A 144179-nucleotide genomic window follows, 5' to 3' on the forward strand; every position below is an offset into this window, starting at 1 on the left:
ATTTTATCTCTCACTTAAAGGATTTGAAACAAAAGTGCCTGAAATCCCTAAACATCTTGAAAATTTTGTCACATAAAACTTGGGGCTCTGACAGACTATGCCTGCTATGCTTGTATGACGCTTTGGTACGATCCCGTCTTGATTATGGTGCCGTCGTGTACAACTCAGCGCGACCATCCTCCCTGAAGATGTTGGACCCAATACACCACCTTGGCTTGCGCCTTGCTACGGGTGCATTTCGGACATCGCCTGTTTTAAGCTTGTACACGGACTCTCACCAGATGCCCCTTTCCAAGCGACGGCAGTACCTGGGCTTGAGCTATACTTCCAGGATTTTGTCTAATCCTCACCATCCAACCTTTTTTGCTCTCCAGCAATCTCAATTTGCTCGCCTTTTTGAAAATAAACCAAGCATTGTGCGGCCATTGAGCTTTCGTGTTCACAGTGATCAGTCATCTCTCGGTCTCGACCTTGATGGCATTAACCTTCTCCAAAAAGCCGAGAGTATTCCCCCTTGGAAAATGCTTCCAGTATCACGCGACTGGTCATTCACACGGTATAGCAAGCATAATGTCTCCCCTGTGCTTATTCAACAAGAATTTCTTGGCTTACAGAATAAATATGATGACTATACTCAATTTTATACAGATGGCTCCAAGACTTTTTCTGCAGTGGGATCGGCTGTTTATTCTGAGGTTTTCATACAGGCCCAGCGGCTTAGCTGCATGGCTAGTATTTTTACTGCGGAGCTATACGGTGTTCTCCTTGCAATCGAGTATATCACCACCAGCAAAACAATGAAGGCAATTCTTTTTGTAGACTCCCAAAGTGTCATCGTTGCCCTTTGCTCTGTAAGAGATACAAAAAAACATGCTCGCTAAGCTAATACGCTATAAAATCAATTGCTGCTTAGAGCGTGGGTTCGTTATCAAATTCTGCTGGATCCCAAGCCATGTTGGGATCAAAGGCAATGAGAAAGCAGACCAGCTGGCTACCTCCGCAAGCAATCTCCTAGAAATCCGACGGGGGATACCCTTTCAAGATATCAAACCCCTCCTTAGGAAAGCTCTCCTCGATGCCTGGCAATCTGAGTGGAACCTAGAGAGTGCAAATAAGCTGCATGCTATTAAGCCAGTTTTGGGGTTGTGGGAGAATTCATCTCGTAAAAACCGTTTTCATGAGGTTCTCTTGTGCCGTCTTAGAATCGGCCACACCTTCCTGACTCACGGACATCTTCTTTGTGGAGAAGACGCTCCAAGCTGCGAGCATTGCGGTGAACCTTTGACAATTTTGCATATTTTGTGTTCTTGTCCAGGCTTTGAGCAGAACCGGCTTGCCTGGTTTCCAGAGCTTTTTACATATCAGATTCCTTTCCATCCAACACTTTTGTTAGGCGAGCATCCCATCATTCCATTCAATCGGGTCCTCAACTTTTTGCAAGCAAGTGGCCTTCTACACAAAATTTAAGTACTGCGTTTTCTGTTCGCCATAAATATATAAAACATCAGCTTCATGTATGCTCTCAATTACCATTACCGTGAGTCGCATTAGTCTTGTAGTCTGGCGCAGCATGGCCTTCGTCGCTTTTGCGCCATTAAACCGTTAATCATCATTAATCATCATCATTGGACTGGAGAATGGCAACAATCATACCCATACTCAAGTCCGGTAAGGATCCATCCTGTGCGGCTAATTATAGGCCTATCACTTTGACTAGCTGCTTTGGGAAGACTCTTGAACGAATAATTAATAGAAGATTGATGTATTTCCTTGAATTAAATAGACATCTAGATGTGAACCAATGCGGCTATCGTTTGTCTCGGTCCACTCTTGACCATTTAGTACGGCTGGAGACAGTCGTGCGTGAGGCCTTCGTTCATAGACAACATTGCCTATCTGTATTTTTTGACCTCGAAAAAGCCTACGATACAGCCTGGCGTTTTGGTACACTGAAGGACTTGTATGATATGGGTATCCGTGGTCGAATGCTTCGTACCATTGAGAGCTACCTCAGCAGGCGCACCTTTCGTGTTCAGATAGGAACAGCTTTATCTAAAGTATTTGTTCAGGAAAATGGTGTTCCTCAGGGAGGCGTTCTTAGTGGCACTTTGTTTATTGTCAAAATGAACTCCCTTGCATTGGCTATCCCCCCATCGGTGCAATATTCACTCTATGTAGACGACCTTCGGATCTCTGTGTCGTCTTGCAATCTGTCACTGTGTGAGCGACGAATTCAGCTAACTATCAATAAGCTATCAACCTGGGCCAATCAATATGGGTTTCAGTTTTCCTCAGATAAAACAGTTTGTGTGTGCTTTTCTCAGAAACGCGGACTACTTCCAGAACCTGTTCTTGCTTTAAACAATTCCACAGTTTCTGTAAAGCCTGAGCACAAGTTTCTGGGTCTTACATTTGACAGCAAACTAACCTTTGGTGCCTGTCGTGCCGGGCTGTGGCCGGCGGTCAGACTGCACGGCCCACCAGCGACGGCAAGCAAGCAACTGAGCGTACAGACAGTTGAAAGCCGGGAACCAAAAAGCATGTTTATGTCATGAGGCCATGGCTTTTTACAGAAGACGCGGGCACAATGTTCGCAACCCAATTACCAAAAGTGTCCGAACTTGACACTAGCGCCGCCCACAACATCTCCCCCCTTAAGAATGTTCGAGAATGCACCGGACACTTTGGCTGTGAAAAAAACATAGTCTTACAGATCCGAGTCTCTTGGGAGCGATCACTTGTCTCCCCGAACGGGTTGTGTAGGGTTGGCCCGTACCGTTAACACCTGGTGGTGATGCCAGACGAGGCACAACCCGATGAGGGGAGTCGCCAGGTCCACCCGAGGCTGAACCATCGCCGGAAGCTGGGGTAGCCAGGGGCGTTGAAGATTCGCTCCGGTCGTTGGGAGCCAATGTAGACGGTGGAGCTGAGGTTTGACTGTAGGGCACTAAGTTGCGCCGGTTGCGTTGCAGAACTGCAACCGTTGTCAGTCTCAACGACATAAGACCTTGGGCGTTGCGCCGGGCTTAAGACAGTGCCACGCAGCCCCTCAGGCTGAACCCAAACTCGAGTGCCCTGTTGAAGTCTTGGAAGAGTATGGGCTCGATGACGGCTGTTGAAGTCTGCTGTCTGCTTCCTGCGGTAGTCGGAGTCTCGGGTGACAACCAGGTCTCGTCCCGGGTTAAGAGGCTGTAACTGCTCCTCCCTCTTCGGGACCCGCGTTCGAAGCTGGCGGCCCATCAGCAGCTGTGCTGGGCTGTAGCCGGTGACACCTGGCGTGTCTCTATAACTGAGGAGCGCCAAGTATGGGTCCTTGGCCTTGCGAAAGAGGGTCTTAATGGTTCGAACCATTCGCTCCACTTCACCGTTTGACTGGGGGAAGTTTGGGCTACTGGTCACATGTGCAAAGCCGTAGGAGCTTGCGAATCCGGCGAACTCCCGCGACGAAAATGGGGGACCGTTGTCAGACCGGACAGTCTTTGGTATTCCGTGACGAGCAAACATACTCTTGAGGACGTCAATGACCTTTCTTGCCGTCGTGCTTCCCAGAGTCACCACTTCCGGGTACCGAGAATAGTAGTCAACAAGAAAAATGAAGGTTTGGCCGTTCAGGTGGAAGAGGTCGACGCCGAGGACTTCCCACGGAAGACTTGGGAGACTTGTGGCACAGAGGGGTTCCGCCAGGTTGACTCGGCACGAGGCACATTGCTCACAGTTCGCCACAAGGGAAGTGATGCTGGCATTGATCTGGGGCCACCAGACTGACTCGCGGGCTCTGGACTTGCAGCGGTTGATACCTTGATGGCCTTCGTGGATCAAAGCAAGTATCGTCGGGCGCAGTGCAGCTGGGATGACGATACGGGTTCCCTTCAGCAGAGGACCATTACAGACTGAAAGTTCTTCCAATACGGGTGCATACTTTGCAACGTGCAAAGGTAACTTTCCCTTGGATGGCCAACCGCCCTGACAGAATGAGATGAGCGTGCTGCATTCACCGTCGGATGCTTGAGCCATCTTGAGATCTTCTATGGGAACTGGAAGCACCTCAGAGGAGCCGTCCACTGTTTCAGCTGCGAAAAGCTCGATGGCATCCAGCTCTCCTGGCGCAACGAGGGCCTTGCAAGGGATTCGAGACAGTGTGTCGGCTGTGGCTAGTAGTTTTCCAGGAACGTGCAGCATTCGGAATTGATACCGCATGAGCTTCAGCCGCAACCGTTGAATCCGCGGTGGCAAGACGTCGAGCTCCATCTTTCCGAAAAGGGAGACCAATGGCAGATGATCAGTCTCGACATCGAAGGAGATGCCACGCACATACTCGTCGAACCTCAGTACAGCCCAGGTGACCGCCAAAGCCTCCTTCTCCGTCTGGCTGTAGCGCTGCTCAGTTGTTGTCAGGGATCTTGATGCAAAAGCGACAGGTCGTCTCTCTCCTGTTGGTTGAGTCTGCAGCAGCACCACGCCTAGGCCGAAAGAGCTTGCATCTGCTGAGACCGTAGTTGGGTAGGCTGGGTGGTATTTTGCCATACAACGGTCGGACGTCAGCAGCTTCTTGAGAGCATCGAAGGCGACTTCCTGTTCGTACGACCAGGTCCACTCTGTGTTCTTGCTAAGCAGAGCCCTGATCGGCGCTGTCACTTGGGCCACGTGTGGAAGGAAGCGGGCCAAGTGGTTCACCATGCCGAGAAGTCGGCGTACTCCAGCGACGTCCGTTGGTGGGTCCATGTTTTGCACGGCAGACAGCTTGCCGGGATCGGGCCTTATCCCTTCCGCTGAGACAACAACTCCCAGGAATGACACTTGGGACACTCCAAAACTGCACTTCTCCCTGTTGAGGGTGACGCCGGCCTTGGAGAGACGCAACAGCACCTGCTGCAGGCGTTGGTCGTGTTCTTTCTTCGTTCTGCCGAAGACTAGGACGTCGTCGACCATGTTGACTGTTCCGTCTAGGCCCTCCAAAATCCATGCCATCTGTCGCTGGAAAAACTCTGGGGCAGACGTGATGCCAAATGGGAGGCGGCAAAAGCAATAACGCCCAAACGGCGTAATAAATGTCGTAAGCTCCTGAGAGTCCTGGGAAAGCTTGACCTGATGGAAGCTTGAGGTAGCATCGAGCTTCGAGAAGACTGCTGCATCGCCCAGAAGTCCCAGGACTTGATCGACAGTGGGGAGCACATGACGTTCTCTCAGGACAACTTGATTCAGCTTTGTAAGGTCAACACAGAGGCGGTAGCCTCCCGACGACTTTGGAACCACAACCAGTCCAGCACACCAAGGTGTGGGGTTGGTGACCCGACGAATGACTCCGTCTTGTTCAAGTTTGGTCAGCTCCGTACGCACAACCTCGCGCAGGGGTATCGGTATGCGGCGTGGAACACTAAGGGAAAACGGAACCGCATCTGGGCGTAAACGGATCTTGTACTCCTCCTTGAGCGTGCCGAGGCCTTTGAAAAGTCCCTGCGGCACCTGTACTTTCATGTCGTCCAAAAACTTGACCACACCCAGAGCCTGGATGGCTGGGAACCCCAGCAGGGGCACGGAGAGGGACTTGATCACGTACAGACGCTGATGGCAGGTCTTGCCTCGCCACAGGAGAGTAGCCATGAAGGACCCAACGACTTTTAGCGACTGGTCTCCCGGTCCCGTCAGCAGGTCGTCGACCTTGTCCAGATGACGAGGTAAGTTTGGGAAGGCTTCCGAAACAGCAGATACCTCCGCGCCGGAGTCTACCTTGAATCTCGCCGTGTAGTTGTCGACAGTGACCTCGACGTACTTGGCCTTGGCCTTCTCAGTCTCGAGGATTGCATGGAGCTGTAAGGCCGCCACCTTGCTCTGCTTTCGTTTGCGAGCGCGACAGACGTCCGCGAAGTGGCCCTTCTTTTTGCAGTAGTTGCACAGAGACTGCCGAGCAGGACAGTCGGAGCGTGCGTGGGGGCCTCGACCGCAGTAGCTGCAGGAACCCGAGTCGATATCGCCACGTGAAGGCACGGCTGAAACGTCGTCTGACCGTTTCGTTGTCTTGCGTTGGTGCGTCGGACCCCGACGAGACTTCGCAGCGTCGACGTTGACGGTAAGCTGGCCTGACTCACTCCCACGAGCAGTCTTTTCTTTCTCGGCGTCTTCGGCCTGCCTCGCCTGTGTCCACGCGTCCTTGAGGCTGAGCTTCGCGTTCCGACAGAGTTGGTCGGATAGGCGTCCGTCGCAAAGACCGACAACGAACCGGTCGCGAACCAGGCGTTCTTCGACATCGGGGGACGGGTAGTTGCACCGTTTGACAAGCTTGCAGAGCTCGGCGTAGTAACTGTCGACGCTCTCTCCCGGCTGCTGAACCCGCTTGTGGAACCTCGAAGACTCGTACACCTTGTTGAGGGGGTGCACAAAGTGTTCCGAGAAGCGCTTGACCACCGTGTCATAGTCGTTCAGGGTGGTGGCGTTCAAGCCGAACGTGTCGAGAAGGACCCGAGCTTCGGGGCCCATACAGTAGAGAAGTGTCCGCACCTGAACGTCCGGTGGTGCTTGGCGAAGTCCGGAGGCGTAAGCGTAGTCCTCGAATTGCGTAAGCCACGCAGGCCAAGAACCGGTGTTGTCGAAGTTGAAAGCAGCGGGTTGACGTAGGGAGACGCCCGCCCACGTTGGAGCTTCTTGCGAGTTCGCCATGACGGAGGGACGTAGGCCTAATGCGCTGCCATGAGGACTGAAGGAACGTAGGCCTAGTGGACTGCTTCTGACACCATGTCGTGCCGGGCTGTGGCCGGCGGTCAGACTGCACGGCCCACCAGCGACGGCAAGCAAGCAACTGAGCGTACAGACAGTCGAAAGCCGGGAACCAAAAAGCATGTTTATGTCATGAGGCCATGGCTTTTTACAGAAGACGCGGGCACAATGTTCGCAACCCAATTACCGAAAGTGTCCGAACTTGACACTAGCGCCGCCCACAACAGTGCCCATATTAAGAATCTAAGATTGGAAGCTCACAAATCACTTAATATTCTTAAAGTCCTGTCCCACCGATGCTGGGGCTCTGACCGGACGTGCCTTTTGAGGATATATCGTTCGATAGTGCGATCACGACTGGACTATGGCAGTATTGTTTACGGTTCCGCTAGGCCTTCCATTCTAAAAATGCTCGACCCTATTCATCATCTTGGGTTGCGATTGGCGACGGGTGCCTTTCGCACGTCTCCTGTGCCAAGTCTGTATGCAGAGGCCAACGAGCTGTCTCTTGAGAAGAGAAGATTTTCACTGGGCTTTATGTATTCCCTGAGAGTCAGGTCTATCTCTGATGACCCTGCGCGAATGGCTTTGGAGGACATGCGCTCTGAAAGGGTGTTTCAAAACAAAGCCACAATTGTGCCTCCCTTCTCTTTGAGATTGAAAAGTGCCAGTGAAAACATGGGACTCGATTGGAGGCCCCCGGTAGTGCAGTCTACTGTTGCGGGAGCACCTTGGGAGCACCCTGTCATTAAGTGTGACCTTTCACTCACGCGATACAAGAAAGCTGATACTCCAAATAGTGTGTTTCTTCAGGAACTTTTAGCACTGCAAAGTCAGTACTCCGAATATGTAAGCTTCTACACAGATGGTACAAAGACGGTATCTGCTGCTGGGTGTTCCATGATTGGCCCAACAGTTCAACTTGTTAGGTGAATCAACTCCTCTGCTTCTATTTTTACAGCAGAGCTCTATGGTCTGCTTCCTACCATAGGCTTCATACATGATAAAAGCTCTCTCGCTCCATCGTATACACTGGCTCCCTCAGTGCATTGCATGCACTGTCTTCACTAACACCCCTCAAGCACTTCCTACTCCTTGAACTGCGAAATAAGGTTGTTGCTGCCTCAGGACAGGGATACGAAATTGTATTTTGCTGGATTCACAGCCACGTGGGCATTCCGGGCAATGAGGCAGCAGATCGCGCAGCAAGTACTTGTGTAAAGCGAACAGTTGACCTCCACAGCATTCCTTATACAGACTACAAAGGCCTTCTCAGGCGTCACGTTAAGTGCAAATGGCAGGCTGAATGGGACCAAGAAATCGGCAACAAGTTGCACATGATCAAACCTCTTTTGAGCGAATGGCAGAGTGCACGCCACCAGGAACGCTTTTTTGAGGTTGTCCTTTGCCGGCTCAGGATTGGTCACACTCATCTGACTCATGGCTACCTCCTTCGTGGGGAAGATGCCCCCTCTTGTGAGCAGTGTGACAATGCCTTAAGCATTCTTCGTATTCTAGTTGAATGTCCTGCTTATCATGAAGAACGGCTTTTGTATTTTTCGCAACTGTATCAAGAACAAGTCCCACTACACCCAGCTCTGCTCTTAAGTGATGATTCTCTTGTGACACATACTAATGTTTTCAAATTTTTAGATAGTATCGGCCTTCTACACCGATTGTAGCTTTCTTAACCTACAGATCATGCCCATCACCCTTTTACCTTTTTGTACCCCATTACCATCTTTTATCTAATCACTGGCTACTAAAGCCTCTTTTTTCTCTCCAAACCTTTTCCAGCAATAGTCTCGTTTTTGGCGCTCTATGGCCTTAGTAGCTTTTGCGCCATAAACACCAAACCAACCAACCAACCAACACGCCATTCTGCGAGCATCGTGGTGAATTGCTAACTGTATTGCACATTCTTTGTCACTGCGAATTCTTTGATCAAGAACGTCAATCAAGAACGTCAATCAAGTCAACCGAATTTCTTCCATTTCATCCAGCCTTCTTGCTGGGAGATGAACCTTTAGTTTCCTTTCGTCACATTTTAGATTTTCTTAAAAAATGGTCTACCTGAACCAGCTATAAATCTTCTACATAGAAATTCCTTTCTTTTACTATAGACTCTTTTAACCGTTTCTTTGGCGCAGCATGGCCTATGTTGCTTTTTGCCCCATTAAACACATAATCAATCAATCAATCCCTCAATACTCGAACTCATTTTGTACTTATTCAACCGTGTTTGGTCGGAGGGTCAGTTCCCGTCGTCTTGGAAGGCGGCCACTGTCGAACCAGGCAAAGATGCTTAATGTGCTTCCAGTTACAGACCGATAGCACTAACGTGTTGTTCCTCAAAAACACTGGAGAGTATTACCTAGAAAAAAAAACCTTCTAGACAAATATCAGTGCGGCTTCCGTTCGTTTTGATCCACGCTCGATCACCTGGTTCGACTTGAGACCACCGTGCGGGAGGCATTTGTAAGTAGGCAACACTCTTTTTCTGTTTTTTTTATTTAGAAAAGGCATATGATACGGCCTGGCGTTTTGGAATTTTGCAGGATTTGTTTAGTTTTGGTGTCCGAGGTAGAATGCTAGGTGCTATTCAAAGTTACTTGCAATGTCATACTTTTTATGTAAGATTGGGAACAACCCTTTCCAGGGAGTTTTTTTCAAGAAAATGGAGTTCCCCAGGGAGATGTCTTTAGCGTAACCCTTTTCATTGTAAAGATGAATTTGATTGCCTGTGCTATAGCTCCTTCCGTGCAATATTCTATATATGTAGATATTCAAATTTCTGTCTCGTGCTGTAATCGTTCAATATGTGAACGTCGGGTCCAACTGGCAATTAGCAAGTTACGAAAATGGGATGACACAAATAAATGGTTTTATATTTTCGCCATAAAAAACTGCCTGTGTGTGTTTTTCTCGCCGGCGTGGAGTTCTGCAAGAGCCTTTTTTAAAATTTTATGAAATACCAATAGCCACAAAAAGTGTACAGAACTTTCTGGGACTTGTATTTGATTCGAAATTGACTTTTGGTTCACATATTAGGAACTTAAAACTTAAATGTCTCAAATCGCTGAATATACTTAAGGTTCTATCACATGTATCATGGGGCTCGGATAGACTATGTCTGATATGCATATACAGTGAAACTTCACTTGAACAAACTTCAAGGGACCTCAGGAAAGTTTGTCAAAGTGAAAGTTCACTCAACTGAAATAAGTATGTTGCAGCTTGTTATCACAAACTAAAGGAAAAATCGAGTGTTCAAATGATATTTCAACCCATTTATTTGTCACTCTGCTCATTTGCAAGTGTATTTCCGCCACTTAGCACGTGCCCGAAAGCGATGCAACCATCCACTGCTTGCGTCAAAACCGGTGACGTCGAAAAGCGCTGCGAATTCCACGGTTTTCTCTTGAATCATGTTTCCTGAAACCGGAATGTTCCTGGCTCGTAAATCTTTTAGCCATGTGGCAACAGCGTCGTCGACTTTACTGAAGTACCCAGTGCACAGTCTTTTGCGCGCAGGGCCGAGCTGCTCACTTTCCGATGCGGCTGCGATTGCTTGGCATTGGCTCTTAATCGTAGACAATGACGATGCCGGGATCCCAAATGCTTTCGCAATGTCGACTTGACGCTGCCCGGAGTCCAGCCTTCGCAAAATATCCCGTTTTTCGTCTAGAGACAGGCGCTTTCACTTGGCGCTCATGATTAACCAGCACGCGATCGCCTTTTCTTGGTGGCTGAAGCTGCGGCTATGGCTATGGCTGTGAAGCCAGCTAAACACGGAAAGCCAGCTATGGCTTCGGCTGGCTTCTAGCTTATCTAGATCGCCAATCCAGTTCAAAGCTAAAATGGCGGCAAATTATACGTCGCGCGCTTCTCAACGTGAAAATATGCAACAAAAAGTGCGGGTTGTACTTCTTGGAGTGATCAATATGACCCGGAAGATATAGGATGGTGCCGCGGAATAGGTTCGTAGAACTGAAATGCGCATTGCGCTGAATTTCGTTAAACTGAAGGGCGTTTGCATTGGGTTCAATAGCGCTTCGGTGGGGGATTTAAAAAAGTTAGTAAAACTGAATAGTTTGTTTAAGTAACGTTCGTTCAAGTGGTATTTTACTATACCGGACGGTTGTTCGCTCCAGGCCTGATTATGGGAGCATTGTGTATGGCTCTGCCCGAGCATCAGTCCTAAAGATGTTGGACCCCATTCACCACCAGGGACTGCGATTGGCTACTGGAGCATTTCGCACCTCCCCGGTACTTAGTCTGTATGCAGAAGCTAATGAGCCATCCCTTGAAAGTAGGAGGTTTGCTCTCGGGTTTATGTATTCTATTCGAGTTCGTTCTGTCCCTCAGCACCCCACTCGTGATAATTTCGAAAACATCAGGTTCCGGAGAACGTTCGAAAATAGACCAGCCGTTGTTTTTCCTTTTGCAATTAGAAATATGAATTATGCTGGGTCTGTAGAACTAGATCCCAAGCCTCCAGTAGTTCAATGCTTGACCACTATAGCCCCGTGGGATTATCATATTATTTATTGTGATCTTACACTGACTAAACATTCCAAAAAGATACACCAAATGAAATCATGAGGCAGGAATTCTTTCAGCTCCAAAATCAATATGAACAGTACGTATGTCTGTATACAGATGGGACTAAAGCAAACTTGATATTTGGCTGCGCTATGATAGGGCCATCTGTGAAACAGGTCAACAGAATCCACAATGAAGCCACGATACGGACAGCTGAGCCGTATGGTCTGCTGTTAGCTGTTGGTTATGCAACGAAAAAAAGGCTTTGCCACTCAATTGTTTACACAGATTCCTTGAGCTCACTAAGAGCTATTACATCACTGAAGCGCATTAGAAATCCGCTTGTTCTAGAATTAGAAAATAAAGTTATCGCTGCCTCATACAAGCAGATTGAGATAATTTTCTGCTGGGTCCCAAGCCACGTCGGCATCCCAGGCAATGAAAAGGCCGATAGTGCTGCAACTTCTTCAAATGAGAGACAAATAGACCTACATGAAATACCATACAAAGACCACCACATCCCGTTGAAGAGTTGCATTCGAACTAAGTGGTAGCGTAAATGGAATAATGAAACATAACAAACTGCATGCTGTAAAACCTTTTTTAAGTAAGTGGGAGAGCGCCCGGCATCGGGAACGCTTTTATGAGGTGGTACTGTGCCGGCTACGGATTGGTCATACGCGTCTCACCTATGGGCATCTCTTGCGTGGAGAGGATGCTCCAGAGTGAACGCTGCAACATTCCTCTATCAATATAACACATCCTACTTGAGTGCCCCAAGTATGACCAAGATCCTTTTAAAACTTTTTCGCAAATATGTCAAGAACATACTCCACTGCACTTAGTTATTTTACTTGGCGATCAGCCGCTGATTCCGCATGCTTGTGTGTTTAATTTTCTTAAGGACATCGGCCTTATACACCGACTATGATTTTAATTAGCAATCCAAACTCAACTTCCTCCTGTATACACTTCTCCAATCTCATATACATAGTTTTATTACATCATCAGCTACTATAGCTCTTTCTTCCAAACCCTTATTTATACAATAGTTTCTCTCTTGGCGCATTTTGGCCTTAGTAGCCCATGCGCATGAAACCGCAATCAATCAATCAATTCTGGTGGACTACCACTCTTGTTACCCAGAAGTCGTAACCTGTCGAAGTACATCAAGCCACTCACTTTAAATTTTAACATCCTTATTGGTGTAAATGGCTTGTCCTATGGGGAGCACCCTTATTCGTTTAACAAAACACCCTAGGAAACGGGTGTAATTCTTAGCACCCTAAGAAGGGGTGTGATTTTGTGACTATAAAAAGGGGTGTGATTTTATCACTCCCTAAAAAAGGGGTGTGATTTTTCTAACACTCTTAATCATGTGTGTGATTTCTAACACCCTAAAAAGGGGGTGATTTTAAGACCCTAAAAAGGGGGTGTTACTTTCGAACACCCCTTTTTCTAACAAGGGTGTGATTTTCTAACGCCCATAAAAGGGGGTGTAATGGCTGCCAGACGCGTATAAGCAAACCATATCCCGTACAGTGCCTGACCACGCCCCCTTCGGCGCGACGTAAAAGCGGCCATTTCATTGGTTTTCAAAATGTCACGTGACATGACGTCACTTCCGCGCCGTTTGAATGGATTTGAGCGCGTTTTCGTCTCGTCAAGATGGCGTCCGCCGCTACGCTGGTGGGTGAGACGCGCGTTACGCTGCGCCGCTGTAAAGACTTCGTTTCACGCGCGTGCCTAGATGACTCGAATGCTTTCAACTTAGCGATGTGAACTCGTTTTTCGGTAAGATGAACGCCCAGGACTGCACGCCGAGATGATGCCACCGCATACGCGCTGCTGCCGAAATTGCCCCTACGAGTACAACCACTACGATCGTCGAAGTTCGCCGCTGCACCGTAGCACCAAATGCTAGCAACTAATGCTTTCACCTCGGCAATGTGAACTCGTTTTTCGGTAAGATGAACACCCAGGACTGCTGAACGCCCAGGACTGCATGCCGACATAATACTACAGCATACGCGCCGCTGTTGAAGTCACCCCTACGAGTACGACCCATAACGATCCTTTGAGTTCGCCGCTGCATTGTAGCACCAAATGCTAGCAACTCTTATGGAGGACGGCTCGACGCGGACGCAGTGCTTCTTGTACGTGGACATGTTCTCGTTCTGCAAATGCGCGCCTGACCGCGACCGCGGCTGTACTGTATGCCTGCGTACGCGCGTTTGCTAGACTCTTAATGCTCAGAGTGTGATTTCGAAAAGCGGTGGAGGTGTTCTAGCACCACCAGTACAAGTTTCAAAGTAGGTGGAGTTGTGCCTTCTCAATTCACAGTTTTCCAGGTTGCTCACGCGTAACAGGCACGCACCTAACGTTGCTTTTCTATGCAAGCTTTGCTCCAGGAGAGGAGGTTAACATTCTGTGTAGGCATTTATCACTCTTTCATCTCCCTCCTCCTTTCATCGCTCTTCTGTACACGCACTTCCTACCTGGTGAGAGTAAAATTACTGTGGAGGAAAATGAATACTGTCGTGCACTATGCTGACTGCTACTGTGACACATTCTTTGCCATGAAGTGAGGGAACAAGTGCAGTTACTTTGAATACAAGGAAGAATTTTATTTCACAACATGAAACTGTTTCAATAGAGTGGTATAGTGCTGGTTTCCAAAAAGTGTGCCATTGCCTTTACAGTAATAATGACATTTTGTCCCTTTGGCCAGATGATGACGACACCTTTGTATTACATGCAGGAACATCTTCATATTTAAACAAAACATACTTATTAATAAAATCATGTACAAAAGAAATTTACGAAATGTCCTTAAAATAACTAGAGTAAACAAGCATGTATACTGAAACATTGCGGTACATGAAAAGTCATGGAATTTGTACTACAAATCTGCTAGCAATTTTACCATCTACCACATTTACATGATTAAGGCAGCGGTCCCACGGCTGCCGTCTTTATTCTTGGTGTCTAACATTTTATTTTTTACAGTGCCTAGTAGCTAATGAGCTCTCATTTTGCAGTCATTTTTCTAATATTGGTGGGTAAATTACAACCAAGCTTTATTGACATATCTAATTACGTGATCAGAAAACTAGAAATTTAGAAATCGCTTACAGCTTCCAAGTTCTCCTTTAATAGCACACTTCGGATTAATATTTTTTTCATTCATATTTTCAGGGCTCTCGGCTTTTGCTGTATAGAGTTTTTTTTGCAATTTCAATTTTAAGAAAGGCTTAAAAAATCAAACTGTTTTGTTAAGTAATGTTTAAAATTTTTAGGCCTATATCGAAATTGCAAAAACGGGCTCTATACATCAAAAGCCTGTAGCCGTGACAATGCGAGTAGAAAAAATGGTAATCCAAACTTTATTATTAAAGGAGAAATCTTGGAAGCGGAAAGCGATTTCTAAATTTCTAATTTTCTGATCACGTAAGTTAGTTATGTTAATAAGGTATTGCTGGAATTTACCCACCGATGTTAGAAACATACCTGCAAAGCGACAGCTCTGTAGCTATTTCCTAAGTACCCCAAAAATAAAATGTTAAAAGCTAACATTAAAGACTCCAGGCGTGGGATCGCCGCCTTAAACAGGAAATGTGTTGTCTTTGCTCTCAACACCTCTGTGGGCGACATGAAAGGTAGCTGCCCCTAGGCAGACAGTGTAGGTCATCCTTGACCCCCAGGAATAGCCGTGATCAGCCCGCGAGTGGTGCATGAACAATGCCTGGCTTGTCTCTGTACTTCTCATGTGTATGGACTATGCATCATATGTAGGCTGTCAATGAAAAACCCTTTTGAAAGCTAAAATCTGTCCTTGCTCACTATACAGGTGAGAAGGGCTGTAGGTGCGGACCATCCACTGACAAATATTTCATGCTGAAATTAGCTCTTTGGGACCATAATCTGGAAAATATTGTATTACAGTCTAAGCTCATTACAGACCTGGTTACAACAGACATTTGGATATAACATACCAATTTGTGAAGTTCGGTTGGTTTTCCTCTATGTACCATTGACTCAACTTCATATCTGCATACAACATACTCCTTTTACAGCAGATTGAAATGTCGGTAAAAATCAAGGTCTGTTATAACGAGCTTAGACTGTAATACTAGTACATTGCGTGCAACACTTTGACTTGATAGAGTTCGTGGAGGGAAATTGTGAAATGTAGGTACAGCAATACCATCCTTGGAAGAGGTAATTTTGTAAAGAATGTGCCATGTACATATTTCACACAGATTAATTTCTCTTTGTCAGATGATACAAGACAGTTCCACACCATGGTGACAAACCCGAGCATGGAATAATTCAGACCGCAAAATAATGAAATGATACATGGGAAATTAAAAAGAACTTCCATGTTAGATGAGAAATCATGCCCAGCAATCTTAGAGCAGAAGGAACAATGTAAAATATGTAAAACACAAGGTCCCAATGTACAGGCGCTCATGAAAGGGGGTGGCATAAAATCACAGTCATTAGAGATTACCGGCATTGGTTCATTAAAATTGATAAAAAAAAACATTTGACAAACACTCGTGCGTAAGTGACACATCATCTTCCAAACCGGCAGTCAAAAGAGCTCCTTAAAATTTGTACAGCGCTTTTAGATTGGTGAAATAACACTTAAATCACTTGTACAAGCCCTGTACAAAGAGAGTTTATGCAAAGTGATCTTGATTCGACTTGATCATTTACAGAATTATAGTCTGCCGAATGTCGAGGCACTCCAGGGCATGCCGCAAAACAAAATATGGGTGAAGAGGGACGTGCATTATCAATGCGGATGCAAACCCAATCTTGCACCATGAGGAAGTTCTCATTGTCAGTTACATTTTCATCACTGGGTCACTCAGTCAAGTCCAGATGATCTTACCTCCTATTTGACGGAAGCTATTCATCGCCGCTGGACTCTGAATCGGTCGGAGGAACGATGTTTCGCTTATTTTTCATTCGTGTGACAACAGCAGACCATGTATGACGGTCCCCATTTTTAAAGTGCATGGCATTGCTCTCCATTCACTAACATTGCTCTACTTTTGATAGATTAACACCAAAACAAGCTAGAAATGTTATAAAATATGCTTGGGACATTGATAATCAAGAAAACTGACGTTTTATCCCTCAAAAATATTGCGGAATGTATTTTCCTCATGACAGAGTCTTATGACGGGTTATCTCGTCATCGGCAGTTGCGGCCAGAAGTCAGCATGATGAGATATCTCGTCATTGGCAGTTAAGGGGTTAAACACTCTTGAATCACATTATGAAATCCAGCTCAACCTGGGAGGTTACAGAGGCTTGCAAAAAAATAAGAAAAATGCCTACGTCTCGCTTTCAGTTACAGCACAAAGCAAGTTTTATGTTGCAGGGACAGCGAAACTACCGAAATGTGAGTCTTGTTCCAATACCATGATGGGATCCTGAAGAATTCATCCCATGTCCACACGGTGACCCTGAAGACAAACGAAGTGCTTACACAATTGCAGCTTGCCAGTCATGTCAGAGCTGAATCAACATTGGTACACCACTGTTTCTAAGGATGGGGCTCAACGAAACCTACCTGATCCCGACGAGGTGGCAGGCATCAAGACCTTTAGTGCAGTCTTGCACTTGGCACATTGTCACGTATGCTCATCTGCAGGGAGTGGGCCCTCTTTCTGGGCCTCTTGGCAGATGGTTGGCCTGATGGGCGTCCAGCCGGCACCCTCTTTGAACCCCTCGTCAGTCCTGGCCGACGGCTGGCAAGGCTTGTGGGCTGCACCCCTATCCGACGTCCCCGACGCTGTCGTACTCCTGCAGCTGCCTTCCACATAAGCATGAATCCATATGCGTCGTTCCCATTTGTTACACGATCGATCCGGTCCCCAAGGCCATCTAAAAGCTCAATGTATGCCGGGTTTTCCTCGTTCATGGCGTGCAGCCGTCGCGTGCGGGACTCCAGGCACCTGTAGACTTCCTTTCGAGCCTGCACAAAGCGCATTGAGGACAGTACATTATTATACTTTGTCTGGCGCATACATGTGGGAAGCCCGCAGCTTCTTAGCCATCATCCACGCTGTGGTGAAGATTATGACTTAGAGGCAGCACTCGGGGCACTCTTCATAGTTTTGTTTATTCATGCTTACGCTCAGTTATATTTATTCATGGCTGCTCGATATCACTTGAAGGGTTCACAACTGTGATTTGAGGCTCTTATTGCTGACATACTGGTAAGGTCAAATACAAATATCATATATTCCAGTCTATTGTCCACAGCCTATACATGTTTAAGAGTTGATATCTTACGTTGTGCGGACTGTCTACAGCTGTGGGCTATACAATAATTTTTGTTTCAACATCATTTCTTCTGACTTGACCGGTCTAGTCTGATTGTCGTGACCACAATATTTTACGTTATCCTTAAGTAAGCAACACGAGATCATACTGTCAGTATGTCACCCAGGGAGAGCTCGTGGGTGGTGCATCGCTCTCTTGGAAACGAGCAGGTCACAAACATACCTTGTGTTCAGGCCACAATTCTTTCTCTGGACTGTCCTAGGAAACAATTCCTTTTCAGTGCAAATTTGCTAATGCAGACTATACACTGAATGCAGACCACCTAACAAAAATATATTTTTTAGCTGAAAAGCGCCCTTGCAGACTATACACTGGGAGCAAACTGTAGTCAGAAAAATACCATGTCTTGCCAATTGTAGGCTAGTGAGATAAGACCAGCGATTACCTAGGGCAAGGCAGCACTCATGTGTGCACTATGTCTAATCCTCTGATCTTCTTGACGCAGGTGAGTAATTGTCACTCATTGCATTGTAAACGATCAAGCAATACTTTCCTTTTCCTTCTGCCTTGCCCCCGGATGTGCTTAACCTTATTTATTGAGTGCATTTTTGTCACTCGTGATTTATTGTTAAGTGGTGACATTGAATCGAATCCGGGACCTGATGGCTGCCAAGAGGGTAGTAACCCTACAATGGAAGAGATGGTGAAGGCGATTCCGGACACACAAAACGTGATTATGAGAGATCTAAGTCAAATAAAAAATAGCCAAAAGCAATTTGAAGACAAATTTAAAGGTCTAACAAAAAAAAGTAAATCAAATTGAAGCAACAGTTCAAGAAATGAAAGAACAAAAGGTTCAAATCATAAGCATTGAAAAACATGTTAAGGCAATCAATGATGACTTGAAGGAATGCCAAAAAAAAATCGTTGACTTAGAAGATCGGAGCCGCCGTAACAAAATCATGGTTTTTGGTCTTCCAGAGGCTCAAGGGGAAACAAATGACTCATTGCGGTTAAAAGTACTTGGTGATGTGTTTGAAGAAAAACTTGGAATTCACGTTAATACAGTCGAGCGTATACATCGCGTGGGGCGAAAAACAAACAAAAACCGCCCAGTTGTAGTTAAATTTCTTGACTACGCAGAAAAGGAAAGCGTGCTAAAAAAGCGAAGGTGTTTGAAAGGGACTAGAATAACGCTAGAACACGATTATTCTTGGCAGACTATTCAAAAGCGCCAACAATTGTGGGAAACCAGTAAACCCAATCGTTGTTTAAACGACGTGCAGAGCAACATAATATAGTCACAACGGGATGAAATGCCGTATCTTATAATCAGTCTTTCACACAGTGTGAGCTAGAGAGTGCCCTACATATCAAAGATTTCTGCTCCTGGACCCGATGGAATTCCCCGCAGGGGGCACCTGTGAAAACAGGTGTTTGGAGAGTGGCGTCTCCACGGACCCCGAGCCATGCGGGTTCGCCCGCCCACGTCTGGCTGTGCGTGGCTTTCCCGTGTCCGGGGAAAAGGGCATCCTGGTGGTTGAGCCGAGCCCGGGGTAGGTTTGGACCCTTCGGGGCCCCCCGGGTTAGGTAATACACCACTTCGGTCCCCGCTTCTCGTAGACGGGTGTCCTGGCTTGGCCCGACCAGGATGATTCAGTCAGTCGCCACTTCTACTATCCCCTCCCTTCTTTCACCCTTATCTTCTCATCCTTTTCACTCTCCTCATTTCTCTTCTTTCGTTTTTCAACTCCCCGCAGGGGGCACCTGTGGAAGCAGGTGTTTGGAGAGTGGCGTCTCCAAGGACCCCGAGCCATGCGGTTTCGCCCGCCCACGTATGGCTGTGCGTGGCTTTCCCGTGTCCGGGGAAAAGGGCATCCTGGTGGTTTAGCCGAGCTCGGGGTAGGTTTGGACCCTTCGGGGCCCCCCGGGTGAGGCAATACACCACTTCGGCCCCTGCTTCTCGTAGACGGGAGTCCTGGTAAGGCCCGGCCAGGATGATTCAGTCTAGTCGCCACTTCTAGTATCCCCTCTCTACTTTCACCCTTGTCTTCTCCTCCTTTTCACTCTTCTCATTTCTCTTCTTTCCTTTTCAACTCCTTTGGCGGCAAGGGCTAACCTTGGGTGGCGACAGACACCTTGTCCAGAACCACTCTTGGTTATAGAGACTGGGCAGCACTAATAGAGTAACGTCTTCAGCCAAGGCATTCTTGTTATGGAGCGTTACCTATTCCCTTGTTGGGCTCGGTGGTGGGCGGTGCACCACAGTTTCCAAAAACCCTCTCCCTTTATATGGGTTCCAAACTTAAACCTTTTGATCGGCCCCCCAAAAGGGGCCGCACCGAAGCTCAAGTCACTCCCGAAACATCCAAAGTACTTGAAAAATTTCCAAAATTCCTGGTCTTACACTCTGAAGAAGAAAAACCACTTGCCAAACTGTCCCCTTTCTTAGTCGCCAAGGTACTGGAAGGAATCGTTGGGAAAGATTACTCTGCAAAAAAGATGCCATCCGGTGATCTTCTTGTTGAGATCAGCACCAAAAAGCAAAGTGATGCCCTTCTTACTCTCAACGCTGTGTCTGAATACAGAGTAAACGTTACTCCATACTGCGGACTTAATACAGTTCAAAGAGTTATCTCGGAGGACGACCTAATGGACTCATCTGAGGAAGAACTCGTTGAAGGCCTTTCAGACCAAGGAGTTGTTGCCGCTCGTCGCATCACCCTTCGCCGTGAGGGTGTAGAGCGTAAAACAAGGCACATTATACTGATCTTTGACACCACCACTCTCCCAGAGGCCATAAAGGCAGGCTACCTCCGGTGCTGTGTTCGCCCCTATGTGCCGAATCCCCAGCGGTGCTTTAAGTGCCAGAGGTTCGGCCATGGGTCACAGAGCTGCCGGGGAAGTGACACTTGCGCGAAGTGCTCCAGTAAAGAGCATGTTGCTGACAGTTGTGAGAGCGAACTGACATGTGTCAACTGTGATGGCCGTCACCCAGCATACTCGCGCTCTTGTCCAAAATGGAAAGAAGAAAAAGAAATACTTTGAAGACCACAGAAAACATCTCCTACCATGAGGCTAAAAAACGTTTCTCCTTCCTATCTAAAGTAGGGTATGCCGAGGTCGTGCGCAGGGGACCCACACGACCCGTAATGGCATCGGCGGGAACACAGACCCCTCCTGGGGGGGTGTGTCTCCCGTCAGTGTCCCCTTTAAAACCAGCGGGTGCAATGCCAGCTGCACTGCACCCCAACCACACGGTGGACGCTGTTCCGTCAACGTCAACGCCCCACAGGGGGCACCTGTGAAAGCAGGTGTTTGGAGAGTGGCGGCTCCACGGACCCCGAGCCCCGCAGGGGGAGCCTGCACCTTAGGTGCTAGGTGCTTGGTGAGTTGCGTCACCACGGACCCCAGCTACGTGGGCCACCATACCCGCACGCAGGGGGCACCTACTTTGGTAGGTGCTTGGTGAGTGGCGTCACTACGAACCCCGAGCCATGTGAGTTCGCCCACCCACGTCTGGCTGTGCGTGGCGTACCCGTGTCCGGGGAAAAGGGGACCCTGGTGGTTGAGCTGAGCCCGGGGTATGTTTGGACCCTTTGGGGCCCCCCGGGCGAGGCAATACACCGCTTCGACCCCTGCTTCTCGTAGACGGGTGTCCTGGCTTGGCCCGACCAGGATGATTCAGTCAGTCGCCTCTTCTACCCTCTTCTTCTGTCTTTCACTTTTCCTTCCACCTCTTTCTCTTTTCTTCTGCACTCTCTTCCTTCCTTTTTCACCTTCTTAGGCGGCAAGGGCTAACCTTGAGTGGAAACAGGTCCTGTCCCTGCATCCACACTCGGTTATAGTGCCCGGGCAGCACTGGTAGAATAATTGTGTCAGCCAAGCCTTTCTTGTTATGGCACATTACCTACCCCCTCGTTGGGCTCCGTGGTGGGCGGTGCACCCGGGCACTGAAATTCCTTCCCATCTTTATGGGTTCCAAAACTAAACCAACTGATCAGGCCCTGAAAAGGACCCCCACCGAAGTCATTGACATTTCCACTAAGACCCCTGATTTTTTCAAATTTCCAAAGTTTCTTGTTCTGCACTCTGAGGACGAAAAGCCACTGGCTAAACTTTGTCCCTTTTTAGTTTCCAAAGTGCTTGAAGGTGTTATCGGTGCGAACTTTAGCGCCAAAAAGATGGCATCAGGCGACCTCCTTGTGCAGGTAAATACAAAAAAACAAAGTGACTCACTTTTAGCCCTGAATCAGAATTAATTGGGGGGCTAGTTGGTTGAACATCTAGACGGATAAAAAAAGGACAGAGCGCTTACTTACAACTGTCAAATTTTATAGAGCATCTAGAGAACGACAAGGTGGAAGTGAAAAAAGAAAAGGAAGAAAAGAAAGATGAAATTAAAGTCACTGCTGTAAAAATTTGACAGTTACAAGTAAGCGCTCTGTCCTGTCCCCTCCTTCTCAGTCTTTTGCGCTTTCAAAACCACCGTCTAGATATTTAGCCCTGAACTCCGTCTCAGACTACAAGGTCAGTGTGACCCCTCATCGAAAGTTAAACACCATCCAAGGGGTCATCTCTGAAGATGACTTGCTCGACTTGACAGATACAAAGCTATTTGAGGGTCTCTCTGGACAGGGAGTTGTTGCAGCACGACGCATTACCATCCGTCGCGACGGCGTAGAACGTAAAACAAGGCATGTTATTCTCACTTTCGACTCCACGACTCTACCCACTAATGTAAAGGCAGGCTACCTTCAGTGCCGTGTCCGGCCTTATGTGCCGAACCCTCAGCGCTGCTTTAAGTGCCAGAGGTTCGGCCATGGGTCACGGAGCTGTCGGGGTAGCGAGACCTGCGCCAAATGCTCCAGTAAGGAGCACGTCGCTGATGTGTGTGAGAACGAAGCTCAGTGCACTAACTGTAATGGAAGTGCACAAGCTGCTTCGCTGGTTCCAGACAGGCCGGCAACTGCCGTACCTGTCCGCACATCGTGGTCCTCTTCCGGGGAGAAGGGGCGAAACTCCCACCCGACCTCCTCGGAGAGGACCTCCTCCTCGAAAAAGCGGCACAACCCTCGTGCCGCTCCCCCAGTACCCAAGGTGCCGGAAGGGGCAGAGTTGAAAAACACTCTGCCCAGCACCTCCGCTGCCTCTTCGGCTGGTCGTGGCCGGCGCATGCCACCCCGGGCAACGAACCAGCCAAAACCTTTAGGTAAAGGCTCGCCTCCAGAAGTGGAGGCGATGGATGATACCTCTGAGTCACCCACTCTTGCATCCGACCAGAGCGACATGGAGTGGCAGACTCCGAAGTCCAAAGGGAAAAAGCCAGTGGTCCCTCCCAAATAACCATTAATTTCATACTCAATTTTTTCATTTCCTCTCTCATTTTAATTTTACATTTCACCTTTTTAAATAAATGAAGAATTTGCATTTTATGCAGTGGAACTGTCGTGGTCTTTTACCTAATATTGATGACGTTAATTATTTTATGGATGATCTTCGGCCTATTGCCCTTGTATTACAAAAAACTCATCTTCAAGCTCATCATAAACAGATTTTAAGACGTCATCAAGTTTTTCGTAAAGATTGTTTTAACTCCACTTCTGGGGGCGTGGCAGTAATTGTGCAGAGTGGGGTTGCCTGCTCTGAGGTCCCACTGTGCACCCCACTGGAAGCCGTAGCGGTACGTGTTCTTCTAGACCGTCTCATAACAGTTGTTTCTATATATTTGCCTCCAAATGTTCTCCTGCATCTCCATGACCTACAGGGACTTGTGGGACAACTCCCTCAACCCTTTTTAATTTTAGGTTATTTTAATGCCCATCATCCCATGTGGGGCAGTGCTCGTCTCGATTCTCGAGGCAGAGTAATTGAGCGGTTTTTATTATCATCTCAAATATGTCTTTTTAATAGGAGGGAGCCTACATTCTTTAATTCAGCTCACAATTCATTTACATCGATTGATTTATCTATTGCATCACCTTCATTACTGCCTTGTTTTTCTTGGCAGGTTCTTAATAACCCTTTTGGGAGTGACCACTTCCCTATTACTTTAGAGAGCGACATTTGTCTTCCTACTCTGTTAAAACGAATGCCTCGGTGGAAGTTGGACAAGGCCGATTGGTCTCTTTTTAAGTTAAGCTCCACGCTGGATACATCCCTATTTTCCTCCATGACTGCTGATGAAGCCACATTGTATGTGACAGAGCAGATAATAAACGCCGCTCAGCAGTCAATTCCCCAAATTACCGGTAATCTGCCTCGTAATTGCAAACCTTGGTGGAATAAGGAGTGTGCCATTACGCGCTCGAAGCAAAATAAGGCATGGAGCAAGTTCAGGCGGTATCCCACCTCAAGAAACCTGGTTGAGTTTAAAAAACAAAAAGCTAAAGCCCGGTGGACCCGTAAGCGATCAAAACGGAAAACCTTTATTAAATATGTGCCGTCTCTGAGCAGCTTTGTAACCGCTAAGGAGGTCTGGGATAGATTCAAGAGAATCAAAGGCGACTACAGGGGGTTCACGACTCCCGTTTTCAACCCTCCATGTGCATCACTGAAAGATAGTGCCAACGTTCTTGGGAAGTACTTCTATTCGGTGTCCAGCTCCTCTAGTTATTCAGATTTCTTCAAGTTGTTTAAATGACATGCAGAGCAACATAATATAGTTACAACGGGATCAAACGCTGCATCTTATAATCAGCCCCTCACACAGTACGAGTTAAAGAGTGCCCTTGGTATAAAAAGCTCTGCTCCTGGACCCGATGGACTGCATTACGAAATGCTGCGTAATCTCTCTCCAGAATCTCTCGAATCCCTTCTTAATTTCTTCAATTCATTGTGGAAAAGGGCTAGCTCTCCAGCGGCTTGGGAACGGGCACACATTATCCCTCTCCTGAAGCCGGGTAAGGATCCATCTCTGCCCTCTAGTTACCGTCCGATCGCTTTGACCAGCTGCCTTGGGAAAACATATGTAAGACTGATAAATAGGCGGCTGGTGTATGTTCTAGAAATGGAAAGCATTTTGGATAACAATCGGTGCGGGTTCCGCCGAGGACGATCCACCTTGGATCATTTGGTGTGCTTAGAAACGGCCATACGTGAAGCATTCGTGAATAGGCAGAATTGTGTATCGGTCTTTTTGACTTAGAAAAGGCCTATGATACAGCGTGGAGATATGGCATCCTCCAAGACCTTTATGGTATGGAATTCGAGGCCATATGCTGCAGTGCATAAAAGATTTTTTAACAGACAGGACGTTTCAGGGTAGATTAGGAACTGTTTTATCGTATCCATTCGTTCAAGAAAACGGGGTTCCCTAGGGAGGTATCCTGAGTGTTACACTTTTTGTAATCAAAATGAATTCTCTCGCTCAGGTTTTGCCACCGTCCATTACATACTCACTTTATGTTGACGATATCCAAATCTCAGCATCGTCGTGCAATCTCGAGCTGCGAGCGTCAGCTACAGCTTGCCATAAATAAGCTTGCTAAGTGGGCGGACGAAAATGGTTTTAAGTTTTCTCCTGAGAAAAGCGTCTGTGTCCCATTTTCTCTACGCCAAAGGTCTATCACTGGATCCATCCTTAAAACTGCAAAGAACCTGCATTCCTGTCAGGAAAGAGCACAAGTTCTTAGCTGTAATCTTTGACAAAAAGCTCAATTTTATTGCTCGCCTCAAGTCACTCAAAGAAAAACGTTTCAAAACTGCAAATATTTTGAAAGTCTTAGCCCATAAAACTTGGGGATCTGACAGAAAATGCCTTCTACGGCTGTACAATGCTCTTGTTCGATCCCATCTCGACTATGGGGCTCCAGTTTACGGTTCTGCACGACCGTCCGCGCTCAAGATGTTGGATCCAGTCCATCACCTTGGACTGCGACTCGCAACAGGTGCTTTCCAGACGTCCCCTGTCCTCAGCCTGTATGCTGAATCAAATGAGATGTCACTCGAGAAAAGACGCCAACTTCTAAGCTTAACATACTACTACAAGATACTTGCGAACCGTAATCATCCAACCTACAACTCCCTTCAAAAATCTAGATATTGCCGCCTCTTCGAGAATAAGCCAAGCATCGTAAGGCCCTTGAGTTTCCGAGTACAGCAGTTTTGTTCCTCACTTAATCTTTGTTTGGACAAAGTTATTCTTATGCAGAATGTAGACGGTGTTGCCCCCTGGGACATAGTGCCATTTGCTTGTGACTGGGCTCTCACAATGTTTTATAAACATAGCGTCTCTGCCCTTATCATCCAACAGGATTTTTCTGAGCTTGAGAAGAAGTATGAAGGCTACTCACATTTTTACACTGATGGTGCTAAGACGTCATCATTTGTTGGCAGCGCCGTACATTCTGATTGTTTTATTAAAGTGAAACGTCTAAATACTTTCTCCAGCATTTTTACAGCTGAAGTTTATGCAATATCTATGGCTATAGATTATATCTTCCGAGCTAAAATAAAGCAGGCTGTCCTATTCGTAAACTCTCAGAGTGCTGTTACCGCAATATGCTCTTTGAAAGTTACTAAAAATATGCTGGTGCAACAACTACAAAATAAGCTCAATAAAGCTGTACATGGAGGCTTAAATATAAAATTTTGTTGGGTGCCCAGTCATATGGGAATAAAAGGTAACGAGGAAGCAGACAGACTTGCTACGTCCTCAGGTAATCTCCCGTTCCACGCCTGTTTGCCACACCAAGACATTAAACCTCTAACAAATTCATCCCTTCATCATTTATGGCAGTCTGAATGGAACATGGAGTGCAACAATAAACTTCATATTACTAAGCCGGTTCTTGGGCTCTGGGAGAACTCTTCTCACGGGAACAGATTCCATGAAGTATTGTTGTGTCGACTTCGAATTGGTCATTCTTACATATCGCACAAATATCTTCTTAGTGGGGAGGACCCACCAGTGTGTGAGCATTGTGGGGATACACTTACCATCATGCATATCTTGTGGCTCTGTCCAGCTTTGGAGAATGAACGTCGTACCCACTTTCCTGAATTGTTTCATTTCCGAATTCCATTCCATCTTGCTCTTTTACTGGGAGAATATCCCCTCATCCCATTTGACCGTCTGTTGACTTATATTACTAACGCAGGTTTTATTAATCAGATCTAGTTCCTCATAGCTTATTATTATTTTGTAGCACAGTAACAATAACAGCTTGTTTTCTTTTTATCTTTGGCGCAGTATGGCCTCCGTTGCTGTTGCGCCATAAAACCCGCAAAAAACAACAACCTCTTTTTCTCTTCTTCTGCACTCTAAGCTTCCTTCCTTTTTTCACCTCCTTAGGCGGCAAGGGCCAACCTTGAGTGGAAACAGGACCTGTCCCTGCAACCACACTAGGGTATAGTGCCCGGGCAGCACTGGTAGAGTAATTGTGTCAGCCAAGCCTTTCTTGCTATGGCACATTACCTACCCCCTTGTTGGGCTTCGTGGTGGGCGGTGCACCCGGGCACTGAACTTCTTTTCCTATCTCTATGGGTTCCAAGCACAACAAAACTTCCGATCGGTTCCTGAAAAGGCTCCGCACTGAAGCTCTGTCCAATTTCCTTAGTATAAATGACTCAAGTGACCACTTTACAAAATTCTTCGTCTTGCACTCTGAAGAAAACTCCAAACCACTCTCTAAGCTTTCTCTATTCATTGTTGCGAAGGTGCTTCAAGGCATCTTGGGAGCTAAATTTGAAGCAAAAAAGCTCTTTTCAGGTGACCTCCTCGTACATGTGAATAAAAAATACCAAGTTACTGCCTTACTCAACCTTGAAACCATCCAAGGTATCAAGGTCACCGTGTCCGCCCACCGTACACTGAACACCGTACGCGGTGTGATCTCGGAGGATGACCTAATTGAATCAGGATTGCCGCGAGGCAAAAACGAACCAAAACCGAGCGTGGGGTAAACTTAGACGTTATCCTACTCAATTACAAGTAATGTAATTGAATTTAAGAAGATGAAAGCCCAAGCTAGATTTATCCACAGGCGATCCAAACGTCAGAGTTTTCAGAAGTATGCCTCCTCAATTAACAGTACCACAACACCCAAAGAAATGTGGGACAGAATCCATAAAGTGAATGGCACCTATCGTGCTTTCTCTGTTCCCCTTTTGACCAGAAATGGGTACTGCCCTGCAAATTTGGAGGAGCAGGCTGATATTCTGGGGGAGCACTTTCAATTTGTCTCCAGTTCTCAACATTACCCAGCTGTATTCCAATGACATAAGCTCCAAGCAGAAAGACAAATTGTAAAAACATCTGGAGGTGAGAGGGAACATTACAATTCCCTTTTCACGTTGCATGAACTCCAGCTCGTATTGAAACATACTAAACTTTCAGCTGCTGGTCCTGATGGCATCCATTATGAAATGCTGAAACATCTTCACCTTTCTACACTAGAATTAATTCTATACCTTTTGAACCGGATCTGGAGGGAAAGATGTTTTCCACTTCAGTGGAAGGTAGCCAACATAATTCCTTCATTAAAACCTGGAAAGGACCCCTCTAAGGTAACCAGTTACAGACCTATAGCCCTAACAAGTTGTCTGGGAAAAACCCTGGAACGAATGATCAACCGAAGGCTAACATATGTCCTTGAAGGAAAAAAAACTTACTTGCAAAGTATCAATGTGGTGGCCGTTCCTCTAGGTCTACTCTTGACCATCTTGTTAGACTTGAAACGACTGTACTTGAGGCCTTTGTAAATAGACAGTTTTGTTTGTCAGTGTTTTTTTTTATTTAGAAAAAGCATATGACACAACGTGGAGATATGGCATTATAAATGATCTATATAACTTCGGCATTCAGGGTCGAATGCTGGGTGCTATTCAGGACTATTTAGAAAGACGTACATTTCATGTCTAGTTGGGAACTACTTTTTCTAGAGAATTCATGCAAGAAAATGGCGTACCCCAAGGTGGAATCCTCAGTGCTGCTCTTTTTCTAATAAAAATAAATTCCATTTCGCAAGTAATTCCCCCTTCAGTCCAATATTCCTTGTATGTCGATGACCTTCAGGTTTCTGTGTCATCTTGCAATTTTTCTATTTGTGAATGCAGAGTTCAGTTAACAATTAAAAATATGGTAATGTGGGCAAATAATAACGGGTTTACGTTTTCCACCGAGAAAACATCTTGTGTCCTCTTTTCTCAAAAACGTGGACCTGCCCCAGAGCCCGCCTTGACCATGTGTGACGTTTCCATCCAGAACAAAGCGATGCAGAAATTTCTTTGCCTTACCTTTGATAGCAAATTGTCCTTCAGCTTCCATATAATCGATCTAAAGAGAAAATGTCATAAAGTACTGAACGTCCTGAAGGTCTTTTCTCACAAGTCATGGGGTTCTGATCGCGTATGTCTATTGAGAATCTACCGCTCACTTGTACGATCCCGACTTGATTATGGAAGTATAGTGTATGGATTGGCAAGGGCATCAACATTAAAGATGTTAGATCCTGTTCACCATAAGAGAATACGTCTCGCCACTGGTGCTTTCCGCACATCCCCGGTGTTGAGCCTTTATGCTGAAGCCAATGAAGTATCCCTTGAGAAAAGGCGATTTTCTTTAGGCTTCATGTACGCACTTAGAATTCGTTCGATACTGCAACATCCATGTCAGGGAGTCGTAGAACAATCACGCTTCGAAAGAACTTTCCTAAATAAACCCTCAATCATTCCTCCTTTTTCAATGAGAAATAAATCGGAAGCCGTCTCGGCAGGTCTTGACATCAACCTACCTGTTGCTTCGGTTTTAAGAACAATAGCTCCATGGCAATGTTTGCCTGTTGTGGACCTGTCTTTGACCCAATACAATAAGAAAGACACCCCCCATGAAGTATTAAGGCAGGAATTCTTTCAACTGCAAGAGAAGTATAACAACTACATGAGCTTTTACACTGATGGCACAAAAAGTAACTCCTCGGTCGGTTGCTCCGCAATCGGGCCTTCATATGAATGTGTGCGGAGAATTAATAGCAACGCGACAATTTTAACGGCAGAGCTTTATGGTTTACTTCTCGCTACAAATCACACAACAAAAAATAGACTTCCATGCTCGATAGTTTACACTGACTCCCTCAGTGCTCTAGAGCACTCGCATCGCTTGAGTACACAGATGCTACAAAGACGGAATCTGCTGTTTGGTGTTCCATGATTGGCCCGACAGTTCAACTTGTTAGGCGAATCAACTCCTCTACTTCTATTTTTACAGCAGAGCTCTACGGTCTGCTCCTAACTATAGGCTTCATACTCGATAAAAAGCTTTCTCGCTCCATCGTATACACCGACTCCCTCAGTGCATTGCATGCACTGTCTTCACTAACACCCCTCAAGCACTTCCTGCTCCTTGAACTGCGAAATAAGGTTGTTGCTGCCTCAGGACAGGGATACGAAATTGTATTTTGCTGGATTCCCAGCCACGTGGGCATTCCGGGCAATGAGGCAGCAGATCGCGCAGCAAGTACTTGTGTAAAGTGAACAGTTGACCTCCACAGCATTCCTTATGCAGACTACAAAGGCCTTCTCAGGCGTCACATTAAGTGCAAATGGCAGACTGAATGGGACCAAGAAATCGGCAACCAGTTGCACATGATCAAACCTCTTTTGAGCGAATGGCAGAGTGCACGCCACCAGGAGCGGTTTTTTGAGGTTGTCCTTTGCCGGCTCAGGATTGGTCACACTCATTTGACTCATGGCTACCTCCTCCGTGGGGAAGATGCCCCCACTTGTGAGCAGTGTGACAATGCCTTAAGCATTTACATATTTTAGTTGAATGTCCTGCTTATCATGAAGAACGTCTTTTGTATTTTTCGCAACTGTATCAAGAAGTCCCACTACACCCAGCTCTGCTCTTAAGTGATGATTCTCTTGTGACACACACTAATGTTTTCAAATTTTTAGATAGTATCGGCCTTCTGCACCGATTGTAGCTTTCTTAACCCAGAGATCATGCCCATCACTCTTTTACCTTTTGGTACCCCATTACCATCTTTTATCTAATCTCTGGCTACTAAAGCCTCTTTTTTCTCTCCAAACCTTTTCCAGCAATAGTCTCGTTTTTGGCGCTCTTTGGCCTTAGTAGCTTTTGCCCCATAAACACCAAATCAATCAACCAACCAATCGCATCGCTTGAGGCAACAAAAAATCCCCTTGTTTCTGATTTACAGTTCAAAGTGAGTACTGCATTGGAAAACAATATTCAAATAGTCTTCTGCTGGGTTCCTAGCCACGTAGGAATTGCCAGAAATGAAGAGGCTTAGCGTGCTGCAAACAAACGTAGTGAAAGAAATGTGGATATTGAAAACCTACCATACAGAGACTACCATGCAGCCCTAAGGAAACACATAAGATATAAATGGCAACAAGAATAGAGCACTGAAGTCAACAACAAACTCTATTCTGTAAAGCCTATTTTACAGGAATGGGCGAGTGCCCGGCACCGGGAACGCTTCTTCGAGGTAATCCTGTGCCGATTAAGAATTGGCCACACGCATCTCACGCATGGGTATTTGCTTTGTCAAGAGGATCCACCCATGTGTGAGCACTGTACAGAACCCCTAAGTGCAGTGCACATTCTCCTTGAATGCCCTGCATATGACACTGATCGCCGATTTCACTTTTCATTAACCATACTCAGGTTTTTAATTTCCTAAAAGACCTCGGCCTTTTACACCAACTGTAGTTTTGAAGCCATAATTTTTATATTATCACTTACATAATTATACACACCGTGTCATGCTCATTGTTTTATTTGTTCATCAGCTACTAAAGCTCTTTTCCTCCTTCTAAACCTTTTCCTGTAATGGTACGATGTATGGCGCTCTATGGCCTAAGGTGCCTTTGTGCCATTAAACCCCAATCAATCAATCAATCAAGCAATATACAATCGAAAATAAAAGGTTGCTTCAAGACACAATGTGACAAAACACCAAAAGCCTTGAAGTCTATGACCAACTCTTGAAATGCGACAAGTCATCTTAGCCACTCAAGTGCCGAGTACACGCTCCTGTCACATTTTGGCACTTTATCTCATGGTTATCTGGCATGCTTATGAACACAGAACTGGGAGCACATGCTCAAAGTACACATTCTTTATTCTAGTACACAGGGGCCAAAGAAAGGCTTCATCATACACCAGACTCTAAACTTCGATGGTGCCATTGATGTCAGCATAAATAACCAGGTCGCACTTTTTCACATTAAGTGCCATTCCAGGTTGCACCTGGGCATAATGGGTGTGGCATTTTTTGAGCGCATATGTGCCTGCTGCATTGCTCTCAGGGAAGTCACAGGCAGCCAGAAGGGCTTTCGCCGTCATTGTTTGTTCCTTTGTCGGACATTCGATCTCCAGCAAGTTCGCTGGTCTTACATCCTCAAACCCTACGCCATCAGGAGAGCACCCAACCAGGGGTTCTTTGGACAAACAGCGAGACCACAAGTAAAAACGTCTTCTTTGTCGTCACACACCTTTCCTGTGCTTTCGGCTCAGAGTGTTGACCATACGCTGTTGCAGCGTTCCCACGGATTGATGGCTGCATTCCTTTCCCACTCTTTCTTCCTTTCCCAGTCTGCTTGCTTGTAGGTGAACAGTGGGCAGTAGGTTGTTCCTGTAAAAAGATGCACCCAGCAGGTGGTCTGTGGTTTAATTTGTAAAGAACAGAGTAAATAACAAAACAAACTTACTTTCCTTCTTATGAAAACGTCCTCCCTAAATGAACTGATGAGCATTTTGGTCGGAGCCAAAAGACTAAGAAGCAGTGAATTCGCAGAACAAGGCATGGCAGAAGCAAGTCTTAAGTAGCAACAGACGCAGAATACCCGGAAATTGTATGTTTGTTGCTGTTGAAAGGTGTGCTTGTGTTGTCCTTTGTTTTGTGTGTTGATTCTTCATTCCCTTAATATACTTCCATTAGGCTTATCTGATAACTCCAAATAAATAAACTAAAAAAGGTGACTAACTGGTCTTTCCATACAATGCCTACATGAATGATCTCTTGTTACACAGTAGGCTTAGTTACTTATAATGTATGCCTTAAATGTCAGAAAGCACAAGCCAGTTTGGTCAACACCACCTAGCTACGAAAGCCTGTGCACAGGATATACCATGTCACATACTGAGATCTTTTGCGGGCCCAGATTGGACATGACGGCTAAGTTTGTGTTAGTCTGGGATTCATGCTTGGTTGGTGACGTCCCCTCATGTTCTGTCTGTGCAACACGATAGATCTCACTACGTGACTGAGAAAATACCGTGGGGGAATTTCGCTATCTGCGTGGCGTTGGTTTGGTACATCGGTTAGGAGAGGGTAAGATACTTAGTCGAATCCCTTCTTGCTGTCCAGTTCATGCACTTGTATTGGCTCCGTGGATGGTGGGGTACGACATGAATTAACAAAAATACAATCTAACTACAATTAATGACCTGTACATCAATGTTATGCTGGTTTCTCGCCAAACTAGAGGGTGTTAATGAAAGGTGCCACAAGTGAACTAACATTGAGGCGCACATTCGGGCAAGCAATATGCACAGCACTGCTTTTGATTTTGTGAGTCTGTGAGAAATTAAAACCAAGGATATACAGATGTTCGAAAGTGAGCTGGACCCACCATGGCAGAAAGTAACTGGGAGGACTACTTTTGAAATTAAATGTTTATATTAACATTTTATATAGTTTGTGTAAGGTTTGTGGGCACCCAGGTGGCTCCCCAGCTCAGTTGCCCAACTGCGGGGCACAAGTGGTGAACTTTCCCGCATGACGGTGGAATCAAGCCGGCCACGCACGCATCTTGTGCGCTGCCTTGGTAAGGCGGATCAGAGGCAGCGCACAGGCAGTCGCTGCCTGGACTCGGGTGCCGCTGGTAACAATGTTAATCATCTTGTTCATGTCCAATTAAATGTAGGTTCTTGTTGTTGAAACCGTTGGCTCTGTGTTATTCCTCCGGGTCGGGTACACAGCAAGGCAAACCGACCACAATGGCGCCCAACCGTGGTGTGCTACCCACTTGCAGGAATTTCACGGGACTTGGCTTCTTTTTTCGATAAACTTTTTCTCACTCCCCGTGTCTCCTACCGTCGTTCTGTGCTTCCGTCATGTCCGCGTTTGTTGTATTGGCGTGTTTCTGACTGTTTTTTGTGATCGCGGCAATCGTTTTGTGCTTGTGTTGGTTTCCTGGAAGCGTTTCCTTTTTTTGCGCTTGTGTCTTTTTTTTTTTTTTTTGTGCTTGCAGGCAAGCTCACACGGGAGCAGGAAGCCCTCTCTGCCGTTCCTGCGACGCGCCTGGCCAGCGGTGGGGCCTTCTCGAGCACCAACAGTCGTGTCAGAGCCGACCGGGAGTCCGAGCACACCACCCTGCTTCTTGCACCGTCGGAGCAGGCCTCCAGGTGCACCAGGGCGGCAACCGCAAGGCTGAGCGCGGAGAGTTCTGTCATCATACTGGATGCGTGGAAACCAAGATTGGGCTGCCAAGGCAGCGGGGGATGTCGTTCAGAATCACCGCCGCTGTCGATGAGCCGTCGGAGGGGCGCACAGAGCCGTCCGTGTATACCCTCGACCAGCCTGTGTAGTGCTGCTCAAGATGGTGCTCGGTGAGCTGCCTGGCAACCGTCGCGTTGATCAGTCCTTTGAATTTCATCCCGTCCACCTCGAGAGTGACCCTGAGTGGCTCCAGAACAAAGTGCAGTGGGGGAAGGGGGGGGGGGGGCAGTGGTGATGATGTGCTGGCATTCTCCGTCAGCTTGCTCAGCATTTGGCCCAGCTCCGACTCTGGACTCTTCTGCTCTTTTGCCAACAGTAAGCCCCGCAGGGGGCACCTGTGAAAGCAGGTGTTTGGTGAGTGGTGTCACCACGGACCCCGAGCCATGCGGCTTCGCCTGCCCACCTCTGGCTGTGCGTGTCTTTCCCGTGTCCGGAGAAAAGAGCATCCTGGTGGATGCCCTTTTCTCGAAGTGGAGAAACCGTTGAACCCGGTTTCTTCACTGGGAATTCCGAGATAGTTCTGCAAAGTATTTTTGCATGGCAGCTTCAAAAATCCTTCCTTTTGGATGTGCTCATACAATTTCGTCGAAAGGTGCCTCAGGACAATTGAATGGCGGAGGGTTTCTTTAAACCAACAGGGCCTCCTTCACCTGAAGTATGAAATCTGCTCAAGCAGGAAGACAGCAGAATGTTGCTCCTCTGCTGCTGGTTTGTTGATGTAGGACAGGTCGGCAACATGGCACTCCTCGTAGCTTCTGAAGCTCCTCTGTCTTTCCACCTGTTTCTTGAGGTTGCGTTTCTTTTGCTGTAATTTTCCTTCGAGGATCAACCAGCGAGGCGTTGTCCTGCAGTCAGCTTGTGTTTCTTGGTCTTTAGTAGTGGAGACAAACTTGCTGGAACTGGTGCACTGTGTTAGCTGGCACTTCTAGGCACTTTGGTGTAACAACTTCAAATTTCACAGAGTCAGTTGCAGGCCAATTCATTGGTTCAGTTCCTATTGCATGCCTAGCTAGAGCTTTTCGATAATGTAGGCAGCGGCTCCAATGGTACGGATGGCTGTTCTGATAATGTAGATGAAGGCTCTAATGGAGTACGCAGAGGTTCCGATGATATATGTTTAGGATCCCCTTGCTGCACGCATCGCTTCCCATCTGACAATTTCAGGATGTTCTGTGGAACAATGTCACTGCAGAGGGATCTTGTTTTTATACTTGAGCTACCCGTTTCCTTCCTACTCTTGGGCTGGAGATTCAACACGTCCCTTTACTCCTCTCCTTCTAAAGTCAGCAGGAAGAACAAGCTTCTGGCTCTATGTGCTTGTGTTCTTAAACCCATAAGCTCATGCTCTCACAGTTCACTTTAGTGCCCAATACACCATACTGCTAGTTCAGTATGGCAGAGTGAGAGCATGTGCATCCTCATTTACCCGGAGAATGTTGATCAACATACATCTATGGAAAAACTAAACTCACTTTCAACAGCCCTGACATTTGCAAGCGTGAGTGCCGGTTGTCCGACTGCTCCCCGCTTGACATACCGCATGCAGGGTGCCCCATGAGGCTCTTGCCTCGAAGGTTGGGGTTGCCAAACACCCCCTCGTCACTTGCTTGACAAACAAGGAGTCTCTCTTGCAGTCCTCTCTGTGTGCCAGCATTTGTGTTGAAAAAAAAACACGCCCTCACCAAGGTCAACAAGCAGAAGTAACACGATTTACACATTAATTGTAATACCCCCCCCCCCCCCCCAGAAAAAAGTCACAATGGAACATGCCACACATCATTAGTCGATAAGCTGTATTTCTTGCTGCTGCTGGCCTCAGAAAATGGCACAGTTCTGGTTCAGCAAAATGCAGTCATGTATTGACACTTATGAAGCAATCGTGAGGGTGCAGGCTAGCTGGTGTAAATTGAGCATAGTTGTAAACCCGAGACTGGGGATACGGACAAGGGACAAAACACAGAACGACACGGACGAAGTCTCAAATGCAGCTACAAACTTTATTTCACAGGACAAACATATATGTCACTCGCCACCCTTTGTCCCCCTCTTTTTCCCTTCCTTTTCCCAAAACTCTACCCCTTCCCTCTTTCTTTTCCCAGGCCCCCGTACATTCCAGTAAAAAAAAATTTAGATGGCGCCAAGTCAAATTTGCCGACAGATCCCGTGTCAACAGCCTACACCGCGACATCCTGAGGTCACTTCGGCTCTCCCAAACCAGTCGCAAAGACGCCGACAGATCCCCTGTCCACACGCACACACCGTGACAGCCCGAGGTCATCCCGGTTCTCTCAAACTAGTCAGCCGCAAAAATTTTTCGGCTTCCGAACTTAAAGAGCAACTACGCTTCATTTTTGGTTTTGAAAAAAAACAATGCAGTCCTCTTCAGTATCGTCTAGGAAGACCACACGTCAAATGTTACGACGCAGTTCTGTCTAAATGTCTCTTAAACGGTCCGGCAAACTTTGCAACTCGCCAAGCTGCCGAAATCGGCTGACTCGAGTGGGCGAATTCAGGCGCAACCAACAGCGCAGTCAAGGCTACGGCATGGGCGGAGCCAACATTGAGCTAAACGTCATCATCATGGCCCCCTTTTGCTTGTTTTTACTTCTCCGATCGAGCGTAGCGCATGACGTCAGCAACGTTGCCTCTCGGCGCTCAGCAGTGTCCTCGTGATTGGCGTACGCGCCTGCGCAGCGCGCTTCTTCGGAGCAGACCAACCGCCCGCCGTTACCGCCGTCTTCCGCGTCACAACCACCGTCGTCGGCTCATCGTTTTGTGATTATTGCCTCTCGGAGTTTCGTCCACACTATCGACACCACGTGCGCAGAGTCGCAGACTTATGCCGCAGTTGTGCAGACGTCGTCGAATGCCGTAGACACCAAAACGTGGCGAAGAGTGCGGTGCAGACGACACTCGCGCCTGCCGCACGCCCGCCCCCATACCGCCCGTCGTTGGGCCGAGGATCACGTGACATCTCGTACCACGTGATGGCCATGTACTTGGCGGCCCGAAGCCAATGTTGCCGGACGGAGCCGAAGTTTCGGTTTCGACTTCCGCTCGTGTTTAAAATTAGATTTAAAAATATATGTCCCATTTTTCGCTAAGCAAACGACGTAGTGTGTTTTACTAGGGCTTTTTAATTCGAAATCACTCATTATCCCGAAATCTTCGGAATTGAGCGGAGTTGCCCTTTAAGTGGACGGACGTGTGACTGATGCATTCGGCAGACGTCTTTATTCTAAAGGTCTCTCTCACTAATCTTTTCACGTCGTAGTTTTCCTTTTCTACAATCTTTACGTCTCCCCAGGCTGGAGAGCAGTCGGCACATTCATTCAAATGTCTAGCTATTTTCGAATTCGGATCATTGTTTTTTACATTTCTTTTATGTTCCGATAATCTGTCATTCACACATCTTTTGGTTTGACCGATATAAATGACACCACATTTCATTGGTATCTCGTACATTACACCGATCGCGCATACTGTAGACTTCTCACTGTGCGCCCTTTTACACTGGTTGGGTGTTTTCAAAGATGGGGTCAACCGGTCCAATCTGAAATTCCTCTCAAAAACTATGTCGGCGCCGAGCTTTTTTGCGCACGCCTTTAGGTTGTGTGAGATGTCATGGTGGCACGGGATAACCGCCCAACGACCCCGCCAGGGCTCTAGACTCCCTTTATTTCCCGAAACTAGCATAAAAGAAATGTAAAAAACAATGCTAAACATTTGAATGAATGTGCCGACTGCTCTCCAGTCTGGGGAGACGTAAAGATTGTAGAAAAGGAAATCAACGGCATGAAAAGATGAGTGAGAGAGACCATTAGAGTAAAGACGTCTGCCGAATGCATCAGTCACACGTCCGTCCACTTAAGGTCGGAAGCCGAAAAATTTTTGCGGCTGACTGGTTTGAGAGAACCGGGATGACCTCGGGGTGTCACGGTGTGTGTGTGTGGACAGGGGATCTGTCGGCGTCTTTGCGACTGGTTTGGGAGAGCCGGAGTGACCTCGGGATGTCGCGGTGTAGGCTGTTGACATGGGATCTGTCGGAAACTTTGAGTTGGCGCCATCTAAATTTTTTTTTTTACTGGAATGTACGGGGGCCTGGGAAAAGGAAGAGGGAAGGGGTAGAGTTTTGGGAAAAGGAAGGAAAAAAGAGGGGGACAAAGGGTGGCGAGTGACATATACGTTTGTCCTGTGAAATAAAGTTTGTAGCTGCGTTTGAGACTTCGTCCGTGTCGTTCTGTGTTTTGTCCCTTGTCCGTACCGCCAGTTTCGGGTTTACAACTATGCTCAATTTACACCAGCTAGCCTGCACCCTCACCATTGCTTCATTACTTGTTCCTGAGGCAGGCATCGTCCCATTTTTTTCGACCCAGTTGTGGCACTCGTCACCAGTGGCAGTGTATGTAAAAACGTTGCTAGCTTTGTGCAAGTTGGGCCATCGATTGGCTGAATTGGAAGCAGATGTGTGTTTCTTCGGGATCTGCCTAAGAAAGAAGTATGTAGACCCGACTATGTTTGGATGCCTGTCGTCGACCGGCATCCCGTGGAGATACAAGAAAAGGCTGCTCAAGGCTTACAGGATCTGCACAAGCGACTTAATTGGCAACATCCGAGTTGTGTGTGATCAGTTGTGGGGCAACGGCCTGGGACAGGACTTCAGAAAGGCGAAGGACTACAGAGACTGGACTGGACTCAGGCAGATTGACTTCGAGAGACTCTGGTACGTTAAAAGAAGGCTTGTACTTGAAGGCATAAGTGCACGCAAATCGAACACGGGATTTGCTCCCAAGAAAAGCAACATTGGCCAGGGCAGCGCAACGGAACATGGGATTGTCAATCCATGTGGGGCCGTGTTATCGGAACGCGCTGAAAGGCTGTTGATGAAGGGTCCTAAGTTTTGTGTCAATGTCAAGCCATCGCACCTTGATGTTTTTTCGAATATCCAGACGGTCTCCAGGGCGATTGATGTTGACGAAAGACCTACTTTTGTTGATCAGGCACTTGACCGGATGAAAAACCTAATGAAGGACGATTATCCAATTGAAAAGAGAAACTTTCGGGAGCGGGTGGTTGAGAGAGAGTTGAAAGAAAAATCCTTACAGTTGTTGCAAACGGATAAGTCGGGAAGTTTTGCTGTGTTCCCGTTTCACATGTTTAGAGAGAAGGCGCACCATGAGAGGCCTATTTAATGAATCTGACAAAAACTTGACACGATTGAGGGGAGGTATTTGCAAAGAACTCAAGGAGTATGAATTCGACCAATTAGTCACTAGAATCAGAGGCGCACAGCATTCAGAATTGGGCATCAAATTTTTTTCTGAAGGATCATAAGCCGGAAATGCCATTACGTGCTGTAATCAATGAAAATAAAACGTGGCAGAAAGTTGTATCGGGGTTCATCCAGAAGGGGTTTTCTTTTGTGCCGTTGGCGAACGCGTTATCACTAAGGAACACTGCGGAACTAATCGAAATTTTGGGGGAACATCACCATGAGCGTCGGTTTGTTTTTCAATGGACATAAAGAACTTATACTATTCCTTAGAGAAGAATCTCCTGATGGAACGGGTCAAAGACCACCTGGAGCTAAATCTTGTAAAATTTCAGTTTGAAGCAGGAATTTCGGTTGACAGGTTTTTACGTATTTTAGACTATTACTTGCAATCAACAGTGGTTGAGTACAGTGGACGAAAATATATTCAAAAAGAGGATGTATGTATCGGGTCAGCGGTGGCGGCGATTCTGTCGGAGATTTATTTAAACAGTCTAGATTCCAGTGTGTTGAGTTTTCTAGGAGGAACGCCAGAGAACTTAGGTTTTGTCTGACATTACGTCGACGATATTTTAGTGTTTACGACAGAAGAAAAGCTGGGAAGAGATTTGGAAAGAATAGTCAGGAAGTCCGCACCAGAATTGGAATTTACGCTAGAAAGAGAGAAGGATGGGGTCTTGCAGTTTCTGGATTTGCAGATTCACGTGGCAAATGGTTTATGCTGGGAGTATGGAAAACTCATGCCGAAACCTATCCTACCGCGCTCGAGTTGCCACTCTAGGACGGTTAAATGCGGCATTATTAGATCATTATTAGGCAATGCCTTAAACTGATCTTGCTCCCACTACGTAAGTACGGCAGTGGAGAAGCAGATGTGTCGACTAAAGAATGCAGGGTTTTCGGGTGATGGCATAATCGGACAGATTAAAAAGCCAGTTTCGGGACATAAAGGGAGTCTAGAGCCCCGGCGGGGTCGTTGGGCGGTTATCCCGTACCACCATGACATCTCACACAACCTAAAGGCGTGCGCAAAGAAGTTCGGCACCGACGTAGTTTTTGAGAGGGATTTCAGATTGTACCGGTTGACCCCATTTTTGAGAACACCCAACCAGTGTAAAAGGGCACACAGAGAGAAGTCTACAGTATGCGCGATCGGTGTAGTGTACGAGATACTAATGAAATGCACTCTAAAAAAAAGGGAGCGTGACTTAGTCCATTCGGGGAGTAAATGCGCTGACTCTACCATTAGTCCCCTTGGGGACTAACGGGGATGGGAGCAACTGTTGCACCCGTACGGATAGTCCTTCACAGTTGGTCCCCCTAGGACTAACTGTTGCGCTCTTGCATTTAGACCCCTGGGACTAACAGTATAGCGCCCTTCCATTTAGTCCCCTAGGACTAACACATGCACCCACCACTTAGACCCCTAGGACTAACTGTTGCACTCTTGCATTTAGACCCCTGGGACTAACCGTAGCGCCCTTCCATTTAGTCCTCTAGGACTAACACATGCACCCACCACTTAGACCCCTAAGACTAAATGTTAATCCCATACATTCAGTCCCAGAGGACTAAATATTAATCCCGAAGGAGTAACTGTTAGACCGTCACAATTAGACCCCTAGGACTAACAGTTGAACCCACCACTTAGGCCCCTAGGACTAAATGTTAATCCCATGAATTTAGTCCTAAGGGACTAAATATTAATCCTGAGGGACTAAATGTTAATCCATTACATTTGGTCCCTAGGGCAAATATTTGAGCCTTTGCCTTTTGTCCCCTAGGACAAGCTGTACGCTTAAAGATGCACTCCTGTTGCTTCCACGGTTTTTCAGTTTGCAGCTCAAGTCAAGCACACCTTTATTTGAGACCTGCTGTTAAATACATGTAACAAAATACAATGAAAGTAGTACAGTGAGCTTCAGTTGTATCACAGCATGCACCAGTTAATTCAGCCTGTTCAAGTTTGAAATCTAAACAAAAAACACTGCACATATGGGGTGAAAAAACATAAAACATGACTTATTTTGGGGCATTAAGAGACACTGATATAAGCAAATAAAAAAAACAAGCTAACATTAAGAGACACTGATATAAGCAAATAAAAAAACAAAAGCTAACGGTGAAGATGAAAATTATGAACACATCCAACAAGTAAAACAAGTAAACAAAAGACAAAGAAAGTAGTAGTGGGCTGGAGTTCTATCACAGGGTGCAAAGCAGGCACGGCACTATAGTCAGCGACAGGTTGAGAACCCAGGACAAGCTGCCCCCCAAAGCTCTCTACACCACAATGCTGGAAAGGAGGTGAGTCCCTCCTCGACCCGTCTCCAGCAATTGCTGTGCTGAGGTGATAAGAGTAGACAGCTTTGGGGAAAGGGGAAGGGGGTGGGGAAGGCGGGCTTGTCCTGGGTTCTCAACCTGTCAATGACCGTAGGTAAGCTTGAATTCTAAATAAAAACAATGCACATCTATGCGAAAAACATAAATGATGTAATCTGACATTGGTAAAAACAAATTAGGAAGATGGAATTCCACATGCATTGTGCATGACTCAAAGTCAAGAACTGCAGTTAAAAACATAAAAAAATTACAAGATTAGTACAGTGAGCCTGAATTCTATCACAGTGTGCCACAAAGCACAGCACTAGTTCAGACCCTTTGTAATTTAAATTCTAAACAAAAACATTGCACATGTGGTGTGAAAAACATAAGAAATGACATTCTGGAACATCGAGAGACAATGATATAAGTAAATAAAAAATAAAAATAGTGAAATGGAAATTCTGAAAACAAGATGAAGTAAAAACTACAGGGTGCTTCAGAAAGTGCAGGCCAATGTGTTCCCACCAGAACTACGCACCCACAGCAAAAGGCTGGTATCATAAGGCCAAACGTAGGAAAATGAATAGCCTAGGGAATATAAAGGTCGTTAATTATTACAAATAATTAACTTTTTAACCAACAAAAATAAGAACATGATTAAATGATATTAAAAACTCGTTAGGTATAATGCAATACCACTAAATTGCCTCACTTCACAAAGATATGCGTGCATAGCATTCTTTCAGTGTCCTGAAAAAAAGTATCATTAAAGCATAAATTGAAGGTACTTTCATAGGGCGCATTTTCTTCAGGATGCTGTAAAATGTGGCATGCACGTTGCATCTTTTTGAAGTACAAAGATTTAGTAATTTTCGGTGATGCCCAAGTTTCTTAGTTGATCTACGCTTGTAGCTTTGTTAATTAAAAAGCAAATTGATCAAAATGCTGAACACCCTTTTTATTCCGAACATTATTAATTTTCCTAGATAGAAAAATAAAATCAACCTCTTTGCTGAGTGGTGCAAAGTTTTTTTCATTAAAATTTCGCCAGAAATTCATAAAAAAGAAACCTTTACAAGGTGTACAGCTGCCGGTGGGATAGCCTAGCTACAAACAATACCTATGGCAACCCGCACCAGAGGGCTAGCTGGGATGCCACAATTAACCCCAACACATGCGACATTAACTGCAATGCCTTGGAGCCTCTCGGACTGAATTCCATATTGAACGCCCAATACATCGCAGTCATGGTGGTAATTGCACCCAGCAGCGAGTCTTCCTTGACATGAAGATCATCCACGGTCACAACGAATGATGATGCCTCATAGACGTTCTCCTCATAGCTCACTGCTGGGTATGGCTGAAGTGCGTCTGGGTCCAAAAGAAATGTAAAAAAAAATAAGCATTATTTCAACAAATACCATGGCCTACATTTCCAAATTCTGTATTTTCTTTTGTAATTATGTTATCGTATAGGTGAGACAAAGTGCCAAGCATTCCACCCAAAAAGTTGTGTTGTGCAGATGTTTAGACAGCATGAAGTTAGTCAGCCCTCAGAAGGGTCAGATAAGTTCTCTGCAGTAGATGGGTGATTTGGTTAGCACAGTAAGACTACTAACATAGGATTGAGAACATGCTCACATAGTAGATACACAAACAAATGCCAGTATGATGCTTATTCAGATTAGAATAGACAGAAATTGAACACAGTCTCCCCAGGTTCTGCAATATGACGTACCACTCCACGTGCCCTAAGCTGTTGCGCATTGAGCACAACAATGTAGTGCAAGGTACATTATCACATTCCTCTGCTACCACTACCACGCTCTCTTTTTTACTAATGCCGTGTCAAGTCAGCTACGGTCACCATGGCAATAATGGCATGGTTTGCCGCAGCTTACAGCAGTGCAAGACAAAGATAAGTGTGTCCCGGTTCTGCAGAACTCGAAAAATTTCCATTTCTGATTGCGGACATCTTCCGAGATGCACACATTTTGTGCATAATTTACCAAATCTGCATGGTGCAAAAAGCAGATTGGGCTCCGAATCTTTGAACTGTTTGCACTTTAATTTCGCATTTGTTTCCTACCGACTGCTTGAAAACAGGTGAAAGCGCTTCATTACCTTCATTCTAATTCCAACTCTCTGTATATAAAGGAAAACAATATGGTATTTCATTCAACTAAAGGTGGATGCACAGCTTCGGTTCCATAACACGATCGTCACCATGCTGAAGAAACTGGAGGAGGTAAAAGGGGCCTTCTGCGGAGACAACCCAACAACATTCTTGAACATGAAGACCATTCTCCGGTCTCGATTGGCCAGAGGTCCTCTCATTGCCTATGGTATGTGAAAAAGCGAATGCAAAAATAGAAATGTAAGTTTGACGCTGACGCTTTTTTTTTAACAATTGCTGCTTGCAGGACGATTTTATCCCTGACAAAAAAGGTCCAGGACCCAAGACTTTCTTCGGTTCGGAGAAACGGATCGTTTCTGGGAACTGGTCAGTGAAACTCTCCGCTAGCACGACTATGGAGGGGGCACCAGTCATGTGCTTATGGGTGTATTACATAACGGGACTCTCCTACCCTGTGGCATGTGGACAAACCCTTGGACTCCTCTAAATTCTGCTCGTTGAAAATAAAGTCTTTCGATTCAGTTTATGTCGGAGAAGCTCAGAAAATTGCTTATGGACGTTCGAAAACAACAGGAATTCCGAGCTTCTGCTGATGACAAGAGACGCCGAATAATTCGTTTTTAATGCTGTGAAGGAGGTAACTACGCTCAAAAAAAAAAGCACAGGAATCTACTTTCCCGAACAGCACTTGGAAAGTCAATCACCGTAACTCACGGAAGCAGCTCAGCGAATCACGATGCCGAAACATAAGATTAGACAAAAAAAACCAGTCTGAGTTGTCACATTAAGCAATGCAAAACGTCACGCTTGTTGTGGTTAGTGTCGCAACTCATTGTTTTGGTATAATCATATGTTTCGGCATCTGCATTCGCTGAGCTGCCTCCGAGAGTTATGGTGATTGTCTTTCCAAGTGTTGTGCGGGAAAGTAGACGCGCGGGCTTTTTTTAGAATGTACTTATTTTTTGTGTTATCCGCTAAAAAAAAGTTTTTTTTTCAGCACGATTGTATTGTTATTGTTTATGATAGGCAAAAGGAGCCACTTTGCAGCACGAAATATTTTGTGTGATTGTTTCCAAGAAACGCCAATTTCTGGCGTCGTTCTAATGTTTTTTTTTATCCGTAAAACCTACCAGAACATCGTTATAAAATTACTATTTTGATAAAGACATTTCAAAATATTTTCTTGCGTCATGGCAAATAAAACACGTGTTTACTCTTAAAGATTGTTACTGTTTTATTTAACACATATACAGATCAAATTTCAATTCTGTTACGCAGCACAGAATAACTTTGGTTAAACAATATCAGCGAAAGTGCGAGAACTGCATCACTGCAGTGCAGCATGTCAGCTGACAGTCCAAACACGAAGGAGCAGAAATTCTACGATACAATAAAAGAGATAACCTAAAGTCGGGGTCACGCTGCTTATACATCATACAAAATACATTCTGCAGACATCTTTCAAAAAGAGTCACCGCGACATCCGTGCTTTGTATGCCACGTGACAAAGCAACCTCTTGATTCGGTTGCCTCGTGGCGTACGAGGCTCGCATGTCGCGGCGACTCGTTCCGGAGCATGTCTGCAGAATGTATTTTGTATGATGTATAAGCAGCGTGACCCCGACTTAAGGGGGACTATACCCCTGCATTTTAAGCGGGCCACCGTCCCTCCAAATTTAAGGGGCAAAATATCTAAAAAATGTCCCTCTTACCAAGAGACTCTGACCTCAAATTTAAGGGAGACGCCGTATCGCCTACTTTAAGAGGGCTGGTGTCTCACTTAATTAAGAGGGAGAATCTCCATGTAATATTAAGAGGTCTGTCGCCCCCCTTAAAGTTAAGTGGGAAAAAATCGAAGAAATGTCCCTCTTACTAAGTGGGACAGGGCTTAGAGTGTATGGCAGCACCATGGGTCCGTCTCCAACAACGGTAACTCGCAATCTTTGATGACTTTATTAATAAGGCAATCGGCCACGCATGAATGTAATTGCGGGTTTTAAGGATGCTTCTTGTAGATTAAGTTAGGATTCGAGTTCTGCGTTTTCGTTTTTTTTTTTTTTTCCCTCTGAAATTCGGCATGCCTTTTTTTTTTCTAAATGATGTTTTCGGTTTTCATCGGTTTTCATATATACAGATGCAAGCTAACCGGTTTTTGTCGATGAATATGTAATGATGAAATACACTCTTTTTATGCTTGTCCATCCAAAGTGCAGTACATTAGGCACTTAACTGTTTTATCTGTTGCTGTATTTTCAATTTAGTAGTGTGGGTGGTTTTTTTTTTTTCACGGTGTCCCCTACAGTACAACCTGATTCAGATCAGACAAGACAACCTGCCCCCTCTCTCCTTGAGAAAAAAATCAAAGGAATAAAATACAATGCCAGCAGTTGAGACCCCATCTTGAGAGGACAAGAGCAAACTTGACGCAGGAAGACTGGATCACGAACAATACAAATTTCCTCCACAAGACATGCCCAAACTCCCCTTCAGCAGTGTTAGCCGGTGAAGTCTCCACCCCACTAGGCCCGCGATACTACACTCAAATGCTGACCTTTTACGGTTCAAACCGAATTTCCGAAAATGAATTCGGCCTACTTCTATCAGTTTGAACTGAAAACACAGAACCCTAGTTATTACCACAAAATGAGGATCTACCCCCCCCCCCAAAAAAAAAAAAAAAAAAAAAAAACGCACTTCAGTGCCATTTTAAAGGGTCTGTGCAACAATTTTCGGACTTTGGGACGTTAAGCATGGGAGTTAGTCTTTACCATCTCTAGAATAGTATCTGAAAAAAAAAAAATAAAGACGTGACTTGATATCAGAGATGCGGAATGGAGCCTCCCATTCCATTCCGGCGAGTAGAGGTTTGTTGCAATTCCACTCCTTTTAACTCCTCAGTGAAAAGGCCTAGCCCATTCCCACTCCTGGAGTGGCTGGGCGGTCCCATTTCGTTCCTTTATTTCTGACCCATGAAATTTTGCTCCTAGCAATTGTACTTAAAAGCCGACAAAAACCGCTATACAAGCCAGTGTTACAAAGACACAAAAACCATAGAAATAAGCTTAAGCTCCAAGTCAATAATGCTGGAATGTCACGAAGACCACTAAGAGCTCTGAATTCTTACTTGACAATGACAAGCTTTCACACCAGGCTGCCTTCAAAGCAGTGACAGTTGTGTCTCAGAACGACACAAGTGAGAAAAAGAAGTCTCTCTCTCTGCAGGTGAGCATACGTTTATGTTAAACTCTTTCTTTTTTTTAATCTGTTATCCTTGCATAACATGGAGAGGACAGCGGACAGCACAGGAGAAAAACAACTTTAAATCAGTGCTTTCGCGATGCTCTGCACCATTTCCATGATGATATATTACATGCAGTGAATATAGAATCCAACTCGTTCGAGACTTTTATAACTCGCATCCTTGCATTCTAGGTCGTCACTGCAGTCTGTGCTCATTGCAGGCGCGTGCGGATGCATTATCGGAGTTCCACCGGCGCTTCACGGATATTCTTTATAGAGTGAAGAAAACTGCAACGATATAGAAGTCTTTACCTAAACTGCGACGCCGGGTATTTTTTTACCAGCTGTTCTACTTTATAACCTATATAGAGCTGTCGAGATTAGTCAAAAAAGTAATTAGGGTTACCTTTATAACTAATGTGAGCCAAAATTATGTCGATTGGGACATAAATATTGGTGGTTTGTTAACGCATGATGAGAAATAATCGTTTGTGTTAATCAATACCAAGTAGACCTTCGTAGTAGCCCAGTTCCACTCAGGTCAGCACACTGTAGGGCAACTCGAGTATTCCATTCCCGGATTTAAAAGATCCAATTCCATTCTGTCACGAATTTCAGCGATTTATTTTTTATTTTGTTATCTTTATTCAGCCTAGACATCGGAGTTACGGTGATGGCGTGAGAAGCCGCCTCAAAGTCAGTAGGGAATTGTAGTAGGCCGTTTTTCTCTACTACGGTATCCGTGAAGAAAACGCCGCAGCTGCGCATGCGCGCCGCCAGCCGTGCGCATGCGCGGCTGCATAGTTCAAGGTCTTGTGGCGGATTACAGAGCTCTATCCGGGTGCTTAGTGGGCTGCGGAAATGGTCTACTACAATTCCTTTGTGACGGTGGCCGGACTGGCGTCCTGTTGCTTTGTTCCCTCACGAGAGGATTTGGGTTGACCTCCGCGGGGGTTGGGAGGAGGGACCTTGCATCAGAAAACCTTCGAAGCTGTCATTTTTGTTTAGGCTTGTTTTTCTCATGGAAGCGAGGACGCGCGTAGGATTATATTGCCTCGCGCGGGTTTGTGGGGATTATCTTTTTCACCACCTGTTTCATTTCGTTTTCGCTAATGGAAGGAACCATTGAGTTCGAGATCGGGCACCTGATCACCAAGGCCTTGGCGAGGTCAGACGGCATGGTTGTTTTGGAGGTCAGCCGTTAGTCTACATATGCAGGGATTTGGGGAAGCTGCGATAGTTGGGGGCAGTTGGTCTCGCCGGCGCTCCGCTCATTGTTCTGCTCTTGCTGCCTCGTGAGTTTTTAAAACTTTGTTGCTTTTCGTTTCTGTTGGGCTGGTGCCCTGGTTTTGCCTGAGTGATGTTTGGGGCTGTTTTTCGGCGTGTGTATGTGTGCATCATAGATCATCGCACCTCGATCGACGCTGTCAAGTCTTCGTCTTTGGACCTCAACTTCCAGACCAGCTTGCGGACTTCGGCTTCGTCGCCCTGGACTAGTCGGATAGGTAAGACTTTTTGACTTTCCGTGATTCGCCCCGTTGAATTTTGTTGCACGGGTGTGGTCTCTTCGAACTTTCGAGATTTTACTAACTGCATGTTAGTTTGGTTACATAGATTTTGTTTGGCCGATTGGCGTAGAATGTTTTGTTTGTTTTTGTCTTTGCGGCATAGTTGCCTGAGGGGTTGTACTTTTTGAGTGGCGTGCTCGCACCCGTTTATTTTTTCCCATTCGGGAATGTTCTGAGCTGGATCTTTGTCGCCGTGCGCGGCTGACTTCGTCTTATTAATTTTTTTTTGTTTTTACCTCTGCATGTCGTCGCCTCTCTACCTTACTCTACACCTAGCGTGGACCTATCGCCTGTTAGCGGTCTAACCCGAATCTTTTGTTTAATCTCGGAGTCGCATTTTTAAAATAATTTTGCCCACTTTGTGTTACATTCGCACTTCACAATTTCTCCAACACATACAATCCCAGAAACTCTGCAACTTTGCTTGATACGCACAAGTACCCCAACACAAAGATGCATGAATGCTGCAGGTGCTGTCATATATAGAACTTATTTAAACGAATTTATGAGCTCGTGTATCTCTTTTGAATCATTTATACGCTTCCGTGCAAGCATCATCAGACTGGTGCGATGAAGTTGCAAAAGAATAAGTGTTAGCGTTTAGGAATTAATGAAAACTGCGATTCCTGGGGCACCGTTTTGGAATTTTTCTAAAAACTTTATTTTCCCCTTCAGCTTCTTCCTCGGCTAACATGTCGCACACCTTCGGGTTCCACCTCATTGTCCCTTGTGAATGTCTACCCTGGGGTGCGACCTGTTCGTCAGAGCTTAAGCTCTGCGACGAGCATGGTACAGTCCCGGCATGAAGTAGCTGGAACATGGGATTGATGGCCGAACTGCATCGCAGCGTGACCTCATAGCGCTGGTGGGAACTGATCAGTGCCTACGCGTACGTTGGGCAGACAGCCCCCTGCACCTCTCTATCTATTTCTTTTGCCGGTGGTACGGGTCATCTTTCCATGCTTCTTAAACAGAATGCAGCTACCGCAATGGCACTGACAGCAGGCTTGCGCCCGCCACCGTTTCAAAAACGCTTCCCGCCATTGCGAACTGTGAAAACAAGTGCACTCTCAGCCTTATCTAATGCGGGGTATTTGTTGTTTGTCATTGCTGTTCGACTCGGGTTAAATGACGCTACGAATGCTTACACTCTAAGGCTTCGCTCAAATAAACAACGCTAGCAGCAAAAAATGACTCCTGCTTGTAATGCTGCCAGGCACAAGTCTGCTACCAGCGCTATCGCGGTAGTAGAACTCTGTCTCAGAAGCAGCGAAGGATGATCCGCACCGCAGGTAAAAGAAATAGATCGAGAGGTGCAGAGTGGGTATCGGCACCAGCATGCGCGAAGACGCTGACCAGTTCCCAACACCACTTTTAGATGACGCTGCGACGCACTTCGGCTGCCGCTCCCCTGTTCCAATTAGTTCTGATTGGGACCATACATGGCGCATAAATTTCTATGCTCGGCATATAGCCATCCAGGTCGCACTTTCATACAGAAAAAATCTGCTCACAAATTTTCCGAAGCCATCAAAAATGTATGGTCTGAGCTAAATCTCCCTGGAGCATAACTGACGTCCTTGCCAGCGGACCCTAGTCTCACCTGACAAGGAGTGAACCAGGTCGTAGATCAGTTCAAACCATTAATTGCACGTCCTGCCTGCTTCTCCAATTCATCCTCACCCCTTTAGGCTATTTGAGTTTCGTGGAATTTACCTAACCAGCCCATTATATCATTTAGGTATGCACCTCTGGCCAGCATACTGAAAGGGGAGCCTGATAGTCCACTTTTCCCACTGTCTCAGGGTGGTCTCCTCATCACTTGTTAAATGTTCCTCTGGATGGACCAATATGTACAGAACAGGAGCTACGGCCCCGCAGGGGGCACCTGTGAAAGCAGGTGTTTGGAGAGTGGCGTCTCCACGGACCCCGAGCCATGCGGGTTCGCCCGCCCACGTCTGGCTGTGCGTGGCTTTCTCGTGTCCGGGGAAAAGGGCATCCTGGTGGTTGAGCCGAGCCCGGGGTAGGTTTGGACCCTTCGGGGCCCCCCGGGCGAGGCAATACACCACTTCGGCCCCTGCTTCTCGTAGACGGGAGTCCTGGTAAGGCCCGGCCAGGATGATTTAGTCTAGTCGCCACTTCTACTATCCCCTCCCTACTTTCACCCTTGTCTTCCCCTCCTTTTCACTCTTCTCATTTCTCTTCTTTCCTTTTTCAACTTCTTTGGCGGCAAGGGCTAACCTTGGGTGGTGACAGACCCCTTGTCCAGAACCACACTTGGTTATAGTTCCTGGGCAGTGCTAATAGCATAACGTTTCCAGCAAAGCCCTTTTTGTTATGGTGCGTTATCTAGCTATTCCCTTGTTGGGCTCCGTGGTGGGCGGCACACCACAGGTTCCGAACAAACTTCGCCTCTTATGGCTGCCTCCTCTTCTAAACCCAACACGGTGCGCCCCCCTAAAAGGGGTTGCTCCGTACTTACTTTTGAAAAAGCATCTGAACCACCAAAGTTTCCAAGATTTTTTGTCCTTCAAGCCCTTGATGAAGAAAAGCCACTGGCTAAGCTCTCGCCTTTCCTTGTATCTAAATGCCTTGATGCCATCATTGGCAAAGCTTTCAAGGCGAAAAAGCTTTCTGGCTATCTTCTCGTAGAAGTAGAAACTGAAGTTCAAAGCAGGACACTTCTAAAACAGACATGTCTAGGAGAACACAAGATAAAGGTCAGCCCGCACCGGACACTGAACAGTGTCCGAGGTGTCATCTCCGAGGCTGACCTCATTGACTGCAGTGAGGACGAAATTCTGGCTGGACTCCAGAAACAGGCTGTGGTGGCCGTCAAGCGAATCACCATCCGCAAAGACGGGCAGGAGCAGCCAACCAAGCATCTGATACTGACCTTTGAGCTGCATACGCTTCCTACGACCGTTAAAGCTGGTTATTTGCACTGCAAAGTCCGGCCTTTCATTCCCAATCCACAAAGATGTTTCCGATGTCAGCGCTTCGGGCATGGCTCACGGAACTGTCGGGGCCGTGAAACTTGCGCGAAGTGTGGCAGCAACGACCATGTTGCTGACATTTGTGAGAATACTCTCAAATGTGTGAACTGCCAAGGCAATCATGCTGCTTATGCCAGAACATGCCCACAATGGAAACAAGAAAAAGAAATTCTAACTCTTAAAGCACAAAAGAACATTACCTACCAGGAGGCAAAACAACAGTATTCCTTTCTTGCAAAAGGAACTTTTGCCCAAGCGGTGCTAAGGGGACCAGCACCGCGAACAGAATCGAAGGCCACCCAGGTCTCGCCTGAGGTCCTGGCAGTGGCTCTTCAGTCCCCAACCCCCCAGCAGCGGCAGCAGCTTCCTCCGGTTTCTGGAGGGAGCGCGCCAGCTGCTTCCCGACCACGGGACAGGCAGGGAACCCCTCTGTCTGTCCCCACTCCGAGGGCCCCCGCCAGGGAGAAGGAGCGAGAGTCTCGCCCCAACTCACGGGAGAGGACCTCGTCCAAGGAGCGGCATCGCGCCGCTCCTTCAACAGCTGAGGGGCAGGGACAGATGGAGTTGGGCGACGCTCAGCCCAGCACCTCCACTACTGCTCCTTTGAGTGAGGGCGGTCGTGGCCGGGGAGTTCGGCCCGTGCCTCGACATTGCCCAGACCTATACAGCAAGCCTCGTCTCAAGAGGTGGAGGCGAAAGACGAGGCCACCGAGCTTTCCGCTCTTTCGTCCGACCAGGACGACATGGAGTGGGAGACAACCAAATCTAAGAAAAAAACAAAAAAGTCAGTAATTCCACCAAAGTAGTTTTTTGTGGGAACTACATTTTTGGATTGGGTTTAATTGACTGTGTTCCGTATACTTTCATCTACTCCTGATATTAATGCCTCCACTTCTCCTTCAATGGAACTGTCGAGGCTTACTTGCAAACTATGATGATGTTACTGACCTGCTAGAGGAGCACAGTCCTATTGCCTTCTGTTTGCAAGAGACTCACCTGAAGGAAAGTCACTCGAAAATCCTGAAGCATTTCCAGCTGTTTCGCAAGGATCGTCAACATTCGAGCCATTCGTCTGGAGGTTCTGCTGTTGTTTTACAACGCTCAGTCCCTTGCACTGAAGTTCCCTTAAACACATCACTAGAGGCTGTTGCTGTCCGTATACTGATTGACCGTTTAATAACTATTTGTTCTGTATACATATCTCCAAATTATCACCTGGAGTATAAAGAGCTCGAAGCTCTCTGTGATCAGCTACCTCCTCCTTTTGTGCTCGTAGGCGATTTTAATGCTCATAACCCTCTGTGGGGAAGTGCACGAAGAGATACACGAGGAGCACTTATGGAACGTTTTTTGGTTTCAACAGGATTGTGGTTGCTCAACTCTAAAGAGGCTACACACTTTTCCTCAGCAACACATACATTCACATCAATCGACCTTTCACTTGTGCATCCGTCATTACTTCCACTGTTGTCATGGAAAGTCATCCCTAATCCCTACGTCAGCGATCATTTTCCCATTATTTTAGATTTCCAGAATCATCCTGTCACACTTCCAACACGGTCACCTCGGTGGAAGTTTGACAAAGCCAACTGGACACTTTTTAAGCAATCATCTCTTTTAGCTATTACATCCCTCCATCAGCTCTCTGTCGATGAGGCAACAGGTCATGTCACAAAACACATACTAGAAGCCGCTATGCTTGCCATACCAATGACGTCCACTCACCTCCCCAAACGGCCTAAGCCGTGGTGGAATCAGGACTGCAAAGAGGCAAAGAAGAAACAAAATAAAGCATGGGGCATATTTAGGCGATATCCAACGCCAAGTAATCTTATTTCGTTCAAGAAAATGAAGGCGCGTGCACGATTTGTCCGCAGGCGGTCAAAGAGGAATTGCTGGGAAAAGTATACATCTTCTGTGAACAGTCAGGCAACACCAAAGGAGGTTTGGGATCGAGTTCATAAAATTAATGGCTCGTATCATGCTTTTTCCGTTCCTCTTTTGACGAAAAATGGAATATGCCCTGAAAGCCTCGAGGAACAAGCAGATATTCTTGGAGAACATTTCGAATTTGTTTCTAGCTCAAGAAACTACACACCTACATTTCTTAAACACAAAGCACAGATGGAAAAGAAGGCTGTTAACATTTCGAGTGGTTTTCAAGATCCCTACAATGCTCCATTCACAATGCGTGAACTTGAAATGGTTCTCCACTGTCCTAAACAGACTGCACCTGGTCCAGATGGAGTTCATTACATTATGCTCCAACATCTTCATCCTTCAACTCTTGAGCTTATCCTATACCTTTTCAATAAAATCTGGTCTGAAAGCCATTTTCCGTTCGCTTGGAGGGTTGCCTTCGTGGTTCCTTTGCTGAAGCCAGGAAAGAATCCTTCATGCGCATCTAGCTACAGGCCTATAGCTTTGACAAGTTGTTTATCAAAGACTCTTGAAAGAATGATCAACAGAAGGCTCGTGCACTTTCTTGAAAATAACAACATTCTAGACAGATACCAGTGCGGCTTTCGATCTTCCCGATCCACAGTAGATCACTTGGTTCGTTTCGAGACAGCCGTGAGAGAGGCGTTTGTGAACAAACAACACTGCCTTTCCGTGTTTTTTGATCTGGAGAAGGCGTATGATACTGCCTGGCGATTTGGAATACTGCAGGACCTAATCGACATTGGTATCCGTGGGCACATGCTCGGCGCAATTAAAAGTTATCTAGAAAGTCGTTCATTTCGTGTAAAGCTGGGTACCACCTTCTCTCGAGATTTTTTGCAAGAGAATGGAGTTCCCCAAGGGGGTGTACTTAGCGTCACTCTTTTTATTATAAAAATGAACTCCATTGCCCATGTAATACCTCGTTCAGTTCAGTATTCTATCTACGTTGATGACCTTCAGGTTTCAGTGTCATCATGCAATCTTTCCATCTGTGAGAGGAGGGTTCAAGTGGCAATCAATAATTTAACAAGCTGGGCTAATACAAATGGTTTTAGGTTTTCTACAGAAAAAACTGTCTGTGTATGCTTTTCTCGCCGGCGAGGATTTTTTCTAGAACCCTCCTTAACCATCTATGGACTTCCTATCAAGGTGAAAAGTGAACACAAGTTTCTAGGTCTCCTCTTAGATTCAAAGTTAACGTTTGTTCCGCACATTAAGCAATTAAAGTCAAAATGCATCAAATCACTCAGCATTCTCAAAGTGTTGTCCCATCAATCTTGGGGTTCTGATCGACTCTCTCTCCTGCGCATTTATCGTGCAGTAATTCGCTCCCGACTCGATTATGGCAGTTTTGTGTATGGTTCAGCCAAAGCTTCAGCATTGAAAATGTTGGACCCCATTCATAATCAGGGGCTACGGCTAGCCACCGGTGCTTTCCGCACTTCTCCGATCGCCAGCCTCTATGCAGAGGCCAATGAATATTCTTTAGAGAAAAGACGTTTCGCTTTGGGGTTTATGTATTCACTCCGAGTAAGATCAGTCCCTCTCCATCCAGCTCTTGAATCGGTTGAAAAAATCAAGTTTGAGAGGACTTTTCAAAATAAGCCAAGTATCGTCCCTCCCTTTGCTCTGAGGCACGCTAAGGCAGCAGAGTACTTTGACCTTGACCCAAAGCCCCCTGTGACAAAGTACAGAAGCTCTGCAGCTCCTTGGGAGTATTCGTTCATTAACTGTAATTTCACCTTGACAAATCACAGAAAGAAAGATACTCCCAATGAAGTGCTGAGGCAAGAATTTTCTGAAACACAAAGCCAGTACCAACATCACTTCAGCATTTACACAGATGGCACTAAAACAGATTCTTTTGTTGGCTGCGCAATGGTTGGACCATCTGTTTGCCATGTAAAGAAACTTAACCCTTCTGCTACAATTTTAACAGCAGAGTTGCAGGGTTTATTACTTGCTGTGGAGTATACACTTAAGAAAAGGCTTCGTCGCTCTGTAGTCTACACGGACTCTCTAAGTGCATTAAAAGCCCTTGTTTCACTAAATGTAGTAAAAAATCCTTTGGTTGCTCAGCTGCAAGATAAGATAATATCAGCCACCAAAACTGGGTACGAAATTATTTTTTGCTGGGTGCCAAGTCACGTTGGCATCCCGGGTAACGAGGAGGCAGATCAGGCCGCTCGCTCTGCCGTCACACACTTTGTGGACGCAAGAGAAATCCCTCCAAAAGATTACTGTAAGAAGGTGAAACGTTCCATAATGCAGAAATGGCAACATGAATGAGACCGCGAAGTAAACAACAAGTTACATGCGGTGAAGCACATACTGAAGGAATGGGAGAGTGCACGACATCGCGAACGTTTCTACGAGGTGGTTCTCTGCCGTCTAAGGATTGGCCATACACGACTAACGCACGGTCATCTTCTGCGTGGCGAAGATTCCCCGGAGTGTGAGCATTGCCATAGCCACCTAACCATACATCATATTTTACTTGAATGTAATGCGTATGACCCAGAACGCCTTGACCATTTTTCGCAGCTATACAAGGAGCATACCCCATTACATCTTATGATTTTACTTGGCGACGAACCTCTTATTCCACACTCTTGTGTTTTTAATTTCCTTAAAGCAATCGGCCTTCTACACCGACTGTGATTTTATTTTAAGTCCCTAAAGTCAGTTTCATACCTTTTACACTTATACACACCTCATGATCATAGTTTTATCCCATCATCTGCTACTAGAGCTCTTTCTTCTCCCTAACCCTTTTCGGCAATAGTTTATGTACCTGGCGCATTATAGCCTTAGATGCTTTTGCGCCACAAAAACCCAATCCAATCCAATCCAGGAGCTACGGCCAAAGCACCTATAACACTGCAAAGCAAATATACTATCACAATGGCAGAGTAAAAGATAAGAGACAGTTTGGCTGAGAACTGTGGCATTGATTCAGACTTATCACTTAGCTTGCCAGGCTTGAAATGGAACTTTACAATTTCGTGCATTCTGGGTATATAGAGATCACCAAAAACACCCTATAGGATGTTACAAAATCTTTCAGGTTTCTCATCAATGAGATGAGCACTCAAAAGTAAAATACAATACATGGATCTTATGCTTTGTCAGCATGCAGGCAGTGTCTCCCCCTGAAATCATGGTCACATCCTCTAGCATCTGCTTCTTGCACTTTAGAATATTCCTTGTGGCAAGACTGATGACTGTTGCGACTCCTTCCGCCATTGCCTTCATGGGCTCGACCTTCGTCTGCCGTTCAAAGTCTCTCAGAAACTGAAAGTAAGGCATACATAGATTTGTTTGTAAAAATGCCACATGCCAAAAATGCCAATATTTTAAGAGCGCTTGTGATTTTAGCTTGCTATAAATAATAGAAAATATGAACTAGATCGTAGGCGTTGAAGCATTAAAGGGGTTATGACACGAAAATTAAATGGATAGATTATTCTTGAAATGGAATGCTCATAGGCTACTTAGTATATACACCAAGTTACGCAATTTTTAGAGCTCTGATAATTGCAATATTCAATTTACGAATTTTTATAATTTTCATCTGGTGACCAGGCAACACTGCTCAAGTTAGTCACACTATGGTGTCCATAAGCCACGTGACCATGAACACTCTCTTATTCTAGGCGCCCCATGATCGCCCAAGCTCTTCTCGTCGCGGTACGAACAAAACCGCTCGAACAGCTCGGTAAACTGAAAGCTATTCTCGCTCTCGCCCCCCGGCCGGTTGACCTTCCACCCTGCACGCGCCTGCGAGACATTCCCGGACGACGGTGACCACGGCGAACTCGTCGTCGCTGGAGCTCGTCGCCAGCGGGTCGCAGTCAAAATGAACAGCTTCCAACACCTCTTGATAGCAATCACTCTCATCGCTGCTGCGATCAATGTCGAACACTTCGACAAGGCGATCGATGCCGTAGACGTAATCGTCACAGACCGGATGCTGGAAACGTGGAAGGTAAACGAGGAAGCTGAGAGTTGATATGCCAAGAGAGCCGAGTCTGTGAGTGCGTGCAAGTAGACACCGCGATGGAGGCTGGCTACGTCATCAGCCTCCAGGTCCGCCCGGATCTGCCCCTCCGAGGGGCCCGCATATAAATCGATTTATCCACGTAATTATCGCGCCTTTTTCAAAACAAATCTAGCAGGATTACAGGAACCTACAATGGGTCCTAGCAGTATGGTTATGTAATATTTTATTTTTGGCGTGTCATAACCCCTTTAAGGTATGGGAACCGACATCATGAACTTGAAAGCTCGTGATGCGTGTCCCTGTCACTTTATGTTTAATGCTTTTAACCTTGAGATCTAGGCCAATAAAGTCCTATAAGCTAGATTTTCTTATTTTCAATCTATATATTTTTATAGTGCTTTTGTACATACAGAAGCAGTGTCAAAAGAAAGGATAGATTAGTCTTATAAAACAGGTAACCAATAAAATTTGCAAATTTTCACTCTATAACTATGCAGAGCTTCTTGAAACATGGTTGAGCCATTACAGTGAGTGTGTATGTTGCAAGCATGCACATGCTAGGACAGCTGTATAAAAACTAAAATGTGGAACATCTGAAAACTGCTCTATGCCATTTCCAAGAAAAAAAGTGGGGGAATGTATGGAACTATTTTCACAGGCTGAATATTTTGTAAATTCGGTCCAAGATAGATCCCTGAAATACTCTGCTCCGGAAACTAAAATCTGCGAGACGCAAGGGAAGCAAGATCCCCAGGTCTCTTTGTGGATAACAAGCTAACTTTTCATCAGCCAGTAAGACAAAAGATGAACTAGTGCTCACAGCTTTGTCCAAAACACTCCGATAACCACATTCTGGGGTACATACTTCAACCAAAGAATGAAATGCCCTGAAAAGTAAACCTCAAGACTGCCCCCCATTCCTATGGTTTTGTAACCAGGGGCAAGTAACTGCAGTGTACAAACCATTTGCAACTGCAGTCACTGTGGCCAAAAGGAAATTTGAAGATTTGTCTGTCTGTACACACAACCTTCTCTGCCAGCTCTGAGATGTGGTAGCAACTCAAGGGGGCTCTGAGATGTGGTAGTAACTCAAGAGCTGGGGATGTCATGAATGAAACGTTGCATGTAGCCGCTCAATGTCTATACAGGAGAGGGCGCTGCGGTCAAATGCTTATATAATCGCGTTAAACTTTGCATGCATTGGCTGAACGTTTATAGACGAGAGGGCGCTGCGGTCAATGCTCAAATGCGTGTATACCCTATTGGAAAAACGTACAAGAAACCAACCTGCTGCTTGTATAGTTCTGGTATGACACCAATATAAGTTCTTGATATTATGCATGCAGCTAGTTTGGTTTGGTGTTCTGCATAACTGGAGAGACTGGCACCGCTATGGCTCCGGGTCTGTCTATACTGGCAGCCAGTTTGCTTGCTGATATGATTCGGTGTGGCTGGTATGATTTTGCGTCCGATGACGTAGGCAACCGCCATCTTTCCACCAAAAACGCTTATACCACAGGACCACCGATATACACCACCTCATGTTTACAAACAAACCGGAGCGCCCCTACCGGACGCCACCGGCGCCGCGCATGCGCGATGAGGGTGTGGGCAAGAAGCTCGCCGTCGCCCATAAATAAACCATTGAAATGAGATGTTGTCGGCGTCGGTGTGAGTTCCCCTGCCCTTTTTCACGCTCGAATTGTTCATTCTACGTCTTCCTGGCGATGTCTGACTATCTTGAGCGGCGTCAGCGAAATTACCGAGGCTCGTTACACCGCAAAACTTCGCGTGAATAATGTGACATGCCCGATTCATTCCGCGTGGACGCCGCAGTATGTACGCTAATGCTTGATTCGCATGATGAGATTTCGCTCGCAATTTTCAATCGCGACGCCGCTCGGGCTGCAAAAGCGTGAACCGTGGCTGAGATGGTCGACGTCGATACTGAAAATCGGAAGCAGAATCGGACCAAGTGAATTAGGCATAACAATTCGGTGATGGTCACTGGTAACAATGATCAACATCTTCGTGTATCTACTGTTTACATGGAGCCTGCTTACCAACCTTCAAATTTAACTCTTTTGAGGCCTGCACTTACTTCTTATCGCAAGCACCGGGACAACATTAGGTCTACGGGCCGGCGTCGTCTAAGAGAGCAGACGACAAGCAGAAGCGTTTGAAAGAGCAAACGACAGTTCGAACGATCAGAAGGCCGTTTGAACTTGAAGACGCACTGAACGTAATCCGCAGGTGGTCCGCACAACTTGATGGTTTTCTGGCGTTCATGTTGGAACAAAAAAATAAGTCTGATGACCTCAAGTATCCGTGAATTCAACCCACAGTGCTTCCCGCCCAAGCAATCGTTGTCCGAAGGCGTCTGCTTTTCCCTTTTCACGGCACATATCCAGATTCTCGGACGAACCGAGCACGTGAAAACTGACCTTCAAACCTTTCTCGACAATTTTGGTCGCGGCGTTTTGACGAGAAGGCAGGTTTTGGTCTGGTTCCTTTCAAAACAACGCAGGAATACACGTCTGGCACGGGGACTTCTGCCCACAGTTCCAGACCGGAAGTGCGACCGACGCGCCACCACCGCGCCGTGACGTAACAGAGATGAGTTCGTGTATAACCAAATCATACATGCAGAAAGACGACCGACGTCTTCCATCGCCAACGTCCATCGTTTACCACCGGTATCGTTACATACACCATACATGTCGAAAAAGAACATAAGCCGCGTTTACATGAATGTGACATTCAGCCCATCTAAACGGAGGTCGCATCGCATTTTGGAACGAGGAGGATTATCGGAGGGCGCTCGCTGCGGGAGCGAAATAGCGGAATATAGCGGAGCTGCTCGGTGAGGGCGGCCCCGTCCAAACCTTTGCGAAGTACGACTTGCGCGTCCGAAGGGGTCACAAAGGCTTCGGTGCAAGCACGAACGACACCGAGAGCTCCGAGCACTGTAGAGCACTGCATGGTAGCGCAGAACGAGAAGCTCCTACCTCGGTGCCGTTCCTGGCTGCGCAAGAGCCTCTCGGACTCGGGGTCCGATTGGTCCGGTCGTGATCGGCGGTCTGGCGCGGCGAAACGAGGAGGCTTCCTCAAAGCGTGCGCACACACGTCGCCTCTCGTTCAGAGTGAACCGGCGGCCCGACCTGGAGTCCTAAACGCCTTGGTTTTGACGCTTCTTCCGTCTCGCAACTTCTTCCACAGCATCGAAGACAGCGGGCACGATCTCTACGTTCACGGAATGCGTCGAAAGGCCTCCACGTGCGATGCACCGGAAAACGTGCTGCGGCTGGTGCCGGAACGGAACTGCATAACTTAGAGCTTTGAGTCAACGTGCACGGCAACAAACCGATCGTGACACCAAGCCGCGGATACCGCATCGCCGGTCGACAGCGGCAAACGGCCCGTTGCTCGCATCGTGGGCCGTGACTCGTACTCGGCCAACTTGGCGTCTTTTCGTGGCCCCTCGCGTCGTCGCAACCGGCCACAAACCCACCAACCCTCAACCGTAACCGGTGTCGGAGAAAAGCGAAACCGAAACGTAAAGCTTCCGCCCAGTGGCTTCCGCTGCCGCGGCTTCCACTTCCGGTCGTCGCGGAGATGGCGGACAATGGCGAAGATAAAGGGGTGTGGGGGGTCGTTGGGCTCGTTTACGGTTTACGGCACAGATGTTTTGCGGCCCGTTACTACTGCGTCTCTGGTTCTAAAGTCGACGGCGCCTCTCATAGTTCAACCAGGTGTGGTCAGCCTGTTTCAGCGCAGCGCGGCCAGCTCGCCTCGTCCGATCGCCGGACCGCCGGCGACTTCCGAGTTCGGCCTTTAGGCCTAGGATCCAAAGGCGTCTGTCTCCGTGAAGCGGTAAGCGAATCTCGTCCCCTTTTCGTTCTACTTTTAAATTAAGTTAGGTACTATCGTGGACACTGTTAGCTATAACACCGCAGCGGCGGCCGTCCCGTACCCCCAGCGCCTCGTAGCAGGCGCCGTCCGGAGCTCCGCGCATGCGCCGTGTGGCGGACTCGCTCTTCCCGTTTGCGAGCACACCCTCGCTTTGTCGTCTGCTAGGCGCAGAGCAGGCGGTGCCACAGTGCTGCTCGTCTGGTACCCTGGCTCTAGCGAAGTGGTCTCAAACTCATTTTAAACCGGCGATTTTGATCGGGGGAGATTGCAGAGTCATTGGGGCATTAACCCTGTCTACGTTTTTTTTTTGCTTTTTCAGAAACAGGATTTTGCAATGCATCTTTCACAATATGCGCTCGCAAACCAGTATGAGCGCAGCAGGTGTGATACAGAAATAGACTTATACTTCGTTTCACCTAAAGTCCGAATGCAGCGTACGCTGCAGAGCGACATAGCCAATCAAATAGCGCAAAGGTGCAATGTCACGGAGTGCATCACCGGGGGACACAATAAGGTGCAAAATGTGAGCTTTTGTCGCTTTTGGTTGGCCTTATCGTCTCGTAACGCCGCTGCGCTTAGACCTAAAGTGAAACGGAGTATAACTGCAAGTTTGTCTCATAAAAAGAGAAAAAAAGTAGTCTACCGTGATATTACAATTAGGGGCGATGATTATCCTTAGCCAGCGGAGTCAGGGAATCAACCGTGGACACCTCTTACGCGGTGGTTTGCTGAACCGTGTTCAGGGAAAATTGGCAAGCGCTGTTTCGTCGTCTGCTCTGTGCCTAGCAGACGACAAAGCGAGGGTGTGCTCGCAGGTGGGAAGAGCGAGTCCGCCACACGGCGCATGCGCGAGGTTTCGGACGGCGCCTGCTATGAGGCGCTGGGGGTACGGGACGGCTAGGGAGCCTATACAGGAACTCTAGGGACGGCCGCCGCTGCCGTGTTATAGACTTATAGCTAACAGTGTCCACGATAGTACACTTCAGTGTTAGCATGCGTGCCAAGTGTTTGTGACAATTTTGAACTAGAATAATTGTGCTTCATTGCGGTTTGTCATTTACCGAAAGTGTAAATAGAGCAAAGAACGAGGAGCCATGCTTGAAAACGATGTATGTACGATGTTAACTTCTACCTGGGCGGCTTTAAAAAAAAATCAAGACTGGTTTCGATCAAGTGAGTGCCTCCCGGTTACGGTTGGATGCGAGGCTGGTCCCAATGCAATGTTAAGCACGTAGAGCGTCTTTCTGAACGGCATGTAAGCAAATTAACGATCAACGAGACGATCGTCGGCGAGAAGCTACGAGTGCCGGCGCCGAGCGACGAAGATTTCTCACTGTCGCTGCTTGCGCCGCTCGGTTCTTTGGCTTCTAGAAAACGTCGCTCATCGCCTTGGTCGCTCGCACCAATCGCTTTCATAATGTGTCTCGTCGCGCGGCTGACTACCGTGTTCAATCGAATATAAGTCGACCTTTTTTTTCTTTTTTTTCGGAAATTGTGCCCAAAGAATTTCGACCTACATTCGCGACCAAATTTTGCGACCCTACCGGAGGCATGGAGCTATCGAGTCACCGAGCCGGCGTTGCCGTAGAACCGCGCCGGCTCTACGGCGGGCGGATCCGCGGTGGCCGGTGCCGCTATCGCGCGAATCTCTCGAGCGTCGGGTTTCGCCATCGCGCCTCGAGCCACTAGCGTTCCCTTTGCTGGGCAACGGGGAAGGAGATGAACACGATGCGCCATGCACTTTGCCATCCATCCTCGCAAACGCGAAAAAAAAAAACAAAAAAAAACGGAGGTTACTTTTGTTTGTTGCTTGAGGCGGCGCGACCAACGCTCGGCTCGCGTGTTGCTCGTGGCGACACGGCGACTTTGCTTGCATCTTTGTAGTTTGACTTTCGTCGTTTCGCACCTTCTTTGGTTTCTTGTCATTTTACAACGGTGTCAGTGAAGTATTGTTGCGAATTTGCGAGGATGTCTACCAAGTTGACGAATCTTCGGACGACGATGACATGTCCAGAAGTTGTGACGGTGATTAAGTTTTTGGCATCGCCCCGTGATTTAGCTGCGAGTGATGTAAATAAAGGTTTCTTTCTTTTGCCCCAAAATTTCCCATGTTCTTAAAAATAAAAAAAAAAAGGTCGACCTAAATTTGAATTATTTTTTTTTTTATTCTCGGTGGGTCCAACGAATAGGGTTCCACCTATTTTCGAGTAAATACGGCAACTTTAATTTTTATTTTGAGTTACGTCGGACGTAACTCGAACGCTAGACAGTTACGTTGGGCGTAACTAAGTTTTATTTCGGGTTCCGTCGGACGTAACGTTAGCCACTGCATTACACTTATGCAAAATAGGGGCTGCTGGTTCATCATATAAACCAACCATTTGTGTTTAGTTAAAACGCATCACTGGCCTAAAAAAAATTCTGCTATCCTATAGGAATGTAGCGCTTCAGATGAATTTGTTCATTTTTACTGTTAGTCCCTGCCCCACCAGATACAGCATCTGGCCTAAAGCAGTGTTCCGGATCTTCCAAGACCTCAGGCGGGTCGTCATTCAATCCAGGAGTCGGCGGCGTCTCATGGGCGTGTTGCTGGTGCTTCTTACTGGATGGTGCTACCGAGGGAAAAGTGGACGTGCTTCGGAAAGGCAAGTATGGCCGTCGTAAGTATGCATATTGTTTTTACCTTTGCTCGAATCCACTTTTAAGAAATGCACAGTTCGCATGTGTGCATCTCTCAATGCTTCTACAGTCGGCTGTTATTATTTGGAGTGCTCCAACTCTGTCAGCGCTAGTTTCTCTAGATCATGCAAATGGGATGCAGCACTAAACCATATATGCTCTTGCAACAAACAGTGCTGTGCTGAAGCACTGTGGAATCTACTCTAGCTTTATATTGCAGCACAAAATAGTTGACGCCAAGTATAGCTACTTTTGTGACTCCGTTTTACCAAAAGCTCTGCCGAAATAAACTTGCCACCTTATAGGTAGTGCAAAAGAACCTCGCGTGCCTAACCTGTAGAAGGGCATTTTTTTTCATAGGTCAATTTTTTCCTAAACCAATACCTTCAGCCTCCTTGAAATGTTAACATCATGTGACACACGGAGGAACAGTAAACCCCTTAATGTTGGCGAACCTTTAATTTTCGCAGCCTTTAATTTTGCGGAATTCAGTAGCTGCGATTATGTCCTCTGTGACCGATTCGAGAAGAAATAGGGGCCACAAAGATAAGGGGGTTTTACTGTACATCAGAGGAAAGAGGAAGTCACTTTTGTTTGTATGCAGGAGTAAAACCAACAACAACAATCATGGTGTCGACACTTTGTAAGCCTATCTGTGTCTATTGAATGTTATCAATTTTATTTTAGTTTGTTAAACATTGTTGCCTGTACATTGTGGGATGTCGTCTTCAACACGAGCAGTGGTTTTCCTCTGAAGCAGGCAGCATGGACGCGTGCCGCAGCACAACATAGTTTATTTGCAGGTGGTACTGAAGTTTGAAGGATGGTTCGCACAATATGGGGGAATCACAATTCAATGTTCTACCTCGGGCGTAGACAAGATTTGCTCATTCTAAATCATTTTGTCTAAAAATTGGGGATTTGCGACGAATTTACCTCCATGGTTGGAAGGGCCAGACAAGCCTTGTGAGCGCTTCGTTTTCTAGCCTCTCAGTCCTGAACCCACTCACGCACCACATGTGTAGATGTTTCGATAGGTGGGAGCACTTATTTGGAAAATGGTGAATGGCAACTGTTGTTTTCTTTAAGGTGGACTGCATATTTGCAATACTTTTTCTCACTTAAAAATATGTCTTACTAAAAATATGTAGTATTGCCGATGACAAAAAGAGAATGGCTGGGCGTCCTCCAGCACGTGCTTGTGCTTTTCACCCCGCTTTGGACAGATGTGCTCACTCCAGGCTCATCAGGCGCTGAAATGTCATCGAAGGTAGCAGACGGGCTGATGGTGGAGCAATTGAAGCTTCTCCCTGCATTTCTCATGGTGTCAGTGAGCGTGTATTTCTATACTCTAACTTAGCTTAACCTGCACAGAGCTGAGCAGAATAGCCTTGGCAAGTGCCCTTATTGCACATGCATTTGTACAGCTGAGGCACTTTATGAATCAAGAACATTGTGTACCTTACCTTCAAAAACACATCATTTTGGGGGTGCAAAAGGAATTCTAAGGCATATTTTTGTTTGTATTGTCCTATTACGCATCGACTCCTTCAACTTAATGCGGAGTCGACCCGGCCTCTTGAAAAATTTAATGCCTGCCAGGTAATTGTTTTGCATTTAGTTGATATATCAGTATTCAGTTAGGTATCCCAAGTCATTAGTCGTTGAGGTGGAGTCTCTCTGTAAGTCAGTCATGTTTAACATTCATAAAAATGCTTGTCAAATAATAGCACTGTCGAGGACATGTACTCAGCTCGAACAATCGCTGGGCACAAGCTGGTCGTGTGGTTACAGGCAGCAAACATCCCAGTTGGAACGTCCTATTTCGCAATGTAGCTGCAGACTAGGTGAGGGCCCCACTCACAAACGTCTATACTTTGCGTCTCTTTAGGGTGGACCACTTTTGATACTACAAGCCATTGCAGCAAAAACAGCATGACACATGATTATAAGCTCGACGTACCATGGCGTCCAACTAGAAGGTCACATGGCTTGCTTTGTGCACTGAATTTGCAAGGATGGTCGCTTCTTAACTTTAAGCTGAGATAGTTTGGAATAATGCTCTCGGCTTTTAGTGTTGCCCGCCATGGTTAACAAGTTGGTGATATAGTGCTGCATTGAAAAATCTGCATTCGTGACTGTATCACCTTATGAATGCATACTAGCTATTAAACTCTTCATTCTGCAGAGAAATGAAATGCACTTTGCTTCCAATTGCACACGCTTCTGTAACTTCATGATATGAAGCACCTTATGGCTGCAAGCTCTGACCGATCTTGTTCTGTAATCTGCGCAGGCCCATTGCAGGGAGTTGCTTTGAGAGCCTCACCAGAGTTTCCTGCCCGTGGTCGTTCTAAATTGTTTTGTTGTAGGTATGCATCCTTTCTGTCTTTCCTTTAATTGTACTCAAACGTCTTCGTTTCATTGTCGCCGATTTGCCTCGAAATTGGTTAAGCACAGAAATGGACGCTGTACAACTGTATCGCACATATTTTGTTCAAGGTAACTTTTCTTTGCCAAAGTTACAGATTTTTTTATGAAGGTTAGTCTTTTTTGTTTTTATTTACGAATTTATGTGAGTTTCCATGGGCAACACTAAAACGTTATGCCAGGGGCAAGGACAAGTTCACTGCTCTAACTTGTTCTCAACTGATTGCAAGAAATTTCGTTAATGTCGTGAAACCTCCTTCCAGCGCTTGCTTTGTAGCATAAAAAAAATTATACATAGGACATACTCGGTTTTTAAACGGCTTGCTCATTCTGCAGGTCTGCCTGCCATAGATGTCGTGCTACTGGAGAGCAGGTGAATTCGATTGTTGGTTTTGCCATTGTTTTTTCTTAGCCGTTGTCTTAATAGTTCTTGTAAATTTAGAGATTTTCCCAAAAAGCAAGCCGGGAAGAATATTTAGTTTGATTAGCTAGCTGAAAATAATGATTTAGTACCCCTTAGTCAGTAAAATAGATACTGTGTGCCGCTGTTAGTGTCAAGCCAAGATCCACGCTTTTTTGGCATTTTGCTCAGAGGAGTACCCATTTTTATTCGTTAGCCTCTTGGTGCGCCAACCAAACTCTTTCTATCCAGACACCTGCCCTCTGCTGCTACACTTTACCCTCATGTTCAGCGAGTGTATGAACTGGAGTTGTATCCCCAGTTGACACTTGCTGAGCACGAGGGTAGGAAAATCTTTCCATTGCAGCAGAGCCATATATGGGGAGAGTCTGGCAGTCTATGGATTTCGCTGCCGTAACGTCTCCCTTCCGAGTGAGCTATTCAGCCTGCGGCACAGAGCAAGAGGCGTGAGCGCATGCGCGTGAACTCTAGGCTGCTCCTAGCTGAGCGGGGAGGCCGCCATTTTCATTCATTCGCCCGGCATGGGATCGATATACAAATTTCGGTTCTTTCCTTTTATTTGGCAGGCTCTGGCAATAAAATGATATAGGGTTATTCCTCGGTGGCTTAAAAACCTAAAGAAAGAAGTTCCTCCATGTTTGAACGCAAACTTTTATTCAGGCAAAAAAAAGAAATAAGGCCGTAGCAGACGACGCGTAGCCTCAACAGTGCTCCGTGCCGACAGCTTTGTGTCAAAATGGCGGTCGTCTCCTCTTTGCCTCTTTGCTGCCTTCTCTCTCCCTCCTTCGGCGTTGGCTAAACTCTCCCACTATACGGCTCTGCATTGCAGGAGTAGTTTTATTTATAGTCTTTACAGTTGAATGTGAATATTTGACAGAAATCTCTCAGGTTGGGGCGAAAGAGGGTTAAGTGAATGCATTTGATCATTCGCCTTAATTCGGTACCCATCATTTTAACGCCTACATGGCCTTGTCCTCGGGGGTGACTCTGACTAAAATAAAAGGATCTATGTGCTGATCACGAAAGAATATGCTAGCCATTCTAATGTAGCTCTGCCAAGTACTTGATTGTGATTTGTTTTTATTTTCAGCTACTTGGGTGCCTCAAGATCTGGAGATCCTAGTGGCCACAAGCTTGGACTCAATCTTCTTTTGTGGTCTGGCCAGGACCATGGGGGAGGTAGTCCCAGCAACAAGAGCATCGCAGTATCTCCCTGCCTGTGACTTTCGATCTGCGTCACGACAGGGGAGTCCTCGTGCCACCAGGTGTTAGGTATGCCACTTGAAATATGTATTCTTCTTACCTATTAATAGAACAGCAAAAGCACTACTAAGCCTAAAATGCAAAAACATTCCAATCTTGGGTTGGATGGAGTTCCAATTACAAAAAGGAGTCTGCAGACATGATTAACATGTCTACTTAAAGCCCGCAGATGTAGGTTCGACATGTCACAGAAATAACTTCCCGCAGATCACTTTGCTCGTGCTATACCCAAACAAATTCTTAAAATAATCATTGTGTTGCGTTAGTGTCATCAATCTTATGTACCTACCACACCCAGCAGTCGGGACATGTGAAATAAAAAAAAAACAGGAACTTTCACATTGTCAGCTCTGCAAAGATTTATATAGTAAACAGAGCATAGCACGTTCAACTTAAGAAAAAAATTCAGTGCAGGCCTATATTCATGGTTCACATATGTGTAATTGCTCTTCATAATAAAGTGAAAACTGCTTAAGTTGTGGCCCACTACAGGCTTTCTATTAGTGTTAAAAAGTGTGTTAGAAAACATGATTGCACTTTGAAGACGGGGACATTGGAAGGACAGACACCACAGAGCGCTAACTTTCAACTGATTTAATTCAAGAACCTCAGCATAGAAACACACTGCGTCACCGCACCACATCTCAACCAATCCGTGGCCCTGCCACGGACTGCAAGTGCGCCAACTCCTAATCCGCCAAGTCAATTGACGCCACACTGACACAACACATGCTGGAACTATTTATAGCGTCAGCCTCCATAATCTCACTAACAGTCCTATCTTTGTGCCTAGCAAGAACAGTAGACGAAGCAAATAATGGTTTGCACCCGCAGTCATGACAGTGACACGACAGATCATGACTGCGGGTGCAAACCATTATTTGCTTCGTCTACTGTTCTTGCTAGGCACAAAGATAGGACTGTTAGAGAGATTATGGAGGCTGACGCTATAAATAGTTCCGGCACGTGATGTGTCAGTGTGATGTCAATTGACTTGGCGGATAAGGAGTTGGCGTACTTGCGGTCAGTGGCAGGGCCACGGATTGGTTGAGATGTGGTGCGGTGACGCAGTGTGTTTCTCCGCTGAGGTTCTTGAATTAAATCAGTTGAAAGTTAGCACTCTGTGGTGTCTGTCCTTCCTATGTCCCTGTCTTCAAAGTGCAATCATGTTTTCTAACGTACCATACCATTTGCCCTACAATAGCACTTGTTAAAAAGTGCTATTATGTTTTAAGCAGCTCGCATCAAATATTTTCTTGAAATACATAGGTTCATGGAAATTATTATGTAGATGTTGGCAGACAGTCATGGTGAGGCCAATCTTTAATGCCAAGTGGTCCACTTACTCTGAGTTGGTTGAGTCTGTAAATATTGTAGCTTGCAAATTAAATTTTTATGGTACGCAATGGGCACAATCATCCGTAATGACTAGCTCTACCTAGGGGAACTTTATACGTTTACTACGGCAAGATGGTTTCGCAAAACGAAGTATTTAGTTGATTCAACTCCTGCACTAACCTTGTCTTTAGAAACTTTTTTATATTCTTTACGATGCTGAGATAAGATTCTGGAAATAGTTTTTCTAGAACTACTCTAGATATTTCCAGTTCATCATTTTTCTCGCAAAGCATTCAAAAGGGCCAAACCCTGTAATGTACGGAGGGAACTCACAGAATGATGCGACTGACAGTTTGAAACATTCGGCACTGTAACAGTAATAATGACATGTCAATTATGTAATGCTCATTGTCGCAGATCAAACTGCTCTTTCCGTCTACACTCATTTTCGGTAGACCCATTCAGGGAACTCCCACCCGAGACTGCAGCGCTGGGTTCTGCGAAGTAATTTGAATGAATATAGATGCAACAGGTTTCTTTGAGCATGCGTCTAACACATATTTTTCATATTGAATCTGCTAACGGTATTCATGACCATATCCATAATTGTATCCACATTCTACCAAATTTTTATTTTGACATTTGAGTTTTCGACAGTACTTTTTTTCAAACATCTGTGCTTGTTCAGCCGTACTCAAGCTCATACATCTTGTCTTTCGCTATTACATCAGTATATAAAACTGTTGATGCCGAGTGAAAATTCAAAGTACCGAATCTGTTATGCGAGTTAAGTAAGAACCAATAAAAAGTTCTACAAAGGAATTTTTTTTAAAGGGGGCTGTATGGGTATTAGAATAACACGTGCCATGCTAAAAAAATGCAAATTCTTGTTAGGTATGCAAGGATGAGAATGCTGTACCGTTTCTGATGTGTCACCAGAAAAATCTACCATACAGTGTTGCTTATGGAAGTTCAAACTGTTGAATTCGAAGGCTAGAAGTTTTATTCAAGAATGTTCCTCACTACAAATGTATTTAGAGATCTGAGCCACCAACTCATGCATGACTATGTGGCAAACATTCATTTTCATGTGCATTATAGTTCACAAGGTCTAGTCTGCGTTGATTTATTGCATTCATGCTGAAACTGGGAGGGGTTCCCTGGGTATGATTAAAGAGACACACATTTCTTGAAATCAAAACATTTGAGAACGGACAAAAGGAAGAATCTGAGAACGGCATCTTAGATTCTCTTTTCTTTGTCTTGTCTCTAATTTTTGCTTTATTTCACCTAAGGCATTTAGTTTTTTGAGCGCAGCTCTTAGGCACCTGTTTCCGCATTTCGCGGCGTCGCTGTCGGCGTAACCGCCCGCCCCACTAAACTTGGCAGGAAATTGAATTAATGTTGAGGTCATGTGACGTTAATATTTCCGCTAAGTCTAGCTGAGAAACTGAATTTTTTTTATGGATGACGTGACACGGTCATGCGACGTCAATTTCCCCGCCACTTTTAGCGGGAAAACTGCTTTAGTGTTTAGGTCACGTGACATCAATTTCCGCACTAAATTTAGTGGGAAACTTAACCCGCTAAATTTAGTGGGGAAATTTTCCCGCTAAATGGGAGGGAGCAGAAGATAAGGAAGAGAGGGCGAGGAGGGGCATACCCTCCCATCCTCCTTTTCAAGATCTGTGCTTTAATTTCACATTACAGAGAATTGTAAACGTTTCATTTTTCATCTCATGTTTATTGAACTTTTATATTGCAGGTGCGCTCGCAGCACAAATCTGGGTTGTGCTGATCCTCTACGCACAAGTTAGGAACTCCTGAGTGGCAAGAGTGGGAGTTCGGTCTGACAGCTCAAGGGACACCATTGTTCAGTATTGAATTTATAATTATCTTCTTTTGAGCAAACTTAAACTTTGCTGAATGCGATTCTTCTAAAAATTAATACCTGCAACCAAATTTACCAGGTCACTGCATTTCGCCTCTGCTTTTAGTGCTCCTGGAGGGCCTCGGATAAGAGCTTACTGGTGTGCAAACATCATGCTTGTTTGAAACCACTCACTGGTGTGGAGACTCTCTGACATCCAGCATTCCAATGAAAGGTGGATGTCTGCAAGTCCTTCTTGAACGATACAAGCGGGGAAGGAACCATACAATCGTATCGTATTGGGGGACATTCTACAGGGTGTTTTTTTGTATGTTTTACAGATTTTTTTAAAAAAAACCTATAAAAGCTACATTTACGCGGTCTGTGCACGTGGGTTATATGGCCAGGGCGGCATAGTATAAAAGGCTAATTCGTAATGATCAGTCGGCTTGTTACAGAGAAGTGCCAAACTTCTTTCAGAAAACTAGATGGATGTTCATTCTAGCGTAGTTTTATCCCGCGAATCTGAATATCCCGTTCGTTTTCCACAAAGATATAACTAAATGTGAGAAAACACAAAAACATCCTACCAATAATGACATCGTAAGAAGACCTTTCGGCCGCCAAGCGCGTGTCGCTTAAGGGCCGCACGTCCAATCGCAAGTTTTCTAGGTATATTCTCCCGCACTGGCACCAGTCGTGACATATTTTCTGCCCTTTTAAAAAATAGCATGTGCGTGCATAGCTTTGATAGGCGCTGAAGATGCGTGAGCAAAGATTTTGAAAGCTGCTTTTGTGACGTCGCTCTCCAGGGAAGTGCCTCCAGCAGTACTTTAAAAATGATTCTATGCAGCCTTGAATAACCAAATTGAGAAATAATTTTGATATTTTATATCCTGGAGGTCAAAAGGAATATTTTAATGTGTTTCCTCAAATGAAAAACCGCTTCAGCTTCCCTTTAAGTATAATATGTTTCTTAAAATTTCAATTTGTGGAAATAGATCCATGGGTTTCAATTAGAAACTTGCTAAGTATCATCTAAACACACAAAATCAACTTTATTTGTGAAGATATAAAACAAGAGCAGCATTTTACGGCGTTCTAAAAAAATAGTCAATTTGGACGCGTTTCGAGGCTTCGATATGTTACCAGAGCGCATCTTTGCGCCTGCGATCCTGCTGCCCGGTGGCCGCAGTGCAAAGCCACCCCCTCGCCTCCCTTGTAAGATGGAGGGAAGCAAGGCGCACGTGTGTTGCACAACTAAACTCCTGGGGAACAGGGGTGCTATGTTGCGCTTTTTGCACTCCCAGGAGACTTGAAAGAGGGAAGTGACGTCAACGACTAGAACAAATGCAGATTGGATGTTGACAGAAGAAAACAAAATCAACATCCAATCTGCATTTGCTGCGTTGTTGACGTCACTTCCCTCTCCCTAGTCTCCTGGGAGTGCAAAAAGCGCAACATAGCCCCCCAGGACCGTGGGCGCAGAGATGCGCTCCGATAAGAAACCGAAACCTGGAAATGGATCCAAATAAAGCGTTTTTACAGAACGCATAAAATGCTACCCCTGCGTTATATCCTTCTAAAAAGAGTTGATTTAGTGGTTTTCGATGACTCGGCAAGTTTCTAATTGAAACCATCTGTTCGTTTTTAATAATTAAAAAGTTAATTAACAAATTGTATTTATGTATCCGACTGATCGTTACGGTTAGGTCCCCATATACGTACCCCTGGCCGTACAACTCGCCTGCACAAACCGCATTAATTTAGCTTTTACGACCTTTCTAAACATATATGTAAAGCTTAAAACCAAATCGCCCTGTACAACAGTTAAAAGCCGATACCAGCATTGTAGAGCCATATGGCTCCACCATGCTGGTATTGCCTTTTCGCTGGTATAGGATGTCCCATATTACGTTATGCATGTATGGTTCCGTCTGCATACATAGTTCCGCCCTAATCCACTACGCTGGTATAGGATGTCCCAGAATACGACACGCTTGTATGGTTCTGCCCACCTGTATCGTTCCGCCTTAATCCACTATACTGGAGCCACCTTTTCGCTTGTATAGGATGTCCCATATTATGGTTACGCTTGTATTATCCTTTTCCATCATCTTTCCATCATCGAGATTTTCCAACGGGGTAACCACGTTTTATACCACACTTTCTCTTTCTGACATGGATGAAAACGAATGAAAGGCTCCGCATGCTGCGGCTCAGTGTCTACGCAGACAAGCACCACCAGAGCTTCGCCCCAATCAACATCATTCACCACGTGGAGATGCGGTCAATTTTTTAAACTACAACTGTGCATTTCTGCACATTTAGACTTACATAGAGCAAAGCGTCTCAATTCAGTTTTCAAAATGCCAACACCTTGAACAATTTGTTCATGTCACTAGTGAAGTGAAGGCAATTAGTGAAAATTAGGTCCTCGCAAAAATTTAGTTGTACACAGTATTTACTGCAAGTAAATCACTAACTGGTTTTGTCAAAAACATCTGTTATTTTAATATGATACAGAACCCGTGCACTGTTTGCTGTTCGAAAATCGCGGGAACTATTTTCTCATGTTCTGAATTTTGTGTTTTGATTGGTTCTTCAGACATTTTACCCCACGTTACTGGGTGCAAAAGAGTCAGTAACATCTCAAGCCTCTTCAACTATGGTGCCTAGAATGCTTCCCCATCTAATTTGTCTTGCGTACTATATCACCGACGCACTGAAGGTGATCACAAAGTGACAATGGCACACAGGTGCCAGCTTTTTTTCTGCATAGCAACTGTGGCAATTCATTACAAAGATAATTGACAGCATGTCATTCTATCAGTTATCTTGGTGGCTGGTTGCAGAAGTGCCGGCAAAAATGAGCTGCTTCAAAGATCGCTATCATTCCTGCAATACATAGGCTTGCTGCTGTGCCAATGCCACGATCGCGACAGGACCAATGACATCCTGTATGTGATGTGTATCGGTGGAAACCAGGAAACCAAAGATCAGAATGTGGAAAACACACCAGACTGGAGATATGTTGTAGGCATCATACTTGGACTGCTTGCACATGTGTGACTGGATCACCACTAACTGCTCCTCTCCACGCGTCACATGTATAATCTAATAACAGGCCTTGACCCACAAGTTTTATAGGTTTCTCAAGAACGGCATGCTAAAGTGAGAAAGACTTAATAGCCAGAGGGCAAACAAAAGCTATGTGCGTTATATGGTGAAAATACAGTATGCCATGCAAACAATACAAAGTGCATACCCTCCTAGTATTTATCAGGTATGGATACGTCTCCTGTGCAAAGTCGACACCCATTGATGTTAGTGCTTGTAGCCTCTTGCATGCAGTCACGTCCATACGGCGGTCGATCTGACCTTCGTCAGGTGCCAGCTTTCGGGCTTCGCTGCATAGTCACTGTTCATGTGCCTCGAGGCTGCTGCCGTCCTCGCCCTCTGTGGGCAAGGTGAACCTGGTCTGTAAGCAGGAACGTTCAATGTTTAGATGATTATGTGAATATGATCTGAATCTGTTAGAAAATATGCTCCCTTTTTTTCCATAGATCAAATCATGCAAAGGGAATAAAAAGTCGCGCATATATACAGGGTGTTTTCAGAAAAGCGAGCCAAATCACTCCTGCAAAAACTATGCATTGCACAGAAAAAGGTTGATGCCGTGTTGGTGTGTGACCAAGAGCCCATCTAGAAAAAAATATTAATTGTCAGGAAAAGTAAGTTTTTCTTTACTTTTAGAGGTAAACTTTTTTCTTCACTTTAAAGGGGTCCTGCAATGCAATTTGAGCGTCTACCCTACTGAAAAACCCGGATAAACTTTTTCCAGATTACACTCTATCCGGATTATAGAACTGAAAATAGCATTCTAATAAAATGATTTTGGAAAATGTTTCCGGAAAGATTATTCTGGAAAGGTCATTCTGGATTTATCCATTCTGGAAATTGTCGAAAACTGGGAAATATCCGGATGGGTGTAATCTAGAATGTATGTGGATGGATCTAACTGGTATTTACCTAGATTGCGAACTGGAAACGAAATGGCTTGATCTACATTAGATATTCAAACACCATTAATGCATCCTTTACTGATAGTGTTTGTTTTTATCAAGTTGCTGGAACTCCACTAAAATATCTATACTACAGGTTATCTCTATGAGGCTATAAAAGTAGAGCAAGTCTGCCACTCAGAGAAAGATATTACAGAACACACAGTACAAATTATGAAATTCTCCCCTTTATTTAAGCACTCTCGTAAAGAAAGGAAAGTTTTAGGATGCATTCTTCTTCTGTTTTTTCTTCTCTGCCCTGATGGCGGCCCTCTCGTCAGCTCTGTTATTGTCGACGAGCCAATCTGACAGAGTATTCCGCAAAGCCCCCAGTCTGCCCTCGGGTGTTTCCCCGCCCTCTGCAACGTCTCGATCCTCAAGCGAAGCGCCACTGCAGAGCAATCAATAACATAAGACTATAAACTTTTTCCTTCAATAACATAACATTTCGTAATTCAAATTTAATCTATATATGCCGTAATCATACAGGCTTAAGGGGGGACGCGGCTTTCAACTTGCAAAAAATTACCAAAAAATTGTTTTTTTTTAAGTAAAGTTTTTTACTTCTATGGTTCACACTTTGTGCGTTTCCGAAGTTTATCCGCTGAAAACCGTTGCGAAGTGCCATAATAAGACACTTATATAACCCGAGCTGACGAATTATTTGCGCGAGTTCACGAAAAAATGGCATTTATTGAAGCGCCATATCTCCGGAACGGCGCCACGGAGCGCCGCCATCTTTGTATTGATGGAAAGCGCGCTTCATTGCCTTCGAAGTTCCCGCGTCGGCTGCCCGCTCCGTGGAGAAACACGCATAAAGAGCAAAAGTTTCAAGGCCTCTCCGAGGGAAATGGCGGCTCCTGGTTGGCTTTCCGCGACACGTGAGCAAAGCACAGCTTGCCATTGGTCCGCTCCACCGTTGCCCCTAGCAACCAGCGCGCTCGCCGGGGACGATCGTCTGCTCTTCGCTCGCCGCGGTACCGCATCGCGAGCTCGCTGGCGCTGGAAAAGTTTAGTTTTCGTCAATTGCGCGTTGCGTTTTCGGACCGCCCCGACGATCATGGCTCGACGATCTTTTAAAAAGAAATACAAGACAGCGCACGCTTTCGGCAGCCGCAAGTGGAAATCGCCGATGCCTAAAAAGAAGACTCGTCCGCTGGCTTCCAAAAGTGAGTCCTTTGTTGACGGGCAGCGCGATGCTGAAGTCGACGCGTCGCCCAGCACATCGGATGCCGTTGCGTTCGCGGAAGAAATGCCATCAACTAGCAAGGGGCATACCGTCCTTGCGCATTTACAACCACGCTTCGGATCACCAGAAGCGGCCCGTGAGCAGGCCACGGCAGTACAAGCGTCGCTTAGTTCCATGTCAGCGACGGAATGCAAGATGAAGCTGTTTGCCGAAAGCGAGGAACCGGCGAGCGCGGAAAAGTGTGAAGAGTTTTTAGTCGTTCAAGTCGCAGCGATGAACGCACTCCTCGCGACGACGCCGTGTGAGCAATGCCTTCAGCCGGGGCTTACGGTGGTGCCAGGTACAAGGCACGGGCTGGCGGCAAAGATGATCCTGAATTGCGGAAGGTGCGGCGCCGTCGCGAATGATTGGACATCGCCGCGAAGAGAAGGAGGCCGGGTCTTCGAAGCAAACCTTAGGTCAATGCAAGCGATCAAGAGCATCGGCAAGGGGTCAACAGCACTGACAGACTTCTGGTCTATAATGAACGTCTCCCACCGAGGCCTGCACCAAAAGACCTTCCAGAAACACCTGAAGGCTGAGTTCAAGCCTGCCGGCGATGCCGCGTCAGGAAGTGTATTTTCTGATGCAGCTGAGGCTGTCCGTAAGGTCTATGCAGAAATGGACCCTTGCTTTACAAAAAATATAACTGTAGTCTATGATGGCACCTGGATGACGCGTGGCCACACATCCCACATTGGTGTCGGCACTGTGATTGAGTTTTACACTGGCCTGGTGATTGACTCTTTCGTTTTGTCAAACCGATGCCATGGTTGCTCCGTGGGCCCAAAAGAGGGTGACAAGAAATACAGCAAGTGGAAGCAATCCCATGAATTGGAATGCCAAAAGAACACCAACGTGAACTCGGGGCGTATGGAGGTTGAGGCAGCATTGTTGCTCTTTGGACGCTCGCTTGCAAAGAATGACCTGCGGTACACAAACATTGTTTGTGATGGCGATAGCCGAACCTTTCTGCCACTTTCCGATGACAAGACCTATGGTTTCATCGAAATCACAAAGGAAGACTGCGTGAACCATGTCAAAAAAAGGATGGGATCAGCCCTACGTGCCCTAGTCACCAAGAGCAAGAAAGGCCAGCCCCTCGGAGGCAAGGGTGGTCTGACACAGAACCTCATCTAAAAGCTGACGAGCTATTATGGCATGGCTTTGAGAGAACACTCCGATGTTGATGAAATGCGGAGAGCCGTCATGGCGACGTTTTATCATATCAGCTCAACTGATGCAGATCCCCACCATGAACTGTGCCCACCGGGCTCTGCAAGCTGGTGCAAACATGGGGTCGCAGAAGCCAAGAATGAGCCTCAGCCACCTCACAAATACCACCTGGCGAGGCATGTTGCAGATGCTCTTCTGCCTGTATACCAACGCTTGTCCGAGCCTCATCTTCTCGACCGGTGCAGGGGGAAGAAGACACAAAACGCCGCCGAAAGTCTACACTCCGTAATATAGTCAGTGCTCCCCAAGGATGAGAACGCGTCTTTGATTGCTGCAGAGACCGCAGTCAGTGAGGCCATTTGCAGGTACAACTCCGGCACCTTTCATGCCTACGTGGAGTTTTGCTCCTCCCTTGGCATCAAGCCTGGGCACCACGCACTGCGCAGGGCAGCAGAAAAAGACTTTATGCGCATGAAGAAAGCATCTAAAGCACATCAAGCAAAGGGTCAGAGGGCCAAGCGACACCATGCTGCAAAGGACACCAAAGACTACAACCCCGGTGCCTTTTAGTGTGCTACAAGCAACCTAAAACTTTGGACATCATTTTCTCGGAACTGTCTTTTTACTTTCCTGCTCAACTTGTGGAGCACCTTTCTTAGCAACCACTTTGTCTATTTTTACTCTGTTTGTTTCATTGTGATCCTTGAACTAAGGTGCAGGGCATGACCATCTCATTTTTTCAAGTTAATGACTTTTTTAATTTATTATGTAGTCACATGTTTGCATACCAGGTGCGCATTTCGCAACCAGGCGACAAAAAACAAAAAAATTTTTTTTACGTTAGGTAAAGAAAAAAAAATCAAGGAATGTCTTGACCTGTGATACACATCTGTAAGTGCATTCAAAGTTCAAGAAGCCTTCTTTTTTATTTTATAAGCCCTGCAGGCTCTCCACCAGGTGCAAACAAGAAAAAAATATGATAATAAAAAGTTCTTGAGATATCAAGCTGATATTTTGGTGGATATGTTACAAACGCATTTGGAGTATTTGTGCCAATTTTCATCAAAATCTATAAAGAAATAAGAAAGTTTCTGTCGAAAGCCACGTCGTCCCTTAATTAGAAAACAATGGTGAGAACAAAAAGCCCAAATTAGATGTTTTGCTTGCTCCGTGTTTCAGTAATTTTTCGCTGTGGTCAAAGCTTGGTATCCGAGTCCCCTATTGCTGTAAGAACATATGGTTTATTGTATCAAACTCGTGCCTCTGACATGATTGTCTCACTGCTTTGCTCTGATCCATAAGTTCAAGCTTTACTACTTTGCGCTGGCTTGCAGAAGCGGCTGGTGTGGAGAGGCATTTAGTTTAGCTTGTTGGGCTCAAAAATGTTGCTTGCTCTGATAGGTTTTATTATTATTAGCATTCAAGCGTTCACACAGTAGTGACAGAGTATGACGACTCCTTACAACCGCTTACAAGACACAACTGCCTAGCTTTCCTACCGACGTAGGGAAGCTTTCCTAGCTCCTCTTTGCTGGCTATGCGAACCCGACGCCATGTTTTTATGTCTGTGCAACGTGTGTGTCAATGTTGGTATGTGTGCAGTGGTGGACTATCAGTCGATTACAATGGGACGACATTCATCATCTAGTTTAAAGGACCAACAGGAGAAGTACTTCCCGCTTTCATTTTAGGACTGTTCGTTGCTTGCTGGAGCAGTAACTAGGCCTATGTGGCCCATGGGGACAAGGTGGAAGCTTTGCTTGCTCGTTCCTGCAGTATCTCACTAGTCGGGTGGTGATATGGGTGATACCGTGGGTGGGGGCGCGGTAGATGGTGTTTTTGTATTTTCATTGCCAATCTCTGGTATAAAAAGGAGTTAGCGCTATCGTTTCGTCATGGTAATCGGTAAAGCTAGCCGTTGCTAGGATTGCGATAATAAATATACTTTCAGCAGCGAGCAACGGAGCGATCGAAGGGCCGTGGCAAGCATTCTGGATGTGTTGAAAATTATGGGCTGGTTGTTATAGGCAACTTTAATTTCAAAGAGGGTTAGACTAGTCGAGTCTGTAGCTGTGACCTTTTCTACAGTCTGCTTTCGTAATTTCGTACTGAAAACTTTAATCAAACTCTGCCACACATGAGGCTCGATTTTCATTAATAGCGTCTGCTACTGACCTCTATTTAAGTAAACTGGAACAAAAGCTAGGGCCGGGTGCACTAACATTGTTACATTTTTGTTACGATGCCGCCAGCACAAAAATCACCTTACTGAAAAAAGCTACACGTATTGCGGAACAGAGTTTATCGCTCGTTTTGTTTACCGAAAGCTGTTGGGTAACCGAGCGAACATCCGACTAGTTGAGAGGCTCGTGATGAACATGCGTTGATATTGCCAGCGTCCTTCGTCCACGTCGGAAGAAACAAGGTAGAGATCTCACGTTTCCCTAGCTTCCTTACGGCACATTGCGCATCTTGTTGTAAGCGGTCGTAAGGAGTCGCTGTTGCATTCGGTTGCTACAGTGTGAACCAGCTTTTATGCACTGTGCAGCTTCTAAACTCAATTGTAAGCACACCACTATTGTGGAGTAATAAATGCACGTTTCCCTGCGCTGTCATTGAAAGGTTAGAGTTTGGACTAGAGATTTCCTAAACCACCCACCTTCCATTGCGTCGACCTTTATTGGGGTCAGCTCCTCCTTGGCTGTTGCCCCATCCTTAACCAGTCGCCGGCAGGCCTTTCCGCTCACACACCTGTCTAAGAGCTCGTCAGCCCTCCAAAGGCCACGAGCCACTAAAACAATGTATTTGGAGTCCGTATTGCCTTTTGAAAGGCAATTAGCAAGGTGCTTTTTCGCCAAATAAACACCATTTCTCAGGTGCACCTGAAGCAAGACAAAACGGAACAATTCAGTGTTTGGCCCTCTTTGTAAGAAAGAAGGGATGGGCGAATATTCGGCTATTACGAATAGCCCATCGAATTCTGTTCTACTCGGCCTTCGCTTCAAATCGAATTTAAGTATTCAGCAATATTGAATTATTCGACCTTTCCGAATACTCTGGCTTGGATTTCTGGCCAGGTGGCGCAAGCTTCCAAGCATTTTGACCATTTTGTGCTTCCAAACTCAGTGCACTTGCAATTAACAATTACAGTACTTCTAATGCCAAATAAGGACAAATATAAAATTATAGTTTAAGCATATCTTGTGGTATTTGTTGCTTGTACTATTCAAACTATTCAATGTGAAATTATTCGACCAAAATGACTATTTGCTTTGAATTCGATTCGGACCCTAATCCTCTAATCGCCCATGCCTATAAAATGCTGTTTGGAATAAATATTGGTCATAAACATAAAATTGGGTCACACCATCTCAGGGGTGTTGAAGAATTATGGTATAAGTACTCTTACATCCTTTGTACAAATTGCAGATTCTCACACTTTTTAAAAATTTTAGTGAAAATCCTAGCAAGTGAATAAACCAGAGAATGGAATCAGAAATGGAACTCTGCAAAAAGAGCCCCATGGTGATATACTTCATTCCACTTTAAATTGGACCACAGCAGGCGAACGCAGTGTCTCGGTATTCTTCGATCTGCAAAAGGCCTATGGTACCACATGGAGGTATGTAATTCTTCGGGATCTGCACAACTATGGAGTACGAGGCCGCATGCTCCAGTGTATACAGAATTTTTTAAGCGACCGGACTTTTCAGGTCCGCTTGGGTTCTACACTGTCTGATGTGTTCCCTCAGGAAAATGGAGTCTCCCAGGGAGGAGTTTTAAGTGTTACTCTGTTTGCTATAAAAATTAACAGTCTTGCGTGTGTGATACCACCGTCTGTGTTTTACTCATTGTATGTGGATGACGTACAGATCTCTGTTTCTTCTTGCAACCTCTCCAGCTGTGAACGACAACTACAACTTACAGTCAATAGGATGAGCAAATGGGCAGATGAAAACGGCTTCACTTTTTCTCCTGAAAAAACTGTCTGCGTTCCATTTTCGCTCCGCCGGGGATTGTCCCTTGATCCTTCCTTGCATTTAATAACATTAACATACCTGTTTGCCAGGAACACAAATTTCTAGGCATAATTCTTGACAAAAAGCTCACTTTGTACCTCATTTGAAGGAATTGAAGCGCAAATGCTTAAAATCATCAAACATTCTCAAGGTGTTGTCCCACAACTCGTGGGGGTCCGACAGGCGTTGCCTCCTGCGACTCTACAATTCCTTAGTTCGGTCTCGCCTCGACTATGGTGCGATTGGGTATGGATCTGCATGTCCATCCACACTAAAGATGCTGGATCTGGTTCACCACCTGGGGCTCCGACTGGCTACAGGTGCTTTTCGCACATCACCTGTGTTGAGTTTGTATGCAGAAACCTTTCAGATGTCTCTCGAGAAGCGTAGACAGTACCTTAGCCTTTCTTATGCTTGCAGGGTCTTTTCTGACCCGCAACATCCATCCTACACTAGCATCCGTACCTGTCGATTCTCTCAACTTTTTGAAAACAAGCCACGTATTGTGCGTCCTATTAACATCCGCATTCTAAGCCTTTGTGCCTCCCTCCAGTTTCGACTGAATGATGCTGTCATACTAAAGCACAAAGAAAAAGTTGCTACGTGGGACGAAGTGCCGATTTTCTGCGACTGGTCACTTACGAAGTATGATAAACGGGCTATTTCCCCTCACGCCCTACAGCAGGAGTTTCAGTCATTGCAGGAGACATATAGAGATTATACTGAATTCTGTACTGATGGGTCAAAATCTTCATCTTTTGTTGGTTGTGCCGTATATTCTGGTGCCTTCGCAAAAGCTTTGCGAATGGATGGTAGGGCAAGCATTTCTTCTGCAGAACTTTATGGTGTCTCCCTAGCCATTGTGCATATCATGAGTAACAACATATTAAAGGCTATCCTCTTTGTCTATTCACAAAGCGTGATACAGGCTGTTTCTTCCAGACTTCCCACAAAGAACCTTCTTGTACTACGTATACGATCTGAAATAAACCGGGCTCTCGAACTCGGACACACCATAATATTCTGTTGGGTGCCCAATCATGTCTGAATTCCAGGGAATGAGCAACCAGATAAACTGGCTGCAGGTGCAAAGGACTCGGCAACATCTCTTGGGCTACCCTATCAGGACCTCAGGCCACTTTGGAAGAAATCACTTTTGAAGGCATGGCAGTCGGAGTGGGACGCGGAGTGTACCAATAAACTTCATGTCATTAAGCCCATCTTGGCTCTGTGGGAGAGGTCGTTCCATAAGGAACGTCGACTGGAGGTTCTATTATGCCGCCTGAGGATTGGCCATTCACGTCCGACTCATCTACACCTTTGTGGCGAAGACGAAAAGCTTTGTGCCCATTGTGGAGAAGTACTGACAGTTTTACACATTTTATGGCATTGTAGATTTTATCACCAACATCGCCAACAAAGTTTTCCTGAGCTTTTTAGAGGTAACCTTCCATTTCATCCTATGTTTCTGCTTGGTGATCATCCTTTAGTGTCACTTCACCGTGTTTTTGACTTTCTTAAAAAGATCGGATATATACATCAGCTGTAACTTTACCATGAAAACTCTCTAATATCTCCTTCCTAGTATAGCCATCTTAAAGGGGAACTCCGCCGATTTCTTCATGGTCCCCGATTAGCTTGAAATTTTACTAAACTCGCCAAACAACATCGCCAAAATAGTATCCCAAATATTAGGTCAAAATAATTTTTTTTCACTAAGGTATTGAATTTACAATTTTGGTCCTCACCGTGTTTTTCAAACTGAAAGTCTCTACTGGCAACAATGAAAAAGTGACGTCAGTGTAAGTGCAGGGGTTCACTCTTTGGACTGTAGAATTTGTTCCCAACTGATTCGAAGCAGTTTCATTGTGTCAAATGAATGCTTTGGAAGCTCGCTCCAGTCCCCGCGCTCCATCACGGAACAAATGATTGGCATATTCTATTTTTTAGACTGCTCGCCCGACTGGCAAGCTGACCTTCCAATGACGTCACGGCCCTGAAAAGGGCGGGTATATTTGAATGTTTGTTTTTGCATGATTTTCATTTGCCGATTTCGCAATAACTATTATGAATTTCGCGATACTAAATAGCATACCAGAAAGGGTAAAGGCCGGGGAGTCAGAAAATATAGTTAGTTCAGGTAGCTCAAAAATCGGCGGAGTACCCCTTTAAGTAATGTTGTCTGGCGCAATATGGCCTAAGTTGCTTGTGCGCCATAAAACCCCAATCATGATCATCAGCAGGCAAACGCAGCCAGCCCGACGCGGAGAACATAGACCGTGATCATCCGGCTGTGCTCGGCGACGCGTGGAGACTAAGTCATGTGACACACTGGCAGCCTTTAATTGGCCATGATAGTTCGTAGCTTTCTGTGCAATTCAACGTAAGGTGAGAAAGGGTATAGCAGTTCAATATACATTGTCTGAATAAGAAAATTTGGAGTAAAAGCAATGTTTTTCTGCACACAGCTACTTCCAAAACCAAGAAAGTTCCGTACTGACTTTCGAAGAATTTGAAGTAAGTATGGCACTTCCTTAACTTCCAAGAAATGCGTTAACTATAGAGAACAGCTGATAGAATTGTGCTTTCATAGAATAAAAAAAAACTGCATTTTTTATGAAGACGCTATATTTTACAACCTAGAGTGCCCTCAACAAGATGCTGAAGTGTGTAAAAGCCCAGTTTTGGAACAATATAGTTTTCACATAGAGAACATTGAACTTCTGCGGCAATTATGTGTGCCACAGGCTGTTTTGAAGTCACAGAAAGTGGGCAGCGATTGCTGGTTGCTTGCTGCAAGTGACACAAGTCTGTCAATGCGAGCAGTTTGAGGTTGCTAGAATGAAGATCACGGGACAGGACGGCTTTTGACCTCTGCAAATTTACAATACGAATTTAGAAATATTATTTGAGACACGAAAAATTTGCTTGTTCTTTGATGAAAATGTTTTTCATGGGCATAAAAGCTGTGAGTGCATTTTGATGGCGTTGATTTTGGCTGTTTGCGGTTGCGGAGCAGAAATGGTTGTCTAAAACTCTATGGCACGCTCTCCATTAATATCACCATGTGCGCTGTCTGCAAAGCACGCGAAATAGTAAATGTCTAATACTTCCTAATATAATGCAGAAAAATAAAAGGCACTAGAGGGGTCCACTCGAAGGAAATAAAAGATTTGTGTGCTCATACCCTCTCGCCAACCTTGGCAAGCTCAGCCGGATAGGCGGGGGCCGGTGCACCTTGTAGTGGTGCAGCATCCGCCAACCCGCCAAGCAGTGCAGCAGCTGGTGGTAGTGAAGGCTCCCTTACGGCCTCAGGCGGCGCCCCAGCCTGTGGTGGTGCTGCTTCTCCGATGACCCTTTGCCGTGCCCCATCCACCAGCACTGCAGCCTTGGGCTGTGCAGCCTCTACATTGTCCACTGCGAAATTTGACACGCGGTTAAATTTAGCAAAGATGAAATAATTGCTTCAGTTGCACTACAGCACTTGAGCCATGTGTGCACTGAAAGATCAAATAATGCTAAGGCAGTCCTGGTTTGGGGAAGTTTAGCGCAGTAAGAAGCCTCGTCTACGTAGTCAGGCATTTCTAGGAAAACGTAAAATCAACAATTTCACTAAAAAAAAAAAAAAAAAAAAAAATTGGGGCTCAAAACATGGATTAGTCGAAGAACCACTGAGTAGCTAAACTCGTGGAGCAAAACATTCTTCGCTTTTTGACGTAGCGGGGGGAGTGACCAAAAGAACGCCGCAAAGTTTCCTTCTCCCTGCGCGCACTCAACTTCGCAACTTTTGACGAAAAATCCCCCGCGACCCCTAGGCGGGGCACGAGAGCACGAGACAGCGCGGGGAGGCGAGCGTTCACGCTGCTCGCTGTACGTTGTCTTTGAGCTCTCTAGCGCCGACAATCCCGTCATGCCTCGCCCAGGCAAGGAGCGAGAGCAGACGACGAGAGTTCATCTGCTACGATGCGGCATTCGCACAGCGGATCTGAAAGAGAAAGTTGGTTTTCCGCTCGAAATCGCGTCCCGCGGGCCACAAACTTAAAAGCTAGCTTGAATTGTAAGCGTCTAATATTTCACGAAGGGAGGAATCGACGGCCCCTGTTTTATTTGCAAAATTTGAGTCGTTTTGTAGCCGTACAGACGCTGAAACCTAGCAGTGTGTAATGAAATTGGCCCAGGACAACCACAGAGGCCGCGAGATCTAGCATCATTTGTGTATGGGTGAAAGGTGGAACATTTTTCGACGAAGCTCCCACAGCAGAAGAAACCTGTGACGCATTCACTCGGCGTCCGGGAAGGCTAAACACGTTGCCCGAGACTCAAGCGAAGTCATATTTGAACGGCAGCTATCTTGCCCCGTCATATTTTGTTTTGAGAAAGTTCTCGTTCTCAATGCCCTCACCAGAAAAATAAAAAATCTTACGAAACGTATTGCTAGATGTTCCAAACAACTAGATTTAAGCCGTATCCTTTCAGTGGTTCACTTATAATACTATGCTTAAAACGAAGCAAGCTCTTGCGCGTACAGTGCCATCAATTTTCTTAAGTGTATGCTGTTTTGTAGCCAGCTGGTTTCGGAAACCTACGCCGTCTGTAGATATCTCTGACAGCCGAATTGCTTAATTGGAAGTCATCGCAAATGTAAGTTCCACGTTGCAGCAACCAACGTTTATAGATAAACGATGGCAGCGACTGCACTCTCGCATTCCCACCCATCACGTCGAACAAAAAGGCGCTAGTTTCGGTTTGAGGTCGGTACTTTTCTACAACATCTATGGCGACAGCATCAGTCTGCATTCGGCAAGTTCGTTCGGGGCCTGTTCTCCGTGCAGCACTTCGCGGGTGTAATGCATTAGAACTCTCACAGTGCAAGTCTGGATCGCAAATCGGGAGCCCGTTACTGGCCTCGCCGGCGGCCATTGCTTGACGACAGGCAATACGCCGCGTACTGTCAAGTTCTCCCTTCGTTTTTGTCCTTGTTGTTTTGGCCTATTACACCATGATGCAATACACGCAAGTCTAAGGAAGAAACACGCAAAAATTAGAAGCTTGTACGCGGTGCTCGAGGGCGAGCATTTTATGACGTGCTGCGATGATTATGTCGGGTACTTGGAGGTCAAATAGACATTCGTCAAGCGTTTGAACATCGATTAAAAAAAAAATCGGCCGGAGCACCATTGACTTTACCGACGTCGCTTGCTTCGGTTGCTAAATAAATGGCACGTTCAGCGACTGAACGGTACGCTCCGAGTTTCAGTTTGTCATGGAAGCCCTTATACAGCAGTTCAAAGAAAAAGCTTTCACCATGAAGTACTATGTACAAGCGGTTAAAACGATGCGAATGTCCGCAGTAAAGGCCGTCTAACTTATCGTTTGCTAAACTTTGATGACTCCGAAATCACGGATGACTCCACAATAACTCTCGGTAGCCCTTGTCTCATTAAACACATCACAGTTAACGCCCAACAAAGTCGCCCTCGACCCTCAACCACACAATATTTAGTACAAGATTGGTGTTCTAACGCGTTGAATATTCTTGCCCAGAATATTAACTGTTATTTGCGGAAACACGATAGAAGTTTCATGGTAGAGAACAACCTACTAACGTAATAAAATTGAGTTTTCCCGTTTCTTCTATAGCATGCATAAGATCGTGTCAAGCGATGACTGCCGGTGGTGCCGCTCGACCCCAGCAATACAAGCCTCTATCCGCGATCTAGCCTCCTAAGAAATCAGTGGTGCCAGTGCTATTAGACATAAATCGTTTATTTGTATCGGTACACTTATACCTGCCGGATGTCGGGACGAGGCGCAAAACCGTACATCCGGCCAATATTGAAGCCGGTTTTCGGCCGAAATTGCCTCGACACTCGCCAAGAAGCAACGTGCTGTTTCGGCGACTCGTTTGTGTAATTTATTTTTTCAGTCATATTAACGGGTCCCGGGCTACTGTGTACACCCCAAAAAAGAAATGTACTGTGGTAATTACACCTTGACGAGAAGCAGGCAGGTAGCCAGAATTTTGTTTAAGGGGGCCAGGGGGGGGGGGGGCGCCCATGACAAAGTGCTCTGTGAGGGGGAAGGGGGATAGGAGGCCCCAGCAAAATGGAAAATTTCGGGGGGGGGGGGGGGGGGCGGGCCTTATGCCCCCCCCCCCCTGGCGACGTGCCTGACGAGAAGGGGTATTGTAGTTTTACATCTTTATAAAAAGGTGTAGTGTATTATCACACGTTTTAAGAAACGTGTTTTAAAAGATCACACATTTTTAAAGGTGTGAGGTTTAGATTTTTTATAAGGTCTATTGCTGCACTTATTAGGGTGTTAGTTATGGGACACCCAACTTAAATGTATAGTCTGATGAGAAGGGGTATTGTTGTTTTACATCTTTATAAAAAGGTGTAGTGCATTATCACACGTTTTAAGAAACGTATTTAAAAAAGTCACACATTTTTAAAGGTGTGAGGTTTAGGTTTTCTATAAGGTCTATTGCTACACTTATTAGGGTGTTAGTTATGGGACACCCAACTTAAATGTATAGCCTGATGAGAAGGGGTATTGTAGTTTTACATCTTTAGAAAAAGGTGTAGTGCATTATCACACGTTTTAAAAACGTGTTTAAAAAATCACTTATTTTTAAAGGTGTAAGGTCTACATTTCTTTTATAAGGTCCATCGCTACACTTATTAGCGTGTTAGTTATGGGACACCCCACTTACATGTATAAAGGTGTGAAAATGTTTAATGTGTATATACCTCTAACGGAAGAAAATCTTTCATGTGATTACATCGCGTGCCGATGAAACGATCTGTCGATGACACGTCGTTTGATGAACTGATTTGACCGCCAATGAGTGACGACTGCCAGTAGAATTTTGGGGAAATAATTCTGCCGGCTGCTGGGAGACTCGACCCTACCCAAGAATTACCCCGGTTGTTTGTTTCCCAACATTCTGAATTATATACCAGCTTATTAGTACCTCTCCGGATATTACAGAAAAAAAAAAAAAAAACGATGGCTGCCGCAACAATTCTGACAGCCCGGCTCACAGTCACGTGGGAGACTGACATGTGCTCGTCAGTCGCCACCATGCCTTGAAAGCTACCGGTTCCGAAGAACCCGAGCGCGCAGAGAACTTGTTGTTCCACGGTGATGGTAGACGCGATTGTCCGCCGCCTCGAAGTCCGGGCGCCGAACGAAGCTCGTCGCAGAGTCAACGCACAACGGCTTTCGATAGCCGGTACTGTCGCCGAAAGTCGTCGTCGGGGAGGTGAAAGGCGTCCCCGGTGGTCTCAGTAGCGACGCCGACGGTGGCGGAAGATAAGCTCGGCCGCAGCGTACGGCACCGCCATGTTGACAAAGTTTAACTTCGCCTCGATCCGAAGCGAAGATCTCGAGCTCAAACCACGGCTCTCGCAAAGTTCGGAAACGTCACTTTGACGTCAGCGACAACTTCGACAAGCGAGGTTTCTTTTTAACAGAAACTTCGGAGGGATTTTGAGCGTCAGCAGGTCGCCTAGGGACAATCTGCAAAGCATTAATTTTAGCTTGGCGTAGGGGTGTAGGGACAAAGGGGCGCTACGTCATCGGCGAAGCCGTTCAATCAGCGGGCTCCTCGCGCCCCTCACGCGCCGCACGCGCGCCTCGATGAACTTTGCTACATTCTGCCTCTCTCATAGAAATGAGCGTTCAAATGATTGACACCTCGCTCGGCGCGACGTCAGCGTCGCGAGAGTCCAATTAGCGCGTTCCGCAAACTTCGGGCACAAAGTTGTGCTTGACGAGTTTAGCGACCCTGATTTTTTTTTAGTGCAGAAACGCGTGTCACGCGGTAGGCCACGCGTTTCTACACTTTGGCTGCGCGAGAAAGAAGCCACAAGTCCCTGGGTGCCAGTGCGGGTGAAAACGGAAACGGAGGCCGAACTTTACAAACAAAACCATGCGACGCCGGTGCATTGTGGTTTAGCAAACGAACCTATTTGGTCAGCTATGCGCGACAGTCGATGGGTCCCGAAAATGGAGGTCCCGGAAAACTATGCCCCTAGGTGTTAGGCCCTAATGGGCCTAACTTGTCAGCAGAACACCACTGATGCCCCAGAAACGCTAATCGTTCATAGTCACATTTTCTGGTGACGACTTTGCCTTTAACTTTTCAGCGGTGTTCAATCTGCGTGCTTCAGCTGTTCGCCTTGTGTTTTTTTTTTTTTTTTTTTTTTTTTTTTTTGTGGAGGCTGCAATAGTACACTTAACACTCATCCCCGTAAATTAAATGATCAAAAAAGGTGTCCAGGTAGGCTTGGCAAACCTGCAACATTTTCGCTGTAGGTTCCTCTTTACGCTGTTTTTCCGTGGGCGTGAGCAATCGCGGAACCCAGTGGGCGGGGGCCATGATCCCGAGCAAATCATTGGGCGTGTTCAAATCCCTGAACGCGTTGTGACTTGTGACCCAGGCCCCTGTCAAGACGACAGGGGCCTGGGTTGGTATCGCAACGCGAATATCGTTGATAGTCTCATTTTGTTGCCGCCAGTAAGACGAACTTTATGAATGCCCCTCGTATAAAAGCCAGTACATCTCTGCACTTTCTGCTACTGGAGAACACCATTCAGTCGGCTCATGTATTCAGACTTGACCTATTTTACGTAGAATCAAGATACATTCGCACAGGACCGTTTGACTCTATTATGGTGACTTACGTTCAATTATTGCGAGTCACAAGGACAATCGTGTTTTTTATTAAGCACGCCGAGATATTCAATCAGCAGCTCGGCCCGTAGCATATGCAGCATGGACGGGCCGGTCGCTCCCGGTTGTATTGCAACGTGACGTAGATAACCCTAGTCAAACGCTACTGTGAGAATCAAACATCTTTCTTTGTTGTCATTTAAAGCCTATTTCTGACAAAGCACATTTTTCAAAGAAGTTCAGATACAGTACCCTCCCGATCTAATTCTTAACGGAAAAATTTGTACTTGTTTTACTTCTTTCGGGGTGCATAGACGTGGGCGGTCCGTATATAGTCTCCGTAATTTCCTGCCAGTACGTCTTGGAGTAAGGTCTTCGAGATTTCCTACCCGCCTCTTTGCACGGGTGCTTGTGTCAGACGGGGATAACTAATGCGGCTTAGGAAAGGCTAGAGAAAAATAAGAAGAACTACGTAACAGCAGCCGGAAAGATTGCAGAACGCCATCCTGCGCGGTTTCCGTGCATGGAGTACAGGAAGGTACTCGCTATGACCGGAGTAAATAATTTTTTGCAGTAGTGAACAGATATATGGTCTGTACAGCGTGTCCCCAAAAAGAAGTATGCCGTGCTTTTTTAACTCTAAAAATGAATTACGAATGGCCTAACGCTCATTCTCTTCCCAGACGTAGCGTTAGAGTTCCGAACCAGGTGCCGAAATTTCAGATCTAACCGTTACGTGATTCAAAAGTTATACATGATTTTTCTTAAATTTTAATGGGAAAATGATGCCAGATCTTTTAGGTTTACGCCATTTATCACCAGGCATTGGTAGTAATAGTAGTAATAGTAATAGTAATCTTTAATAACTAATTCTTAGAGTCAGGATCAAGTTCCAGGTCTTGTCAAAGCCTCAAGGGCTTGTGGGACTAGACCCAGCAGTTGCAGCAAGCTTATTGAAAATGTTCACATTGTCACGTACACACACACACACGTACAAACACGAATCTCACACCGATGACATCTTCTGCTCCAGGCGCAAGTTCACATTTCTGTCGGTCTTGAAAAAGTGCAGGAAAACACGTAGTCTCATCAGAAAATAAACGCACACATAGGCAAATACAGTAGCCCGAGAGTACAATGAAGACCGTAGTCGTATCGGAAGCAGGAGCGAATTGCCAAGGCCAACTTACTTCCTAAAAAAAAAAAAAAAAAAAAGGACGCGCACGTTTTTTTGCAGTATTGCTTTTCTTAAGGAAAAAAGAAGCTTTTTATACTTTCCAAAAAGAAGAGAATGAAAGGTATGCGCAGTCACAGTTACTTTGAAAACTTACTTACACGATTACTTTCATAAAAAAAAAGTTTTTCATGTTTTTTTTCATATTTGCATCATGAAAAAAAATCCTAGTGAGGTACAAGCTATTTCATACAATCACGTTTTTAATGATAGCTCGAAACGTGTAAACAAAAAAGTGAACTGAAAAGATTACCTTATAAAACTAAGGTAGAAAAAAAGAAGATGGATGGTCACTGTTTTCGCACATTCGAGAACATGCTTCTCAGACATTTTTTCAACATTTTGTTTGAGTTAATGGAAAGCAGAGATTCTGGAAGACCATTAAAAATTTTCGGGACATAAAATGTGCGCAGACTTTCACCATAGTGAGTTCTCACCCTAGGAGTGACGAAACGTGGAACAGATCTGAGTTCACGAGATGGAGTAGACGCGAGTTTGAAATCACTTTCCCAGAAATGCCGCCAAACGACAGTTTGGAGGAAAAGCGAGTAAAAAGACGGCAACTCAAGTGAAATGAAGAGGTTAGCATTGGATGAAAAGTCGCTGTTGTATGCGACACTTTTTAGAATCCCTGTTAAAACTCGGTCAATTCTTAAATGCCAGGAGAGTGAACAATTGGAAAAGACAGTTATGCCGTACCTTAGTACGCTGTAAGCTAAGGCGTGCATTATGTTCCTTCTAACTGACAATGGTATAAAACCTTTAACGTGGTACATCATGCACGACACGCTCCTCAACCGTTGACATACGTAAGACATATGAGTGTCCCATGTAAGATCACAATCAAAGTGAATACCTAAGTACTTTACTGAACTAACATATTTAACAGGTCTACAATTACAACATGGACAATTGGAGCTGTGAAGGAATAGTGGAAAAGCCAAACTGACATTTTTTAAAGGATTACGGAAGCAGATCAGTTTTGTTTTCGAAGCATTTACACGTAGCTTTTTTGCCGAAAACCAGTCAATAATTTTGGTTGCGTCTGCCTGAAGCATTTCCATAGCACGCTGGTAAACTAGGTGCCGAGAAAACAAAAGAGTGTCGTCCGCATATTGAAAAATTGTTGAATTTGTCGTTGCCGCAGAAATGTAATTTACGTAGAGGTTGAATAGTAAAGGAGAAAGAATGGAGCCCTGGGGAACTCCAGAAGTAAGGAAAACTTGAGAGCTGCGGACATTGTCTACTCAAACAACCTGTGTACGATTTGAAAGAAAACTCTTGAGCAATGTATGAAATGGTCCCCGAAAGCCGATTCTATAGAGTTTGTCAAAGAGGATGTTGTGGTTCACGGTGTCAAACGCTTTGTCTACATCAACGAAGAGGGCACACACATACATGTTATCGTCGAAGGAAGAGTGCACAATATCTGAGAATTTCTCAAGGAGATTAGTTGTACTACGACCAGCAACAAACCCGTATTGACTTGGCGAGATTAAATTGTATTTGTCGAGAAAACCGGACATAACAATAAAATATGTTTTTCTAATATCTGTGAAATGCAAGATAGTATAGAGATTGGCCTGTAGGATGACGCTTGGTTTTGTGCGCCACCTTTGAAAAGAGGAACAACTATGGCTTGTTTTAAGTCATCAGGCACATTACCAGTTTCTATAACATTATTTATAAGAACGAGGAGCACGCTTTTTAAAGAGCCATAATTCCGACTCAAGTCTCTAACGTTAAGGCCGTCTACACCCGCCGACCTGAATCGCTTAAATCCAAACAAGTAGGACCGCAACTCAGCTTCTGAGAGAGAAGGAAGGAAAGCAGATTCATTGTGAAACGGAGTTCCGGGTGTCGAATCCACCGCGCTATCAATTGGCACAGTAATAGAGTTAGCGAAAAAATTATTAAACGAGTTGACAGTAGTCGCCATATCAGTCCCAAAGTGTTTGCGTAATGTCTCAGTTACGTTCTTTTTTAGATAGCCACGACGCTCATTGACGACAGTCCAAGTTTTCCTGGAGTCCGAACGAGCGTCCGATATTTTTTTAGCGAAATAGGTTCTCTTCGTTGACCGAATGAGGGCATTGACTCGATTTCTTTGCATCTTACATTCTAGTTCGAGAGAGGCATTGTTAGGGGACCTCCGAAACTTCTTCCACAGTTTTTTCTTGGTGACTTATAGCTTCAAGAATATCTGGGGTGAGCCAGGGCAGTGAGGGTTTGCGTTTTTTAACATATACAACGGTCTTCGATAACTCCCGGAAATTTCTAATGATGTCTACAAACATTGAGTACAGGTTCATGCTGTTAACCGAGGATAGGAATTCATCCCAATCATATTCTTTAATTAGTCGATCAAAAGTGTTGAAGTCAACCCGCTCTAATCGACACGCACTTTCGAAATTATTACCTTTTCTGGAGGGAAAAACACATTTACATGCGACAAAATAATGATCTGCAAGCTTTTGTAAAATGACAGCGGAGTGTATGGAAGCATCTGGAGCTTATACGTTTACATGATCTAGGCAGGATGATACCAGATTTTCATTTAATACTTCTTCGCGGGTAGCACTCTGAATGGTAGGTATGATTCCATGCTCGGCAAGTAGTGATAAATAATCACAAACACAATTTTGGAAGTTTTCAGGGTGTCAATGTTGATATCTCCCACCAAATATAAATGTGCTTCATTAGACAATTCTCTCAAATTTTCCCTCAGCTCCTCTAAGAAGCCAGAGCAGTTGGACGAAGGAGGTCGGTAAAGAGCAAGCAAGCAAACCGCATAGTTAGAATTAGAAACCTTTAGCATCAAGCTCTCCGAGTGTTGAAATGTGACATCAGTTTGAGTTGACCATGAGTTCTTTATAAATACGCCGATTCCTCCTCCTCTAGTAATTGGCCGTGTATAAAAGAAATTTTGAAATCCTAAAATATTAAACTGTGACAGATGATCAGCACTGACATTGATTTCTGTTAGCACAATTGCATCAATTTGGTCCCGAATTTGATCAACAACTGTCTTAAATTCATCCCAGTATTTTCGAATACTGCGAATGTTTATGTGTAAGACCATGAAAGAGTCGGTTGAAGAAGAAGAAAACGAGCTATTAAACGAGAAAAAATCGGCGTACTGTAAAAAACTAGCCATGTCGGTTATGTGATTAGGTCCAGGTCACTTCTCTGCTGAATCCGTACCGGAGAAGCGCCCTCATCTTTTTTGGCATAAATTCGAGCATTTTTGACCCACACAAATTTGTAACCGCGTTCTTTTCCAAGAGTACGTGCCTGCCAGAAAAGTTCTCTGTTGGTCTGAGTTAAGCTGTCGTTGAAATACAGTCTTTCGGGTGGATTGTCCCGAGAAAATTGCCTGAGCTTGCTACGAGCTTGCATCCATTTGTCTTTAGTGGCTACAGATGTAAACTTGACCAAAATAGGTGGTTTTATGGATCGTTTGCCTGGTAGCCTGAAAACCGACACGACATCAGCTGGTTGATGTCCCGGAATTCCTAGCTTGTCTGCCAGCCCCGCTAAGATGGAAGGGAGAGCCTCGTCGGGTTTGACGGTCATTCCATGAATTTATTTATTTATTTATTATTTATTACAATACCCTCAGGGCCAAAAGGCATTACAGAGGGGGTGGGGCAACCAAAAAATGAAAAAAAAAGGGTACAAAAAGAGTGCAAACACAGCCGAGAATAAACATCAACAGCTCGAAACACAGCACTCTGGTCAAAAAATAAACAAAAGGACAATCACGACAAAAGGTGAGCAGATAAGGTTTTTTTAAATAAATCAATTGAAGGTATATTAACAAACGAAGCGGGAAGGTGGTTCTACTCAAGAGATGTTTTTGGAATAAACGCGTTCAAAAAGGCTGATGTGTTACAATGAGGGACACCAACTTTGAATGGATGATCGAAACGCGGAGAAATGAATGGGGGCTCAAGGAATAGTTTATCTTTCAATGACGTGTTAGAATGATAGATCTTGTAAAAGAGGCACAAGCGCGATATTTTGCGACGTAAAGAGAGGAAGGGTAGGGATAGACTGAGTTTGATGGAGGAAACGCTTGCTGTACGATGATAGTTAGAAAGTATGAAACGAACTCCGCGATTTTGCATGGCTTCCAGGTTAGTTATAAGTGTCGAGTGACCGGGATCCCAGATTGCAGCAGCGTATTCTAATTTTGACCGGACCAGGGAGTTATAAAGCAGTAATTTCAAAGAAACGGGGGCCAGTGTAAAATTTCTTTTTAGAAAACCGAGCATAGAGTTAGCGTTAGCAATAATGTGGTCAATGTGGGTTTTCCATGACATGTTATAGGTAATATGGACACCCAGGTATTTGTAACAGGTCACAGACTGAAGTTGAGTGTTACAAATTGAGAGAGGTGGAAGAACCGTGTGACGACGAGAAACTCTCATAGACTTGCACTTGTTAATGTTAAGGGACATCTGCCACAATTCACACCATTGGGATACAGCACACAAATCATTTTGGAGGAGGAGTGAATCGGATTCATTAGTAACTTCACGATATATCACACAGTCGTCGGCAAATAAGCTAATAGAAGAGGATACACACGTAGGTAAGTCGTTAATGTAAATAAGAAACAATAAGGGCCCCAGAACGCACCCTTGGGGGACACCGGAAGTGACTGGACTTAGAGAAGAGTTAGCATCATTAGTATACACGAACTGAGAACGATTAGTAAGAAAACATTCAATCCAAGACAAAATATTAGGATCAACATGCAAGTGACTGAGCTTGAAAAGTAAAAGTCTGTGAGAGACTTTATCGAATGCCTTACAGAAATCTAGAAAGACGCAATCAACCTGGGAACCACGGTCGAGGATGGAAAGTAGGTCATTAGTGAAAGTGATAAGCTGGGTTTCGCAGGACAGTGATTTGCGAAAACCGTGTTGTGATGCAGTAAAAAGAGAATTTGAATCAAGAAAGTTAGCAAGATGTGAGTAAATTACGTGCTCTAAAATGTTGCAGGGAGTACTGATAAGGGAAATGGGTCGATAATTGGAAGGGTTATGTTTACTGCCTGATTTGTGAAGCGGAATCACCTTCCCAATTTTCCAGTCGTCTGGTAAAACGCCAAGGTTAACAGATTGTTGAAATATTTTGCAAAGAAAAATGGAAATGTAATTTTTAGTTCTCTTAAGAAATTTCGGTGTGATATTGTCAACGCCACAGGAGGAAGATGGTTTTAAATCATCAATACGTTTTATAATTCCGTCATAGTCAAAAGCAAGTGGATCCATTTGAAAAAAACCATATCTCGGGAAAGTACCAGGGTAAACAGGAACAACATCACTAGCGAATTCTTTGACAAAATATTCATTAAAAACGGAAGCACAACTTTGACTAGGAACTACCACGCCATCATCACATGTCAGCGAAAGCACTGTATTTTTAGACCCGCTATCCATATTCCAAAATTGTTTAGGACTGTTAGTTAGCATAGAGGGGAGGGTTACAGAAAAAAATGTTCGCTTGGCCTCCGCGATAGCGGTCTTATAGGAACAAGCTGCTGCGCTATAAGCTTCCCATCGTTCAGAAAGTCCAGTAAGCTTGGCAGTCCGGAAAAGACGTTTCTTTTTATTAGAAAGACGCTTAACAGATCTGTTGAACCAGGGCGATAAGTGGTTAGAAATGATAGGCCTACATGGGATTTCCATAATATGTTGGCGACCGCGTTGGTCAGCGTCGTTCATCTCGGCTTGGAGGCTTTGGATAGTATGTGCCTGTTCGCAAACCGTGTCCTTTAGTGAAGCCACTTCCGTACGCAGCTCGTTCATGTCGGTCGCATGAGCAGACACCGTGGCGAGGAGGCTATCGTATTTCTTTCCTAGGAAGGAAATGGAAGTTTGAACCTCCTCCACAGTCACTTTCATGAGATCTATGGTAGGCTTGAGGAGCAAGAGCTCATTCACCTTTGCGGGAAGCTCGAGCAGTAAATTTACGCTAGCCTTCAGAGAAAGTATTGAATCTAGCTTTTCGTTGATGGTCAGGATTTGCGCCGTGAGTGTCGTGGTTTCGCAGGACGAAATCGAGTCAGAGCTAGCATCGACCCCGTCTATATCAGCACGATTGTTCTTAGAACGGCAAACTTTGCACCTCCATTTTTCTTTTTTGTCGGGGCTCATGGCAGTAAACGTGGACTCAGCAATGCCGGAACACGTTTTCCCGAGATGATAGTTATGCTCGCAAACTGAGCATATCATGAGTCTACCATCAGGCAAAATGCCTTTTTGGCAAGCGTCGCAAACAAGGGACATAATCGTCGAACTAAATGGCATTAAAATAAGTAGAAAAAATTTAAGTGCTGTAAGCACACCTAGGCAGGTTACACCAGCGAAACAGTATATCAAGAGCAGCTTGGCACGGTCACCGAGAAAATGGAACTCCTCAAAGCACTGATGGTCGGTTACCGGCAAGCCTCGTCCGTGGATGTTCGCTGATTGGCCCAGGGCTGATGTTGAGTCGCAGAAAGTCGCCGAACGTCACGGATGGGCATGGGCAACGACTGCTGACTGTGTGGTCGATGTACGATAGTGGCGGTGATGAACGGGGCTGCAGTCGCGATCTTGGAAGCAGTAAACCGGAAGCCACGACTGGATGTCGATCCTTGAGCCGGTGAGATGAGGTCGCCTAACTGCCCGTTAAACCATTTAGCAGGCAAGTTAAAGGTCATCGAATAAAGATTTTAAATTACATTTCTCAGAGCGGTTAGAACGAATGCCCGGACATTTCACTTCTTCTTCTTCTCCAGCTATCATTTTCATATTGAACATTTTGTGAAATTTATAACAATAAAAAAAAAAAAACACGCAGGAGATAAGGTGAAATTTAAACATCTTGATAACCTGAACCTTAGAAACGAAAAGTGGACGAGGCACGCACAGGTCTCAAAAGACGCGCGCGTGTGTTGTGTGTGTGTGCGCGCGCGCGCGTGTGCGCGTTGTCTACTTTTTGTTCCCAAGTCTCAGGTGTTCAAGATCCTAAAGGCTCAAAAAATTTGTCATAAAATTTTTTAATATTATAACAGTTATTTCTGAAAGCTGGTCTCTTTTCCAGACCGCTAACGCCACATTTCCGCAAGGACAAAATGTTTAGGGATGTGTAGTTCTTTTTGCAGTTAAAAAAACAATACCTTTTTTTTTTTTTTTCGGGGAGACCCTACACATGTTTCGTTTTTTTTTTTAATTTACCCCTTTTTTACACGACTGCGCTCCGCGGCAATTGGCATTAATATGTAAACCCATATGGTGCAGACTCAATCTGGGATTCTTTGGCCCAATTTTATAATCGCTTCAGATCTTCCACCAACGTTGTATCAAATATTACGATGGGAAACTTTCAAGATGAATCCACTTTATAATTAAAGATACATTTTTGTGTCAAAATATTTCCGCGATGTTCGCTTTCGTATTCAGCTATTTCGGGGCTGCAGAATCATCGAAGAGCAACTGGATAACTACGAGTTTAATGACGCATCTTTTAACACTAGTAGAATAAACAAACGTAAATATAAAAAAGATTTGCGATCATTCTTATAGAAATGGTTCACCAGAAAAATAGACACTAACATTTTTACACGGCACGGTTACCTACAGGCACGGATAATAAAAAGATTTGTTATTGTACAATTCATTATGACGATCCACGACAAATTTTGTGAATGACAGGTCATGTTCATAATGATTTTTGCATGAGTACCGAACTTTTTGAGTGTGGAAAGTGTATCCCTTAGCAAAACGTAATGCGTCTAAAATATGCCGAAATGTACTTGCTTTAAAAATGCTTTAAAAAACGCTAAAGACATATTTACAGAGTTTTTACTCAATATTAAATATATGTGTATCAATATGCGAAAATATACGGTTCTTAAAAGTTCATTCCAAGCACACTTTTAACACGCCAAGATGCAAACTTAATATATTCGGAATAGATAGGAAAGACTCTTCCATTCTATCCCATACTTCCGTGTTTCAGTCTCGCCTTTGGCAACACTGAACATCTTTGAGAGAGTTTGGCACTTTTTGAACGTGCGGACAGTCTAGCATAGTGACATCGAATTTCGGACCCAAACTCAATTAGGCACGCCAGGCATGCCGTGACCCGTCATCACAATGAAAGCGTTTCTCGTTGATGTAAGCTTCTTTGGTGTTGTACACACAATCACGCGCTTAAACTTACTGATCTATAACAATCTATGAAAAGTATATGATCTTGAATTCATTCCTCATTTGTCAAAAATTAAACTCTAATGGTTTGAATATTATGTCCCAAAACTCACCACCGCCGAAATTCAGTGCCGCTACGAGCGCGATCTAATGGTGAATTCCACTCGTAGATTTGAAGCGCTTTCCACAATCCGCGAGGGAGACGAAATTCCGCTCCGTCAGACCCGCTCCGAATCGACGAAGAGAAGATGAACTCGCCTTTTTGGAGCGACCCCTCGCCCCCCGTTCCCCCCTCCTCTGCCGTTTAAAACGGCCTTTGCTCGAACTTGGCAAGCCCACCAACGCCTCAGCCGACTGATCTTTCCGACGACCAGTGACGACTGTCACTGCTTAGTTGCAGAAATAACACGCGAGGCCGGGCGAAAATGTCCGTACCGTGGAGCCCGTGTCACAAATAATGAGGAAGATGTCCGCGTTCGCCACCGTCACATACCTTTCGGCCACCTCGAAGCTGCGGGGCACGCACAGCGATCGCCGTCGGTGGAGTTCAGATTGCTGGTAAAACTTGAATAAACACAGAGGTAACAAACCATCACAAGCACGGTCGTTGCCTAATCTGTTCTTGCTTTATTGCACGGGAAAACGCCGGCGGCATGCAGTGTAAAAAGGTAAACTACCATTGGCTGCAGAATGAACAGTCCTAACCTTGCGTCTGCCTCCGGATTTTCTGTCCCGTTCTTTTTCTTCTTCCTCTCACGATCACAAATGTCAGCGCTTACGATTTACCACGCTCCACTCCCAGCTTTGTATCCCTGATCTACGCGAGGTAGAAGCGTTCGAGCCGTCACAATCTCACGTAAACAACCGGCGCATCCGAACAGATCCAACTCGACGGCCCGATCAGCCCGACCGGCCCGGCCCCGGCGACCTGGCCAACCTCGCCGCGCATGCGCACTGTCGATTTAAAAAGGAAATGACGTATGCGCTCTGTCAAGTTCCGGATAGATCTTTGAAATCCCGCGGAGCAAGTTCGGCGGGGCTGGAGGCGCTCCATTGAGCGGGTGTTTCCAGAGATCTACGAGCGGATGATGACCAACTCGAGCCAGATCTGCGAGCGGAATATGCGCGCTCGAAATGGAGCGCTTTTGGAGTGCTTGAGATCTGCGAGCGGAATTCACCATAAGAGAGGCACTGCGAACCCGTGCGCCCGATTTCTAGATTCCATTTTGTTTGAGAAAGCATTTCGCTCAAAAACAACATAAAAAAGCTTATTATAAGGTTTGGTTTTGGAGATAAATACAAGATGACCGATGCTCGGATACAGTGACGAATTTTAGCCATAAAAATGTCAGAGTACGAGGAATTGTGTTTATAAAACAACTGCGCACCGCGAATTTCAACTAGCACAGGGAGAATGGAGTAGTCAACAACAAAAACCTTCGCATCCTGGCAACGTAAAGCCAGCTTTTTCTAGCAGGCGACAGGCTCCGCCCATCGGCTGAACTCTTACAGTATACAAGGCTGCATTTTGGGTTGGATGGTCACAATGTTTACTATTTTTCTATTACTTCAAGCACCATTTTAAGATTATAACCATACCGTTTTAGTAGTATATCCCATGTACATATGATTTTTATCGTTGAAGAACACCTTTAATTCATTTTAAATACACCATAAATACTAACGTAGATAGGTACATTCTGAATACATCCAAACATTTTTCACTTACATTCCCATATATTCCTTGTATGTTAAAAATATGTCATGCAAATTTTTGTTTCGTACTTCTAAATATACATATAAGAGAAGCTCCAACATTATTCCCATATTTTAAAATATATGGAAAATGTGCCCATAGTTCTGTCATATTTCGACATATATGCAAAATATGTGAACATAATTCTGGCATACTTCTGATGCGCTTGACAGTGTATTAGGCATTCATTTCTAATGTAATCAAAACATATAATTTAAGTGTGGACAGAAAGAAAAGGAAATTAAGAAATAATACGACTGTTAAATTAAATCAAACTGTATTTTAAGTATACCCTTTTTTGCTAAGAGACGAACGTATTATACGTGTATGAACGTAATATTCAAGGTTCGTTTCTGGAAACTGCCTCTTGACAACGAACGTTTAGTCTTTAACCCTGCGCCTCAAACTGTGGTTCAAGCGTCATAGCTAAGTGCTTGTAATAAAATACGAGGTATTATCGCCGTGCCCTCATGCTGCTGTGTGCGATACAAATCAGTCTTTCCGTCCTCTCCATTAACAATCGCAGCTTCATGTCTAAGCGTTGTCGTGTACCGAGTCGGGTCGAGTCAAGAGGACCAAAGACAGGAGCCGCAAGAGAACACCAGCTACGCCGGTAGCCTTTATCGAACCACCACCAAACCTCGAGCCCACACGCGCGCATCGCAACGTACACGCGCATTAGTCCCGCGCTACCCGAGTCACGCTCATCTGCCAGTCAACACAGCCAGCCAGCGCTTGTGCCATATAACGCAAGATGCGTTCCCACTTATATGACAAGCGTGACATCTTTTATAGCGCACTAGAAAACGGTTTATCCGAAAGTCATTGGAGCTAAACCTTGGCTGAAACCTGATATTCAAGACAGAGAAGTTCTCGATTAATTCATAAAGCGTTTTTCAGCACGACCGAAAAAGTGACTGGGGCGGCGGTGTGCTCATCGCAGCAAAAAGTTATATATCTCCTTTTGATATTTGTTCAGCGAATCATGACTTGGAATTAATTGACTTATGTATTCGTATGCCATCGAACAAGGTTATAATAGATGTATGCTATAGGTGTGATTCCGTGTTGTTGGAGTCTATCGTTAAATTGGTAAAGAGTTTTTCGGACTTTATTTTTTTTTTTTGCAAAGACGTCGGAGTTTATCGGAGTTCATTATTGTTTGAATCTTATTTATCCAAAATTTGGAGTTTATTTTGCAGTGTTTCCTATATAAAAAAAAAAATAATATACGGGTGTAAACGTGTGCTAGATAAGAGAGAACGCTTTTGTAGAAATCAATATGTTTCAGCTGGATTTAACATTAATTTGCCCACGACAAACGTTGCACGCGAGTGATGCTGCGATAAACGTCAATACCTTAAAATCAATGAAAGCTCGGAGGTAGTCGCTGGGATGCTCGGATTCATCCCGTCCTACTCCATCAACCTACCCCGCAGCCGCGCGAGTTGGAATGGTAAAGAGTGTAATCGAAAAGCTTGAACTGCCTCCCCCACCCCCTTCCCTATTTTATGCAATACCTATGGTCCATAGGTTTCACTGTTACGAAAACACAACCTCTCCTTTCTCTAAGAAGCACAAATAGTATGGCACTAACCGGAAACCAAGACATAGGCTCTTGTCGTGACCCGAAAGTACAATGACCGGTTCTCGTGAATGAACCTTGACGAGATATCCGGTAAGACCCTTTTTGTGACAATGGTCCGAGATTGAAAGATAGCTGTGGTGGCATTTGCTTTGAGCCATTGACCCTGGTCTTGGACTAAGCTTAATTGTAAATTACCCTCTTTTTTTTCAATGGGTTATCGAACTTGGAATGCATTTTAGCGCTCAAAACACAAGGACACAAAGGCGAGAATCACACACCACAGTGCGCTACTAACAGCTGATTTTATTACATGAAATGTCACTTATATACTATCCGTGTTTCTGATACCACCCCATCACTAGCCAACCCGATGCTAGGCCGCGTCATTGAGGAAGGCACGTTCCTTGTCAAATAGATCAATTGAGGCCACTCTGGCACATGCTGCCCCGCCCTTGTTAATGTCATCTGCCTCGACTATCTCCCTCACAGTTTTTTCCCTGTGCCTCGCCAGAATCTTGCACTCGGAAAACAACGGCATACATTTGCAGCTTTGACAATGATCAGACAGACGACCTTCCCGATAGTTCCCAACCATCGGGACGCCCAGCCTTCCCCTGACCGGCGTGACCTGGTTAAAAAACTTTAAAGGCGATCAGTTAGGCAAGAAAGGGCATCCATTTGGGCTGCGTGCACACTCTGACTCTTGTACGCATCTCGTATGTAAGCAACGCTCTTAACAAAATAAACCCTGACGGGCCGTGCGCCAACGTCAGCGTGCCGCACAGCCATCCTTGACTTCAACGTACCCTGCAATGGCAGTACCATACACATATCATAAAGCACGCCCCCTTCGTTGTCGAAGGGCAGAAAACGAATCCCATGAAGTGATATTGAAAGGTCTTTTTTGAGAGTACGCTCCAGTGTGTCCCAGCGGAATATCGCGTCCCAACAGTCCAGAAATATATGTTCCATTGTTTCAGATACGAATATCCTTCTTTCTTTAAGACAGGGTTTAACGGGGAGCGTGCCACTATGCTATTGGGAAAAGAAAGTTTTTACCGACGGCTTCACTGGCATTCTTTTATAGCTCATTTAAGCACACCTTTGACGGGACCTTCAAAGTACAGAAAGCGATACAGAGGCACAGGTGAAACAATGTCAATGAAATCTTTGTACGTCGGTTTCCGCGTGACTTAAAATTAACTGTTGGGCTAGTTGGTTAAATATCTTAATTACAAAAGCGCGAAGGACAAGGACAGGACAAAGAATGAACAGGACAAGCGCTTACTAACAACTGATTGTTTAATGCATCATAAGAGAAAGACGAACATGAGAGGAGATTTAATAAATTAAAATTCCAATTGTTTTCCCACGTAAAATGATTAAAAATTATTTGAAAAAAATTAGGACTGATAGAAAAATAAAATTAAAGAAAAACATCCAGATTAAGAGAAAAGGTTGAGGTACCCTATCTCTTTCTCAGACAGTGAAATTGATGGTGTGCTAATGCACGTGTCTCCTTTTTCGATTATAGTTTTTGCCTCGAAAATTTCTCTGGCTCTCTTGCTCCGAAAGCGTTTGAGTACTTGCGTTTGATTGAATAGAGGAGTGCATTTATGGTCTCTGGCATGTATGGCCAAGTGTCCAGACGGTGACGCATGTAGGGAAAGCTCATGCTCTCGCAGTCGCACATTTACGCAGCGCCCAGATTGACCGACGTACACTCTCCCACATGTGCACGGAATTTCGTAAACGATGTTGACGTTGCAGTTGATATATTTATGTGCGTGCTGGACTGAGCAGTGTTCTTGTTTTTCGTTCTGGGAGTATTTTTGGACACAGTTTTTTAAGTTTGTCAGGAGCTGATGTTACAACCTGTATGTCATATTTTGACGCTATTCGTTTCAAGTTGTGTGATACTTTGTGTTGGTAGGGTATCACTGCCGGGCGCCGTGTCTTATCTCTTCTTCTTCTTTCATTGTGAGTGGTCAGGCCCTCTGCTACATCGAACATTAAAGAACTGGTATACCCAGATTCCTGTAGTTCTTGAACTTGTGCCACAAAACTCTGCTTGGCTGTGTGCTTGCATGATTTTTGCAAGGGTGCTATGAAGCAGAATTTTACAATTCCTCTCTTGATTATTTTAGAATGGGCCGAATCAAATGGTAGAAGTGATTTTTTGGACCGTGGTTTGTATGTCCAGCAAGTATGGTTGTCTTCAAAGGACAGCTGAAGATCTAGGAATTGAAGCTTGCTTTCATCTGGTTGCTCGTGGGTAATCCTTAGTCCCTGAGATTGAGTAAAGAACGTGGTGCAGATATTGTTTACAGTTGAGTCATTTTGTTCAGGTCGTTCATGCAGTAGGACAAGATAATCATCAACATATCTGAACACCCGTGATACCAGGTTTGCTGTGAGCTTCTGGGCTATGTTCTTGTCACATTGGGCTAAGATGTTACACAGAACTGGTGCCACGCATGAGCCTATCCATATTCCTTTTTTCTGGATATATGTGTTGTTGTTGAACGTCACTACAGTGGAGGTGAGGTAGAACTTCAGAAGCTCCATGAATGACTCCACGGAGATACCGCAGTGATTTCGGAAGGACACTGTTCCATGGTTGCCGATGCACTCACTGGTTGCCGCAAACATTTCCTTGTGTGGGACTGAGTAAAATAAGTCTTCCACGTCAAGCGAAAACCCATACCTCACTGTAGTGCCATCTTGTTTACGGTGTTCTATCAATGTCTGCGAGTTGGGAATCAAAAAAGGATCGTTGATTTCAAGATTTTTAAGGTGGTCTAGAAGGAATCTAGACATAGCTCCCTGCCATGATCCTTTTTCTGTTACTACTACTCGAAATGGGCAACTTTCCTTATGAGTTTTTGCCGTAAAAAAACACTTCCAATTGGACACCTTTTGCTGCGGTAATCTGTTTTCTGAGTTAAGTCCAATCTATTGCAAAGTTGGAGAGCCTTTGCTTTTATCACTTTGGGTTTAAGCCCTTCCAAGTAGTTAAAATTCTTGTCAATCGCCAACTGAGCTTTATTAAGGTAGACTTCTTTAGGTGCCTCAACGAAGCCTCCTTCCTTGTCGGAGACCACCAGGTTTAAGTTGTTTTCTCGGAAATGGTCAACAACCCGAGATACGTTCAACTTCCTTTCACATGGTGGACCTGCTCTCAGTACTACGTCCACGCAGTCTGCTAAGCATCTCGTTCTATCATTTTCTTGGGCTTTTGAAGCGATGTCGTGGATGTTAGACACCATATAAACTCCTTGCTGTTTCGGCTCTGTGCAAAATTTAGGGCCTTTGTCAAGCACCTTGCGTATATTTTCTGGAAGAGGTTCTCCGCCCAACAGCCCGTGACCTTGCTCGGAAACTCTAAAGAAAAACGAACCTTTAAAAACTGAAAAAAGACTTAACTACTGGTGAAGGTGAGCGGGTTGAACATGAATACATAAAATTGAAAGAATGAAATATGGAGGAGAAGCACCAGGACAACCACTTGCTTTCATGGTATGTGGTTGTCCTGCGCTTGTCCTCCGTGTTTTATTCTTTCAATTTTATGGACTTAACTACTTCGTGCAAAAATCCACGTACTCTCACACATTCAGTGGCACTTAATGAGACATCCAGTTCTAGCAGTGCATCACGCAGGCCAACCCGCACTATTGTCTACAGAAAAATAATCCTTTTGTTTCCGCAAAAACATAAATCTGGACACAACCTGCCGTAGGAATAAATGATTCAAACCCAACGCACCACTCTGTACAGGGCAAAACAAATTTGTACGACTGATGCGTTCCCATCCCGAACCCCACAAAAACACCCCACAAAAACTGTGGTCACTGAAGAACATGTGTTTAACTTCGTAGTTTTCGCACAGAGGCGCGAGAGCTTCTGATATACACCCTATGTATAATTTCGCGTGACTTTGACGCTGAAAATGCGTAAACTGCGGAAAATTGACATTCGAAAGTGCTCCCCCGATGTCCTCTAAATTGGACTCTTGTACGAATGTGTTTAGGAACAAAGCACTCTGATCCCGAACCGGCAACCTATGTGCTCTTTCCGCTGCTGCGCATACACAGCTAAATTTTCCCAGAAAAATTACAAGTCTTTCGCAGTTTAGCGCACGCCACTACGGCTGCTCACCGCCGCTATGGCGCCAACCAGAAGTTTATCGTAAGCATAATTTGAGCCCCCGAGAAACACTTCGAATTCCTCGGACAATCGCTGGGGGTACTGTGTCGCTGCCACTGCAGCGGCAAGCCGCTACCCTACACCGATAAAATGGCTCGAGCCTCGAGCAACCGAAACGACGGCGTGACGGCGCTTCGAATAATGCGGGAAAAAAAAAAAAAAAAACAAAAAAAACAGCCTTGCGTGGACTTAGCACATATGCGCCCTCTATGCGGCCGTACTCGACCTTACAAAGGCCGTCATCGAAACCACCACAAATGAGAAAGACGACTGCTTTTCATAAGGGAGTAAAACAAGAATCAGATTACACAAACTTAACCCCATGCGCCCGAAAAAAAGTCTGAGCCGCCATACCGTTCTTTGATTTTTGACAAGAATCACCGCTAAATCGTTTTTCGTAGAAAGTTGGAATTGTTTGTAGAGCCCACCAAACAGAACACGTTCATTCTTGTGAAAGGCAGCCTCTTAAGGAGTCTAATTACGCCAGGAACAAAATTATCGAAAATAGAGCTGAGTACTCGTTAGGTGTAACAAATATCCGCCTTTTATTTCTTCCCACTTCAACCCGATCCAACGTCTGACGGAGAATGTAGCTTTTGCTAAGTGGCGTTTATCTTTTCCGTGCTCTTCTACAGGAGAAGGAAGCATTAGTGAGCGACAATTTTGCCTCGTTCCCCTCCCCCGCGGCTTTCTTTGATTCAGAGGTCGTCATTCAGATTCTAGCAGGCCTAAGGCTGGCTGCAACGAGTCTGTTCCTTGCGCTAGTCCGAGGGCTGTTTTTGCAGGAGCCGAACTACATTCTAGTTCTTGAATTGGAACGACGTCTGTGGGAGGAGATTGAACTCCTTCTATAGGAACGACTTTTTCTTCTACTTCTCGAAATGACGTCGGTAACATGGCAGTTGATTGCTGGTATGCATGAAAAATATCAGTACGCCATGTCCGCGAGGGACCCTAGAATAGCAGGATGGGGCCTCTCGGCGGACTTAAGCTTCGTCTTGCCAGTGTCCCTGGGCTACCTCTACGTCGTCAAGGTCGCAGGTCCACGATGGATGAGGAATCGCCCGCCGTACGACCTCAAGACCGTCATCACGCTCTACAACTTGTGCCAGGTGATTGCGAATGTGTTCTTCTGCGTGCAGTTCTTCCGTCATTCCTACCTCGGAGGTGGCTTCAGTGTGCTTTGTCAAGGTATGAGTTACTCCAGAGACCAAAACTCCATGACCCTCCTTCGCCTGTGCTGGTGGTACTTCTTTGTCAGGATTGCGGACTTCATGGACACTGTCTTTTCCGTCGCTACTAAGAGATTTTCTCAAGTCACACTTTTGCACGTCTCTCACCATTTTCTCGTTGTTTTGAACGGCTGGGTGTGGTTTAACTTCGCGTGTGGGGGTCAGGCAATGATGGCTCTCTGCGCAAACGGTATCATCCACATAATAATGTACACTTACTACTTTCTTTGTTCCTTTGGACCCGGTGTTCGGCCGTACCTGTGGTGGAAGAAATACCTGACCGGTCTGCAGATTTTCCACATCGCCTTTGTCGGTGTGCACATGACCATCCCCCTGTTCTACGACTGCGGATTCCCGACCGGAGCTATTTTATTTTCGACCCCTCAGTGGATACTGGCACTAGGAATGTTCACCAAGTTTTATGTCCAAGCGTATACCTTGAAACGACGCCCCGAACCGCGCGGTTCCGTAGCGAGAAAAGGCGATTAAATTATGGTCGGTTCGAAACGACACACGTTTTTGGTGGTCAGTCATTCTTCCGCGTAACCATCACGCATGGCATTGAAAAACATTTTTAAAATTCGATACACAATGAGATACTTACATCGGTGTACTAATAAAGCGCGATAATAGACACTTTCCCATCGAGCAACATTGGTGGTCACCATTGCTTGCTTACGAGGTGCCTGATTGGATCCGAGTCATCGCCGAACGCTGACGTCACCGCTCGTGTCCAATACATACTCAGAGTGTGTGAGCAAGCAATGGCGGACAGGCGTCGGCGCGGACTTTTGAAAAGGGGTGTAATGTCCGTGTTATTAACTGAAACACACCCATTAAATCTGATAATTTACTCCTTATTTGCAACATCCCCACAAGCGAATTCAGCTATATGTTACGCCGCCGCTTGCGGCATGCATATCCCGGGAACTGCCGTCGACTCTGCGTGTCGGCGCGAGGGGAGCACGGGAAGGGACGGGCTGTCTCCTGTACTGCGGTTTGCCTCCTGTGGACTACAGTTGTGGCGGCGCCACGCATGCGTGCAACGCTTAAGTGAGGTCGGTCATGGCCTAGTCAGTAGCAGCCTGTCTGGGTCGCAACCGAAAAGTCGTGGGTTCGAATCCCACCTATAATTTTTTTCAATTTTTTTAAGGCAAATTAATTACTTTATAAAGTGAAATCATTTGTGACATGCGTCAACACTTAGTTCGCATTACGTGTCATGTTTTTAATCACTTTCATTCCAAACTTGACGTCACGTTTCACGTGAGCGTTGTGGGTTGTTCGAAATTCCCGCGCGAGGTCATGTGACTGTGACGTCATGACCCTATCGATCAATCAGGACTTTCGCGTCACGCCACCGAGGCCGGCTTCTCTGCCACGCCACCGATTTTCTACGACACGAGCCCCTTAAAGGCCGACGACCAGACTCGAGATTCTGCAAGGCAGAAGATCCTCTTCATTATGGGGTAGGAGGAAACAGGCAACGGTGGACAGGAACACCCTCTCTCTCAACTGATAATCAAAGCATTTTATAAAATAAAAATTTTCCGTAAAGTTACAGAATTTTCAGGTTGCGCCGGCCGCGAGGGTTCCAGGAGACGACTTTGTACTGGCAACAATGAAAAATTCATACTTTTCGCTACCCGCGTACGTCACCTGCGGGCAGGCGGACGAGTGACTCGGGCAGCCGAGCGAAGGATCCAGATATTTTTTTCACAGCCTTACAATTAAAAGTTCCTTTGGTACGAGTAGCAATCCGTGATCCACGGTGGGTTGTAGGAACAGTGCCAGAAAAAGCTTCTTTTTAACCCTTGTTTTCGTGGGAGAAAAAATAAAGCATTCCCCGGCAGCAGTGGAGGCCAACAACGTCAAGGTGCTTTCGCGCGAGCAGTGTGCCGAGAGAACTCGTCCCACGTGAAACGTTCTCACTCATGCTCGGAACACTGTATAGCCGCATGCTGCGAGTTGAGTATCCTTCTGCAGCTAGAACAGCTTCAAGAGCGGCAACCGCATACGACACAAGCCGGATTGACAAGTAGGGCATCCGTCCAAAGAGGAGCGCTAATAATATTGAGAAAAATAGTGCACATTCTAGCACTATATTCGACATTTGGCGCAGTCACATTTGTTGCACACAATTGCTTCAGTGATATGTTTTTTTCCCCCTTAAACGTTATTTTAGTTTCGGACATCGAATCTAGCTCGAGCTACTCTCAGAGTTCCACTCACGCAGCCGATCTGCTGAAAACAAGAAGTTAAATGTCTAAACAAAGTTCAAGTCTGAGTTTAGACATGACGTCCGGCACATTGCTATTCGTGTCTGGTATAACAGAGGTTTATGAAGCAGGTGTTGCGCTCCATTAATATCCGAGGGATTCATTCCCTGGTTTGTCAAGTTGTTGGCGTGCGGTGTTCTCTCGCAGAAGATCTGGTGAAAACATATTTATTTTATTCTATTGCTGAGAAAGGAGAAATTTTATATAGGGCTGAAAAGCTTTTTAAAACCAAGAAAATATTAATGCCGTTGAGGGCAGGCAAGGAAACTTACAGCTCATGGAAACTCTGCAAAACTAAAACATTATTAGAAAAAAAAAAATACGCACACACTTAGATTTACTTTTTTTCCCGCGTGCACTCGGGGGGTGAGAGTGAGCGCGTTGCATTCTACGCACACAGTAAAACAAATATATATAAACAAAAATATGGGTGCAATATTTCATTGAGTAACTTTTGGTAACGTATTTTCAATTAAAACGTTTATGATGCTTTTCTGAACTTCGAGCACTATTGTGCCTTCAAGAAAATATTCTTTATTCGAAGATGAATAGTGTCTGTGTGTATTTTATGCGCCTTTCATTGCACCTTGTTGTTTGGCTCAGTGGTTGCGTAGTTTTTTTAAGTGTCATTTTAGCACGATCTTGATGAACAGTAACCAGCCATCTGGCCTACACAAATGCGGTTTATTACATTCCATGCATTTCATTGTTTACGAGAATCACACCCTCGATGTTTTAGTTCAGGGGCCAGCGCGCGCATGTTAACGCACGAGCCCTGAAAATGGCGCCGACCAGAAGCGCTTTTATGGAATGGTCTATAGATATTTTTTTGCTAAATTATTCAATGCATGTTACAAGAGTAGTTACACGTGCTGGCGCCTGCAACAGAGACTTTTCTAAAGAAAATTTACGAATGGCACGTTCCTTCAGGTAACACATTTCTAGCATTTCCCGAGGTGCTTGGGTAATTTTCAAATGATGTATTGCGTGACTCTTCGGCCTTTCTTCGCCAGTGTTACTGCCAGCGTCTGATGAAAGGATAACGGATTTGCTAGCGATGTCACCAAACTAGCGAGCCGTGGCTTGAGCGTACCGAGTTGCAAAAACGTTTGTCTCAAAATCCCAGTTGCCTCTCGCCGGAACAGCGATCGGACGTCAGAAAGGACTGTTTCGTCATACATGTGTTTCGCGCTTTAGAGCACTACACGAGCCGGAATTTCTAGGCCCGGCCGGACCCGGCCCGGTAGAGTCACGGGCCGGGCGCGGCCCGAGCCCGACAGAATTTTTAGACACAAGCCCGAGCACGGCTGGAGTCCGTCAATTTTCATTTAAATATGAGCTTGTGCCTGCCCTGGGACCAGCAGATTATGAAGATGAGCCCAAAAAAAGTTTGCAGGCTTTAACCTAAAAACCGTCCAAGCATGAAGCGGGCACTCTCCCACTAAGCTGGTGGAATCCATACGTTTCCTTTTATCCACGCGAAGTTTTTTAATTGCAAGACATCTTTTTTTTTGTTATTTTGTTTTTGTTTTTAACGGTGGCGTAGTGACTTTACACTTGGCTTTTGATTTCATTGAACCTAAAAGATCGATGAGCACGCTTTTTGTTGTCAACAATTTAGAATTTCTGGCACACGACTGCCGAGGCACGGCCCGAATTTGTTTTTGTTCAAGCCCAATCCCGGCCCGCGCTTGAACAAAAATCATATAATCATTTGGCACCTTGACATCCCATCACCTTATGAACGACCCAATGTTCTACGCGCAGCGTTACATGTGTATTCTAGAAAATACGGTATTGGGGCGGTCTGAGCCTAAGGAGTAACACACAGAAGCAGAATTAAGTTTTACGACATAAAATCTAAAAAAAATGCTATGGCTTCTTTGGCCGGCACGCTACACGTCTTTTGTTTTTACATGTGTCACGAGGCTGAATATTAGGAAAGAAAAGAAGTTAATTCTCGAGTTTTAAATAATTTATCCGCTGGTTATCGCGGAAAACTCGTTTTCTGCTCTGAGCTACAACCGCGAACGTTAAAGGAATGGAGTTCTTTTTTTCTTGTGTCAAACGCGTTTTTTTTGTTTGTGTTTTTTTACAGTAAACAAACACACTTAATGATTTTTTTTTAGAGGTTGGTGAGTCACATTCACGAACTTTTGGGTCCCTTTAGCGCAGCAAACACCTGTTTCATACACGCGGCGCGTCTTCCTACTCCTACAAAATAGAAATAATGGAAAGAAATGGGCTTTTCCGTTTTTCGACATAATCCATACGAATAAAAGCTGGTTCCCACAGCCCCTTTTCTAACGTTATGTTGCGTTTGGAAAGCTTAAGTAGAAGTCACCGGGAAATTCTTGCTTCATATTAAGCGTGGCCACCAGTTCGAGGACATAGCCCGGTACGCGCCATCTGAGGCACTGAGGTTTCGGCGACATATACGTAACGTAAGACGAAGCTGTGTGTACTTAGTCTGGGAACAAAATAACACGACTGTAAGAAACTGCCGGATCTGCGAGCGAGGAAAACAGAAGAAAGCAATGTGTATGCATTCACCGTTATAAAAAAAAAAAGCAGCATTGAAATCGTAGAATCCTTGCAGAAACTTGTGTATGGTTGTTAGATTAGGCAGTCTGGCGGCTGTATTCATAATTAACGTGTAGCCGCGTTTTTTTTTTTTATGCGAACATGGCTAAAATCACAAAGCTTGATGGCTTGTGTGAGGAGACTTGCCTACACGAGTTCCTTGTGGACGCTTATAAGGAGGAAAACACCAAGGAGACGGCAGTCTCCGTCACCTGAGCTCACCGGTGTAATGACGTCGTCAACACATCGAAGTGTTTCTATAGACGTTTTCTGTTTCCTCTGCGTTCTCAGTCACGTGGATTCCTTATCTGCTATGCGGGACGAAAAAATAAAACATTTCAACCTGGAATATGCAAAAAAATGTACGTGAGGCAAAAAAAAAAAAAGGATATGTGACATCACGTATTTTTCGTAAATACCTTCCAGCAGCGGCGAAAAGGGTAAAAAGAGAGAAAAAAAAAATGGCCTCCCCCTCTCTCCTGCACATCATCTGCTCCGCCGAGTGGGCTGTACCTAGCATCCGGCTGGCGTGATAACTCTCTCTCAAACCGCGTCATTTTGGAAATTTCAAGCGCAGATGCGCAGATTTTTGTATGCTAGTTATCGCGAAATACTATGCTAGATGAAAAGACTAACAGGGTCCAATTGTGCTGTTACCTGCGTGCAAATAAAAAAAAAAATAGGGAAAACTGTGTCAGATTGGCCGGTCTCTCCGGCGAAAAGTAAATCCGGTTGCTGTACCTTTTTCATTATACAAAAGTTCGGTCTGGCGTAGTCCTTTAGCGACCATGAGTGCAAGTCTAAAATAATAAATAATAACGTGCTCTCCTACCGCAATACACGCAGTAGTTGAGGGTGGTACTGCGGGCTGACTCAACTGCTATTTAAGTAACGGAAAAAGGATATGCTAGTTGACCATTTATCCAAATAGAACAACAGACAGCCATAGGCTGATTTTGAAGTAGCCATAACTATTCTAAGAACGTGAACCACTTCACAACGGCAGCCATGAGCGAGAGTTCGATGTTCCGTACAGCCCGCCGGTACAACCCAAAGATGGAGAATGGCAACCTCCCGGAGTGTCGTCTCCTAGCGAAGTCGGGCGCGTTCCCTCTCTCTCGTTTTACCCCGCCAAACCCGCTGAATTTCCCGGGGATGTATGACACTGCTCTCGAACAAAATGGTGCCGCCCGGAGAGCGCTAAATGGAATCGTCTATAATCGGTTGCTACTCAAGAAGGTAGGGCGAGAGAATTGAATGCCGGGGAGGAGGAAGCAGACAACGCTAAAGAGGGGAGGAAGTTTTCCCCTCTCTTCTCCAACGTTCCGTCAGCTTTCTCCTCCCCGGCCTTTTCCCCCTCGCTCTACTTTCTTGAGTTGGAATGGACTATCGGCGGCGTGTGCGAACTACAGGGGGCGCTTCTCTAGCCATCATCATCATCATCGTTTGTGACGTCACGGGTAGGACAGACTGGGACAGAACGCGCAGATCTTGGATACCTCGGTTCGTCAGCTCGCTTCGTGCGTTTGGGTAACGCGCGGCAGAACCTGTGTTTATTTGGTGAAGTGATATTTGTTGTAGGACATTTTACTAAAGTTTGAAACGCGTAGTCGCATGGAGAATAGAAGGGTAGGAGAGGGCATGGCGTCAGCCGCGTAGCCTCCACAAGCCATGCTCCCTTGACGCCTCGCCTCTTTCTCATTTTCATCCTTACTCTCACCATATCGCGTGACCGTAGCTAGCCTTCGTCTAGCCTTCAATTTGTAAAACCTACCGGACGGAGCGCGCGCAAGCCTGCAAGGATTCCTTCTACAATCAACCATCCATCTCGCACGTGACATGTCACGCGCACCAATCGCCAGACAGATCTGCGGTCACGCTGGGCACAAAATCGTTTAAACTTTTTATGACTAGGCTTCACCAATATTGCAACGTGCCCCCCAAGGTACATGCACATTGGTGCCCCCTCCTAGTACTTCTAGCTTCCTTGCGTAGTCGTGCCAAACAACACTTTTGGCGCTGAGGTGTCGATGCGCTCGGATGGTGGCGTGATGTTCTCTACCCCAGCACGAAAAGCTAGATGATGAAAATAGAATATCCAGCACTTTATCCCACTACAACGTCTACCACGGCGAACAGAGTGTATTTTTTATTCTGATTCGGACAAAACAAAACTAAGAAAGGAATATCTCATCAACTTGACACAGAAAAATTAAATTCGAGAATTTCTCGCGTATGTGGTAAACAATTTAGTGAGATCGGCTCCGTCTATCCTGTTGGCTGCAATATGTTCTGTAAGTGCTGATCTCGTATTACGTCCGAGTTGATTCCTTTTCAAATATTTTAAACAGGTAAACAAACATTTCTTCAAAATAACTGGCAGAAAGAACTAAATCCTGCTTATTCACCCAATCTACGGAAATGTGCGAGACGCCTTCGCGATCAAAGTATTTCATCTAGCAAGTCAGTGACACTTCAGCGTCCCAAAATTACTACCGTTTGTACGTTTAATTTTTGCGGACCTAGATGCGCATAATGCGTGATGCGCTCCTCAGCGAGCGATTTTTAATTTGTAACTAATTCTGAATAAAAATAGGACAGAACACATTAATCAACCGCCTGAATGTGCCGGGTCATGGCTGACAATTTAAGAATTTATGAAATTTTTGTTTTTCTTTTGAGCCAAAGTCGCGATGTGAAAAACTTCTGTACCACATATTCGATTCAGGAGGAGCTATGCGTCAGTTGCTGATGAGCATTTGCTCGACAACAAATGTCTACCAGACTTGGCTAGAAGCGTCAGTTTCGGCAAGCTCAATGTAACTAAAACAAGTGCGCGGCGCTTTGCAACAGAACTGTGCGTGAGTGGACAGCTAAGGCGACAGCGCGTCATTTACTCTGTTAATGCAATACTATTTTCTACAGCAGTTTCCACATATCCGAAAAAAAAAAAGAATCAGAGAGGCTGTGAATAGCCCTGACTCACACCGCTGAAGCTGTAATGTGAAGCTCCTTACTTGTTCTTGGACATATTAATCTTTTTTATATGTAAAAAGCAACTTTAAGGCGCTGTTATTCATTAGCAGGATTACTCACAAAAACGTTATACGCGTTTTTTTTTAATAAATAAATCATTTTTAAGTGGCAAAGATGCTAACATAGCGACTCCGTGCTTTGACATAGCGAGTCGTCTGCTCGCATCCTACCAGCCGCGTCACAGGAGGGCGCCCGCGAGGTTGCGCCACCAAAACATCTTGTCGCCAATAGCAGTTACGTCGTGACCGGCCATTATTAATAATCCGCCGCCAAAAGCTTAATTTAAGCATACGTATTACATTAGTCGGCCTATTTACTTCTTTTTCAGTGGCGTGACATCCCAACGCACATTAATTGTACGTACTTTTTTTGTTCTAAATGGAGCTTTTTATGTTTTTCGCCGTAGAAAAAGTTATTCGAGCTAGTTACTAGTTATCTCTCGAAGGGTAACTAAAGACCTTTCCGGCCCTTATTACACAAGCGAAGGATGCTGAGACACTGGGCTGTGAACGCATGCTCGGCTTCGTGGAAGAGCGCACCCTCAGAAGAAGATTATTGAAAAGTTCTACCTCCATTCTAAAAACAAAAAAAAACAAAAAAAAAAACAACTAAAACATATAGCAAATCCAAAAAAAATATGGTTGCTGCCAGACACATTTCTTTTTTTTTTTTTGCAGAAGCAACTATGTTGCTGTCTTAGCAATTAGCTGCAGACATGATGTAAAGATGCACGGCATGTCACGTTTGAATTGTCCCGCAAACTTTAGCGGAACTGAACTTTCGTATAGATCACGTGACAATAAATTATGTGACATAATTTTTTTTGTGCTAAATTGAGCTGGGAAACTGAATTGGTGATTACATTTTTGGTACCAAGAATGTCACGAACGATAGAGGATGAGGCGATGAATGAGCAGAAACTAAACGTTTAATTTGGCGAACTTGTGCCGAAAATAAAAATGCAAAGAGATAGCGTCGAAGGTCGGCGGAGTAGCACGATCGGACGGAAGAGTGAGACTGATTCGACAGGGTCCAGCGCAGCTCCTTATCCAGTGTGCGTGACTGTCTCGAAAATTCGACAAAGAAGCTTCGAGCGTCGCGCGCTCGGTGCAAGAATGAACAGGTATTTGCGAGAACAAGAAACTAGGACGAAATTATGAAAGTTACGCCCCGAGTGAGAATAAACGAGAGTCTTCCAGAATTTTGTGACCGAGTGTTGCTTGTTTGCTCAAGAACTCAAGAATTTTTATTTTGTAACTTAAAGGGCCCCTAAAAAGAACAGTCTAGTTAAGACACGCGTGGCAAAAAAAAAAAAAAATTAATTTTACGCAAAAATAAAAATTAGATCAATATTGACGGTGCGACATGCGATTTAATTGGCGGTCACCTCCTTTCCACTTGTTTTTTTTCTCGGCATTTCGAGCGCATGGAGGTGAGGTGGATCAACATCGCATTCACGACCAAGATGGTCATTCCGGAATGACCCATGACGTCATGGACTTCGTGCGCAGTATTTCAAATAAGTCTCTCGCCGTCAATATTCCTCTAAAAATCTTTTTCTCGTAAAATTTACTTCTCAACACGCCCCCCTCTTAAAAAAAACATTTTTTTTTTGCTTTTTCGGGTTTCTTTTAAGATAAAGAAACATACTTCTAGGGAACTTTAACATTTCTATACGAAGTCTTAAGCTGTAAAAAAAGTTAGGATTGTTCTGAAAAAAAAAAAGAATCTAAAAGTTTGAGACTCTAAATGGTGTCACTCGTCAAAAACTGCAAAAATGGCAAGACGTACCTTGTGCCATTTCGAACGTACCATTGCACCAAGTACCAAGCAGTTATATGCCCCAGTGGCATCATTGCCAGCCTGATGGGCCGTATGAGGGGTGCAGGCACGACGCGTCAGGATTTTCTTCCTTTGTTTTAGTTCCACTCATCGTGGCTTTCAGTGGAATTGACATTTTTAGGATATAGTTCAAATGTCATTCATTATGTTTGTGTGCCAGTACAAAGAATGTGACAATAGGTGAGTGAAATTATTTTCTTAAATTACACATATATATGTATATTACGAATGTGATACAACAAAATGAACTCCCTATAAAGTACAGAGCAAAATCATCAACACTTAAATGACAGAACATCCGTGTGTTGTGGTAGAATCATAATTTATCTTGAGAAATTTGAAGTAACAAATCTTGGAGGACTGTGAACGACCAGTGTGCAAATGAAGCAAGTGCACATTTATAGTCATAATTTTGAGTCATAATTTAAAAAAAAAAGAGCAATTGTATTTTTTTTAATGAAATAAATCATGTCAATATCTTGAACAATACGTAACTGAAATGAAATTTTCCGGCATGCAAGCCATTCCTGTCTAGTTCTGGGAACAGTTAAATGATGTTGCTTCACTAAAATGGTTTATTGCATGTTTTGCTTACGATATCTCGTAGGAGGTGCTTCTGATAGTGCATATAGTCCTCCAAAACTTCTCAAGTAATTTATGACATTTAATATTACGAAAGTGACCCGGTATGCGCATGTAACATTTTATAGCAGCCTAACGTATAATCATTACACTTCTCGAAGAGGTCATGAATAGGTTCCCGCTGCACGCCGCTCAAGGGATCTCATGACAGATAAGAGAGGTAGGCTTGTCATAAGCATACAATTACATAAACTTGGGGATTATAATTATGAAAGCATAATAAGAGATGCCATAGTACCGTGCTACAACAAGTTGCAACATCCTTATGATATAATTTAGCTATAATATTGGTTATTCTACATGCATCTTGAGTTAGAGCAGTTTGTATGCAGACCTGGAGGTGCTTATGAAATCCAAGCCCTTCGTTCTTTACGGGGACCCTGCCTACCCTCACCGATAGCTGCTGCAGCGCCCCTTTGGGGGCGCAAGCCTCACCGTGGGGCAGGCTATATTCAATTACCAGAACCGAGTTCGCCAATCTGTTGAGTGGGTCTTTGAGGAAGTGGCCACTGAATTTGCTTTTCCTGACTAAAAATAAAAAAAATAAAAAGTTGTTTCTTGAGCAGTTGCCCGTCATGTACAAGGTGGGCGTAATCCTGACAAGCTGCCACACCGATTTGTACGGGAGTAAAACTTGGATGATCTTTTCTGTTGCTTCTCCAACACTGGAGGAGTACTTGACTGTAACATATTTTGTACTGTCTTTTTAATACTATAAGGCAATACTTTTTTTCAAGATGATTTATTTAGAAGCTTCTACTGAGAAAGTACTGTATTTTCCAAACTGATTTTTCAGTAACCTGGGATGACCTGACAGACTCCCAAGTTTCACTGCCATATTCTGTGGCACTGAAACTTGCACGTTTGATTTTTTTTGCTTCTTCTATAACAGAGCAAAAGTATTGTGCAATGTTTTTGACATATTCAATTTTATTATTCAGAAAACGAGTCCTTTTGAACACGATTTATTTCATTATTTTATACTATTCATATTGTACATAATTTTCAAACTGACTTCCCAGTACACTGAGCTCTAACCTGACAAACTGTCATGCTTCATTGTATATGGCAGTTAAACTTCCATGTTCTTCTGCAGTAATCCTTGAACACTAAACGAGTGTCAGGCAAAATCACATATTCTAAAACATTTGTTTTTGTTACTGCAAGAAAAGTTTTTTGATGATTATTTATTTTTGGTGTTGCTAACCATTGACAGGTATACGTTCTTTCAATCTAATAATGAAGTACCTTGGGTTATCATGGGCAGCCTAGGCACGTTACTAGGAAGTGCAGTGCTCCAGAATCGGAAAAGCCTGGTGTTTTTATGCCGTGATATTTAAAGAAAAAGTTTTGAACCAAACACGGAATGCTTTGAGAAATGTATGTCTTGTGCCTCTGCAATATACTTCAGGATTTGTTTACGTTGGTTATATTTAGAGTTTGCGATAGAGTCGCAAATTGCAGGTAAATTGAAGATTGGTCATAAAGATGAAATAAATGTTACCACACTTTGACGAAGTTCAAGGTTAAATACTTTGACGGCCCTAAAAGCAATTGTCACTCTAAATATTGTAAATGCTGCAAGATGCAAGTCCCCACATTAGGAGCAACGCTGCATTTTTGTTGATTTCTCACAACATATATATAGAATGTCCATAGCAGTTCAAACCAACTTGTTGCTGCCAGAAATATCCATGCAAATAATTGCCTTTTGTTATGATGGAAGTACTTGTTGTTCCCTTCATGGTGGCTAGGACTTTCACGAGTTTAACTATCCTTCTGGCTTGTGCATGTGTAAGGGCAATTATTTGTTGTCATACTTATATGCATATGTATGTTACGCTAAATGCTGTTCAATATATGGTTTACCTTATTATCTTGTGTTGAGAATCAAGCTCACATTTTGTTACTCAATGATTGAGTCAACGGGCCTATAAAGCAAGAGCAAACGCTGCAGAGACAGTGTATTTACAATTGCAAGCAAGAAAATATGACTGATTTTTTTAAGTGTAGTTGCAATTACAATGTTCTTCGGTTTTTGATAGGTTAAAATATTCTTCATAGAAAGACGTACCATCCAGATCCTCAGACAGATTGCTTTGATCAATTGGTGGTTGTCGGAACATAAATGCAACAGTATTCTTCATTAAACCTGTGTTCAAAATATTTTTCCTTCCTAACTCAATCTTTTAATTTCTGTTTCGGGGGGTTTTGCACGTGCTTTGTCTCATAATTGGCTCTTTCATTTAATCGCGGAAACCATATGCATGTTTCATTTATCACTAGAGTGTTTTGAAGAACGTAAATGTTATTCTAAAGCCAGGAGGGCAGCCAATGGGTTCATGCATGAACTAGGGGAAGCTATTAACACCTGCTCGATTCCATCAGTGAGCACCAGTTGTGTCAGAAGTAATACCTCTATGGTTGCCTTTGCGAGACATAATTGATGACCCAGGTCCCAGGTCCTCTCGTAGGTGTACCCAGGTCCTTTCGCAGGCAGTTGAATGCTGCGTAAATAAGCTGACACAGCATTCAACTGTTTTCCACCGTATTTGGGTGCGCAATTTTTTCCCCCTATGTTAAACAATGTTCGGGCATCAGCAATGATGGCCAGCGCAGCTTCTGGCAAAGCTGAGGTTCACCAGCGTAATCGAGGAGGCTTTCGTAGTGCACCGTACAGTTAGGGTGACCAGATGTCCTGTTTTGGCTGGGGCAGTTCTGTTTTAGCAGTTCATTTGTGCTAGAACAGCTATTATTTTGTTTCAATGTTGCCTCTTGTCACGTTTCTGAGGAAATTTTCATAATTGCGGATTCAGTACTAAGCAAGTGGGAGAAAATCACAAGTATTAGTGGTCGACGTATGTTAAGAAAATGAATATACTATGAAAATGTTATCTCTCATACAGTGTAAAATATCCAGTGCATCGACTTTCCCACAAAGTACTCTGAAGAGCAAATGTTGCAATCTACAAGGGAAGCTCGGCAAATGGCACAGCTTAAGATATGTTTATACTTAACAAAACAGTTTGCATTGTGACACTCGGCATGACGTTTCGTGTGCCTACATGATGCTGAGCTTTAAAGGACGCACTTTTTTTAGCTCTTCAAGGTATTTTCATCCTTGTAGCCTTGCCAAGATATGCCCAGTGCTTTGCGAGAGAGTAGATGCACGGGATAGTTTCAGAATTTATATGGTGACACAGCCATCACCTTTTTTGGCGGGGGCAGGCTGAGATGCCTATGACTTGGTGAGTGCTGGGGGTCACTTCAGCGCCGTAAGCACCACTGCTCCCATAGAGCACAATTTGGTCACTTCTGATGAAACATTTTGTTGACAAAGACGTGTTGATTACTTAAAAATGGGGAAGGAGGACACTTTCATACTCTACCAAGAAATTTTAAAACTGTTTTTACATTACACTGAATATTAGTTTTCAAACTTTGAACTTTATTTAGAGAAACAATATGTTACAAGGATACCTAACCAAGTTTTCAAAAGGGAGCTTTTCTTTCTATCCCCTTCCCCCTCCTCACCTCCCCCCAATGTCCTGTTTGCTACTCTAGAGTGCCCAGTATTGACAAGAAAAAAAGCCTATTAATCTGACTTTTTGGAGAGGAGCTGGTAGAGCAGCTTGTTTGTGTTCACCATCTGATCCACCATTTTTCCCATCATCTCGGCCTCTTGATTTATCAGCTGCCGCTGGTGAAGCCTGTTCTCTTCCTCCATGATAAGCTTTCAGTGGGCCAGCTCGCCGTCTGTCATCTGCCTTTCTCCCTCCAGGCTGATTCGTGCTTCTTCCAGGTCGATCTGGCAATTTTCAATCCTCTGCTGCTCCTTTCCATCTTCTGCTCTTCAATCATCACTTAGTCCTTAGCCCGAACCTTCGTATCACGAAACTCAAGCCCCCGGCTGAAGTTTTGTTTCCTGAATTCTGCACAGAGCATAAAGCAATAAATTAGTATTGATACCAATGCATGGACTACTGTAATGAGGCATGTTGAGCGTGATTAATAAATTATTCACACACTGGCAGTAGAATTTATTTTAATCAAAACCTTTTCAAAGCCATGGCTCTCATAGAATATTGCTTAGACCAAGCCCTTTTTGATTTGTAAATGATTTGTTACTTCATCCACTGTCACTCGTTTATTCGACAAAATGAGTTCACGTGAACGTGCAATGTCATCATCAGCTGTGAACAGAGATGGGCGTCCGGCTCGTTGCTAATGTCTAGGATTCGGTGTTTTCTGAGTCTATCTTTCGCTGAAAATTCGGGGTTTATTAGAATTTATAATTGTTAAAGTTCTCATTCTCCGAAATTCGTGGTTTAATTTCACTGTATGTTAAATTTGTCATATTTCAATATAAAAATAAATAATTACAGAAAAAAAAACACACACCCTAAGTTGATAAAAGCTCCCAACTATCCCCCGAAAAATTTTGCAAAATGTGTTTTTCAATAATCATCAGTACCTTGTAATGTCCAAACTCCGTAGTCGTTCGGAAGCTTAAAAGCTCCAGCTGCCCTGCTATAAAATCTACAAGTTTTTTCGCTGCTATAACAATACAACCCTCTTCCTCTCTCCAAGAAGCACAAATTGCATTGTCGAAACTTGAAACGGTGAAAGTTATTTGTCGTGACCCAAAAGCACATTGACTTGTACTCTAAGAACCTTCATGAGATAAAGGGGAAACTTCATTTTGTTAATAATCCAAGATGAAAAAAAAAGAATGAAGTGGCTTCTTTTCAGAAGCGCAAACTCTGTGCTCGATGAACTTTATATATAAAATGTCGTTTTTTGCTTTTCATTTTGCCATTCTCACCTCAAAATTGGGAGTTTTTAGCATAAATTTCAAAAGACATAAAGTTTACCTGCGAGCTTTTTTCAAATTTTTTGGAGATGTATATTTGAAAACACAGAACCCTACTTACGGCTGACACCTGTGCGTCCTTCGTGAAACTTCTGTATCCATTCAAACATACTTCGCAACAAAACTATTCCTTTATGCAGTGCCAGTCTAATATACATTTTTTCACCAGTCAGATCACAAAAACGGTCTTCCCCACTTGTGTGGATTACGAGTGAACGGTGGCTATGGAAGTCTGAAGCCGCTAAGGAGCGTGTAGCAACTCACCTGCCGAAGCAACTAGCCCCGAAAATGGATGGCGCTCTAGTGTCGAGCCTATCCCCGGCCGCTGCCGGCAGATGCACGCAAACAAGGGGGTGCTAAGCTGCAGCGAGTAGGAGGGCCGCTGCGGTGAGCGTTGAAGGTGTCGCTCCTTAGCCCTCCTGGAGCTTGGTGGTAGTAGCAAATACTCAAGTGAGAACCTTGTGGGGCAGTTATTGTTTTTCGCTCCTCGGTCGCATATTAATAAACTTTAGACGTTCAAGCCTGTACAGCAGCGACTGGAGAGACAGCAAGCTTATATTAAAAGTGCTGATAATTAAGCGAGTTTGACCAGCAAAGTGTTAAGATAACCGAGGTGTGGATAATTAATTAAATAAATGAGTACACCCTGGAAGAATAGATGGGCTGTTTAAGTACTATAATGTATAAAACTACTATAATGTAAAAAATACATCAAACTGCGAGGATACGTTCTTACATAACCGACTGTAAAAAATTAAGGTGCACATATATGTTCAGAAAACCCATAAAACAATGCAATAGTGCAGTGTAGGGTGCCTTTCATACAAAACAATTACCACATAGTAGTCCAGAGCTTTCGGAAATTCTATCTACCAAATAGATACGCTGAGGGTATGTTTATATATACCACACAATACCGAGCAAGTGCCCATTGAAAGGTTGGAGATAATCTTGAAAAACTGGGGGTTCGGTTTGACAACATAATTGCAGAAGGAAGACATGATAGTGTGAGTTTCACTGCTTCGCACCGGTGGGCTCGGAGAAGCGGCTCATGCGGAGGAGTGTCTTGGTTAGCTATACTCCGTCTCACTAAAACTGTGCAGTACAACCAAAACTACAGGGGTGAGAACATATCTCAACCTGTTCAAGAGAAGGGAAAGGAGTAACAGGAGAGAAAGAGTAGGATTGCCAGCCTCTCTCTCCTGTTTTTCCCCTCCCCTTGAACAGGTTGGGATACGCTCTTGCCCTTTTACTTTGGCTGTACCGCCCTGTTTTAGTAAGACCGAATATAGGTGGACTTCGAGGTCTGTTCTGGGTACCTGATGTTACTTTTACACATTTTCTTTCGATCATAAGTAGCAGGAGCGCACTTATTGTGATAGGAGCACTTGCTTGATATTTTACTGTACCATATTAAAAAAAACACGAGAATGATCCTTTTTTTTAGAACCTGAAAATCATGTCTGACAACTACAGTTCATCAGACATTTCGGGGTTAAATATAAGCACTTCGTGGCTTCCCTGGGCATTTTGTGCAACCTTGTGCTCCCCTCATTTCATTACGAATCTCAATGTGGCATTGACAATGTAGCTGACCCTCGGTCACATTCCTAGGAAGGTTCTACATATCTACAGAGTGGTCTAATGCCACACCGGTTCATTAATGCATTATCTAGGGTTTGATTACACCATTATTCTAGTGTAGAGTGCCTAAACACAGGTTTTTTGCATACATGACATCACCAAAATCAAGGAAGTTAGAAGTACTAGGAGGGGGCACGTTGCATTATTGGTGAAGCCTAGTCATAAAAAGTTTAAACGATATTGTGCCCTCATAAAAAGTTTAAACGATATTGTGCCCAGCGTGACCGCAGATCTCTCTGGCGGGTGGTGCGCGTGACATTTCACCTGCGAGATGGATGGTTGATTGCAGGGGGATTACTTGCAGGCTCGCGCGCTCCGTCCGGTAGGTTTTTTCTGATCGAAGGCTAGACGAAGGCTAGCTACGGTCAACTGATGTGGTCATGTTGGGCTGGTAAGTAAGGAGAGTAAGGAGGATAATGAGAAAGAGGCGAGGCGTCAAGGGAGCATGGCTTGTGGAGGCTACGCAGTTGACGCCCTCTCCTACCCTCCTATTCTCCATGGCCAAAATATACCAGTAAAACAAGGATTAGGCAGACAAATGTTGCATGTATATAGCAAGTAGAAGGTTACATCTGCTAAGCATTTTTACATATTATTAAATGTTGCAATGATTGATACTGATACTCCATAATAAATTGAGTGTAGGTTCACATCATCATTTCCAAGTCTTCTTAACTCAGTGGCTTGAATGCATGAGTGATTTCAGTCAATGCCATACAATGTGGAGAAGGAAATATCCCTTATAAATAATGCACACATAACTATAACTTGGAACTCCCTGGTTAAAATTCTTTCTGTCCTCCCTAATTTTTATTTCGTAATAGTTTCTCCGGGCTTTTTTTAGTAACCAGATAATAAAATATTTAACTATACAGTCATTAAAAAATTTTTTTTCATGAAATCAAGCTATTAATTATTGGTGGTACAATTAAAATCAACCTTTCTTTTCCTTTTTTGAGAAAGGGTTCTGCATGTGCTTGGTGTCATTTCTATGCAAAGCTATCAAGAGAGAGCTGTCTCAGTATATATATATATATATATATATATATATATATCATTTATAGCATTTCTTCAGGCTCACGTGCTCGCTGATACTAAATCATTTCAGATTATCAGGAAAATACTACATTTGTATGTTTTTCAAATGCACTTGTTTTTCTGGAAGGATTATGGGTTCACTTTATACACATTTCAAGCACCATTCGACCACAAGGACGTTTTTAAATAGTAGATTTGCCCTTGTGGGATAGGACTCACAACAAAATGTATTTCATGCTGTGCTGCTATTTCTTAACTTTGTGGCCAATGGCAGGGAAGTGTATTGGACCTACTCTGTGTACATGACAGTCATACAGGGGAAGTTTTAATCATTATAATAAAATGCTAACTTAAATCTCTAGACAATTTAGGATCTATCTGTGCAATACATATCTGAACTGCATGGTTGCTGAATGTAATGCCTTGCAGTGTTAGCCTAAGGGCAGGTGCGGGACGATTTTGAGCTGCGGTCAGACCGTTCGACCGCAAGATCCCTGAGAAGGTAGGCACCTGGCTGCAGGGTTCGGTTGGTGCCGTCACCTCCTCGTCCCCATCCGATGGCACCGCGTAGATTTCTTCCAGCAGCGCAGTTACACATTGGTCACCTTCGTCAGCTGGACAATAATGTCACAGTGAAAGGCTTTCTTACAAACTTTAAATAAAAGGCAGCAATGAAGCTCGTGCAACACATGCTATTATTTGTTAGTAAACATTCCTTTGTTTCTTTCGATCATCCTACATTCCCTCAGATTGTTCTGAGATGGCAGCCATTTAACGCTTAGTGGGATTTACTATTGCAGAAATTATAAGCTCGAACAGTCATTTATGTTTTTTTTTTGCATACCTGTCAGTGTTTGGGAAAGTAGTGGCCCGAACTAGGAATGGAATGCGAAGTTAAGGTCCTATACTTCTCACTATTTCACAGATTGAGCGAAGATGAAGCTTGTGAGGACTGCTCACAGAAGAAAACTCCGGATAAGGCGTTTCAGTTCATACTCTCCGCTGGAGTACGTCAAGTTCCTACAACTCGTATGAGTGTCGACCATCTCATAAAGTCATAAGCTATGCTACAGCAGCCTTGACGCCAGTAAATGCAGAATGTTTTTTTTTTGCATTTAAATGTTTTTTTGTTTTTTTGTGATGAACATAAACATTTTAATGAACATAAAAGTATGTCACATATTTCCGACTCGATTTCCCTACCAAAATTTATGCTGGGATATTTTTCTCTATTTGATTTATGCGCGGAGGCAGGGTTTTTCAGATGGCTCCAGCTTGCTTGCGTTGTGATCCACTGCATCAGCAGGAGACGTCAGGTACATTTAAAAGCATCGGCAGGTACTGAATACAAAGTGGTTATTTTTGGGACTTAAGATGTGCCAGTCCTCGAGAAGTCGACTCCTCAGGGGCCCAAATGACTCCAGTTCTTAATGTCGGGACGACCTCGAAGAAACAAAGTAGCTAAACTATGCACAGGTTGATGTGATCCAAGTGAGTACTTTAGTTCTTGAGTTCTGTCACTCGTGAAACCACACACCATGCCTCTAAAGTTTACAAACAAAAATTAAGATGTCTTGATCATATTTGATAAACTCAGAGACCCACAGAATGTGTTTTGAATGAGCTGGGCACATGCTGTGTGTGTGTTTGCGATACCACACATCATAGTGCCCTATGACGTTAGTGTCAAGTGACATCACAATTTCATTTCACGTCAGGTTGCAGAAAGGTTGAAAACTGGGTTGGCAAGTGTTCATTCTGGTTAAAAAGTGCACAACAGACGATGACAAAGTCTTCGTCTTTTGTGAGCTTTTAATTCATGTCAGGGTATCATGTAACATCTTGATACAGGTCATGGAATATAGCCCCGATGAGTCTATATTCCTTATATAACCTTGACCTCCCCGCAGGGGGCACCTGTGAAAGCAGGTGTTTGGAGAGTGGTGTCTCCGCGGACCCCGAGCCCCGCAGGGGGCGCCTGCACCTTAGGTGCTAGGTGCTTGGTGAGTAGCGTCACCACGGACCCCAGCCACGTGGGCCACCATACCCGCACGCAGGGGGCACCTACTTTAGTAGGTGCTTGGTGAGTGGCGTCACTACGAACCCCGAGCCATGTGGGTTCGCCAACCCACGTCTGGCTGTGCGTGGCGTACCCGTGTCTGGGGAAAAGGGGATCCTTGCGGTTGAGCTGAACCCGGGGTACAATTGGACCCTTCGGGGCCCCCCGGGAAAGGCAATACACTGCTTCGGCTTCCGCTTCTCGTAGGCGGGTGTCCTGGCTTGGCCCGACCAGGATGATTCAGTCAGTCGCCTTTCTGCACCTGTCCTTTCTATACCTTTCTTCTTTTTCTCCTCGTCCTTCTTATTTCACCTTCTTTGGCGGCAAGGGCTAACCTTGGGTGGTGACAGATACCCTCGTCCAGATCCACACTTGGTTATAGTTTCCCGGCAGCACTGTTAGCGTAACGTCTCCAGCCAAGCCCTTCTTGTTATGGTGCGTTACCTAACCCCTTGTTGGGCTCGGTGGTGGGCGGTGCACCGCGGATTCTGAAAACTTTCCGCCTCTTATGGCTCCCTTCCTGTCTAAACCCGGTTCCAGGCAGCCATCCAAACGGCACTGCCCGGACCAAGTCACTACCAAAGCACCAGAAGTAGAACGCTTTCCCAAGTTTTTTGTAGTTCATTCTGAAGACGATCAACGCCCTGTCGCCAAGCTGTCTCCGTTCATTGTTGCAAAAGTTCTTGAGCACTTGATCAGACACTCCTACCAAGCAAAAAAGCTGCATTCTGGGGACCTTCTTGTAGAGGTCGCCACACAAGTGCAAAGTGAGGCTATTCAAAGGATGAAAAGTATCGTCAATACCTCCGTCACGGTAACGCCGCACAGGACGTTGAACACTGCGTGGTGTCATCTCTGAAGAAGACCTCCTAGGCGCAAGCGAGTATGAGATCCTTGAAGGCCTACAAAACTCGGGTGTCACTGCAGTAAAGCGGATTATACTTCGCCGCGAGGGTCAGGAGATACCCTCAAAACATCTTATTCTTTCTTTTGGACGGCGTAGTCTTCCAGCAACAGTGAAGGCAGGCTATCTGAACTGCCGTGTCCGCCCTTATGTGCCGAACCCCCAAAGGTGTTTCAGGTGCCAACGGTTCGGGCATGGGTTTAGGAGCTGCCGTGGAAGAGAGATCTGCACCAAGTGTGGCAGCAACGAACATGTCGCAGACGTCTGTGAAAACACTGTGTGCTGCTCCGATTGCAAAGGCACCCATGCAGCGTACTCCCGTGTTTGTCCCCTGCGGAAGCAGGAGAAAGAGATCTTGAGTTTGAAGGCTAAAGAGAACATTTCATTATTTGAGGCCAAGAAACGCTGGTCCTTTCTTGCACAAGGCTCGTACGCCGACGTGGCGCGCCGGGGTCCTGCGCCACGTATGGAGTCGACGGCAACCCAGGTCTTGCTCGAATACCTGGCTGCCGCCCTCAGGACCCCAAAGCCTACCCAGGGGCAGCGAGCTCCCTCTCTTCGCGGAGAGGGTTCGCCAGCTGCTCCCACGTCCCAAGACAGGCCAGCGCCTGCTGCGCCTGTACAGTCCGCACGGTCTCCTACCAGGGAGAAAAAGCGAGGCTCTCGGCCTCACTCCCTGGAGAGACCGCCAGCAACCAAGGAGCTGCATGGCCCTCACGCAGCTTCTGCAACACAAAAGGAGGCGGAGCAGATGGACGTGGTTGAATCTCTCCCAAGTACATCTGCCGCCCTCCCCTCAGGTTCTGGTCGCGGCCGCAGGTTAGGATCTCGCAGGTCCGACCCTCCCAAGCCGGCAAGCAAGCCTGCTTGCGGAGCTCAGGAGAGCGGTGCTCCTGCCCCGTCCACCTCACCATCTACCCCTGGGTGTGACCAGGAGGAGCTGGAGTGGAAATATCCGAAGACCAAACAAAAAACTAAAAAACCCGTGATCCCTCCGAGGTGATTACATTTCTTTCACTCTTCTACCGTGTGCTCGTAATTTTATATCTTTATAATGGTTTCAGTGCTAATGCACTGGAACTGTCGAGAGCTCTTAAGTAACCTGGATGATGTGGAGTTTCTGCTGGAGGAACACAAGCCACGTGTGCTATGTTTGCAGGAAACTCATTTAAACCCCAGCCATACCAACTTCCTCAGACGGTACCAGGTAATCTGGAAGGATCGTCCGTCTCAGTCAGTTCTTCTGGAGGAGTTGCGGTGGTTCTCCCGAGAGAAGTGCCCTGTGTGCAGGTTCCACTGTCTACCTCACTGGAAGCAGTGGCTGTACGGTTTATGCTTCACAAAGCTCTGACAGTGTGCTCTTTGTACTTACCACCATCTTTTACTTTGAAATCCTCAGATTTTAATTCGTTTTTAGACCAGCTTCATGAGCCATTCCTTTTGATGGGCGATTTTAATTCTCACAACCCTCTATGGGGGAGCACAGGTCGTGGCATCCGAGGGAAAATTATTAAGACTGTCTTATTCTCGCGAACAGTTTTTTTTAATACTGGTGAGCCTACCTTTTTTAGCTGTCAACACCTTTCTTCATCATGCATTGATCTTTCCATTGGGACAGCCACACTTTTTCCTAACTTTTCATGGCATGTTGATCCTAACCCATATGGTAGCGACCATTTTCCCATTATTTTAAAGTGCACTGCTCCTTCATCCTCTCTCATGACACGTTCACCACGCTGGAAAGTAGACCAGGCAGACTGGGCCATGTTTGAAAGTTTATGTCAGGTTAACCCTGAAACCTTAGTTGACTTGGATGTGAATGATGCCTGCAAATTCCTAACTGCGTCTATAGTTGAGGCAGCTTATAAAGCTATCCCGCAGACTTCTACACGCCTTCCCGTTAAACCGAAACCTTGGTGGACAAAGGAGTGCAGCGAGACTCGGAAAAAACAAAATTGTTCATGGGATGTGCTACGCCGGTACCCAACGCCTCTAAATGTCTTAGCCTTCAAACAGGCTCGGGCTCGGGCTCGATATGTTCGTCGTCAATCCAAAAAGACGACATGGAAGAAATACACCTCCTCCGTTAATAGTCACACCAGTGTAAAAGTTGTCTGGGAAAAAGTGCATGAGATCAATGGGGATTATCGAGCCTTCTCTATACCGCTTTTTGTTCTGCCAGGTGGTGTACTGCCTAGTCTTGAGCAGTGGGCCAATATTCTAGGAGAGCACTTTGCATCTGTATCGGGTTCATCACATTACTCGGCTGCATTTTTAACGCATAAAAGTGTTATAGAGAAGAAGAGAATAAATACCTCTGGAGGACTACGAGAACCCTATAATAGACCATTTACTTTTCGAGAGTTACAGGCAGCTTTAAATAAAAGTAAAAATACCTCCCCAGGACCAGACCGGATTCATTACTGTATGCTCAAGCATTTGCATTCTAATACCCTGCAAGCGCTTTTAAACTTTTTTAACCAAATCTGGCGAGAAAGTGTCTTCTCAGAGTCCTGGAAAAGAGCCGAGGTTATCCCGCTCCTCAAGCAAGGAAAAGATCCATCATTACCCTCAAGTTACCAGCCCATAGCCCTCACCAGTTCCTTGGGGAAAACCTCTGAACGGATGGTAAACCCAAGATTGGTCTATTTTCTAGAGGGAAATAATCTCCTCGATAAGTTTCAGTGCGGCTTTCGTGCCCAGAGATCAACGGTAGATCAGCTAGTCAGACTCGAGAAAACTATTTGTGAGGCTTTTGTTAATAGACAGAATTGTGTTTCTGTCTTTTTTGATATAGAGAAGGCTTACTACACAACATGGAGGTATGGAATCTTGAACGAGCTTGTCTCGTATGAAATTCGTGGCCAAATGATCTCACTTATCAAAAGCTTCTTGGAAGACAAATATTTTCATGTCAAGCTTTGTGCAATCTTCTCTCGAAGTTTTGTCCAAGAGAATGGAGTTCCACAAGGTGGTGTCCTTAGCGTAACACTATGTTTAATAAAAATGAACTCTATTGCAAAGTCTATCCCACAATCACTTTCCTATTCTCTTTACGTGGACGACTTGCAGATCTCTTGCTGTTTGTGTAACATTTCAGTCTGCGAGAGACAACTACAGCTGGGAATTAATAGTCTCATGAGGTGGGCTGATGCCAATGGGTTCAGTTTTTCACCAGGGAAGTCAGTGTGTGTCAACTTTTCATTACGTAGGGGCATGATCCTAGAGCCTAGTCTGACCTTAAGGGGGCAGGCAATTCCTGTTCGTAATGAAAACAACTTTCCAGGAGTGATATTTGATAAAAAGTTGAATTTCCGTAGTCATGTACTTTACCTGAAACAGAAGTGCTCAAGGTCAATGAACCTCCTAAAGGTGCTTTCACATAAGTCTTGGGGTAGCGATCGGGAATGCCTCCTTCGTCTCTATCACTGCTTGGTTCGTTCGAAATTAGATTACGGATGCGTAGTGTATGGATCTGCACGCCAATCTACCCTTCAGGTGTTGGACCCGATCCACCATCAAGGCCTGAGGCTTTCCACTGGTGCTTTTCGGACGTCCCCTATACCGAGCCTGTATGCTGAGTTTAATGAATATTCACTTGAAAAGAGACGATTTTTTTTAGGGTTCCAGTATGTATTAAGAATTCGCTCTATCCCTTCTCATCCAATCAAAGAAGCAATCCAGGATTCTCGCAACGAAACCACATTCCAGAACAAGCCATCTGCCGTACCCCCTTTTACGCAGAGAATTAAAGCGTATTCACAGGCGTACAACCTTGACAGTTGCAGCCTAGTTGCTCAACTCCCACCTGCAGTAGCTCCTTGGGAGTGCATAGCACCCATAATCAATTTTACTCTGATTAAATAAAATAAGCGGGAAACTTCTGTTGCTGCCTTGCAGCAGTAGTTTTCCCAGGTTGCTTATACATACAGCAACTGTAGGAGCTTCTTCACAGATGGTACTAAGAGTGACTCTGCTGTTGGTTCTGTTGTTATAAGCGAGACATGGAAGGTTGTTAGACGTCTTGATACCAGAGCCTCAATCTTTACTGCAGAATTATATGCTTTATTTTGGCTGTTAAGTTCATTATAGAAAACTCTATCCAGTATTCTGTTATCTACTCTGACTCTCTCAGCACATTAAAGGCGCTTGCTTCTTTGGAAGTACCAAAGAATACCTTCGTTACTAGGCTCCAGAACATTGTGCACACTGCAGCAAAATCACACCTACACATCAATTTTTGTGGGTGCCTAGTCACGTCGGTATTCGGGGAAATGAGGATGCTCATAGAGCTGCCAGTACGTGCATTGAGAGGCAAGTGGATATCAAGGACATTCCGTACACTGATTACAAACACAGTCTTAACAGAGCAATCCAGAAAAAGTGGCAGTTAGAATGGGACACGAAAATACACAACAAGCTTCATTGTGTGAAACCTACCCTGCGGGAATGGGCAAGTTGCCGACACAGGGAGCGCTACTTTGAGGTTGTGCTCTGTCGTCTGAGACTGGGACACACCCATCTCACGCATGGGTACCTCCTACGGGAAGAGGCAGCTCCGAAATGTGAACACTGTAACGAGTCTTTGAGTGTGTTGCATATTCTTATCGTATGTCCTAAGTACCATCACGAACGCACCACTTTTTAGAGCGCAGCTCTTAGGGGCCCGTTTTCAGCCTGAGCGGCGTCGGCGTAACCGGGGGGGGGGGTCACGTGACCCCCGAGGTCACGTGACCCCCCCCCCCCCCGAGGTCACGTGACCTCGGGGGGGTCACGTGACTACCCGCAGGTGACGTGACCCCCCTCAGTACCCTTCCCTGGTCCAAATGCCCACAGAGCACCCACAGAAAATTTGTGTGGGGTCCTAGAGGTCTCTATGGGGCACCCATGGGGTTGTATGGGTGTCCTGAAATCTCTGTGGGGTCAGGCCTGTGGGCCTATGGGACATGCGGGTTACAGTGTGGGGTCCTTTGGGTAACCCTCACAGCCTGTAAGGGCTCCTTTGGGTAACCCACACAGCCTGTGGGGGCTTCTTTGGGTAACCCACACAGCCCGTGGGGGTTCTTTAGGTGACCCACAGAGTCTGTGGGGATAAAACTCTGGCTTTTATGGGACATGTAGGAAATTTTATGGGTTGATGTAGGTACCCTGCAGCCTGTGGGGATAGAGCCTAGCATCCCATAGGACAAGTGCGACATTGTGCGGGCTGCTGTACGGATGCCACACGCTACGGGGCGCTCTGTATAGCTACACGGGACATGTGTGACGCCTATGGGAAGCCTGTGAATGTGCCCCTCAAGATATATTCTACAGAAATTATGCAAAATATAACTTTTTTGTAAGTCTTTTTTTTTTAATTACATCGTTCATCCCAGTGCGCAGAACACTACGCCGACGACGTCGACCACGTGGGCTTTTCTTCGAAATGGGGCTTCTAATGCACAGGCATCAATACTTTATGTCAACATTGTTCCGAAGTCAGTTTCGTGTTCTGTGTTGTGACCTTATGAGTTCTGTATTCTAGCGAAAAAGCGTATTTCCAAAATGCAGAGCAATAAATCTATATGTTTATAGGCAACAGACAAATTAGATGCAGGACATGACTTATCTGGACTCTTATTAGGTTCGTTATACAGATATCCAGTGAAGCGCAAACAAAACGAGAAAAAAAGCTAGTGCACTGATGAGTATACATGAACAAATGCAATCATCTTGCAGCAGAATATTGATTAAGTCTAAAAGAAGAGCATGTTTTAAAAAGACAAATATGGAGACAGACTGAAAAACAAAAAGCAAGCAGTTTTTTCTGAGCAAAATGCATGTGCCCAGGTAGCACACCGCGTCGGTCGGTATCGGGACTACGCCGGCCGGTCCTGTAACAGGATGCGGCGCCCGCCGCGCCCTTGAGCTACCGGCCCCGTCCGGCGTTGGCGTCTCGTCTTACGAACTGGCCAGTTGAGCAGATCTGGTTACAGTGACTGACCGGAATTGTGTTTTTGCTGTTTTTGCTGGCCAGTATTTTCATGGAGGTTCCAGTAACTGGCCGGCATCGGTATTTTGCTGTCTTTGATGGCCAGTATTTACATGGAAGTTCAGTAACTTTCTGGAATCTGCGCTTTGCTCTTCACGCTGGCGAGTCCTGCCGTTCAAGTTCCGTTTGCTGACCGACATCGTTTTATTTTTTATTTTTTTGCCGTTTTCACTATGCAGTCACATCATTGAGATTCTGACCAACTGCGGCATGAATAGCATGAATAGCGAGGGGAAATGTTTGCGTTGAGAAATCCTTCGTAAATGACTGCCGACGCTGGCGTATTTGATCCCAGCGTGCCAAGGCTGACGTGTTTTACCGCGAAAACGAGAAAAAAAAAATGCGGCGAGGAAAGCACATTTAGGATATTGAGAATCTGAACACGTACGCCACGAAAAATAAATTTTACAACGCCGAACGATATTTTTTCAGGAATCTAGTTTAATTTGATGCACTATACTTAACGTCCGGTGGGATACGCACGTGTTTGACTCGGATAAAAAATAAAAACGGTATAGCGGATCAGTGGCGTCGCGAGGGTCAGGGGCACCCGGGGCGGTAGCCCGCCGCGACCCCCCCCCCCCCCCCCCCCCCTTGTGACGCCACTGTAACGGAGCCTCCGAATGAAAAAAAAAAACACGTGGCAGGATTGAGCACCCGCTTTGAGCTTCAAGAACAATAATAAACATTACTCTCCAGAAACCAGAAAAGGTAATTGTATTTATTGCTCACGACGCCACGAGAGGTACGTAACTCTCCTCAGACCATGTTATTGGTGGTTTTAATTGAGTGTGAAAATATGCTGATTCAGGCAGAAATCAAATGTCTTAGTTACGATCATCTAACAGAAATATTTCAAATGTTCACATAGCCAGACGATCTGTCGCCCGAATCCCGATAGCTTATGTTATAGACATACCGCACCAGAAAAGCGGGAATATAAAAAAAAAAACTTCCTTTTTTTTTTTTTTTTAGCAGAAAAAAACGAGAAACACGAATGCGCTGTGGATGTCTGCCCTGCCGGGATTGTGAACGTGACCCCTTGACGCTACGAAACAAATGTTATAACACCGAACGATACCGTTTCTGCTAGCTAGTTTAAGTATCCGCACTGTTCTTGGATGTCAGAAATAAAAACATGTCTAGGCCTAATAAAGAAGTAAAACTGCGGAGTGCAACCCCGATAAGTGAAACCAGGATGTACCAGAACAAAAGTAAGTACTACTTTCCGGTAGTCAGAAAATTTAGAAATGTCCTTAATACGTAGCGCGCTACGAGCTTAGGTAAATAACTGCCTTAAAGTAGCGGTATTTTCGTTTGAATAGTGGGTAAAGATGACCGCCTTCAGTCAAACTTTGGCTGCCTCACTGTGGCAGCTAGTTTGACCACTTACGCATTTTCCCATTTTTCTCTCAATATTCCCATTACTATTACCTTCCTTACTTCGTTGAAAGGATTTACGGCGCTTGCCTATTACACTGACCCACCTATTAGCACGGAGGGAGCGAATTATCTCGGCAAAACAAGAGGGCCACGGCTTGTGCATGTATCAAAATTCAAACTTGGGCTCGTACTTTCTATTTTTACATTTTCAGTGATTTTTACCCGAAAGTAGGGGCCGGCGACCGCAAAAAAACAAACAAACATAGCAAATATTTAAATCAATAAAGACAAAAAAAAAATTAGAAAAGATATTCAATTTTCTGGGATTCGAACCTCCGACCATACGATCAGAAGCATAGCGCGCTAACAAGATAGGCCACGCGCCTCTTTTTTTTTTTTTTTTTTTATTTTCTGTTTAACATTGGTGGCATACATAGTTATCAAGATAGACTAAATAGGTAAAACCATCAGCCTTCCTGGCTAATGTCACAGCTAGAAGTCTTTGATGGAGGACAAATCCTCCAGAAGTGGCAGCCACTCAGGTTGAGGCTGCTGCGCCCTGTACAGCTCTTTAAGGAAACACATGTGTTCTACAAAATACTTATACACTGGCCGCACATCGATATCCGCATGACGTACTGCCATACGACATCGCCATATACTGTGCAGTCCCATGAGCATGAACATATCATAAGGCACAGAAGCAGCTTCTACAGACAGGAACCGAATGCCGTGGGACGTTAAAGGGAGGTCTTTTTTTATAGTCCTTTGAAGGACGTCCCAAAAAAACACTGCGTCCCAGCAGTCCAGGAACACATGTTCAATGGTCTCTGGCTTCTTGCACAATAAGCAGTTTTCCGACCATGCTACTGGTATGCCCTTTTCAACTAACCAAGCTTTTACAGGAAGCGATCCGCTATGTAACTTAAAAAAAAATGTTTTCGTGCACGCGGGAATTACCATTTTCTTGACTCTTTTTAGAACATCCTTCCCTGTGCCTGCGCTGTACAGCGATCGATACAAAGGTGTGGGAAAAAGCAACTCGATCAAGTCCTTCGACAACCGCTTGCGTGACACGCCAGACAAATATTCTAAGGAAAAACGTGTTGCCAAAAACCGATAAGCCCCGATAACTTCCTTCAAATAACCCTGAACACCAAAGCAGACTTCATCGTTCGTCGCTACGATAAACTCGGGCAGCAGATTGCGCAGCCTTACCTGAATTACAGTGCGTAAAAAAGGGTCTCTTTGGTCTCGAAGAAAAAGGAACCTGTTAACCAGCTGTCTAATAAACAAATGCGAAAGGCCGAGACCGCCGGACTTGACTCGACGAAAGAGATTTGATCGACTTGATCTTTCCCACGCCGAACACCAAATAAAAACAGCAAACACCCGATGCATGCGCTGAATATTGATCCGTGAACAATGCAAAACTTGCAAAACATACCACAGCTTGGCAGCGAAAAAAATGTTGCACACAGTTGCACGCGAAAAAATGGACAAGCACTTCCCTCCCCATTTCAGAGTCTTTGCACGAAGAGATTCAGTTTCATCGTGCCAGTACTGGTCGCTGGTGCGATAATGTTCCAAAGGCACTCCGAGATAACGTACCGGCGTGGGGGACCATACAATGCCCTCAAACACAGTCGGCACGGAGGGCCAATTACCGTGCCAAAAACCGCTACACTTGTGCCAGTTTACCGCGCTACACGTGTGCTCACAAAAGCTTTTGGTTACCTCAACTGCTCTTCGAACACTTTCTTCGTCGACACAAAAAATAGCTACGTCATCTGCGTAAGACAGAATGCGCACTTCGGTAGCTTGCAGCCTAAACTAGGCCACGCGCCTCATCGGTTGCAGCGGTTTTTCTTGGAACTTTTATGTCAGCTGAATTTGTTTTAAACATTGTGTGGCTTGTCTCGTATTTAATTTTTTGCTACCTGTTCAGGATTGTATTTCTAACATTGTGGTGATGTTGACATGCTCAATAATTTAATATTACTGTGTATTCTAATCGTTTTAAAGCGCTTTGCTGATCGTTTTATTGCAAGCGTGTTGAAGATACGCGAGCATAGCCTCGGTAAAGTCGCTAGGCATCCATAATAGCCAACGAATGCGATCCAATATAATCCACAATCTTATTTTGCACGTTTTGCCGGTCGCGTTGTCCGTGTGTGTTTCAAATCTCCGTCATAAAGTAAATTTACCGATTATTCGTGATGCGTGGAGTTCACCTTAGTTTCAAATGTGTCTGAAAGAGAAGGAAGCTACTGTGAGCCGTGCAACTACGTCGAATCTGCTCAACAGCCGAGATCGTGGCACGGTCGTTCCAAAGTAAGTTCCTTTCTTTGTTCGTTAGGGCTGGATTATTCTTTCCTCCCTTCATAATGCTTTTTATTGTCTCTAGATCACTTGCTTGTATCGTTGTTACTAATTGTGCGCGAATGGTGTTATGCCAGGCTGTGTTTCTTCTTTTTTTCCCCGATGCAGAGCACTCCATCCTCGCACCAATTAGCGGTCACAGATGAGCGCTTAGGCCGCATACTCGCTCCAGGTCCATCAGTAGCGGCGGAAATTTTCGGGACATGGGGGCGGGCGGGGGGGTGGGCGGGCAGGCAGTCAGGCAGGCAGGCATGCTAAGACGGAAAAATAAAGGGAGGGGGGGGGGTTGGTTTGATTGCCTCCCTCCACCGTACTGTTTACTGGTAAACTAGAATGTCTGGAAGAGCGCGGTGCCCCTCCATCGCCGAAGCTCTAGGTTTGACACCACAGGTGGATTCTGTGTGCGTATTTGCGTCCGGAGAGCTGGACCAGGCAAAAGTCAGCGATTGATTGATCGAGCAGGCCCGTAGCTTCCGCCGCCCAGTCGCCTGCAAACGACTTCATTTTCTCGATTTATAACCGGAAAAGAATTGTCAAAAATTGGTGCCGCGGTAAATTCACCCCACGGTGATTAATGCATAGCATGCCACTCCCGATCGCAAAAATTTGTGCCCGCGAAAAAATTTTTGACACCGCTTCTGGGGTAGTTTACAAGCGTGTCCTTATTTTGAATTGTGTCGCGCCAATTTATGAGAGGTATATTTTGTTCAGTGTAAGTATATAGTGTTCATACCTCACCCAATTCCTGTTTTTTTCTCTTTGGTACTGCCTTTAGTGAATGGTGTAGGTTGTAATTGTTTTTGGTAGTAAGGGGATGAGCTGGGGCTAATTGAACACCTTGAAAATTAGTTCACAAAGTCATGGAGACAAGGAGGGTAACACATAGACCATATGCAAGCGCAGACTCACCTCGCATAAACAGAGAAGGAAATAAAGAATGCGGAAGGAGCTCGAGCAGAGGCCCGAGTGGAACGCGCTGATTTACCCATTAGCAAGTGCAGATTTTAAAACCATAATTGTCTCGTCGTTTAAAAACAGATCGATGGCTAATACATCAAAACAGCTCAATTTCTATCTAAAATTCACGATGGACTGTCAGCTATCTATCCACTGTTTACACTGCTCGTGTATGTCATCCTTAGAAAAAAACGTGGATAATTAGCATATACTATGAAAAACATAAAAGAGGATTATTTTAGGCGTTTATTATTCATAGTATGGGCAACCAACGTGTCTGCACATTCGTCTGTTACTTCAGCTAACAAGGAAATTGTTTTTAGCCTTGTGGCTATGGTTGAATTAACTCGTTCCACTTGAACCTGTTTAGACTTTTGCTAAAACTCCTTCCGCATTCTTTTTTTTTCTATTTTTGCTATAATTTATGTGACTTGGGAGTCTGCAGTTGTATGTAGTGTATGTATTCCGTGACCCTTTATTCCTTGTTTTTTGTGTACTATTTTTTAATATGTTCAGTTAGAATGAACTCACCACTTTACTACATGGAAAGGATGTTGTTAATTCTAGAACTTCTGTAAAACAATCTACCTGACATATTTGCCTCGCGCCACGGTTCCTGAAGCTCAGTTCTCCGAGCACAGCCTTTTTGATTTCTCTGATGCTCTCTTCTTTCTTTTGTTTTCAATGGATTGAGTTGCTAGTGTGCACCTGTCTGTGTTCTACGTGTTCCTGTCCTTTTGTCCTTGTCTTTTTTTTTTTGTGCACTTTTTTCAAGTTGGTCCACAATATTTTTTACTGTATATTGTACTCTGTTTTCATCTTTATACTTACTGCAGCCCTTGCCAAGCAGAAGTTGGCATTCACTTTCACCATCCCGATGTGAGTGTCCTGGGACGACACAGGATGACAGTCTCCTCTGCTGAAGTCCAGGCTTCATGGGAGACTGCCAAGGCTGTTTATGGTAAGGTGTTCTATATATTGGGCAATACAATAGCAACTTATTGCTGCTGGGATTGTTTTAACATAGACTGTGTTTATGGGCTGGCCTTCAGCAATTCTGATGCCACTCGCCTGGAATGAAAGCCTCTAGGGAAATTGCACATTTCATTCGTAAGCGGAATGCAGAGTTGACAACAGAAGTGCATCACTACTTGCATGCAGTGTTGCTGGGTGTTGTATTTTTTTGTATTTCTTTATTTAGTGTTCCCAATAATGGCTAAAGCCTTCCCATTGGTGCGCGTGTTAGCCCCTAGTCCCACTAGAGCGACAATACAGAAACAAACGACAGCGACGAGCCTCAAACCAGAGTCTCTGTCGCGATTTCACAGGCTTGTGCATAGAATAAAAGAGGCCACACTCGGATACAAGTATTACGCACGCGAGGGTATCTTCGGCAGGCTTGCAATCACCCGGGGTCGCTTCACGAGCACCGAACGACTATAAACGCCTGCCAAAGGTATACCATCGCGAGGATACCGCATGTGTTGAAGGCTTGTCGGTGTCGTCTGTTTCTGTTTGTCGCTCTAGTGGGACTCGGGCATAAGTAACAACTCACAAACACAAACGAACGGCAAGAGTGGTAAACAGTGCCTCTCACGTCCTTCGCCACCGTGCCCATTGGTTTTCAGAGAAGTTTCCAGTATTAATATCTATAATATTTTGTCATATATCGCACAAGGACACAACCAGGAGCTGTACCTACAATTCAACACTCACAAGACTTGCGTGAATACACCCCATAGCTGGTCGCATTTTCAGAGTCATTTTAATGTTGCGAAAATAAATAATGACATTGGCATATTTGTCGTGCCAAATGCTGTCACACCTGTTCCGAACTCTGGTCTCCACGTACTGCGGACTTTTTGCATCGATTCTTGTACATCTCTGCCTCACTTATGCCCAAAAACATTTTACTCGGTCTATCAAGCCGTGTAGTCAAGAAGCTATAATCTGTAAAACTCTTCAGAACACTCCTGAGTTGCAAAGCTTTGCAGTAAATATTTATGAAAAATATTCCGTGCTATTTCCTAACCTCGAATACTTGACTGCAGGAGCATGGTATGCATTCAACATACTCTCTTTGACAAGCTAAAGCATCATAAATGTCATGTCCACGACCCTTACTATACCTATTAAGTTTTTGGCTGGCAGTGTCATAGAAGCTGCGTATGGGCTGGACCAAACTGCAATCAGCCTTGTGTTATGTGGCACTGCTCTCCATGTATACACGGGCAGGAGTGCAGCCGCATTGCTCCAAGCTGGTGGGTGGTTGGTTGACCCCACTCCCACTCTCAGCTTTTATTGTAGCATTACACACATCATGTGGCAGTCCTGCACATTGTTCTGACTCATGTCATATTTTTTTATATTTTTCACAAGTGGCTGCAGCACCAGCTCCTGTGATGCAGAGCATGTGCAACATAGGTGCAGCCTTCGGTGGTGCAGCTGCAATACCTGCAACCTTAGATGGAGCAGCTGGTACAGTCGGTCCTGCATCCGCTGAGGCAGCTGCTAAAGAGCCCACTGAGGTGGAGCCATATCAGCTGATAAACTTCCTAGAATGTGAAATGGTAAGTTGATTTGGTAAGTTTTTGCTTTATAAGAGATGCCTCTGGATAGAAGGCATTTCTATGCTTGCACAATGTCTTCAAGATGAAAAGGCCTTGACAATTTGTCATTGACCATCTAGATCTCGATAAATGTTGCTCAAATAAGATCTTTCTTTCAGCACCATCGCCACAAATTATTGTTTTTTGGTGTTGCATCACTTCAGCAGTGGTGTAAGACCCAAGTTTTAGTGTCTTGAAAAACATATCTAAGGCGACATCTCTTTGTAGAAAGTTTAAACCTGCATCTCTAACATTCTGCTCAACATTTTGAGTGCATTAGGCGGAAAGACTTGGAGCATCGCATTCCCCATTAATTACCTTTGGCCCATACAATAAACCCTTTTCAGAAGTGTGTGCATATCCAAGGCCGCCATTTCTTAAACGCGGATTCCGAGTACTCGTTGGAAACAAGCGCCGTGTCAGTGATTGGCGTGGATAGACGTGAGTGCAACGTCAGCATTTCACGTGGTCTTCGATCCAATCACAGCTTTCATGTCCAACAAATGGCGACTGTCAATGTTGCTTGCTTAGGTTTTGAAAATGGTCTATTCTTCCTATGTTCACCAGGTACATGGGAATGAAACTCAGCACTCTTGGAGCATAAAGTGGCTTCTTTTCATTTAAAGCGTTAGTTTTATAGTCCCAGCCACGCTCGAGGTTGCATGATAACCCCGCACACAGGTAAAAAAGTGGCGCGCCTTGCACCGGCAACTCAAATCAGTGGGCGCATCTTCTCATGTTCTCTGTCCATTACGCCGACCGAAAAGTTCGGGGGAAGGCGGGGGGGGGATTCATGAAACACCATCTAAGGAGGCAAAGGGGGCTGGAAAGGGAAGAGCGAAATCACAAGGCCAGCCAGTGATCGCACTGTCAGGTTTTTTTGAGCCGGCCAACTAATCTTCGCCAGCAGCCGACACTACAAGAGGGCTTGCCACCCAGTACCCCTTGCAGTTGACAGCGGCAGGATCAGGGAACGTAATAAAAGAACTTGATAGCTCGAGCACCGTAGTAGTGTTGTATGGGAGCTTCGCAGGATTTTTGAAAATGATTCAACTAAAAAAGGAGTTAAACTAACGAAACTTGCTTTAATCAATATGC

At 45.1% G+C, this 144179-nt stretch overlaps 2 protein-coding genes, 1 long non-coding RNA gene and 2 pseudogenes across 3 annotated transcripts in view; 2 read left to right on the forward strand and 3 right to left on the reverse strand.

Annotated features, from left to right (window-relative positions):
• Nucleotides 1–31603: 31603 nt before the first annotated feature.
• Nucleotides 31604–34188, reverse strand: LOC8041144 (annotated as a pseudogene).
• Nucleotides 34189–34677: 489 nt separating this feature from the next.
• Nucleotides 34678–97997, reverse strand: LOC121837312. The gene is made up of 3 exons (XM_042292913.1): nucleotides 97526–97997; nucleotides 95125–95417; nucleotides 34678–34836 (listed from the first exon to the last, which is right to left on the reverse strand). The coding sequence occupies exons 1-3, from the start codon at nucleotides 97995–97997 to the stop codon at nucleotides 34678–34680; spliced, it is 924 nt and encodes a 307-aa protein (XP_042148847.1).
• Nucleotides 97998–108468: 10471 nt separating this feature from the next.
• LOC121837313 (elongation of very long chain fatty acids protein AAEL008004-like) lies at nucleotides 108469–109308 on the forward strand. The gene has a single exon (XM_042292914.1). It carries the CDS (start codon nucleotides 108469–108471, stop codon nucleotides 109306–109308), a length of 840 nt encoding a protein of 279 aa, XP_042148848.1.
• A 13488-nt stretch (nucleotides 109309–122796) lies between these two features.
• Nucleotides 122797–127802, reverse strand: LOC121837314 (annotated as a pseudogene).
• Nucleotides 127803–141407: 13605 nt separating this feature from the next.
• LOC121837137 overlaps nucleotides 141408–144179 on the forward strand; it is a 3058-nt gene continuing 286 nt past the window's right edge. Inside the window, exons 1-2 of the long non-coding RNA XR_006078133.1 lie at nucleotides 141408–141433; nucleotides 142852–143042. This is a non-coding gene — a long non-coding RNA (uncharacterized LOC121837137). The remainder of the gene's footprint in view (nucleotides 141434–142851; nucleotides 143043–144179) is intronic.

The sequence above is a fragment of the Ixodes scapularis genome, unplaced genomic scaffold, assembly GCF_016920785.2.
Source record: "Ixodes scapularis isolate PalLabHiFi unplaced genomic scaffold, ASM1692078v2 PGA_scaffold3__209_contigs__length_174095766, whole genome shotgun sequence".
NCBI classification, from domain to species: Eukaryota; Metazoa; Arthropoda; class Arachnida; order Ixodida; family Ixodidae; genus Ixodes; species Ixodes scapularis.

Coding starts and splice junctions, on each gene's coding strand:
- LOC121837312 (XM_042292913.1), bottom strand. CDS start 97,997: ATGAGCCCCGACAAAAAAGAAAAATGGAGGTGCAAAGTTTGCCGTTCT. Junction 95,418..97,525: donor CGGTCGCCAACATATTATGG/AAATCCCATGTA, acceptor AAATAAATAAAT/AAATTCATGGAATGACCGTC. Junction 34,837..95,124: donor ACAGAGAACTTTTCTGGCAG/GCACGTACTCTT, acceptor GGAAAATTACAG/CAAAAGAAACGCAACCTCAA.
- LOC121837313 (XM_042292914.1), top strand. CDS start 108,469: ATGACGTCGGTAACATGGCAGTTGATTGCTGGTATGCATGAAAAATAT.